This window comes from Necator americanus, chromosome IV (genome assembly GCF_031761385.1).
Source record: "Necator americanus strain Aroian chromosome IV, whole genome shotgun sequence".
NCBI classification, from domain to species: domain Eukaryota; kingdom Metazoa; phylum Nematoda; class Chromadorea; order Rhabditida; family Ancylostomatidae; genus Necator; species Necator americanus.
In genome coordinates this window covers 18,425,422-18,551,900 of record NC_087374.1, presented here as the reverse complement: position 1 = coordinate 18,551,900, position 126,479 = coordinate 18,425,422, and the positions used below count along the sequence as shown (strand labels likewise).

At 41.4% G+C, this 126,479-nt stretch overlaps 13 protein-coding genes across 19 annotated transcripts; 4 read left to right on the top strand and 9 right to left on the bottom strand.

The window, feature by feature from the left end:
* Nucleotides 1-2,308: 2,308 nt before the first annotated feature.
* Nucleotides 2,309-10,641, bottom strand: RB195_001807 (uncharacterized protein; the record flags this gene model as incomplete). 3 transcript variants are annotated; one of them, XM_064198756.1, is made up of 16 exons in its annotated part: nucleotides 2,323-2,335; nucleotides 2,403-2,443; nucleotides 2,498-2,633; nucleotides 2,692-2,779; nucleotides 3,374-3,501; nucleotides 3,638-3,779; nucleotides 3,920-3,992; nucleotides 4,550-4,641; nucleotides 4,764-4,833; nucleotides 4,906-5,072; nucleotides 5,162-5,255; nucleotides 9,298-9,417; nucleotides 9,474-9,564; nucleotides 9,624-9,703; nucleotides 10,432-10,512; nucleotides 10,612-10,641. In XM_064198756.1, 16 exons carry the CDS (start codon nucleotides 10,639-10,641, stop codon nucleotides 2,323-2,325), a joined length of 1,446 nt encoding a protein of 481 aa, XP_064054636.1. The 3 variants fall into 3 exon arrangements, with proteins under 3 accessions (XP_064054635.1, XP_064054636.1, XP_064054637.1); XM_064198755.1 differs by having other exon boundaries at nucleotides 2,331-2,335; nucleotides 2,395-2,443; XM_064198754.1 differs by having other exon boundaries at nucleotides 2,309-2,443.
* On the top strand, nucleotides 5,849-6,316 carry RB195_001808 (uncharacterized protein; the record flags this gene model as incomplete). The annotated part of the gene is made up of 1 exon (XM_064198757.1): nucleotides 5,849-6,316. The coding sequence occupies one exon, from the start codon at nucleotides 5,849-5,851 to the stop codon at nucleotides 6,314-6,316; it is 468 nt and encodes a 155-aa protein (XP_064054638.1).
* A 24,928-nt stretch (nucleotides 10,642-35,569) lies between the features above and the next one.
* Nucleotides 35,570-38,441, top strand: RB195_001806 (uncharacterized protein; the record flags this gene model as incomplete). The annotated part of the gene is made up of 9 exons (XM_013436286.2): nucleotides 35,570-35,617; nucleotides 35,678-35,779; nucleotides 36,728-36,834; nucleotides 36,931-37,016; nucleotides 37,074-37,144; nucleotides 37,319-37,448; nucleotides 37,690-37,769; nucleotides 37,895-38,011; nucleotides 38,412-38,441. The coding sequence occupies 9 exons, from the start codon at nucleotides 35,570-35,572 to the stop codon at nucleotides 38,439-38,441; spliced, it is 771 nt and encodes a 256-aa protein (XP_013291740.1).
* A 1,836-nt stretch (nucleotides 38,442-40,277) lies between these two features.
* RB195_001805 (uncharacterized protein) lies at nucleotides 40,278-48,879 on the top strand (the record flags this gene model as incomplete). The annotated part of the gene is made up of 11 exons (XM_013436285.1): nucleotides 40,278-40,319; nucleotides 43,385-43,461; nucleotides 43,964-44,033; nucleotides 44,869-44,979; nucleotides 45,073-45,221; nucleotides 45,283-45,451; nucleotides 46,099-46,227; nucleotides 46,285-46,425; nucleotides 46,483-46,642; nucleotides 46,749-46,855; nucleotides 48,697-48,879. 11 exons carry the CDS (start codon nucleotides 40,278-40,280, stop codon nucleotides 48,877-48,879), a joined length of 1,338 nt encoding a protein of 445 aa, XP_013291739.1.
* A 183-nt stretch (nucleotides 48,880-49,062) lies between these two features.
* RB195_001804 (uncharacterized protein) lies at nucleotides 49,063-51,390 on the bottom strand (the record flags this gene model as incomplete). Its single annotated transcript, XM_013436284.2, has 6 exons — nucleotides 49,063-49,280; nucleotides 49,345-49,530; nucleotides 50,152-50,287; nucleotides 50,348-50,428; nucleotides 50,495-50,634; nucleotides 51,306-51,390. The coding sequence occupies 6 exons, from the start codon at nucleotides 51,388-51,390 to the stop codon at nucleotides 49,063-49,065; spliced, it is 846 nt and encodes a 281-aa protein (XP_013291738.2).
* Nucleotides 51,391-59,660: 8,270 nt separating this feature from the next.
* On the bottom strand, nucleotides 59,661-60,084 carry RB195_001803 (uncharacterized protein; the record flags this gene model as incomplete). Of its 2 annotated transcripts, none has more annotated exons than XM_064198752.1 (2): nucleotides 59,661-59,809; nucleotides 59,913-60,084. In XM_064198752.1, 2 exons carry the CDS (start codon nucleotides 60,082-60,084, stop codon nucleotides 59,661-59,663), a joined length of 321 nt encoding a protein of 106 aa, XP_064054633.1. The 2 variants fall into 2 exon arrangements, with proteins under 2 accessions (XP_064054633.1, XP_064054634.1); XM_064198753.1 differs by having other exon boundaries at nucleotides 59,913-60,033.
* A 1,243-nt stretch (nucleotides 60,085-61,327) lies between these two features.
* Nucleotides 61,328-65,650, bottom strand: RB195_001802 (uncharacterized protein; the record flags this gene model as incomplete). Its single annotated transcript, XM_064198751.1, has 3 exons — nucleotides 61,328-61,461; nucleotides 65,352-65,456; nucleotides 65,518-65,650. 3 exons carry the CDS (start codon nucleotides 65,648-65,650, stop codon nucleotides 61,328-61,330), a joined length of 372 nt encoding a protein of 123 aa, XP_064054632.1.
* A 1,121-nt stretch (nucleotides 65,651-66,771) lies between these two features.
* RB195_001801 (uncharacterized protein) lies at nucleotides 66,772-73,787 on the bottom strand (the record flags this gene model as incomplete). Of its 2 annotated transcripts, XM_064198749.1 has the most annotated exons (7): nucleotides 66,772-66,923; nucleotides 67,007-67,155; nucleotides 68,492-68,638; nucleotides 69,174-69,308; nucleotides 69,364-69,506; nucleotides 73,452-73,628; nucleotides 73,683-73,787. In XM_064198749.1, 7 exons carry the CDS (start codon nucleotides 73,785-73,787, stop codon nucleotides 66,772-66,774), a joined length of 1,008 nt encoding a protein of 335 aa, XP_064054631.1. The 2 variants fall into 2 exon arrangements, with proteins under 2 accessions (XP_064054631.1, XP_064054630.1); XM_064198750.1 differs by lacking the exon at nucleotides 68,492-68,638 and having other exon boundaries at nucleotides 73,452-73,573; nucleotides 73,661-73,787.
* Nucleotides 73,788-74,922: 1,135 nt separating this feature from the next.
* RB195_001800 (uncharacterized protein) lies at nucleotides 74,923-86,462 on the bottom strand (the record flags this gene model as incomplete). The annotated part of the gene is made up of 15 exons (XM_064198748.1): nucleotides 74,923-75,156; nucleotides 76,379-76,563; nucleotides 76,633-76,715; nucleotides 76,768-76,902; nucleotides 76,961-77,080; nucleotides 77,133-77,243; nucleotides 78,506-78,600; nucleotides 78,688-78,814; nucleotides 78,879-78,980; nucleotides 81,153-81,256; nucleotides 82,409-82,501; nucleotides 82,770-82,899; nucleotides 83,027-83,125; nucleotides 83,198-83,297; nucleotides 86,363-86,462. 15 exons carry the CDS (start codon nucleotides 86,460-86,462, stop codon nucleotides 74,923-74,925), a joined length of 1,818 nt encoding a protein of 605 aa, XP_064054629.1.
* Nucleotides 86,463-90,501: 4,039 nt separating this feature from the next.
* RB195_001799 (uncharacterized protein) lies at nucleotides 90,502-98,050 on the bottom strand (the record flags this gene model as incomplete). 2 transcript variants are annotated; one of them, XM_064198747.1, is made up of 15 exons in its annotated part: nucleotides 90,502-90,534; nucleotides 91,191-91,250; nucleotides 92,535-92,577; nucleotides 93,569-93,690; nucleotides 94,773-94,928; nucleotides 95,012-95,078; nucleotides 95,190-95,284; nucleotides 95,354-95,494; nucleotides 96,179-96,268; nucleotides 96,335-96,458; nucleotides 96,547-96,637; nucleotides 96,743-96,858; nucleotides 96,913-97,008; nucleotides 97,124-97,196; nucleotides 97,936-98,050. In XM_064198747.1, the coding sequence occupies 15 exons, from the start codon at nucleotides 98,048-98,050 to the stop codon at nucleotides 90,502-90,504; spliced, it is 1,422 nt and encodes a 473-aa protein (XP_064054628.1). The 2 variants fall into 2 exon arrangements, with proteins under 2 accessions (XP_064054628.1, XP_013291735.2); XM_013436281.2 differs by lacking the exons at nucleotides 90,502-90,534; nucleotides 91,191-91,250; nucleotides 92,535-92,577 and having other exon boundaries at nucleotides 93,532-93,690.
* A 590-nt stretch (nucleotides 98,051-98,640) lies between these two features.
* Nucleotides 98,641-100,708, bottom strand: RB195_001798 (uncharacterized protein; the record flags this gene model as incomplete). The annotated part of the gene is made up of 6 exons (XM_064198746.1): nucleotides 98,641-98,781; nucleotides 99,497-99,595; nucleotides 99,795-99,893; nucleotides 99,956-100,087; nucleotides 100,139-100,264; nucleotides 100,568-100,708. 6 exons carry the CDS (start codon nucleotides 100,706-100,708, stop codon nucleotides 98,641-98,643), a joined length of 738 nt encoding a protein of 245 aa, XP_064054627.1.
* A 23-nt stretch (nucleotides 100,709-100,731) lies between these two features.
* RB195_001797 (uncharacterized protein) lies at nucleotides 100,732-101,283 on the bottom strand (the record flags this gene model as incomplete). The annotated part of the gene is made up of 2 exons (XM_064198745.1): nucleotides 100,732-100,814; nucleotides 101,154-101,283. 2 exons carry the CDS (start codon nucleotides 101,281-101,283, stop codon nucleotides 100,732-100,734), a joined length of 213 nt encoding a protein of 70 aa, XP_064054626.1.
* Nucleotides 101,284-104,200: 2,917 nt separating this feature from the next.
* Nucleotides 104,201-105,392, top strand: RB195_001796 (uncharacterized protein; the record flags this gene model as incomplete). Of its 2 annotated transcripts, none has more annotated exons than XM_064198744.1 (5): nucleotides 104,201-104,215; nucleotides 104,974-105,020; nucleotides 105,105-105,112; nucleotides 105,183-105,300; nucleotides 105,365-105,392. In XM_064198744.1, 5 exons carry the CDS (start codon nucleotides 104,201-104,203, stop codon nucleotides 105,390-105,392), a joined length of 216 nt encoding a protein of 71 aa, XP_064054624.1. The 2 variants fall into 2 exon arrangements, with proteins under 2 accessions (XP_064054624.1, XP_064054625.1); XM_064198743.1 differs by having other exon boundaries at nucleotides 104,974-105,024; nucleotides 105,202-105,300.
* Nucleotides 105,393-126,479: the final 21,087 nt, after the last annotated feature.

Genomic DNA, 126,479 nt, shown 5'->3' with positions numbered 1-126,479 from the left:
TATGCGTAATTGGTGATAGCGGATTGCTATGAGATTTATTTTTGGTTTTTTTATTTGCAAGTATTACATGATATGACTTTGCTGGTCACTTCTTGAGAGCTCTTTTGAAAGATTTGGTGAAATTAAAGAGTAGTAGTTCCAACTCTCTCTTCCTCCTTCCTTAGTAGCTTTAGTCCACATACCCCTAAGAATGATGCTTAGGTTTTAGGGTCCCGACTGACTCAGCTGTTCATTTCCAGTAATGATCTGTCGATTGATGAACCATCTCTTTCTCAAATGCTTTTCAAACGGGAAAGCCATTTGTCACTTAAGAACGATTTTCTGCTGATGGTCATTTTGCGCGCCGTGGAAGTACAGCACGGCGGTCTCAGCGCGGCAGAGTGGCCCACCCAACTACCACAGCACCAAAATATCTTCACTATTACTAATGTTTTTGCTTTTTGAATAGCCTCTAAGGATGCAGTCGGGCCGAGACGACTTGAAGTCTGTTGCAAGTGAGCGGGCGGCACTTTCGAATCTGCGCGATGTAGCTAGCCGTTGCATTCGATATGAGACACTCTTTTTGCTATTATTAGATCATTAAAAGTCCCACTGGATCGCGTTTCAAGGACAGCCATCAGAAGTAACTCTATCAAACTCCAGAACGACTTGAGCGGATTGTGTGGCGAATAACTGCCATGCCGCGCCCCGATGTCATCAGGTCCCCTGCCGTCATCATGGCTGCATATTCTCCTGCGCACACGTTCATTCCATTCACACGTATATCCAATATATTCAAACATTCCCGACAGGTCGTTGTTTCAACAGTTGTCTTCTACATTTTCATCTTTACTCATCTAAATACCTAGTTTGAGTCTAATTTTCGTCGTCTGACTGCGGGAACGATGCTGTGCTTCCGAATTTCGTTTGCAAGTCAAGGTGACCATAGCGAGGAAAGCAAACGGGCACTGCTAGTACGAAGAGAGCTATGTAGCCAGAGGCACTGAGAAGTAGCCAGAACTCTAGTTGCAAATTAGGAACAAAAAACTTAGTGTTGAACCTTTCAAAGCTCTAGCATTTTGGCCCAGTGATGGCGGTAATGGTTGATACCAGCTGTTAGATTGCCATCCATCTTTAGGTATCTTCTTTAGATATATTCTGTCAACAAAAAAAGCAGCTACGATAGATAGCGTGTAAGGGGTTTATTGGCTACTAACTCATCTGCTGAGGAAGCAATGACTGCATTCAGCAAGGAAGCTTATGTAGGAATCAGTTTTGATATATCCTCCATACATACTACGATATCTCTATGGTCGTACATCTGATTCAATGATAAAGAATTTACTTTTACGAGCAAAAATGAAGTTTTTGCTGAGGGTTTTGAAGGATGCAAGTCCGCGATTTGTTGTTATTCTGTGACGTAACAGAAAAGCCTGACCACATCTTTATAACAGAAATCTACAAAACAAAATGCATAGAAACAAATACAATTCTCTATATCCGATTGGATAAAATAACTGTAACAAGAAGCACCTCCTAAAAGCCTAAAAGAAGAAAGTAACGTCTTCTTCATCTGTACAGTCAAGGCATTGTTAAGCATATATTCTGATGTGAGCTTTGAAATGACATTCTATTGGTCAAAAGGAGTAGAAAAATTAGCAGTACACAAACTGAAGAAGCTAGAGAGTCCTAAAATACATTGACAAGAAAAAGCACAAGAACAAAAAACCAATAAAACTTTCCAACTGCACAGGGAAATTTTAGTATTCTATATACAAATACCAAGAAATTAGAACGAAGTATCACACGTATCTGAGATTCATGACAACAAAATAAATTGAAAATATGCGCTGAACAATTATTCTATAGGTTTGCCTCAGTTAAGCAAACAGCCTGTAGGAGGACCAAAACGCCATGAACCACGGTACAGTTGCGTAAGGCTGTCCGCAGAGTTCACAACCGCATGGGCGGCGCCGCCCGCTCGACCGGATGTTTGGTGTTCATTGAGCGCGCGATTGCGGGCGATCAATAACCATTAAGTGCAGACCCATGGCTGTGAACTCTGCGGGCAGTCTTGGCGATTGCGCTCGAAGCGGGGCGGTGGAACGTAGCCGCTTACGCAGCTTTCGGTAGGAATCGACGTGGGACCGTCGCAAAATGCAATGGATGATGCTATCAAGGAGTCTCCGTTACGCTCCACCGCGTCGCTTCGAAAGCAGCTGCTTACGCAACTGCACCGTGTTTCATGTCGTTTTAACCCTAGTATAGCTATTAAAGTCATTAATTATATTATTGTCCGTAATTGCAGATGAAATACCGGTTACCGACTTCAGAAACGCCCCACTAATCTGTTAGCCTGAGGGAACGCAGTGTCTGGTATTATATCATGGTAATCTGGAGGACGAAACATCTGACCTACTGACCACTTCAAAATCTCACCGCCCTTTGCTGTGATCGGAGCAGTCTGGAAAGATATCGATAAATCTATAAATATTCCGAATAGAAAGTTCTGACTCACCTCATGATAAGAGATGAGATCAAACAATTGGTCATGAACAACCTGATTTGTGCCGAGAAACTGATACCCTTCTGGTATCCGCTCAACAAGGAAATGTTTGAACGTACCATCGCCAACAACATATGATACCGTATACCTCAAACGCTACGATAAAAAATAATACACTCACACTATACGTTAACAGAAAACCTTACCCCCATATTCTCTCTGAAACTCGCACTAAGAACGAGCCGGTAGGCTTGTCCTGCAATAGAATTTCAGCCTGGTCCCGAGAAATTATCCCTGAATATGGTTAGCCAATTAGATGAACATGAAGCATAATCAATTCACATATTAAAAGAATATGAGGCTAACAACCTCATAATAATAAGCATAATCTGTATATAAATATATATATATACATATATATGTTACAAAAATAGGAAGCTAATTATTTCTTTATGAGCAATACTACTGTTTTCTTTAAAAAAAAGAGCAAACCTTGAAACATAAATTCAAACTCACACATGTTTGTTAGAAGCTATTAAAAAGGTTCGGGAAGAACTACACGACATATATTAACAACATGTATTCCATTCATTATTCCATGTATTAAAAGCTTAATTATTTATCCATTTTATGATGCTGATTGAAATATGTACAAAGGGCATCATTTTCCTGCTACTTAGACCAGAAATGAGGAACATATGAAACTAAGCTCAAGAAAAACAATAATAACAAGAATAAGTACGAATCACAAAGGATTTATACAAATAAAACTATATATATATATATATATATATATATATATCCACGGTGACTTGTTAGTTTACAATAGATGTGAAAGAAGGACATACTCGAATAACATTAAATTAAGAAACTAACTCTTTTACTCACCATGAAACCACGGTGCTGGCATTCTTGTCTTCGGATCCTGTCCAGTGCCACGGGGCCATTCATCTCTTTTGAACCAATCCACAATGGCAGCCCGTGATTTTGGCTTCGGTGGTCTCGGTAAGTTCTTGCTAAAAATCTGCTAAGTCGTATCGAGTGTGTGTTAAAGTTATCCTTACCAGCATATAACTATTTAGGAAGATTTAAATAGAACAAAGCATATAGTAATGAAAATAGTGGACACTGGTTTGGAAAATAAACACGAACATGGCTTCTCTCAACGATGTCGCCTTTGTGTCTTTCAGCGCAGGGAGAATACTCGTTGACGTTCTTATCAGTTGTCGGTGCTGCTCGCGCGCTTTCTGAGCCATTTTACGCATAGCTTCTTCTGCTTCACGAGCACGCTGATCTAAATGAGGTAAGATAATGAAACAAAATGTAGAATTTTTTTCCAAACTGGGTCCACTAACAATAGAAAATTTTGTGAGTTGTTAGAAGAGAACCACGAAAGGAACTTTCTCGCCCGTTTCAATAAACTTAATCACTGACTTTGCTGTTCCCACTCAAGGCGTTGCCTTTCCGACTCTGCCTCAGCTTCCCGACGGATACGCTCTCGCTTTTCCTAGAAGGACGGAATTTCTTCACGTACAAAAGACGATAACCAGCAATGCAAAAAACCGAAAAAAGGTGGTGAACGGGGGACTCTTTTTCATCGAATTTAACAGTTTGTGCTTGGAAAACTGGAGGATTATTCCTTTCTAACTACAGTGCAGCCGCATGTCATCGAAATAAGGTAATCAACAACAACAAAACAGCCTCATTCCACCACACAAAGGCAGAATAATCTAATCTACACTCAAATTTAAGGACCATAGCATGAGTATCCTTGCAGAAACGTGCTTCTGCCTCTATACTAATCGTTCTACACTAATCATTGAAACACCTCAGTTCTTTCAAGTCATTCATAACAAAAGAGGATTTGAATCAATACTGAGGTGTTTCTAGGTAAAAGTTTCACGAAAGAGAAAAAACTCTGCAACTCTGGAAGCCTGGAAAAATCGGACTCTGAAAAACCTACAGAAGTCGCTGATCAGTCGAAAGAATCTGTACAGAAGTTGGAAATCATAGCGAATAGAGAAGAAATCACAGTAAATATAGAACGTTATCATTCAAATTTACTTGGATGCTCTGGAATATCTCTGACTCCCGCTTTTGCACGTCTTCTGCTTTTTGTTCCCATGTTATGTCGCGGGGCTGCCTCATTTTTACTCCTTAATGATTACAAATTAACATAAGGTGAAAATAATTGCGAGAGACCTTCCGTGCACTCGCGCTCCACGGAACTCTCACCACTATGAAAAATTTCATCAAAATTGAGTAAAATAAACTCCACCATTTGCTAGGATTGTGTCTTGCCATGATGTGGTAGGTGCGGGCGTAGCTACTGCGGGCGTATTCTGACCCTGCGTATAAAATTGTGCAACAACACCACAAATAAATAAAGCAAATCACAAAAAAGAAAACCCGCAACCAACCACTTGCACAGCTGCTTTTCCCGTGAGATTCGGCGGCCGAGCGGGGATAGGCGGCGGTGGCCCGCGTAGTTCGGCTTTCTGCGGCTGCGGAGTTGTGAAACTTGACACTGTTGTTGCAGTCATTGCCACAGGACGCGCAGGTGAAGCGCCATTAGTAGAGGCAACTCCTTCAAATTCAAACATGAAAGAAGTGAATTGAAATGTAGAGGAAAAGAAATCCAGGTTCCACAAAAAGGAGGACAGGGAAAATTCAAACCGTTCCCATTTGGAGTCAAGTCTCTCCGAACAGGCTGGAATAGCAAAGGATGAGTGGGATCAAACGAAGTGTCAGAGTCGTCATATATAGAATCCTAGAGAAAAAAAGAATAGAGAAAATACGTAACCAGAACTATAATAACTATAACAGAACAATAACAAATACAGAATTCCGGGTGTGGGTTACGAATACGAACGCGGTCCCGCTCACTTCCTAATCCTCCTTATGAAAGGACTTTGTTCCTACAAGACACATGAAGAAACACTACTATTGTGAACCACTAGAAGCTTGCAAACTGTCCGTGGGTTTTAAAATTTTACGCATTTTACAGTAATAGAAAAGAGTTCCCTGATTACAGATGAATGCCTGATACGTTAGCGCCAAAAAGGACGGGTTTGCAGGAGCAACGGAAAAGGAGTAAGATGATGATCTGTACTTACAATGAACGTACGCTTGCATCGGAAGCGGCCATTGATGATCTGACGATGCAAAAAGATTAAGTACGACGCCATCGGACTGACCGAGACGAGACGACGTCACCCTATCAACACCCCCGAAACTGGAAGAGTGTTTTTAGGAACATGTCACAGCAGAGGAGTTGGTGGAGTTGGCGTCGTCGTCAACACGAGTACGGCAAAGAAAATCGACTCTTTCGAACAACTTACGACCTGAATCGGACGTCTGCGGATGAGAAGATGTGGTCCAACCCCAACTTTGACTATCTTCGTCGCTTACACTCCAACATCCAGCTGCGAAGAAGAAGAAGTCAAAGCTTTCTATACGGACCTGGAGAAGTTCTGCAGAGAAGATTATGCCTTCTACAAAGTCATAATTGGCGATTTCAACTCCAAAGTTCTCCCCCTGTTCATCATGACGACTGAGACCATCGTTTGGAACTCGCAATTCCAGAAGCCCTCCTCTCTACGCTGGACGTGGAAATCACCCGGTGGAGGGTACCGCAATGAAATAGACCACATTATCGTCAGTAAAAGGTTCTGTCTGACGGATGGCGCTGTTGTGCCAAAGTTCTATACGGGATCGGACCATCGCCTCCTCCAAGGAAGATTCCCTTTACAAGAAGAGAAGAGAAAGCCGCCAAGTTCAGAGAGCAAAGTTCCAGAACTATCATTAACTGGGATCTCTTCGCTACGCTAGCCGGCTTTTGGGAAGATTCCGCAACGGACAACATCGACGAGGAATATGACCGACTCGCTGAACACCTTCACGACTGCACGAGGGAGGCTGAGAGTTTTAAGACCACCAAGAGACGCCTGTCTCTTGAAATTCTTGACCTGATACACGAGCAGCAGGGAGCCAAGAACACACGTCCGAGCTCGTAAGGCTTTGCAGAGAGGCGAGGTATCTTAGGAAATGATAACTTTTTCTTCTGCTCTTCTCTCAAAGAGAAGAGCAGAAGAAAAAGTTATCATTTCCGAAGATGCTACATCCAGAGCAGAAACCAAACGAGTTCAAATCGTTGTGCTTACCTAAGTAGCCGCCTGGCTGTGATATTAGCGGAGCTGCGTGTGATAAAACCGCTACTCTAATACTCATGAGGATCAGAAATATTATTAGAAATATTAGAAACCAGTCTGAACGTCCGGCTAAAGCCGGACTTAAGACTTTCTGTGGTGTTCGCTTCGCTCCCCTTCACTGATCAACGAAAATCAATAGTAGTGTCCTTTTCTGAGAAATTAGACTTGCGTATCTCTAACAATCTTTCTTCATTTTTTATTATAAATGAAGGCAAAGGATTTCATAGTTTTCTTTCTAACCGCGTCAGTTCTACATTTGGAGAATATTCAAACTTCAGCTTCAAACACAATATAATGATACCATGATACGATACTAATATAATGTAGACACAATTTGAAAGTATTACTCGAAATTTGGGAAAACCCAAATTTCGAGTAATACTTTCAAATTGTGTCTACATTATATTGGTATCGTATCATGGTAAGAGTTATCAATGAATGATGTTTTAGCACAAAATGACGTGAAAGACTTTATGGAATTAGACGGGCGAAGGAGTCATAAAGGTGAAAAGCAACGCGCCCAGTAGCCACGGCTGTGAAACATCCCATTTACCTTTTGCGACATGCACACGAAGTTATTGTGCACTATTTCGATGCCGCGGGACCCGTCTCATCCCACATTATAGCTGTCTGGCGCCGGCGCACCAACTCGAGGGTGTGGGAGCTGTCGCAGCTCATATTATAGCTATCTGGCGTCGACGAAACAACTCGACGCCGGTGGACCCGTCGCAGCCCCTTTTCGTGACGCACACGTGACCGTAGATGCGATAGTCAGAGCCGGTGCTCTGACCCCCTTCACTTTTAAACGGTTGGCGAAATCACCCCCTTCACTTTTGAACGGTTGGGGAAAAGACCTCCTTCACTTCTAAACGGTTGGCGGAATTACTCCCTTCACTTCTGAACAGCTGGCGAATGGACCTGAACTGCACCCTATGAACTAAACCCCCTTTACCTGAGTAGAGTCCGGCTCGATCCCATGCCAGCTATGCACGTGACAGAATAAGCCCGTTATTATTTATCATGGATAGAAAGGAAGAGTGCTCAGCCGTGACCAACGAGTTGGCTGTGTATCAAGACCTTTGCGGGTTTTGATCTACGTGGTCATATGCGGATCGCATCCTAATTAGTATTAGCGGAGCGATTCCACCACGCGGATATCCGCTAACATTGCGGCAACGTGGCTACTGAGGTAGGCACAACGATTTGGGCTCTTTTGGTTTTTGTTTCCGGGTGTAATATCGTAGGGGATGATGACTTGTTCTGAATGAGGCATTTGAGAGAATATATCGCAAATGATCTGACTGTCCAGGCTCTGACGAAGCTGACGACGCCGAAACGTTAGCCGTAATAAAAAAAAAACTTAACAATCTTCGTTATTGCTTGACAATATCAATCAAATACTCTCAGTCATTATGCCAAAATTCAAGGAAAGTCGAACGTTTGCACATTCATACTGTTTCGAAACTTATCGAGGTAACACGAGAGTACAAGATGCCGCTCTGTCTCACCTTCATCGACTTGAAGAAGGCCTTAGACATTGAGAAGGAAGCGATCATGAGTCTGGGACAACCAAGGCGTTACTCATTACATGAAGGTACTTTGAGAGTTGCACAGCAACTTCACGACCGGAATTTCGACATTGGAGTGGAGGTTGATGGTCTGCAGCTACACCATTTGCGCTCTGGTGAAGACTGATAACACCTCGCATCAGTCACGCGGAACGAAGGCTGACCGAATTCGACGAAGCATGCGGATGCATAGGTCTTCAGCTGAATCTGCAAAAGACGATGTTTATACGTAATCGATGGGGTCTCGGATGCCCCATTCACGCTCAACGGAACGAACATATCGGAATGCATCAGCTACGTTTATCTGGGTCGGGAGTTGAACATCATGAACGGATTCACCCCCGAGCTAGGCAGGAAGAGACGAGCGGTTTGGAGAGCGTATAAGAGCATCCAGGATGTAGTGAAGAAAACCAAGAACACCCGGCTCCGTGCTCATCTCTCCAACAACACCGTACTTCCTGCTTTGACCTATGCTTCGGAAACCTGGGCATTTCGCAAGCAGGAAGAAAACGCGGTGAGCGTCATTGAACGCGCAATTGAGAGAGTGATGCTAGGAGTATCCCCCTTCACGCAAGTGAGGGACGGGATTCGAAGCTCTCTCTTACGTCAACGATCGAAGATTAGAGACGCTGCTGCCTCTGCCAAGGAAAGTAAAATAAGGTGGGCCGGACACGTGATGCACTTTAACGGCAACCGCTGGACGAGAGCCGTGAGCGACTACGTTCCCAGCGATATTAAGCCCACTACAGACCGATCGCCGATGGTCAGATTTCTTCACGAAGTCCTTTAAAAGAAATTATGATGCTCTTCGTGTTCCACGCGCAAGCAGGAATCACTGGGCGACTATGGCACGCGATCGGAACAAATGGAAGAATTACTGGCGCCCGTTCGACCAGTTCGAAGATCAACGGGAGTCAAGGTAATAAAGGTAAACCGAGTTATAAAACTGTTATAAAACTCAACTGAGTTATAAAATTGCATAACGTTAAAAGTACAACGCTCTGTCAAAATCAATTAACAAAAGTACACTCACAGTAACTCCTACACGCATTTGTCCCAGTTGTGCTTTCAGAGCTTCTTCGGGCTCTTTTACCTCAGTGTCTCCCTGACCTGTCAGCTCCTTCAGAGCTCGATTGTGTGCTTCTTGTCGAGCCTAAGTCAGCACAATAAGATTCTGCGCCAAAAATTAACACCAAAATAAGAAATCACTTCTTCCTCCAAAATCTCCTCAATGGATTTATCCAAAGGATGGTCGCCCATTACCCAAACCCAAACTTCACCATCGGCTCCAGTTAGCCATCTAAACAACTGCTCATATGCAAAATTCGTACCAGGGAAAATTTCTGACAGCAAATATACTTGATCCCTCTCTTGTTTGCCGTTTTCTTAGGGGCCCCCTCTCGCTCCAGTCGTTCCTCATTCGCTTGCCATTTTCTTACCTTAAACCAATTACTCAAGGACGGGTGTGACAGGTAGATTCATGATGCACATCGAATAACTTACCATTCCTATAGGTGGACAAATACAGAATATTTGCAGAAGAATTTTACGTATAGAAATGTTTTAGTACATTTCGAGTACAAAGTCGATCATGGAATTTTGATTAAACAGAAAAGGATGCAGCAACAAACAAAGCTCCGTGTCTAGTTTTTCAGCGAATATGCTGATATTTATACCAAAATTGGAGTAGAAAAAGAGTATAGAAAATGTATTTTTATTCTTAGAAACGGTTTCTTTTCATTGGTTTTTTCATTTAGATTAAGCCCTAATATGTGAAGTGTTCTACTGTTGAAAGCGTATTTGTGAGCAAGAAAACCGAGAGTCGAACTATAAAAAAATTGACGAAATCTGAGACAAAAACCCTGAATTCCTACATTGTCTCCTAAACAGTGGTAAAGCATATTAATTAAATCATATCAAATGATTTCCAAATAAAAATGTTGATTGAATGTTTTGTTTTGCTGTTGTAGCTTTCTCTGAAAAAAACATAAACCCATTGGGAAAAGGAGAAGACTGAGCCGGAACTTTATTTAAGAGCAAATGAAGGAAGATAACTAGTTCTCAGTACTTGAACACGAATTACTGATTGATCAACCTTCAAATGATGAATAAGAAAGGAATTACAATTACAGTAGCAATTACATGTATATCGACAAAAAGAACAGACCTGTTCAGCGCGCATTTGACAGAACAATAACTGCTTTTGAGCGTCATCTAATGCATCGAGAAGTTCCTTGTCAACATGGCCCTTAAATGCAGAAAATAAATGAATGGAAGTTTGAAAACAAGCATACAAGATTTTCAAAAGAAAGTCACTAGTTAATTAGAAAGTTAGTTTAAAACCCACCGTACTCAAAATTTCCGAGAGAATGCTCATCCTTACACCACAACAAAACAACTAGATGGGCTCCGGCCCTGCAGCTTCGATGTGCAGCTGAACTCACTTCCTAACAACGGAAATGGTGGATAGGGCTCTGCAGAAGATAAATAGTAGGTAAAAGGAACTGGAAACAGATAAAGGTTCATAAGTACGATACGATTTAGGACATATCATTAGAATCAATCGGCTTGACGATTCAAAACTAGCGCACACAAGCACCACGTATTTCTTATGAAAACCTCGGCATCGACAGTTTTGCAATTGCACCAGAGTTACACTGTACAGTGGGATAGAATAGTAAAACTGTGTAGCGAACAAAAATAATCGCTTGCCAGCAAAATCCACAATTGGTAATGTGGAAGTCTAATAAATAAGGAGCCAATCACGTACAGGACAAATGCGAGGAAAAATAAAATGAAGAAACAATAAATCAGGTAGTGCACAACCAACAAAGATTCGACTTTGTTTCAGTGTAGGGACTGCTTCAGAAGAGCAAGTCATGAACAGAATATTTTGGAAATCCATATGCCAGCTTATTTTCAACAACTTCATTCATATCTGAAGAATGCACATATGCTGGATTTCAAATGGCAAACTGAATAAAGATCCACATACAAATGAATAACAGGAATATAGAGGGAAGATTGCTGTTAACTTCAACCTACGATCCGCATGAAGAATAAGATCAACGAAGAAAAATGACATAAGAAAACTGACAATTCGTGTTTCTTTCGGAACTGATTTGCTCTACAAGAACAGCTTACATGAGAGATTTTTTCGCGCAAAGCCAGAATGCTCAACATTTGGAAGAAATTTCAAATGAAGTCTAATCTTTTATCTTTCGACAAGCTTCTGCTTAACCGAACATCCATGTCCACGAGCTGGTAGCAGCTGTTCCTGAGGAAAGCAGTGAGATTTGACACACGTTCGACGAGCGCTGCCGCTGACCGACTCCTATGATTGCGTCTAGATTCCGGAAACGATCCCGCCAGGGATCCCATAACCGGATATTCATGCCATCGATCACGAGACGGGATAGATGCTATACATTATCTTGCCACCGCCCTATTATTTTGCTTAGATAGAATGACGTGAGTTGGAAGGAAGCAAAGCACATCCCACCAAATATTGTTCGGAAAATTACGAATACGAGTCATAAATTCTACGAAAATCAGCTGAGAATATTACAATCCATTTCCTTCGAAGGATATATACTTTGAGTTAATCACTACAAGGGAAAAGTCTCTGGCGTACCAATCCACTTGGGATACGCCAACGCGTTTTACTGCAATTCGCAATCGTTGAGGTTTGGAACGCGTGTTAGCCTTTACAATCACAAGACGATCAAGTCAGTGTTTTATCGTTGAGGTTTGGAACGCGTGTTAGCCTTTACAATCACAAGACGATCAAGTCAGTGTAATACTACAGATGTAATGTAGTACTACAGACGCTAATTTTTCTCTACTTTTTGGATACCGAAGAGAAGAACATATGGGTATCTATGTGATGAAGTTTACGCCCATTTTTACCTTTTGTCGCATACAAATGAGTCCAGACGTCATGCAGATAAAAACCAATAGCTCAAAATATCCTGGAGAAAAAAGGAAGCAAGTGTATCCACATCAAGAGAATTCAGGAAAAACATGCCATTCACTATGAATCTCCGGCGCCTACGAAATGAAATACAACGGTTTAACATTACTTCAGCACAAAAACGCCATTCTCCACAAAGAAATAATAGCAAGCCGTCATTAGTCACGTCTGCAAGTGCAGCCAAAACGACGTCCCTCTATTTCGGCTCGTTCTTTCCTAACAGGAACTGCAACGAACACTGTGAGTGGCCTGAAATTTTGAACGCAAATACTCATTTGTTGTCACTTGACATGAATACGTCACTATTTACAGCGCACTTTATACATTCAAACAATGACAAAATGACGTCACGATAACATAAATTTGTCAATAAAGAGGGACTAAAAGAAAATATCGAAATAGTACGTCAGTTTAAGTGCAACCTTCGGAAACATTAATTGTGCTATATAGGACGAGGTAGTACATATAATACACAGATCTAAACTCTAGCCCTATCATGTGAAATTTCTTCAAGTTTTCACACTGCGTCATCTCACACTCACTACATCCGTCGCTGATCGTAAAAAAAAAAGAAAAAAAGAGAGGAGCGAGGAGAGGGGTGGAGCTTTGGGAGAAGATTAGTGAGAAATTTAGTAGAAATCTGCCAGCATTCCAGTATGAGAATGAGGTAATTGTTTCTCCTACAATAGTCGGGTCAAACCGAGGTGAAACTCGGTGCAATTGCGTAAGCGGTTGGGCTCGAAGCGGCGAGGTGGAGCTAGCGATTGGGATCGACGTTAGACAATCGTGAATGCAGCGACGAGTAGTGTTAACAAGGGTCCCCGTCGATCCTGACCGCTACCTGCTGAGGCATCCGCACTTCCATGTGGTTTTGAGCCGACTTTGTTTCCCCGTTAACCTAGTTCATCTTTTCCACATAAAAGATATAAACAGCGATAGACTGGAAAAAGAACCACGAACAAAACAACACGACGAAACCCCAGCAATAGCAGAAATGAACATTCATCAATAACTCGGTTTTTAGTATAACATTTCTGTGGACAAAACTCCAATGTCAAACTTTATCCAGACTGCCAAGGATTTCTATGTATAGTCGAGTCAAAACGGCATGAATCAAGAGTGCAGTTGCGGTGCATTTGCTGGAAACAGCGCGGTGGAAGCAGCGGTTGGAACCGAGTTGGGACCTTCGCGAACTACAGCGATGCCAGCAGGGGTTTCACCACGCTCCTAACCGCTACGCTCCAACGAGAGAAGCCCCATGCGCAATCGCGTACGTGCATCACGTCGTTTTGGTCTTACTATAACGCTGATTTATTTTGCATGAGAAACAGCAAATCATTTCACAAAATCTCCGAATGTCTAGAATTGCTCAGAATTGTATGAAAAAACCTAGAAAGGTTTTCTCACATTAAATTACCCTGTAAAAAATCCCGGGATTCCTGCGACGTCGACCCGCTAGAGCACAAGTTTGATACTTAGTATCTAAGAAGAATACCTTCGCGGAAGCTTGAGCAACTGGCAATCTCCATGATAGTAGGCGCAAGTTATTAACTCAGAGTAGTTTAAAAAAGTAATACAAAGTTGTACAACACAACGAAACTACTAATAGGACTAGGTTAATGAGAATCAAAGGCCAAGCCAACTGTTCTAGCTTCCAAACAAGTTAAACTAGAGCTGTAAACGCCACCAACACAGCTGATCATAGCGCAATCTCATTTCGAGATAACAGGCCTCAAGTTCCCATCCGTTGAGAACGCGGAACACATCAATGCCAATTACTCATTACGAGACATCTCGGTGGTAACGAGAGCATTCCAAGGACAACTACAAAGTAACAGCAGCAAAAAACGAGCCGAAAACGATATTAGACAACAGCTGAAACAATAATTACTTTCATGGCTGAAACCCATGTACTATAGCGGGTAATTTGGCGTACGAATAAAATCAAAAGTGAAGAAAATAGCAATGTGATATAAAAATCGATAAAGCAGTGAACCCTTCCAGATTCCTGTCCTATAATCGACTACACAGAGACACATTATACAAAAGAGAAAAAATTTAGAGGCTGGAAAGATTAAGAGGAAAAAATGATCACACATTTACATGGCACTAGGTGTTGCAACAACACTTAGATAATTGAAATTTTGTGAAAGTAAATAATGACCCACGAACATCACGAACATTTTTTTTTTTGCAAAAAAATAAGGGCAATTAAAATCAGCAATAACTAGTATGGTTAGCTATTCCTCTAGCTTCGGGCCTACTACAACAAACAGTAAGACAAAACCATACTTCAAAATGCGCTTGAAAAAAAAATGCATTATCAAGATCTTCACCAAAAACTACTATTCCTGTGCTTTTTCCCAACAGCAGATACAGTAGGTCTAACACCAGTAGTGATACAATTTAGGATCAGCAAATTTTCCAATACGAACCTCGTATCTCTCCTTACTTTACGCAAACAAACAAACTTCTCTCAACTCTTGAAAACTGAAATCACATCTGGTCCAAATGATAGGGAAAAAAGCTTGAATATGAGTTGACTCAAACGACTCGAAGGCCAGATAGAGAATCATGGAAAGCGGGAGAATAGGAGTGGTGCTGTTCACTTTTGCTGACAATCTAGGGCATAGAATTTTCTTAACACTGTCATCTCTAAAACCCGAAAACAGTGATTTCAGTACACGAGTAATTTCTAACTGCTGCTCCGAAACCACTGGTCGTTTTGGTATTCTCCAATTCTTCCAACATAAGCAGAAAAGGAATACATTGGAAAAGAATATTTTTAGAGAACAACATGAACAATGAAGCGAGCAAACAGCGAATGGGTTACCAACTATAGCAGCTTTATCTATGCTTAATGCTGAGCTTGAATTAGTTGCAGAAAAGTGCAGCTTTAACGTGAATAATAATAGAAATGAAATAATGAGAAGGTGATGGATGAGGATGAGCACCAACTACTTTTCAATTGTTTCTGCCATTTTCAGGACAAACGTCGCATTATCGGTAATTCCACATCTTCCAAAGACGTTCTTTGAAGTTCAAAAATCTTCCTCGCTGCATTCAAACTAACTTAGTTCGGAATTATTAAGTGAACTTTTGAGAAATAAATTCACCTGAGGATATTTCAAGTATGTTAAGCAATCATTTAAGAAATCAATATCTTGATAACATTACAGTGAAACGAAGTCTAGACCAAAGTGCGCATCATGGATATGCATTTAAGAAATCAATATCTTGATAACATTACAGTGAAACGAAGTCTAGACCATAGTGCGCATCATGGATATGCACCAAAAGCCTTGAATTCTCCGTGTGAAAAAAGAAGGACATGTCCTACTGCAATCGCCAGTTATTGTGCATAGAGTGGCCAAAAACAGATCGAGTTACCAAATTTGACTATATATTTGCTCTTAATTATTAACTCATAATCTCAATAACAATCTTTAGAAATAGTGTGATGTTAAGAATGATAACAGAAGGAAAAAAAACGAACGAAAAAACAAACCTATACTGCACTCAAACTGGTTATTCGGAGCATATAAACTGGTAGAAGTTAAAGACTGTGGTGGCTAAGAACGGTCAAGGGTAATAAAGGTTAACAATACAGATATTTCATCTGTATTGTTTTTAAGTTATTGTATTGTTTTTGTTCAAGTATTTGTTATCATGTTGATGCTCTATTTTGTTTGTAAGGGAGGAAGAGTAGGTGAAGAAAAAAAATTAACATAGAAATAAACACAATTTTGAACCAAATTTTGAAAGCAAAACATGAAAGAAGTAATATAACAGCCTGGGAAAAATACAGATACAATATACATCTATACAACCAAAGGAAATACAGCAAATGTAACAACAAATGCGAAAAGAGAAAAATAAAAGAAAAAAATCAGAAAGAAAAGCAAAAATAATGAAACAAACAAAAAGCTGCCGCCAATATCGATTCAACTGACTCACTTGGCAAAATTTGACAAATTCACAAGCTAACCGTTAGTGCAACTACATCGTACTTCATGCCGTTTTGACCCAAGTATAGATGGGGAAACACCAGCAATCTATTGTCTCTCCAACTGTGCAAATTGGCGACATCCAATGAGATGCTGACAGATTAATTCATAATTGACAGCGTCTATCAACTAACATTTATAAAGAATTACAACTATAAACTATTTTTTTTTAACAAAGAGAGAAAGCAGAACTTAGCTTCCGTTCTCCATAATACTTGCATTATAGGGAAGGCAAACTAATAAATATGATTTCCACAGGGTGGTTGAAAGGGAGACATTTATACATACAGGCATGCATCGAAGCACTTCATTTTTAGAAATCTACCAAGAAGAACATACTTGAAAGCGACAGTAACAGCGGACTGCGACTAAACTAACAAAATTATTCGGATCGGCATCTATCGAATCGAAAGCAAAGCACAGACTTCGTCAACGCGATGGATATTTTATTTAATCATTGTTACAGCGCAGCGTCGATCGAACAGCTAATGAACGAGATGCTGAGACTGACTAATCGTTTCCTATTTAATAACCACTACTACGAGCGGTGGTATAAATAACAAATTCTATATTCATCTATAAATATTCGCGTAGAAGCTTTACTGTAGATACATCGTTTGAAACCTAACTTGATCCACTTTTGCAACGAAATCATGGTTATATGAGTTATATGTTATATTTCATGAGAGCCCACAGTACCTGCATAGAATAAAGAACACTTAAACTTAAAAAAAAAACTATCCTCATTCCTATGAATTGCAAATGTCCAAAAGAAAGCAAATCGAAGAAGTGGTGGTTAAAATGCAACCAGCTCTTCAGTCTGAGTTCACAACACGTCCAGGTAATTTCTTTTCGATTGCGCTGGAAACTTCGTTACTACAAAATGTGGTGTGCCAAACAACTAAACGACTATTTAGTCCAAGAAAACGGAATTTTTACATGATTTGTACGTGTACCATTCATGAGTTTAGAGTTGTTCAGCTAGAAAGACTGAGAGTATGATGAAGTTTCACAGGCGGTGTAATATAACTCTTTGTTCCCCTTTGTTCTTATGAAGACAAGGAAGGAGGAGTTAGGAAGAGAGAAAAGGAGTTCACGGTAAATTAACTCGATTTTTTCGTCTCAATCTCTTCGTTGCAAATCTTTCATATCATCACCTTCATAGCTTCAATCATGTAAGGAGAAAAAGGAACGATGGGGAACGAACAGAACTGAATAAATACATAAAAATAACGTCGAATGTGGTCAAGCCGGTGAATGCGATGTGAACTTCTAATAGGGCAAGGCAGAAGGAAGAGTGTCGATGAAACAGAGAAGCAGTGCACGTTGCAGCAGACGCGTCGCGCTCACCACTGCACACGTTCTCGGCCCTGTTACACATTATCATGGTGGTGCACTAATCCCCAACGTCAGCAAATTAAAACATCAAGCTTGTGCCTACCAAATTTACTGTCCTATATCTCACTGCGTTACAGCCGCTGCGACATGACAGAGCAACCTTTGATCACGCTCATCCGGAAAAGATCGTATCGATCAGTACAGCCGCATCGCAAAGGTTCTGGTATAGTCCCAGTCGGAATAGGAATCTGTTAGGGTGCACTATCAACGTGTTTCTTGAACTTCCTCTCTTTTTTTTTGCACTTTATGCGATGTGATCCTCTGGACACTTTTTAACATCTAAAGGTAGGATGTAAATAAATTAATGCTAGAGAAATGTGGTCCCTTACCGTACCTTCTCGAACACGTATTAGCAGCAAACAGTGAAAAATTCCGAATAAATCCCAAGTGCACTTCGGAAGTGGTGAGGGTGAGGTGCGACGGGTCCACTTGCGTCGAATTGATGCGCCGGGGCCAGATATATATATATAAAATGAGGTGCGACGGGTCCACCCGCGTCGAACTGGTGCACTGACGGTGTAGAGCTGTAAAATGGAGTGCGACGGGTCCACAGGCGTCGGGTTGGTGCGCAATAACTCCGTGTGCATGTCGCAAAAGGTAAATGGGATGTTTCATAGCCGTGGCCACTGAGCACGTTGCTTTTCACCTTTATGACTCCTTCGCCCGTCTAATTCCATAAAGTCTTTAATGTCATTCAAATTCTTTCAAATTGTGTCTACATTATATTGGTATCGACGAGGTGTTTGAAGCTGAAGTTTGAATATTCTCCAAATGTACAACTGACGCGGTTAGAAAGAAAGCTATGAAGTGTTTCGCCTTTATTTATAACAAAAAAGATGAAGAAAGATTGTGAGAGGTAAAGAGTCTAATTTCACAAGAAAGAGCACTAACATTGATTTCCGTTGATCAGTGAAGGGATCGAAGCGAACACCACAGAAAGTCTGAAGTCCGGCTTTAGCCGGACGTTCAGACTGCTATTATTTATGATGTGCTGTATTTACTTCGTCATTTATTGATTTGTCCTCAAACTGACTGCTGACTGTGGATACAGGATACTCACTCGTTTTGATTTCTTTTCTCGTATTCAATATTTTCCACTTTCTTGATGAAATTTTCTAAAACAACTCATTTTAAAACAAAGCCGAAAAACTTGGTTCAGAATGAACTCTATAATTTACATTCTTTTTCTTACCTCCATACTCAAGACATTTCGCATCTATCCTAATCTCGATGTCATTTATTTGCTTAGCATTTTCTCAAAATAGTCCCAGCCCAAAAGGTGAGAAATGAAAAATATACCAGCAAGATCATCAAGAAATCCTTCACTCCATCAATTTTTCTAACATTTTGCATCCCTTAATCTGTTTATTTTACATCGACTACTGCTTCGACACCCCTCATACAACCCCCTTTTGAGAAATTCTCTACGCACGATTAGCCCTGATCACAAGTACAGTAGAGGGAAGCGGACCCTCCTTAGGTGAAGGTGGTCTAGCTCACAAGGTGCAGCTCAAGTGATGAGGATTACTTCGCCAAGAGTCCAAAGTGAAGGGGTTCCTTCGCCAACCTTTCAAAACTGAAGGAGATTGGAGAACTGACTCCGACTATCGCAAGTATGCTTGCCATAGGATGAACAAAACTCCAATTAATTATGTTCATATTTTATTCAGTTTCAGAAGCAAACAACTAACCTATGTAAAAATTAATAGTTATCTCTCAGTCGGCAGCTGCGAAATGTTGCGGGAGATATAACTAAAAAAACTGCTCTATAAGGAAAAGACTAACATATTTCTTAACTCATGTAAATATAGAAGTTTGAAGTTAAACTCAACTGAATCATCCATCATAAGATACGTCTATTCATGAGTGGCTGTTCGTCATCTCTTATTTAGGCAAAGGAATAAAACATGTTGTTAATCAGTCCTTGAAGCCAAAGTCTTCAACATAGTGGTAAGCATGAGAGCACTGAACTCCCTAGAGAAAGAGAGATCCATGATCGGCACTGAAGGAAGGAAAGCAACTAATCGAGGAAATGGAAGGAAGTGGAAGGAGATCGATCGCAACTCTCTCGGTCCACTCTAAGTTCTAGATTCTAGATTGTAAATGAGTGGCTACGGTCCTTGCCTCGATAAACAACAGAGGAAAGTGAAGGCTAAGGCACAAACTGCTCGAATGTATGTAGTTGAATACAAAACAAAAGGAATCTATAAACATATCCAATAATAATTGCTGCACAGCGATATTAATGTAGCGCCTTCTTTGTTAGGTCATTATCATTCATTACTATCATTATCATTAATTGTTTAATATTTATTCAAGAACTATGATTATTTAATTATGGATTAGAATTCTGTGCAAAAATGAAAAATGCAGTGGAATATGTGGATCATTCGCGTCGAATCGGTCCAAAATTAGCGAAAAAAATTAACACTGCTCAGTCATTGCTCGCGAGAACTGCTTCTGTGATGTTTATGTGGTTGAGACCATAATGATGAGCAACAGAGGGACTGTGTATTATACTCTGTTCTTTCCATTTAAATACTAAAAACTACAGAACCAGATATTTACTATGCTTTAGTTGACGACTAACTGTTAACTCGTTAACATCATCAGTAAATAATAATGACAATAATGTTTTAAAAAGAACAAACGATAAGGACATTAGCGATTCAATCCACTTGTTATGCGCCAACGCGTTCTTACTACAATTCGTAATCGTTGAGGTTTTGAAACGCGTGTTAGCCTTTACAATGACTTGTGGGGCCAACCGATGATCAAGTCAGAGTTTTTTCTCCCAGACAAGTCTGGTACTAATTGATCGACTCCGGAGGGATGAAAGGTATGGTTGGCACTAGGGCGGTTTCGAACCCTAGGCCGAGCTTCTACAGCGGACCTCTTAACGACTGCCCAACATCACCTCATAATGTTTGATGTTCTTCGAAAACTTTCCAAACAAGTGTTGAGTCTATAGATACGATATCTACAGATATATGAATGCATCAGATACAATTGTCAAAATTACCGCTAGAAAGATTTGGCCACATTACCCATTGGAAGGAGGTAATGGTAGGAACTCAAACTATCATGAATTGGCGCTATTTCTGTACATTCATCAAAAACCGCAAAACCGAAGATTCATCGACTAAATCAAGTCATCGTATTCAACCTCATTCGAGATATAGACTGTTAGAGAGGAGCCAAAAACAAAGTCACTCGAATTTTTTGCGATCGAGCATAAACACAAGGCGGCTCGAATATGTACCACAAAGTTGTAGAATAATCAAAGTTATCAGTTTTCGCTGCAGACAGTTTCAGCAATTCAAAAACTTTCAGGAAAACCACATACATTGCCCACGAAACAAGCATAGATGCTATAGTTGGAGCCGGTGTTCTGACCTCCTTCACTTTTGAACGCTTGGAGAAGGGAATTCCTTCACTCTCAAACGGTTGGCGAAATTACCCCCTTCACTTTCGGACGGTTGGGGAAAGGACCTCCTTCACTTGAGCTGCACCCCATGAGCTAAACACCCTTCACCTGAGGAGGGTCTGGCTTCTCCCTATTGCACCTATGGAAACAAGGACAGTTAACTACCTCGTGCATATGCATATAAATGAGCTTGAGCGAAACGTAAAGCCTCCATCCAATATATCGCACTGCCACGACGAATTTATGCCAACGTTGTTAGGAAAATCAATCTTTTCTTTCAATTTTAATTTCACGCTATTATGTTGGAAACAACTCAGATTTGAAAAAAACGTCCTTTCCTATAACGAATAGAGTCGATTCTTTTTTCCGCGTTGTGCGAGTGGTTCGAGTTCTTACACAAAAAAAAATCTGAGCAGCTGCAATCACTATGATCGAATACCGTAGTAGGGTACCAGGTCTAATTAGAATTATCTGTCGCCCGTTCTGATTATCGTAGGTGCAGCAGAGTTGCAATAAATATACGCAGTCACATGAAATATTCCAAATTTGATATCCACCAAGAGGAAACTAGAGAAAGAAAAAAAACTAATATCCGTAGAAACAGAGCAACAACACACTTCATTTGGATTGAATTTAAATGATTTCTGTGTCGGTATTAATCAGCTATGGGGCAAATGAGAAAGCGATTCAGAATATCGAAATGAGGAATAGTTCAACAGTTCGAGATTCCAATGGGATAGAATACAGCAGCATACAGCAAAAACACAACCGAAATATGCGCTCAGCGTGGAAATAAGAGGACATACAAAATGCAGAACCAAGAGGACTAGTTTTAAATCCACACCGGAACCCGGGTACAGTACTCGGTGGAGGCAGAATTGATCGCGAGGCGTGTTACTTGGGAACAAGGAACAGACGACACGTGTGAACATGTTTCAACCAAGAAAAACCTGTCCATAAGTACACATGCACCGCATTTCGACAAAGCAGGACACACAGTCAGTGCACGTCCTGCCGCAGTTTTTAAGAAATTCATGAATATCTTGAAATTTCGCGAAGAAACAGAACCTTTCAACAATTCCTGGACGTGTTCGTTGTAACAAGATCGCTTCAAAAGATTAAATTGACTACAGTAAATATACACATCGGAGAGGTTACTAGAGAGAAACAATCAAATTGATGGACCATTAATTTGACTCTTCTTTGATTCTGTTTTGTACGGTTAGCACGTAGCACGTAACAAAATGAGGAGCAGTAGTTGTTGGAAGTTACACTTATTGACCGCTGCAGCTCAAATATCTTCATGTGCTCTGGATAGAAACGCTGATAGCTATATCCAAGTACTGCTTGGAACCCTTGCTGGCACCACCCACCGCCGCAGTTTGCGAAGGTCCCACTTCGGTCCCAATTGCTGCGCCCACTGCGCCGTTTAGAGCGCGTACAGAAACGCACCGTGCTTCATGTCGTTTTGATCCGACCATACACATAGGTTGGATCTACTGCTGCCATATTCTTTTCCCTAATACTAGTACTAATACTACATAAACCAGCGACGACAGCGACTAAAATTGGCCAAATTTAAACATTTTCGGCAGATGTTAAAGGCACCACTCCACGAATCTGAGGTGGTACAGATTTCAGGTGGAGTATCTGGCGCTCTGTTTTCTACAAGGAGTTCGACTGGAGCGCGCCAGCCTTGTGCACGCGCCGCATCTTAAGGGCCGCTTTTTACGGGAATTAGGAAGAAATGGAAGGAATCACCCCCCCCCCCCCTCACTCTCTCTCTCCATAATCTACTATCCCGTATACCAATACTCCACCTGATATCCTTAAGACCTCAGATTCGTGGGGTGATGCCTTTAAGCATAGAAAAGCAGCGAGAGCAACCGATACGACCGAACAACCTGCTGTCGGTACCTCTGCACACTAATACTTACGTCTGTGCGGTCGATTGCGATGCGTATTCGACCTGGATGTGGTAGAGGTTTGTCAAGCAGACCAACTGTGCGAGTTTCCGCACAAGGCGCGACGGGACCACCCGCGGAACATGGCAATACATGCGGCTATGAGAAAGATGAGATCGCCTTGGCTAATTCTTCTTGCCAACGATATCTAATATAGTGCACCTAATACCTAGTATTAATTTCATTTCAAGTTCAGCTTGTTGTCTCCGACTAGGACAAATGAAGAACGCAACAAATATTATTCCATTGTGTAACCAGATACAGACTTTCAGTATATGATACCATTAGTTGACAGTTACGTTGTTGTTGGTTAAAGGTGACGTTTTCTTGATCACTATCTAGAGAGAACTCATTCAGTGTCATCGCGAGTAACTAACTACCAAGACTAAACCAAAAGTTGATGATATATGACTCAAATAGGAGGAGAAATAATAAATGAAGTAAACATCATGTTAGTCCATAGTAAAACTCCAAATCTATCCACATTCGAAGCTTGGACACATTTACAAATTCATGCAAAAGTATAGAATAACATGCAGAACAATGAAGACGCAGACATTTGCAACTCAAAACGGCACATGAAGTGAAAAATTAATGGAAATGTTCATCAAAATTAATGACAGATTTCGGGAAAAGGGAAAGTTAAAGTAGCAGACACCGTTGCAACCAATAACCGCACCTCTCAAAGAAATTGAATAGCAATACCAGCCACTGCAAGGTGATGATAAGACAATTTTTCAGAGTGAAAAATTGTGCTATTTCAAGATGATGACGGATCTTCTTTGATGTGAATTCTTTTCTTCTGTTGTATGATTCATCAAAATCTCAGAAAAAAGTTGTACCAGCCATCGGCTCCAGAAATCTTCACAACTAAACCCCACGCGGAAAGAGAGATTTGCTCTTATCGACGTACTACTTCAGCAGCAACACTAAGAAATAGAGCATTGATAAGAGAGAATAAACTTACGATTCTGAGCATGGATTGTTTTGCTTATGTGTTTACATAAAAATTATAGTGAACTTTCACGTTCCTTTTCTTCTTCTTCTATGTTATCCAGAACTCGATAAATTGAATAGAAATTTTTTCGAAACAAAATTGACTCCTAAGCGACTGAAACGCAACAAATCATCCAGGGTCTCGACTGATAGATAGTTACCTGTTGTGATATTATGACATTCTTGTTTTTACTTCAGCGTTTGCGAAGGCAGGTAAACACGTCAATATCGCGCCGTCAAGAAAGTCGTCGGCGTCAAATTAGTCATAGAGGGCTTTAGTTGCATACCTTCAAAAGGAAAAACTTCACCAATGAATGAAAGTGACTGAAACTCAACAACGAAAAGGAAACATTTACAAAGAATACCAATTAAAACCAGCCTGGTTAGTTAGAGTAAGAAAACCCAGTTTGTTTAATACTCTACTAGTACCTTCCTTTATTTTTCAAGGTTAAAGTAAACGAGACTTTTTTGAATCCAAAACATACTCTTTTTGATTTTCTATACTCATGTTCCATCCTTCCGATAGACTTTCGACGTTTTCTGATGATGTATTCTTTCCCCTCAAACCTTAATTTAAGCAGTTGAGAGCCGCATCACTTAGCAGATTACCCAATACTGCTTTGTGATGCTCAGAATCTCTACTACGAAGCGCTTCCTTCCCCATGCTGCGACTATTTCATCTCTATAGACAGTGAGCAATCAAAGCAGTACTAGAGCATTTACTACCGTAAACTCCACCAATGCTATCCACACTTCTTTTCCACAACCTAAAAGTCCAGCTTTGTTGCGGTTTTTAAAGTGATGAAGGAGTAATATGCCATGCGTTGGTTTTTAAGTGTAGTGAAAGCGAATGAGAGTTGGGAGCAGGCTACAGAATGAGTCTAATGATTTTACGAGTTCCGTAAATATATTGCGGCAGCGGCCAACCAAATACCACTTAATCCAGAGACAAAACATGCGTTACGGTGCTGAAAAACAGGAATCTTCGTAATGATGCTGGACAGACGAGATAGGAATCACTGTTGATAGGACTGCTCAAAAAATGTGCATATAGACTTTCGTTCAGACTTTTCATTTCATTAGATAACCGCGCTCAGAAATCACTTGATTATTGTTGCGTACCTCGGTTGGGGCGGGCGTGGTGTAGCGGTGAGAGGTTCCGCTTCCTGCACGATCGATCGGAGGTTCGAATCCGCCCTAGTGCTCACCAAGCCTTTCATCCCTTCGGGGTCGATAAATTGGTATCAGACTTGTCTGGGAGGATAAAAACACTGACTTGACACATCGGCTAGCCACCGCAAGTCATTGTATAGGCCAGATACACGTTCGTAAACCTCAAACGATTGTGAATTGAAGTGAACGTGGGGGCGCATCCCAAGCGGATTGATTAACGCCAGAAACTTTATCCTCTATCCTTTACCTCGGTTACAGTCCAAATATCAGACTGCAAATAGCAAAATTACTGATAACTACAGATAAGGACACTCTGTTCCGACGCTGATATCTGCACCAACGGGTACTGGCAAAGCACAAATCAGGAATACGAGCAGGTAATTAGATCCGAAGCAGTGGATTTGGAAGACAAACAAGAGAATGAGGAGTCTCAGGCATGTTCTTCTCTGGGCGACGCCTATTGAGGACAATGAACTAACTACAAAATGTTTCATGTGACGGATGTATACTCTCAAGTTCTCAAAGGAAACCTGGAATGGACGACGAAGGACGTTGCAATTTTTCTCAAGCAAATTGTAATACATGAGCCACAATCGGAAACGCATAAGCAGAACTTGTTATCATATCATATCTGTTATCTTGGGAAACTCATGGATGCAAAGGTGACATCCCGAAGATAAATACATTTAAAAAATGTAACAAAAAATGAATGCCAAGATCTCCTTGTGGAGTCTCTAAAAGCCACAATTTGTGAACGGTATTGCGGGAAAAATGTAGTTGGAGGGAGGGGGAGACAATCAGTAGCGCCTTTGTTTCTCTACGCTCTGTCTTATTTTTTCTCTTAGTAACTTTAGTTTACATCTCATTAATCGTCAAAAACTAATGCTTAGGCCATGGGAGCTCGATTGATTTATTTTCTTCGAAAAATAAGGGCGCCACTGAGTGCACGCCCTTCCCCCCAACACATTTTACCCAGGTATTGCTCCCGGAACGATTCACGTTTAGTGAAATGCTGCAGTAAAATGCCACACACACTGGATGAGATAGAATTTCATAACCATCGCGGCTTATTGGATCTGGTGAACACTAATTGCTACGATTAAGAGATTACTCCCCGACAGAAATAAACACAAAGTGCATCGAAAGGCCCATTAAAAAGAACTGATCAATTTTCGTTCGCATAAACGCAGAAATCTCACCACGAATCTAACTAATGACTTACGGAAACCTTTAGAACCTGCTCCACTTCAGATTTATAAAATGACGTTATAGAGATGGGAGTTTCTGCAAATGATAGTGATTTATTCACGACAAAGTGTTAACGCAAAAGAGAGACACGGCTATTGTCGGCGAACGATCGGACACGAGCTGGGTTTTTCTAGTCGCAGCGGGAATGCGCGCGTGGATCAGTCGTGGCCGCGCCCGTACGTCCGTCCCCTCGTCGGTCGCATCGCCAGTCAAACCGACGACCATACAAAGCTAGGGGACGCGATCGATCTGATTGCTGAGGAGTTCGGTGCAACCAGCGCACCTCGCCGAGTCAAGCACTCGCATGCCTTCATCGAAGCCACTCACCACCTCGGTAAACACTGCAGTCCGTCTGAGGTCAACGATAGGAAGTTCCACGGCGCGTGAGTAGACTTAGAGTCGAAGGAGACTCTAAAATTCTTGCGAGAAGAAGTATTTAGTGAAGAGGAAGAAGCACTGTGCTAGGCGTGCATTTCATCGCTGTTAGGAGGAAATACGCTATCTAGCAAACATGCTCTCTAAACCAAGATTTTCCCCACCAATTTTGGTCACCTGAGCTGAAACCCAGAAGATGCCACCATCATACCAATATTTAATGACAGTATGAAGACAGTTCAACTCCATAAGTCACTTTACCTCACGTCTTTGTTCTGTGTAACCTAAAGATACAGTCGAGCCAAAACGATCCGAGACCGTATCCAATAAAATTCTTTCAGTTCGATAAGGGACTCTGGAAGAGAATGTACATATAGCGGAAATATGTTGTATAGTCAGGTCAAAACAACAAGAAGCACGGTGCAGCTGCGTAAGCGGTTGCGCTCGAAGCGGTGCGGTGTAGCTAGCGAGGAATTGAGGTGGAACCATCGAGAACTGCAGCAGTGAAGGGTGGTAGCAGGGGTCCTCACTCGATCGTAACCGCTACGCTGCACCGCACCACTTCGAACCGCTTACGCAGTTGCACCGTGCTTCATGTCGTTTTGACTCTACTACACGTTTCCACTCGTTTTAGCCCCGGAAATGTTTCTGCAACAAACGGCTAGCTCCCGCAGCAAAGAGCCGTTTCATTGAGCCAATAACATTGGACAGCACGATTGAAAAAAAGCGCCGATGGCTTCGGTTCCACCGTACTTATCCTCCCAAGGACGGTAGAAGCATAGCGGTTAGAAGATAGGGAGACTCTCGCTGACACTACTCTTCGCTGTAGCTCGCAATGGTCCCACCTCCATGCCAACCCTTACGGCCGCTTACGCAACGCACCGTGCTTCATGACGTGTTGACTCTGCTACATATTGGATACGAAGCTCCTGGGGAACGGTAAGAGTGGGTTCCGGCAGATTTTCCGCGAATGCGTACGCGGCTTTCCTCGAGGCGCTTCGTGGAGCGCAGCGGCTAGGAAGTAATAAGGTAATTTTGACCCGACTATATTAAATACGGAAAAATACAAAAAAAAGTTTGCAAATGACAGAAGAACTTCGATGCATCGGGACCGCAACTATTTCAAGTAAGTTCCAGAAGTTCGAGATTTTCTATAGCTGAAACTTCGTTTCTAGTAGTAATAAACAAAGGACAGACTTATGGCCAACATATCACGAATGTGACGCAGTGAAGGAAACCGCTGGAAAAGACAGAGATGGTGTAGCAGATTCCAGGATCAGGGAAGAGACCGATCATCCCTCTCCAATCGTTGCAAAAAAGTCGTCAAAGACCCTGTTTTCACGACGATTTCAGTTGCAACACGCCACCCTAGTACACTAGCCGCATCCACTTGCGCAGCGGTCGTAAGCCAGTGAGTTCGACTGCCTGCCTATTCAAGTGAAACCAATGAATAGGTTGCTAAGGGGACCACAACGTACACATAGAAAAGGGTAAGAAAAGAATCCTAACGTTCTTCGTAAGAACTAAACTGGTTCCCAAAGCGTTTTTTTTTACGAATATTAAGAAGAGATGAGCGGAATCAATCCGGATCACCCAATCTACAACTCCATCTCCAGCTTTCGATTCGTGGTATGCTGCCTTTAAAAAGAAGTTAAAGGATAAAGAATACAGTCTCTGGCGTTAGTCAATCCGCTTGGGTTGCGCCCCCACGTTCTCTTCAATTCAGAATCATTTGAGGTTTACGAACGTGTAACTGGCCTATACAATGACTTGCGGTGGCTAGCCGATGGGTCAAGTCAGTGTTCTTATCCTCCCAGACACATTAGGCTCGCATATATTTCGCGAAGTCAAATTCAAGCAACACATCCATATTACAAAAGGATCGCTAGTTCTTCGACAGTAGAAAAAATAGACGCGAATCCACGTCTCTTTTTCATAACTCGCCTCAATTTAATCTTTATTATAAGATCTATCAATAGATTTGTGAGCGTGAGCTCAACCGATTGAATGTAATTAGAACTTGCAGCACCTGTCAAGGAAAACATTTTGAAAAAATTACCTGCGGGCACACATCGCTCTGCAAGTGTAACGTTCTTCTCTGTTGTTATTCTGTCCTGTTCAGATGTAGTAATCACTGCCGTAGCTCGATGTGTGTCCTAAGGTATCTGGTGGGTCGGCGTGTCTAGGTGACAATAACCCTCCATTAGAGGCTGAAGTAGTTCGTGATGAAAATTCGAAAGATACAGTATTTTACAACTCGACACCATTCAATGGATATCATCCTCCTGAAAAATATATCCACTTGATATTTGAAGAAACTTCCAATAAATCGCTAAAAACAGGTCTCTGTAAAAACACATGAAAAACTTTATATCATTGCAGGTTCAAAACTGACCGCAGCTGGGACATATTATAGAAGAAATCGGGACAAATCATAGGACGAAGATTGCTTTCTATTGTATCGACGGATGCCAAGCTTTAGCTGCAAAAAAAACAGAAAATCCTGTTGAGTTGGAAAATCTAGAGAAAAGATCATCCTACAACAAATAGTTTTCTTGCAGAATTTGTGAGAAAATTATTTTTAACCTGGTAATATCGGTCGTTTCTGGAGTTGAAACATGTCACTTTAGTCGAATTTAGAAAATCTTCAGAGTCATGGAATTATAGCTGTGAGATATATGAGCTATGAGACAAAGAGTTCGCAATATTATTTAGATTAAGAATATGTAACTATCACTTCACTTTTAGAAAAATATGTTCACGTCAAAAATCATATATCCTTAGGGCGCAATTATCTCGGACTCAGCCTTATTTATGTATGCCCGCAGGTAAATTTTTCGAAGGTTTTTTTCTTGACAGGTCTTGCAAGTTCTAATTAAATTGATTCGCTTGAGCTCGCGCTCACAAATCTATTGATGTATAGATCTTATAATAAAGATCAAATTGAGGCGAGTTATGAAAAAAGGCCTTTTTCGTCATCTGTCGAAGAATTAGTGATCCTACTGTAAATGTCCGCACACCCGGGAGGAGCGCAATAGGATGGACAATTCAGCACATCCCTCTCTTTTCTTACTGGAAGTTCGTCTCTCCTTGAAAATGACAATGTTGTAAACAATTACAAATCACCAGGGTCAAGCGTGTAGTTGGAAAAAAACTATCATGATATTTGTTGTTGATAGATATGTTGATTGATAACGACCTCTTCATTAAAGACCCTCCAGGAAACGACCTCTTCTTTCTCATTCTTTCTAGTATAGACGCTCACATAGAAATGAAAAACCAGTTATAACAAACAGAATTTAAAAAAGGACTCTTAATAAATAAATCAAATAATATAATATAGCAAATATTAATAAATAGCACCATAACGGATACTAACATAAAGTGACACAAGTAAAATAAAAATATATAATATAATATACAATACTCTGCATGAACATGAACCGACGGTGAGTGACGGTGCGGCACCGTCGGCCACCGTCGGTTTTTCAATGTTCATGCAGAGTATGTAGACGCCACTGATTTGCCCACTGCAAGGATTACAAGTAAGTCAGCACATATGTACACATATAAATTGAAAGGCTAGGAAGCTCTCAACGTATATTCGAAGACACAATTCTTCTTTTGATAGTGGCTGCAAACGTTCGATCCACACGAGCAAAATGGATCATGCAAAATGGAAAAACAGCTGGAAACGACGGAAAACATGTTGTAGGATTATTTTCACACTATTTCCTACGACTTACAAACAATTTTACTCATCGACAGTGGACAATGGACGGTTGAGAGTTCGATCCCAGCCGGCATTTTTACAATTTTGCAAAATGGAAAAAACTAATGCCGACGCAGATCACATTCTACAAGGGTTTTTCTCAATATGTTATAGCTTGTGCACACAATTCAATTTCACTCGTTGTCAGTGATTACAGGCGATGAATAGTCCGAATCTTATTGCCCGCCGGAATCTTGATTTTGCAAAACCTAAAGAAAATTACTGAGAAGAACTTTCATCTGCAGTTTTTCTGGAATTGCATTTAGAGCACTGCTCGTCGCACATAGGTCTTATTCTTTTTAGCGATTAGAACAAAGCCCTGATTGGAAATTACTGCTGAATTGATCGGATCTTAGTTGATTGAAATAAATAGGAATTACGGACTAGAGCAGAGACGGAGGAAAACAAAGGTGGCTGCTTCCTGTAGAGGAAGATTTGCGCTGTGAAAGGGTTAAAACATCCTTTTTAGAGACCATCTGGGTTTTTTTTTGAACTAGTTGAGAAAAAGTTTAGAAATCTAGTATTTTTCTCAACTCGCTTTTGAGAGAACACAAACTATCTGGAAGAAAGTAAAAATGAATTGTGATGGCAAAAATCTTCCTCCACAGCATAATTCGAACCAAATACTTCTTTATAAAATGCGAGCTGAGTTACTGGACTTTGTTTGAAGTCATACAGATTTTGCTACCGAGAGTCTGAGATTTCGCACCTTTTACGAAATTACGGCAAAGCGGTTAAAAAATTGGATGCCATATTTTGACAGAGCATCAAAGAAAACCCTTAGGCACAAATTTTGGTCTCTGTGTTATGGCTCTCTCAATAGCTAATTGAGAAAAACTCGAAAATGTGGTGCAAAATTTGTAATTTTTCTGACTGACAAGCCTTACGACCCCCTTCCTTCTCTGACACCCCTCCTACGACCTTTTGTTGAGAAATTCTCAACGTATGCATGACCCTGCAAATTCCTGTTACGTAATTGGGAAGAAAGTTTTGATTCTAGGACAGTTTTTGCTGAATGGCCCGAGGACAACGAAGAACTAATCTACATTTAGAAATTCCACACTGCTACTCCAGACAAACGTATATTTGGCCAGTAGATGAAAGAAATGGCGTAACTCAAACAAACACAACTGGTATGAGTTGTTTCAAACTTTTAAAATCTCAGGTCTTACCACCCCATCAATATCAAGATATAGTGCATTCTCAATCATTTCGGGCGAGGTTGAGCGAGGGTCTCATTGCGTAAATGTCTGCCCTGCACGTCTCTCAGGAGTGGTGAAGTCAGAGTTCGAGCGGATTAAAGTCGAGGGCTGACAATTATCTGAGCGCGAGTCCGTTAGGATAGATGCGCAGCCAAATAAGAGCTGATTCCCGAAACTTAGACTCGGCGCACATTGCAGAGTAGATGTATTGATATCCGTATGTAACCTATTTTTAGAGGGGTTGACGAGATGATGGAATTGCGAAGATTAACGAAATGTCTTGTCGGTGATTATTTGTTGCGCAGGTGAACATTTTGTATAGTTTTTGAGCTTGGTGTCAGCTGTCTTGCGAACATTGCAGAGACTCGTAAGCTTATACCCGGCTGCGGGAGGCCTCGCCCTTCGCCCCGTTGCTTCAGAGGAATAAGCTTAAAGAAAGTTAGAAGATGGGTGCTTTACAATGGTTTGGGGACCTTCACCATAATACAAACGAGGAGTATATCACAGTGAACCTTAATCCAAGAAAGAAAGTACGTATCATCTCCGAATTTCAAGGTGAGTGAGCGATGAAATCGGGACTTAGGTCTTTCTATCTTTATCTTGCAACTGAGAGAGATTACTTCAAGTAATTGCATAGTTTATATCTTTTCTTCTTCCTCTGTCCGATTTTATTTTCGTTGTTCCATTTGTTCTTGCACTGATCTCCTTATTTGTTACTATCAATTATTAAATTCGGATTTTCATTCTCTTCCTCGTCTCTTACATCCCTGTTTTACTTGATTTTTCTTTTCATATTATTTATTTTTACAGACGAACATTTTTTCAATATACTTAGGTTTTTTCAACATAATCAGGTTCGTTACGGTTTTCACCACAGTAGCTGGACCCCCGCTTTTAATCTCGCTACTGTTTTAGCTTTACTAAGAGGAGAAGAAACTATGTTATGTTCCTTATTTCTCTGTCATCCTCACTACTTTGTAATAGCACGAGAGCAGAAGTGCCTCAATAGCTTTGATTTGATTCTAAGTTTTTTTGGGAAGAGGTTTAAGGTTGGGAAGTGGTAAAATTCGGTAGTACGAGTAGTCATACTTTGGAACAGGCGAAGAACGGAAATTAACTCAAACTTTAAGATTTAGTGTTTAGAAAAGTATTCATTTCGCTCGTTTACTTCGTAAGAAAACCGTTAGGCCTAACTTCGAATATGAAGAGAGTTTGATTTCCCTTTCTGTCTTCATAATAGTTTGAATAGTAGCAGAAAACTGCTCTTTCCGAAGAGGAGTTTTGAAAGCGAACCTAAAGACACTGAAAACAAAGTCGATTGAAAACATTTACTAGTTAAGACTTCAAGTAAAGTCTAAAAAGGCTACCTAGGTTTTGCCTGGATCGCACTGGCTTTCTTTCGTGCTTTTTCATTATCTCGCACTAATGTTGGAGCAATACAATCCAGAATGGAAAAAGTACCTTCTTCAATGAGGAAGAGATAGTGAAGAAGAGTCGTTACTTTCATTTGAGAGACCTCCACTAGTTTTCTGTTCAAAATGTGTTCCTTTAGTTTCAACATTCTTGTCATATATTAATGTGATTTAAGTGCTGATTGTCAGTAGTGCAGTAAGCATTCTCTAACACAATTATATGCTTGGAAGAAGGGACAGAGTGGAATAAGACAGTAACGTTAGGAAAAAAGGGTGCAATAAAAACAAGGATGGCTGTAGGAACAGTGAAACACACGGAAATGAAACAAACATGAATTAAGAGAGCGTGTGGTACAAGGTACAAGGTAAAGGTATGGTATAAAACATGCTGCATAAACAAAAGGAACAAAGTAGTTGGAACCAAAACTATTTCTGAGGAGGAAAAAAAACGAATAAAATAGAAAATAAAACCTAGAAAAGACACAAAAATACAAGTTCGAAAGACAGAAACAGGACAAAATAATTATAACAAGCAAGACAAGGGAATAAGACAAAACAATAAGACAGAGAAAAAAGTAAAAGTATAAAAGTAGAACGGAGAAACAAGACAAGTAGAACAGAGATGATGCGAAAGATGAAAGCAAATGAAAATACAAAGTAAATAAGGAAAGCAGTGCAAGAACACACGGAGCAACGCGAATAAAACTGGAAAGAGAAAGAAGGCATAAGCTAGTCACCTGAAGTAATCTTTGTCTGCTGCAAGATAAGGATCAAAAAGCCCAAATTCCAGCTTCATCGGTCACTCAGCTTGAAATTCGGAGATCATAATCCCTTTCTTCCTTGGATTAAGATTTATTGTGATATTCTCTTTGTTCGTTTCATGGCGAAGGTCCGCCAAGCATCGCAAAGCACCTATCTTCTACTTTTTCTATGGTTAATCGTCTTATGCAGCAGAAGTAATAGTCACTCACTATATGATTTTGAATTTCGCGGCAAGTCAGCATTGGTCCAAAAGCGGAGCCTCCCGCAGTCAGGTGTAGGTTTAGATGCAAGTATTGCAACATAGGAACTCTCCGCGTGAGAAAAAATGCAGCGTTTCTCAGAGAGCAAATATGGTCTGAACTTCATTTAGCGTAGTTTGTAGAGCTCAGAGAGAGAAATCAATGTTGAACAACACGACCGCCGGAAGCTTCATCGACTCTAACGAGCACATAAAAATGGCCCATAAATTATCTGCTCTAGGGAGATGCGCGACGCAAGCGCGCGCGTCCGCAGGAAAACGTTGTGCTGGTGATGATATTGGGAATTCGAGTTCATTTTTGTACCTTTTTCTTTATATTGGCTGTGATTTCTTTTGTTCCCTTGCTGTTGTCCTTTAGAACGCACAGTATTGTCATTTTGGAACTGTGCCGAGTATTTGGGCATATTTTCGGTATTCATGCAAGCAGGACAATCACGATGTTGTTTTAATTCAATGGAACTTCGTGGATTCTGCTGCTTAATAGTCCTCAGATTAGTTCCTCCATTAGTTTCGATGCCACCAGCACTTCTTTTTCCTTTTCTATGACTTCTTTCTCGACATTTTTTTACTTCTTTCATTTTGATTGTAGTGCTATTTTGGGTTTTTAAACGACACAGTCAAACTTTAAAGGCAGCGTATCGCGAAATTGACACGTTACAGAAACCGCAGGAGGAAACGTAAAGGTCGGGTTGTAGGTTATGGAAATGAACGTGGCCCCGCTCAAATCCCCCTATTCATCCTAGAAACGACTTGGAAACCACTTATTCCCTACGATTTACGTTAGAAGGAGCACCATTGTATTCGCTCCGGTCCACTCAGCAGCCCATTCATTTGTTTTACTTGAATAGGACGGTAAGGAAACTTAATTAATGTTCGACCATAATCTCGCTCATAAGAGCAACAGTAAAGCACGCAAAAGTGGCGCTTTGCAGCTGATTTCGTACGAAAGAACGACTTTTACGGATAGGATTTTTGCAACGATTAAGAAAAGATGAGCGAAGCCACGCTCTTTTTCATAATCTGCAACCAGAACTCTGCGTTTTCCCAGGAGTTTGCGTACTTTGTCGATTTCATGATACGCTGCCTTCAAGCAGGGAAGTCCACTCATGTTTCAGACGTCTGCAGAAACAGATTTGCCAACGAGGCACTTTAGATGTGATACTGTTGTTTCCGAAGACACGACGAAATTAGTGTTTTATGCTACAAATTACTAAATTAGTGAAGCAGACAGGAAACATGTCTGCTTCACTAATCTAGTAATTTGTAGCATAAAACATTAATTTCGTATTAACAAAACTAATTTCTAGGGAAATAGCAAGGGTGACGTACAGTGAAAGATGTTTCGTAACCAGTACGATAGCGATGTCACCGTATGGAGTCCTCAGGTTCTAATTCTTCAATATCAAGGGTAACATGAGTGAATCAAGCTCATTTTTTATTTCTAGGGTCGGTTACACCAAGTGGATTATGCTGTTGAAGCTATGAAACAAGGATCAGCCACTGTGGGAATAAAAAGCGAGACGCATGCTGTGCTGGCGGCTCTCAAGGTATTCATTTATTCATCTTTCTCGTAGCTGCTGTTGTTCGTCACAACCCAGGTAACAGAACTCATCGACGAGTTCTGTTACTTGAGTTGTACACTTCTATCAACGAGTTACTCGCTTAACTCACCGTTAATCATATAAGATGTTTGGTAGTAAACGAAACATGCCATTTCTCTGCTTAGCACTTCTTTTTTAATTGTTTAAAATTGTAATCAAGCTTTCTTCCCACCACTACTGCTACTACTTTGATATAAGCGAGCACTCATACAAATACAACGTTGTTTTTTTTCCAAGGAAAAATTGCAGTTTTTTCTTCGTCCTTTTCTGCACTTTTCTTTCACTTTTTCCTTCAATGCACCATTGTATTGGAACTTCTTATTATTCGGCTGCAGAAATTTTACAAATCTATAGAAGATGTTTTTAGGCAACAGCATTATTTCTGGATGCTACATCTTACTTTTTTCTCTCAGTAATTTCGCTCTAACAAGCAATAAAATATGACGAAATAACTGAGTTACTTAGTGGTAAACTGATAAAACTGGAAGCTAGTACCGTAAACCAGTGGATTGTCCTACATATGCCGTCTTCTCCTCTTGAATGAGAGGAAAAGGCCTTAACTTCCGTAGAAAGATTAGAGGTAACGGTTGCAAATTAAGTGGAACCATCGCGAACTGCAGCAATAAACAGTGGTAGCGAAGGTCCTCACTCGATCTTAGTGTGGTGGAGCGTAGAGGTTAGCGGCTATTTTCACGGTGCCACTTCGTGCACAACCGCTTACGCATCTGCACCGTGCTTCGTGTCGTTTTGACCCGACTATATTTGAGCGTTGTCATGGATCTCTACTGCTTTATAAGGCTAAAGCAGTACCCAGAAGAAATACGAAAACTTTGAAATAGAGTTATTCTGCTTTCCTATTGGTACTTTTCGGTTGTAGAGGCTAATAAATTCCAGCGTGCCCAGAATGAGTTATGCTCCCATCAGAAAAAAATCTACGAGATCGACACACATGCGGGTGTCTCGATTGCTGGTTTACTGTCGGATGGAAGAATTCTTGCTAGGTACTGTCTTTGTGTTGTACCGTCTTTGTGGTGTTTGATAAAAGAATAGCATTCTTCTCGAGCTATACCATTTGCATTTTCATTTTTTTTCATCAGGTTCCTACAAACCGAATGCTCAAGTTGGCGTTGGGATTACAAGCAGCCCGTCCCGATTTCTTCTCTTTCCGATAGTGTGCAACTGAGTAGGTGGACTTAGTCTTCTAAAGTTCATTCTAAAGTTCTAATTTCTGCTTTTTTAGAACTGCAAGCTAATACTCAGTACTACGGTAGGCGTCCATTCGGTGTAGGATTGCTGATAGCCGGCTACGATGTAAGACTTTTGTGTGTTTGATAGTTCCCAGATTACTTCTTTTTTTTTTGTTCGATAATTTTACATTTAATTGTAGTACTTTTATGAAACTATTAGGGACTTCTCATCGTTCGTTTAATCGTTTCAAATCCGTTTGCTAAAAGCTTCATAGCACTAACCATGTAAGCTTTTCAGAAGGACGGCACCCATATTGTGCAATCAGACCCTTCCGCTGAAGTAGTCGAAATGTTTGCATCTTCTATTGGTGCTCGATCTCAGTCAGCTCGCACCTACTTGGAAAGGCATCTCGACAAGTTTAGATTGGGTGAGTTTTACCTGTTTATTCAAAAATCTGTGCACCGTTTGCTAGACGTTATTGACACCACCAAATTTTTCGTTCATAACCTTGCGATTTTCCAATTGCAGAGATCATGATTTTTGGGATGTTTGACGAATTCTGATATTTTACTAAGCTAGACAAACTTTGGATTATGTTACTTGTGGTGTTGTTAATTTCATAAATTTTTGTTCGATTCATATTCCACCATACTATGTCACTGTCTTAGCAAATGCTGATGAATTGATCGAGCATGCTTTGCTCGCTTTGCGAGATACCCTTCCTGCTGAGGAGAATCTGACCAGTCAAGTACGTTGTTGCTTTCAAACGTTCCATACTTTCTTTTTTGAATGAAAGGAATTTTTTCCTTTTCATTGTCATTGATTTTTGTGTCATTGGGAACTCAAAAATTTCACCTAAAACGATTCATATAGAATACTTCCATTGCGATCGTCGGAAAAGGACAACCATTTAAAATCATGGATGATTCGGAAGTGGCGCCACATTTGTCAAAGATCAGTAACACACCTCGTACTATTGGACAACCTGAAGTGAGGGATTTTTCTTAGAGAATTCGAGTCCTTGAAAAGACCAGAATTTTCAGCTTTTACATATACGATTTCAAAAATTGGTTAAAATTGAAGGCAATGGATTAGTTTACTTAGCGATATCCCCTAGAACCACTCGAGCTACAGAAGTTCGTGATGTAAAGAATTCAATAAGTATAAGGCCCCCTCTTTTTTCAGTTGTCTTTCAAAGGTTACCCCTATCCTAGTTCCTGGTACATAATTTTTTAAAGCTTTCGGAAACTCTAGATCAATTCAAAGATATAGTTGAAAGATCGGGGTTTTGTAGAAATAAGGTTTTATCATTGAAGGTTCAGATAAGCTGTGCAGACAGTGTAAGAGAAGGAATTTTTGTACGGTACTTCGCTTAATTTTAATTTATCAGGCTCCTCCGGCTGAACAAATGCAGCTGTAGTTGGCGGAAGTGCACCGGTTGGAGGCGAACGTCTCTTAGTATCTATGGGTCGATTCCCACGATTATTCGATTGTTATATTTATTAAATACATTGAAAATTATCTTCGCTGTTTAATGATCATTACTTGTTTCCTCTGTGCACTTAATAAATTTCTGCAGTGTTTATTATCGGACATTTGTCTGCAAGTGCGGAAAGGCAGAGTTCGTTCGTCACACCACTAAAATGATGGTGATAATTTTCAGTGGTTTCACGTAAGTAGTGTAAAGTTCGGGGAGGTGTATTCGTTTTTTCGTGAAATTAGCTGATTTTTTGATAAATTGTGATTGCTTATCGTCACGCACTTATCGCAGGATGCGCGCTCGAATTTTTTAGACGTCAGACCACCAATGGAATTACCATTTTTTACGGGTGCAATTTGATTCGGCTCATTGGCATATGTATAGCGGAGAGTCAAGAAGTGGAGGACTTTTTTTCGTCCTAAGTATAATTCATATTCAAAACAATAACTTGAAGCTATTAATACCAACAGAATGACACTATCGCGTCTAACTGATCATTTAATTTAAACGTACACGTTTGAAATGAGTAAGCGCTAAAAGCGGTGTTAGATTTGTTAGAAAGCCATGGTAGAAGCATAGAAATTTATTAACTGAATATAAGGCACATAATAATCGCAGATCAATTAATGCGTTAGACTACAGAAGTCCACTAACTTGTGATCTTCGATGCCAATTGAATTGCTAAAGTATGAAGGATAAAGTTTCTGGCGTTAATCAATCCGCTTGGCATGCGCCCCCACGTTCACTTCAATTCAGAATCGTTGGAGGTTTACGAATGTGTAACTGGCCTATACAATGACTTACGGTGGCTAGCCGATGTGTCAAGTCAGTGCTTCTACCCGCCCAGACAAATGAGGTGCAAATTTATCGACCCCGAAAGGATGAAAGGTTTGGTGAGCACTAGGGCTGATTCGAACCTCTATTCGATCGTGTAGGCAGCGGAACCTCTAACCGCTACACTACACCCGCCACAATGGAAATGATAGGAAGTAAATCCAGTTAATGAAAGTAGATCCTATGCTTACGAAAAATTTCACGAGAATAAAGAAGTCTCGAAGCACGAATTTGGTCATCAGTCCTCTAAGATTAATACTTGGACCATAGGGCCCTGATTGATTTATTTTTATTTATATTTATCATTGCACCGTCGATATTAACACGAAACGCAGCTTTTCTTGTACAGGTAAATCCACAGTTCAGCCTATTCTGCTGATCTATCTGTTGGACACTCATAGCCACCAACAGCGTGGAAAGAGCGACCAAAACCAGCAGTGAGTGCATCTCGGACGTTAGGAACGAAGGAAGTGCTAGGTCTCAAACTTGGGTAATTAAACTTAAATTAATTATGGTTATATTTATTTATATTTATATTTACTTACTTTTATTATTTACTTCCAGAAATAATGACGCCACTGAGTGCCCCTCCCCCAACTACATTTTACCCACGATATTATGTATAATATGTAATAGTATGCTTAAATAGAGTGGTTCAGTGGCAAGTTTTTATCAAAAACATGACTCTCGGTCCGAAAACTACATCCGGTCTATGATGATTTATACAAGTGATGGAGAGCGTAAAGCTGTGGAGTTCTTTGGTTTCGAATTCGTCTTGATCGTTTGCTTCTTCTTGAATTCCTGAACTACTGTAACTGTCCGTGGATAAGCCCGCCCTCTCTCACTCTCTGGTTTCTGTGGTGCTCGCGGGTCTCAGGTCGCGCCATTCTCTCGTCGCACGATCACGAACACTTTCTTCATTGTGTTTCGCGCCCGTCGCCGATGATGGCCAGTCCACATAAAGCGGCAGGACTTCGTATGAAGGTAAGCAAACTAATAATTATTAACTTCTGTTGATTTATTGGTTGTGTTAATGGTCATAATTGACATCAACGTAATCATTTTAGAAATTCCCTGCGAGGAATTGATGTAGGTCGGAAATTGCCCACTTCACCTTACTTTAAGAGTCATTTTTTTCTGACCAGATCCACTACTGCGAAGTGGAAATTATTCGTCTTTCACCCAGTCCATCCTTCAATTAATCGTCCCTGCTATATTTATCACTTTATATTTCCCTTTCCTCAATCACTTCCACCTCTTAGCAGCTATCAAGAATGGGAGTTTATAGAAGAAGAGCACCAAAAATTATGCTAACAATTAGTAGGATTTGTTGATTGACTGCATCGGTATCATTATTTACTAAAGGACAACGTCCTGGGTTGCATGGGTTAAAGATCATCCATTCGTGCGATAATGGTAAGGAGAAGAATGGAAAAGAATAGTTGTCACATAAGTTGTATTTTCATTCATTGAGCAGTTTGTTAATTATATTTTATTTTATATATAACATTATTTTATTTTATATGTATATTTATTATTACATATTATCATATTATTATTTATTATTATTTTATTATTATGATATTATATTTTATATATTACGCCACTATGTCATATTTACAGAAAGAAACACGTGTATAATTGATTACTTTAGACGCAGTTATAAATAATAATAGTAGTTTTTGGCAGGAGTATTCAGGGGTAAGCAATAAGCGTATCTGTCTTTAGAACAGCAACAGTTTGGTGCGCAGGTTCTCCTTGAGCTGATCCTTGAGAAAGCTGGTCCTCACTCATCAAGGACACGATTAGAAATGATATCGATAACACAAATAACACAATGAACAATGAATAATGACATTGAACTCCCCACAAATAAAAATCACTCTTTTCTTATTTCCTTTTTGTTTACTTACGTGCGCTTACTTCTAAGAATTAAAGGCAAACATCCATCTTTTTCTTTTTCTTCTGCTGAGAAAGAAAACTACGTGCACCTGCGGAGATAAGCGCGTGTCGGTCTGAAGAATGGCCTGATCGGAGAGAATCGATCAAAGCACAATTGCTACTCACATAGAGCATTGAGGACAATAGAACTTTGAACTTTGTTTATATGGTTCTAAAATGTACTTATAGTAAATTGTAGGTAGAAAAGAAGCTTTCTTTATTGTTCACGTGCGGTTATGGATAGGTCCCGTTACGAAGTACCATTGCACCCAGTATGCGTCTGGAAATGTACCAAATTCTATTGGATAACATGTCTGGAGAAAGAGAACTGATTTCATTTTCACGCTTCTTTATCCTCCTAAGGACAGACATGTTGCATACGGGCTCAGAAGTCTGAATGTACAAGAGCGCATTAGAAAATAACTGATGAAATATATACATCTAATAGTATGATTTTTGAAGTTCTTTTTCTCATTGATTGTACCAGTCTGAATGCCCTGTTAAAGCCGCACTTCAGACTTTCTGTGCTGTTCGCTTCACTCACCTTAAAGGCAGCATACCACGAATCTGAGGTGGTGCAGATTTCAGTGGAGTATTTGTACACGGGATAGTAGATTATGGAGAGGGGTGTGATTCCGTTCATTTCTTCCTTATTGCCGTAAGGAAACGGCCCGGAAGATGCACGCGTGCACAAGGCTCACGCGCTCCAATCGAACTCGTTGTGGAAAATAGTGCGCCGGAACGTTCGAAGCCGTATCTTCCGGGCCGTTCTACGGCAATTAAGAAGAAATGGACGGAATCACCCTTCTCTTCATAACCTATGGTCCCGTATACCAATACTCCACTTGAAATCCGTAACACCTCAGATTCGTTGGGTGATGCCTTTAACTGATCAGTGAAAATTAATAGTAGCGGCATTTTCTGTGAAATTAGATTTCTGTTTTTCCAACAACCCTTCCCTCCTCTTTATCATAAGTAAAGACAATTTCATAGCTTTCTTTCTAAATGCGTCACCATTGATGCGATAGTAAGAGCCGGTGCTCCGACCCCTTCACCTTTGAACGGTTGGCGAAAGGACCCCCTTCACTTTTGAACGGTTGGGAAAGGGACTGTCATCACTTGATGTGCACCACATCGTCTAGACCCCCTTCACCTGAGAGGGTCCGGCTCCTCCCTATCGCACTTGTGTGCGTCACGCTTGTAGAACATTCAAATCTCAGTTTCAAACACTTCTTAGATACCAATGCAATATAGACACAATTTGGAAGCACTACTCTGAGTGCGGGTCTTTCTCTTGTTTTCCACTAACAGTGATCTCAAAATGATGCTTTAACGTAAAATGGCGTGAACGACATCATCGTACTGATAAAGAAAACGTTCCGCGTCAGATCACGTAAACTGCTGGCTACTATTTGACCAGCCGTTTACATGGGTGTCTCCAAATGAAGAGGGCATGCTACCATCTTGAGGCAAACGTACAAGCAAATGGATACGCAACGCGTGCAGTAGCCATGAATATGAAACGGTTGCAACGTCTCATTCACCTTTTGCGACATCCACACGAAGTTATTGCGCGATACTACACCACCATGGCACACCAATTTCACGCCGTGGGACATATCCCACCCCATTTTATAGCTTCTTTTTGCGCCAGCACACCAAAGCCGATTATTACACGGCATGGTATCATGGTATTACATCTATACACAGATGTTTTCGCGGACACTGTTTTGACCACTTTCGATCTCTGGGAAAAAAAATCTTTGAGAAAAATTCATGACCATTTATCCATAATACCGTAGACCAACAACTACCTTGAGCGGATCTTCTTAGAATTTGTGCTTCTTCCTCTAAACGGATTATCTTCAATTTTTCTTCGTTCTGGTCCGGTAGTTTTTTCCCACTCAACTATGTATTATTCTTTCTATTGATCATTTTTGTACAAAATTCTCTGGAACTAATCTTTGCCTATTGCACTGGAAGCGGCTTGTGTTTAGTGATGTTTTCGCAAAGGTGCGTTATCAGTGCAACGTATTTGAAAAGAATGTGTGGGTCGCCGAAATAGTCAGCGAAAGTATCGGTACTGTTTATTTTTGTATTTGTTTTAGGTCGATGGAAAATGGCTTCACATTAACGAGGAAACCATTCAAAATCATCCAGGAGGCGCTGTAATTCGACAGTATGTGTGAGTAAAAGTAACTTTCAATGGAAATAAATAGAATTTCAAAAGATGGGTGCGGAGTGCGAAGGAAAGAAATCAGCAAGAAAAATGAAAAAAAGGATTGGTTTCTTTTGACTTTGTCGAAAGAAAAAGCGAAAACAGAACTGGCCATTTCTTTAGTTTTTTTTTCTAGTAATGAGGAATGGTTGCACGTCAGGTATGTGGGAAACGCAGAAAATTTGAGTCTCGGTCTTGTAGCGCTCGATATTGAGGCAGAATGGTGGCAGAGGTGTCACATACGTCATTTATCCACACTGAGGGCGAACCACCAGATTATTTAGATATATTAGATATTTTATACAGATTATATTATATTTGTTATATTTATTATTGTGTTTTAGATATCTTACTCTAATGATAGTGAGGTGACAATGAAATAAATTAAAGAGGAACTCGTGAAAATTCAAAATAAAGCGAAGAATTGGACATTCAAGAATTAAAATTCAGAATCAGTGATGTTTTTCAGAAACGCTGACGCCACTCACATTTTCCACGCTTTTCATGAAGGTTCACGAAAAGCCTATAAACAACTGGAGGTGATTTACTGATCTAAAGTCGATATCAAGTTAGTGCTTCCATTTTAACTCACACGCTAAGAGTTGCCAAATACTAATCTAAAGCGAAAGGGACCAGTTCTCTCCGAGAGTTCGATCGTTAGTTTACTCCTACTTTATGGTATAATCAAAATAAATGATGAACAAATGCTTCGAAAGATAATAGATATGAAATATAGTTAGTCATTGATCATTAATAGAATATTTTCCACTCATTAGTTGTACAGTTGTATAATTGTATAGAACTGCTATTTATAGTCCGGTTAAAACGAAACGGTGCAGTGTAGACAGCGGTTGGTATCGAGGTTGATCCATTGCAAACTGCAGAGGCAGTAGCGAGGATCCTTACACGATTTCAACCGCTGCGTTTACTATTTATTATTATTTTTTCATTAAAGATCAAATATGTCTAATTTCCTATTCAAAAGAACTCTTCTTGTCTCATTTGCGTCCTAAATAAATTACAATTAGAATCTATATTATAGAACAGCTTGCATTAGATTTTGTTCGTATAGTCGGGTCAAAACTACATGAAGCACGGTGCAGTTGCGTAAGCGATTGTGCTCGAAGCGGTGCGGTGGCGATAACGGTTGGAATCGAAGTGGGACCATCGCAAGCTGCAGCAATGAATGGTTTTAGTGGGGCCCTCACTCGGTCCTTACCAGTACGCTCCACCGCACCGCTTCGAGCGGAACCGCGCCGCGCTTCATGTCGTTTCGTTTCTATCGAATATCAAATATTTCAAAATATATAAAATTTCAAGGGAACTCCTTTTTTTGAAAGAAAAGTGAAAAAAAAAACAGATAAGCAGTTGTAGGCTTTGAAAAAGAATGCTTGGGATCCTTCAGAAGATCTTGAAGAGGCGTTAAAGCTTCGTTTGGACAAGGCTGATGTGAACATCTCAACTTATGACATTTCCATTGAACAGGTAGGATATACCTAAATAATAAAACGGGGAACCATATAACTTTTGAGGTCCTTTCGAGAAAGAAAAAAACACCTCTGGATCTTCATTCTTCAGGAGAAGAAAATTGTCGAAAGTTTTGAGCGCCTGCGGCAGCGAGTGCACGACTGGGGATTAATGGAGGCGCAGCCATGGTACTACGTGGCGAAGGCGGCTACAACTCTAGGATTCATGTTCTTCGCATTTTACTTGCAGTATTGCGGCTGGTACAGCCCTCTTTTGGTAGCAGTACACCAGTTTCCGCCTAACTAACATTGCTACTTACAGGTATTTCACATCCGCTCTCTCTCTCGCTATTTCATGGCAACAATTCGGTTGGCTTACACATGAGTTCTGTCATCAACAACCAACCAAGAATCGAAAACTCAATGATATGTTTTCAATTGCGTTCGGAAATCTTGCACAAGGGTTTTCGGCTGACTGGTGGAAGGATAAGGTTGGTGACTCGTGTTTGGAGAAGAATCTGCTTTTTCTGTTTTTGATTTTGTGGTACTTTTGTGTATAGTTGGAAAGCGCGTCTATTCTGGGAGAATCTGCATACCGTAGCCGGTAGTTACATATCTTTGACCGCGACTCGTTCACCGAGTATGTTGCACAATTGTTATCAGGCAATCAATTTCGCGTTTTTTTCAGTCTTTCTAATCGCTGTTCTCACTCGTTCTCCCTCTGCAAAGTCACTTTGAAGTTTTTGTTAGTTTTGAACACGCAAGTCATGTGCGTTTCTCTTCAGTTATAGTCGGGTCAAAACGACCTGAAAGTCGGGGGATTTGCGAAAGCAGCTGCGCTCGAAGCGATGCGGTTAGGATCGAGAGGAGATTCTCGCCTATGTGAACTGCGTAAAGCTTTATATCGTTTTGACCCGACTATAGCTCATCCTCGTAAAGATTGTCTGAGTCGAGTGCTGTCCTATTCATGCTTTGCGCACTGACTCGCTCGCTTGAACCAGCTTCCGAACACTAGCTACTACTGCAGTTCCACAAAGAATCATGCAAGATTGGAGATATGTTTATGCAAAATATACGGCACGGAAATCTCTGCGGAAATTCCCTCCAACTTTTGGGGATCTCAATCAATACTATCTAGCACAACACTCACCACGCCACCACAAATATGATCGATCATGACGGTGACATCAACCTAGCGCCGCTTTTCGCCTTCGTTCCGGCCGATCTGTCAAGATACAAGTTGCCAGTGGAAAAATTCATCCTAAAAGTAAGTCCACAACTACGTTCGTCACACATTTGAGAAAATTTCGGGTTGTTTTTGCAGTTCATTCCTTACCAGCACCTTTATTTTACCCTTTCCTTACCATTACTTCGATTCTCGTGGACTTCTCAATCATTGCTGTGGGTATTCGCTGAGAATTCCAGCGAATATCGGGTCTACCGCAAGAATGCGTTGACAGAGCAGGTACTATGCACGGCGATAGGGATCGTAGACAAAACAGGGAACTGAAAATGCTTTTAGTCCTTTCTCATGGCCCACTGGGCTTGGGTGTTCCTACAGCTTTACCTGCTGCCATCTATGGGAGTTCGAATTATGTATTTCATGGTGTCGCAGTTGCTGTCTGCATTCCTCATCGCTTATGTCGTGACATTCAGTCACAACTCAGTCGATAAGTATCCAGGTAGGTCAAGGATCACTATTGTCGACTGATCGACTTCTATCTATTATCTGAGGCAGTCGTAAAACCAACTACAATTTCAGCCGAGATTTGTACAACTATTTTCCAGCAAATTCTCGCCTCCTTAACAATTTCGCATGTCTTCAAATTCTGACCACCAGAAACATGACGCCAGGACCGATCACTGATTGGCTCTGGGGTGGACTTAACTATCAGGTGAGCTTTTCTTTGCGCTTTTAAGGCAGCATGTCGCGAAATTGACGCAGCGTGCAAACCTGAGTAAACTAAAAGGTCGGGATACAAATTCCCTAATCTTACTTTTAAAAAATGGCGTGGAACCGCTTTAGTTCCTACTAGATACGCTAGGATTCGCCATTTCTCTACACGCTCCGGTTCCCTCGGCAGCCCATTTAAACGAATCGGCTGCTGAGGAGACCTGATTGATCCCTGATCGCTCTTTCGTAGATGCGGCGCGTGCACAATGCTGGAACGTCCCAACTCACCTCGAAGGAACGCCGTTTCCTACAGCGCTTGTTGGACGAGTGTGGTAAATCGAGCGGTGTCACTCTCATATTTGTAATCTGCTCTTCGAACTCCATGTTCCCCATCAAGTTTCCGCACTGCGCCAATTCCGTGATACGGTGCCTTTCACTGTATTTATACAGCACTATCAGTTATGCAATTACAGAATATTTTTCTAACGGATCGCGGCAAATTTTTTAATGGAACCATTCATCACATCCCTAACATATCTGACGGAAAAGGGAGTTGCAGGAGGAAGTCCAAATGCGTTGTAATCTAATCCAAAGTGTCCCAACCTATGCAAGTAGCGATAAGGACACAAAAATCATTCAAAATCCGTTGGGACTTCATATTGCTTGAAAGTTAATATCGGAATATTTCCGAAAGTTTCCGTAAGGACAGATGAGCGGGAAACCGTGATTCTTGATTTGTACAAAGGTAAAAATGGCTGCTGCTAACTTGCTGACTCACCGTAATTTGAACTTGGTTACGATTTGGCCGGAGTTAGCGCCGAAGTCCAAGAAGAATTCGACGATCAGCTTGATGATCGTGCTGGTGGAAGTTAAAGACATCACCCCATTTGACGTGATATCTATTTCCGATGTTCAAAGGCTAAACGGGATCGTAGATTGGAGAAACGAGGTCCCTCCTATTTCTTCCTAATCGCCGTAAAAAGCGGACCGGAAGATGCGACTTCGAGCGTTACGGGGCGCCATTTGCCACAACGAGTTCTATTGGAGCGCGCCATCCTTGTGCACGCGCGGCATCCTCTGGGCCGTTTTCTACGGCAATTAGGAAGAAATGGACGTAATCACCCTTTACCCCACAATCTACGAGGCCGTATAGGCATGACCCACCTGAACCCGTAGCACCCCAGATTCGTGCGGTGATGCCTTTGAGGGAGATTTTTTCTCCATTCTTTACATGCGTATGTAGGGAATGCACTTTTGGTTTCCCCCTCAACTTCCTTTTCGCCATAGTTTAGAGCTTTGTGAGCGGGACGGAGATGGAATAGAGCTGTCATGATTTGCCCATCCAAGCATATCTATGTGAACCTCAGTGACAGATTGTCCAACATTTGACTGATATAAAAATGATGTAAGAAGTTGATTAGTGTGTGAATCATGCTGCTGGTCTAGACGACACGATGCAAGGTACAGTTGCGTAGGGGTGTGTGTATTCGTGTGTGGGCTAGGACTTGACACCTCTTTATGCAGGTCAACAAAAAAAATAACATGCAAGAGTTTTATGTTATGATGTAGGGAGGTGAGAAGAATGAAAAATGTTGGCTTTCCTCACTAATTTGGCGAATCAACGAACTGGCGAAATTTGATTATTTCGTAGCGTTAGTTTCATCCATCATAAATTGTTGCTTGATTCTGTATAACAGAATGTTAGCCATACTATAATTTATCTTACAAAACCATATCAGGACAATTTTTTGCTAAAGATGGATGAGAACTCTCATCTAAGTTCTGGAAGATCTTTATGATCAAGTTTTAGCATCACCCCACGCATGAAACGGTAAATTTCAGATCGAGCACCATCTGTTCCCCACAATGCCAAGATGCAATTTGAACACGTGTATGAAACTGGTTAAAGAGTTCTGCAAGGAGAACAATCTGCCGTATCTCGTCAACGACTATTTTGAGGGATATGCGATGAATCTGAAACAACTTCAGAACATTGCTAACATTTCTAACACGAAGAGTAATTGATGTGTTGATTTTTTGGCTGCTCAATTCCAAATTCTATACAGGGTCTATATGATAGCCTCTTTATATCACTGCGTCTTTGCTTGTTGCTGGTTGTGATTCAGCTACTGGTCATGAGAAAATCGATAAAAATACTTCCTGTGGTGAACTGGCCCATATGATCGTGTGAGAACTTAGTCGCGGTGGTTAATTGTATTGTATTTGTGGAGCTTCTTCGAGAGTGACCTCGATCTTCGGCACCTCTGTCCCTCGCGGTGATGTGGCAGGTGCACGCCGACTTCTGAAGCGTCTGTAGGAGTTTGGTCGAAGCCGTGAGATCAGCGGTCGTATCGATCGAGTCCGCTTCAGCATTGCCTCACCAGAGAAGAACCGATAGATAAAGATCTTTAGGGAGTCTTGAGAAGCTAGAACAGGATTACTTGGTCTAGTTCTTTTGCTTATTTTCACTTGACACACTTTTTGACTTACGTTTTGTTCGCTCTGTTTGTGCTTGTAGATTCAGGATAGAGACGAAAATCAGGACCAAGAGTAATACTGCGAAGAAATCGATAGCTATGAAAATTCGACTTTCGCTGGAGTTTGCCAGTGTAAGAAATAGTGGATAGATCACATAACCAAAAGAGGAGCCTGACATTAGAACAAACAGTCGATGCGCTGAAAACAGGGCTACACAATCAGTTGCTATGGTCTGGATGATTCTTTTGAAAAAAGCTCATAAGCAATTTCTTCCATCTAGGGTTTGTGGTAGTTTCGAATTGTGTGTGTAATTCTATGAAATGAATACTGTTTTGTACGATGCCTTCTACTGCAGCGCGCCACCCTTGCATGCGTGGCCTCCCTTACTGCCTATCGGGCACTCCGAATTGATTTTCGACTAATCGCAGAGCGGAGGCGGCGCAAGGGGTGGAGCGTAGCAATAGATAGCGTTTATACAATACAGCATTCTGGAGGCGGCTGTTTGCAATGATGTAGGGAGAGATGAGCGGAACTAGCCCGTCTCTATAATCTATGACCCCGTACACGGATACTTCACCTGAAATCCGCCCCTTGCGATCAGATTCGTGGTATGCTGCCTTTAAGCAGCTGTATTCGACACGGCGTGGTGGGGGAAACCCTCACTAGCACCACTCATCGCTGCAGTTCGAGTGAAGCTAGCGATAGTCCCACACAGATCCTAAGCGCCAGCTCAACCGCGCAGTTTCGGACGCAGCGGCTTACGCAACTGCAATCCGCAATATGAAGTTCGGGTCGCTTTGACGCGACTGTGCATCTTACCTGGTAGCACCATCGTATGTCGAACATAGACGATTAATGACGGTAACAGACTTGACAGAAAGAAACCGAAGATAGCCGAGCCAATCAGAAGACCGTTGTCAAACACGAAAATGCAGCAGCCCACTCCACAACCAATCTGGAAATTACTTCTGAAGGTGTGACAGACGTGATCGATCGCGTAATAACAAGTACCCACAATACTTATTGCGGCGTAGAAATATGGTGCCGCTTTATCCGCTGTGAACGTAGCAACAACTCGACCGAGTACGACAAACACCTGGAAATGATGAGGTGACCACAACGTATCGACCGATGCCGATCAATGTGATCTGCGTTCACTTACCATAAAACATTGGTACTCCGAACTTCCGCCTCGATGGGCGAGCAGTAGGAACGGGAATAGACTGTGCAGCATGGTAACAATGCATGCTAGTAGAGCACAGAGTAGGACGAGTTTTAGCGAATGAACATCACATCGCGGCTCTAGAGTGCTCTTTTGATACCAATTCAATGGAAAAGTTGTAGAACTTGAAAACAGTCAAGGCAACATTTGGTTCATTCGGTATGGGAGCGCTCGAACCAGCATACTGGAGCTAGCGATTCCGATCGAGGCGGAACCTTGGCAGGTTGCCACTAGACTGCAGAGATGACTGAGGGTCCCACCTCGATCGAAGCCGTTTGTTCCATTCCGAAGGCATCCGCTTGCGTAATTACGCCGAGTTTCAAGTGTTTTTAATCCGACTATAGATTCATAGTTATTAGTTTCTTTGGGTCTTCAAAAATTGAAGTGGCTTCCACTGTGGAAACAACATTGTTTTCCTCAGCATTTTCGATTGTGTTGTACTCTTCGAATGGTCATAATTTATAGTCGGGTCACCATGACATGAAGCACAGTGCAGCTGCGTAAGCGGTTGCGCTCCAAGCGGCGCGGTAGAGATAGCGGTTGGAATCTAGATGGGGCCATCGCGAACTGCAGCAGTGAACGGTAGTAGCAGGGGTCCTCGCTCGATCCTAACCGCTGTGCCCCACCGCACCGTTTCGAGCGCAACCGCTTACGCAGCTGCACCGTGCCTCATGTCGTTTTGGCTCTACTATACATTCCTGAATAGAGCAAATGGTGTGTGCATGACGTCACCACCTGTGATTTGACCCACCGCGTTCGATATCTTCGTATTCTTCGCGCGTTCGACGCTCAGAAGATGACGCAACTTCCGCTCGATTCGTCAGGAGCAGGAACATAAGAGGCAGCTGTAATGTGGAAGAGACTATCGTCTTCTTACAACGAGTTCTATTGGAGCGCGCCATCCTTGTGCACGCGCCACATCTTCGGGACCGTTTTTAACGGCAATTAGGAAGAAGTGGACGCAATCGCTCGGAATACGAATTGCGCTGTATGTCTGAAGATATGCGTTGTCTGTATTAACTCATAGTGACCACTTAAAAATTTTCCAAACGAAACTCAGTGTTTGTCAGCTCTCAGCTAAGAAATGGTTTTTTGAAGAAGAGTTTCGCGGACAATGAAGGAGATTTTAAAGGCAGCGTATCAGGACTTGTCGTGGTGCGGAACCAAGAGTGAAAGCGTAGTAGATTGCGGAATTTCAGCGTAGCTCCGCTCACCTCCCCATGATGGTCGTAGGAAACGGCGTGGAAACTACTTTCGTTCCTACGAGGTACCTTAGAACGCGCTTTTATATACACGTTCTGATCCCCTCAGCAACTTGTTCATTTGTCTCACGTGAATAGGCTTGTGAAGGGGCATCAGGGATCTTCGACCGCTCGCACTCGGATGCGGCACGTCCTCAAGGGTGGCGTGTTGCAGCTGAAGTCGTCGTGAAGAACGACGTCTTCCACGTCTTCTTTGGGTTCCTCACCACGTCAAAATCTTGATACCTGCTTTTAAACAAAGCTGTACTCATAGTCGCTAGGTCCTTCATCACATTCCTTTACTATTGTTTAATAAATCCACTTTAAAAAATTCTTAAAACCTGTGTATATTTTCATGCAAATGGATTCACTCGACCATACTTTCTGTAACGTAGTAGAAGTGCTATCAGCTGATTCGATGAGATGAGACAAGTGTAAGATGATTTAAAGAAAAAATCGTTCAGAAAGCGGAGCCTTCATCATTTTATGTATATTGAGACTCTCTAAGAATCCAACAAATGCGCCTATATATATATATATATATATATATATATATATATATATATATATATATATATATATATATATATATATGTGTATATATATATGTATATATATATATATATATTTGAACAGACGACTGTGAGGCAGCGAAAGGAGCCAAACATAAGTACCGTTGTTCTAATGAGGTGTAAATAAGATGAAGGTTTAGGAAGGGAAAGTTGACGTTTACGGAATGAAGCACGCCTGCAACGTTTTTTAAACAAGCGTTATTGATTACACACCATCTACCACCTGCATTCACACGTGTTGGCTTTGCCGTAGAAAAGCACAGTTGGAAGTTTCCGTGTCATTAGTTGACAGGATGATGTGATGTTTAAGTTTATAGATATCCTAGGCTAGGTCTTAGAGCTCCTACAAGTTCCGCTTCACCTTCAGATGTCCAAGATTATTGGCAAACAAGGGTTTATCGTATTCTGGATTGTAAATATTGTTTTATAGATGTATGATGAGTGTCGGATTGTAGACACTAATATGCTTCTGGAAGAACCGACTAATTCTTTTGTGTAGCACTCACCTGAGCAACAATGAAGCAGATGAGCAGATACTGTATGTTGACATCGCTGTTGATTTTGAACTTTTCTAAGCTGTAACATAATAGCCTTTGAGCAAAGTTACTGTTCAAGGCCTATATTTCCACAAAACAAAGATAGGTTCTAAATTATTGAAAACGTTGAAGGACGGAGACTGATATGACGAGAAAATAAAATGTTGTGTTGAAGAAATCAAGTAGAAATCGTTTACAACGCTCACTCAATCATTTTTAGAAAGATAGTAGTGAGGTGGCTACAGTTCTCGTTCCCGCTAGTTTTTAATAATAGTCATTTTGATTTCTCCAAAAATCATTTTTGTCAAAATCAGTTAACATAAAAAAGATTGAAAAACAAGAAATTGTTCTTCAATATCAGGAAATCTTATGTCATCCCCTGATGATAGGCAGCTCTTGCTATAGTTCTTGCTTGTTAGTTGTTCACCGCATTATGACCACGTATGGTTGCGAAGCCGTTCAGCTGTGGGAGCGGATCCGACGAGTGATGGTTGAAATTGAAGATGTGTCATAGAACTATTGGAAATTGCCCCACCTAGACATGTGAGGAAATCCCAAGATCTCTGGTGAAGGAACGGATCCTGAACCTGCTGAGGTTTGAAAAACAAGAGCAACGAATAGTTTTCCAACTCCAAGAAAGACATAGAGAACCTGAAACTCGAAAGTTACTATGTTTGTATAACTGTCTCTGTACTGATAAGATTCACTAAGACTAATAGTCAGTGGATATTTCAAGTGTACACTAAAAGTCGGCAATTCCTGGCTTTTTGTTCAGGAGGTTTAGAAGCCCCTAATACCCTCTGGAACTTCATGGGTTTTCAGAAGCCGAAATTTCTAAAACGCTATGTGCTGATCCACTACGTGAAAAATTTTGCAGTGGTGATTGTTACAGTCAGGTCATAACAACCCGAAGTTTGGTGCAGTTGCGTAGGCGTTCGCGCTCGAAGTAGCGGGTGCGGTCGATAGCGGACCTTGGCCATCTGCATGGTCCTATTGTGGCAAGCGGGGTCTCGCCACCACCACAATCGCTTTCTGTACGACGCTACTTCGACCACAACCATTTAAAGAAGGCGCATCACGAAGCTGACGTAGTGTGCAAAGAAACCTGATGTAAGACAGAGTTCTAACGTAGGAATTAAGACGGTTTTCACGCCGTTTTCTAGGACGTTAAGGGGAAATTGAGCATGATCACGGTCGTATTCGTAACCTACATTCGGAACTCTATGTCTTTCATCACGTTTTCACACTACGTCAATTTCGTGTCGCGCTGCCTTTGCGCAATTGCATTGAGCCTCTTGGTCCTGATTGGCAACACATTGCACGCGAATAGATGTCGCGGAATTACATATTCCTATATTTAATTGGTTTGCTTGTGTAACGATGTGAAATTCTCACAAAGAAACTCACGTGGACCAGACAAAAATACTCTTCACAGAAGATGGTAATGAAACTATAAAGTATTGAGCAATTTAAGATCCCAACACTTAGACCGATAAGGAGTAGGACGATAGTGATCGTAAAAATATTAGTGAATATTGATAGGGTCCACAGAGCCATGCATGTAATGAAAAGACAACAGAATTGGATGCGATAGACTTCCAACCTGTAACGACATTAAGGACATGCGACACGACACTAAGGCAGCACACCACGAATCTGAGGTGGTGCGGATTTCAGGTGGAGTTCCGTATACGGGGCCCTGCATTGCTGCAAACAGCAGCCACCACAATGCTGTTTCGTACGACGCCATCTATTGCAGCGCTCCACCTCTTGCGCCGCCTCCGCCCTGCGATTCGTCGAAAATCAACTCGGACTAAGGGTAAGGTAAGTAAGGGAGGCTACGCGTGCAAGGGTGGCGCGCTACAATAGAAGACATCGTACAAAACAGTATTCAAGGGCCGGCTGCTTGCAGTGGTTCAGCGAAAGATGAGCTAAACCACCCCCGTCTCCGTAATCTACGACCCCGCATACGAAACTCCACCTGAAATCCGTAACAACCCAGATTCGTGGAATGCTGCCTTTAAGTAAGTCTAACTTCGATCATTTTTCCTTCTAAGACCTACCTTTCGACAATATATGAGGTGAATATTGCACCTATGAATATCGAACTACCAAATGCGAAATAGACCCAAAATAGCTGTCTACTTGGAATTTTTGTCCTCCGTTCGGTCCATGAGTAGCTCAACGAGACAAAGGAGATCTAAATCTGACTGAGACATTTCTGAATTTTGCAAATCATCTCGAAGGTTGCTAAAATTTCGACATTCGAGAAGACGTGTTCCCTTCCACTTCACTTTCACACGAGACAATGTGTTATGCTCTCTAATCTCTACTTAAGCTACTGGCATCCCTACTTAAGTTATTAGATATCTTAGATATAAAAACTTGCCGTGAATCCATAGCCGATCATCAACAACGCGTGAATGAGGAAAGCTCTAGGACGAGCTCTGAGAATTGTGCTTGCCTCTAAAAATTTATCCAGCATCATCCTTAACACACGCCTTATCTAGGAGTTTTTCTGAAAAAAGTAAAATTTTGTCTAGAGGTGTAAGAAGAGTGAATTTACACTAGTCGGCGCTTGTGTTTGCTTTGTGGACCATGATCCGTTCGCAGCGACTCATCCACTCTTTCTGCATGGCACTCTGCGTTCTGCTTCCGACCCCATGGCGGCCGGGCGCGCCACCCACTCGCCCGCGTCGCGATCGCCTTGCCCAACACGAGGATCGGGGACTGCATGTGGCATGTTTCCAAGGCAAGTTTGTATCGACAAAGCCTTGTTGTGTTACAACGTCAGTATAAGGTCAAGTGACGATCAGCGGAGCTTCGTGTTCTTGGTAAAGCTGTACAAAACACGATACGAGAGCTATACAATTGAGTGACCAATAGCGTACATGCCCCAGGATTCATGGCTGATTCGAAAAGTTTTGATCCATGGTGCAAAACTGTGTAAACGGCAACATGGTACGGGTTTTTATTGCTTGCAGAGCGCAGAGTGGGCGCGCAGGAAGCAGCTGCAGCTCTTAGGCAGGATCGCGGTGAGCATCTTCCGTAGAGGGCTACGTTCTCCTGTGCCTCCGATAGACCCACAGTTGACATCTACACCGTTAAAGGAACAGAATCGTTTGTTCACAAACCACAAAGGTTCAACCATTTTTTTCTTAGTTTGCGGGTTATTGCGAACAATTGACAGTGTGGCCAATCTGTTTGCCGACTGGGGTGCGTGTAAAGAGGGCCCCGGCGGAATTTCGAGCATGCCCCGGTCATGCCTCGTCAGGGCAATTAGCGATGGTGCGTGTCCTAAAGAGATTCACTTTTGTTGACACCTAAATAGCTGCCTCTGCTTACCTACCGCTAATCATACGCTGCGTCACCGGCTAGGATATAATTCACTATCTGTTGAATTGTTTTGGAGAATCAGACACATCCACTGCAATTTTGTGATGTGAGGTGAACTTGTAATCGTATCAGAAGCAAGAAAAATCCTCACGTGAAACATAAGATAAGGATGTGTCTGATAGGTTCAAATTACGTGTGTAAAATTTTCGTGAAAACAGAACATTTCAGCTTTCAAAACTAACTTTAATGGTAAATTATCGTTATCCTGCAACTCCCAAGCTTTCTTGTAGCCTAATCTTTTTTCACCAAAGAGTGACCCTCTCTGTCTCTGACTTCTTGGAGCTTACGAAAGAAAATGAGTTCAAATTTGATAAGATTTCTAGACATTCCAGTATAGACAAGATAGTATAAAGACAAACTAAGTCCCTTTCTTTATTACAACACCATACAAAATTTCACGTACTTCTATCAAACTCTGTTATTCTTTGACTTATTCGGTAGATTCGGCAACTCACACCACTCTTCTTTGCATATTTCCTTGTAACTGGGCAAATTTCTGCGTCTCTGTGGCTAGAAGAACATGTAAGACTGTTGTCTCCGTCTTCATGAACTACTGAGACTGTTGTCTCCGTCTTCATGAACTACTAGAACGCTACCTCTTCGAGGTTTGTTCGCGTATGCGCCATCATATCCTCTGGACACATTATGTCTCGGAGGCATTTGCGGAGAATCCGCCGGGACCCTCTTTACCGTCCCCCTGCCGACTGCGCTGCACACCTTTCCTCTTTTCCACGGAGAAAGCAGCAAAGTTGCAAAGGATAAGTGACAAAAAATAAGCCGAGCAGTAGAATAAGCAATAATAATAACGATAACAATAATCGCGAACATTGTTGTACCTCGTCATACATAGCTTATAGCGTGGAGGCGATTGCTACACTTTCGCTAATGTTCTGTATATATTACTGCATGAAGATATACATAGGCTCGCTAATGACTAATGACACTTGGTCATTGATTGAACATTAACGAATCTCTACGGCTAGTGAAAATCGTCACAAATTAGAAGAGAAGCTTTTAAAGTGAGGAAGTCTCAGAGAAAAGTGGTGCAGAGATAGAACTACTGGAGATTTCACGCGTTGCTCAAGTTGTAGTTCACAGAGTCGGCTTTTTTTATTCACCGGGCTCCTCCCATCTTATCCGGAAATAAATCGAAAATCTTTACAAACTGCTAAGGAATCTTTTGAGTCTTTCTTTTAATTAGTGTTTACGCAATCATTATTAACTGTGTGGAATTATTTTTAATGGAATTTGCCGGGATTTCAACGCCGAGATCCTCTCCTTCCATGTTTAGTCTTTTTTGACACGCAAGGGAAAATTTTTCTCACTACCGACAGTAGACATGCACAACATAACTGACCAGTTGATTGCTGTTTTTTTCTTCTCATGAATGCATTTGCAATTACTGAGACTTTTTCCTTGCTAGTCTCCATTAAATAATTTTTTCGATTATGTGCAAGGGGATGCTGCTATAATCGCCATACACAGGACCGAATTAAACGGTTACTCGACATTCAGAAGAATTAGTTTATTGCGGACCGTTCGAAAGGTCGAGCATTCAAGTATCCATCTGTAGTTTCTTTCAAGCTTCTCTTCTTCTACTATCGCTGTGAGCGCTATTAGTACACGTATTCTAAGAGAGAAAAGATGCGTACGGAAAAACACTGCAAGAGGAGCGCGGCCTAGAGAAAAAAAAAGAAGGAGAAAAGAAGAAGTAAGTTTGTAAAGATGAAGTTACTAAAAAACAAGTGTTCTTCCGTCAATGAGGAAAGGACATTGAAGGTAACTAAATCTCAATATATACATCAATTTCTAATCTTTTCTAGTTAACAACGTCCTCCTCTTAAGTTGCTGCAGTTGTGATTGTTTTTTGTGGAGTTTTAACCTTCTTTTGTCCTTGTTGCTCCTCAAACTTTTCACCCAACCATTCTGATTTGACGTCATTTTCGCATTTTCGTCAATTAACGAGAGTAGATCTAACTTTCCGTTTTTGAAAGTTTTCCATTAAGCAGGACGAAAAATACTAGGAGTCCTCCAACATCCCTGTGTGATGTTAAGGGTAATACGATGCAAGGCAGACGTCAGGCATAGAGCGACAAAACGGTAAAATCATTGCACTTTGTGGGAAATGAACGAATAAGGAAGACCGTGGCGCAGGGTCGCAGTTTTTCTTCTAGGAGCCACACAATGCATATATCAGAGCAGCCAGTATTAAGGAATTGCGCTGCATCAACGACTGATTTAAGCATGCCAATTCATGGAGTCGGATTTCAGCAATGAACTTTTTGCGGTTCTACAACGAAACTATACAGAAGCGAGAGAATGCGTGTAGAGAAAGAGCAGCAGGTATGTATCCTAACAGAGAAAACCATCGAAAAAGAGGCGGGACAGGAAGCGCCACCAAGTGCGGATGTTACGACGATGACGGGCGAATTAATCGAAGGGGATTAGTGCTGCGATATGCTTTCGTGTGAATGATAATTAAGGAAGGGTAACTAGATAGTACAATCAGCGTAAATCTATGGTTTCAGGGAAATCTTGCTGAGGGCGACGCGTACATATAAGCACTGACTGCTGCTTTTTCGTACTGAACCACTTATCACTCGCCAAGGTCCTACTCGGCATCTAAGGAGAAAAAGCGGATGAGAGTGATGTCTAAGGCAGCAACTGCTCTCTTTTTTTTGAAAAAAAAAACAACGATTCCGTCGAGAAACAATGTATTCCGTGCTGTAACATACTGTTCGTGTCTGCGTAGTTGGTTTGTTTTTGTGTATTGTGTGGTGTGGGGTGTGGGGTTGTTGGGGTGGTGTTGGTTTTTTTTTTGGTTTTTTTTTTTGTGTGTGTGTGTGTGTGTGTGTGTGTGTGTGTGTGTGTGTGTGTGTGTGTGTGTGTGTGTGTGTGTGTGTGTGTGTGTGTGTGTGTGTGTGTGTGTGTGTGTGTGTGTTCTTTTCGAAGTAACTGCTGGAACATTTGAGTGGTCACACTTTTTTCCGCAAGTCAATGGGAACCCACAGAGAAAGTAGTCTGGCCGAAGGTTTTAATACGGGGACCACTTCTCCAATTTTGCACTTGACGTCATCCAAGCGGCGTGAATAGAGTTTTATCCACTTTTGGCATGGTTAAAATTGCAAAAATTCGTCTTCTGCTCTGCTCCAAAATCAGACAATTTCCGTCATAAGAGTTTACATCTATTCCTTTTTCGATTACTGTATCTCTATTCAGGACATTCAATATCAAGTGTTCCAATGAATAGTTTGGAAACCATCGATCTCAGATATTTATTCATAAAAAGAAACTTCGGGCAGAGAGAAACGGCAGCCGATGCTGATGCTGGTGACGTCATCAAATCAGTTAGAAAACATCGTTAGATAAACATCGTATATAGTATAAAAGAAATGATTGCGGCGATGACCTTACGAGATTTACTGGTAGAAGAAGTTGGAGTTTCCGTAGGTGCTGGAGTCTGCGGTGGACAACAGCAGATTATTATGTCCAAAGGGTTGCAAGGACAAGCTGCAAACGATACAGTAAGTGCCTGAGAAATTTTTTAAAAAGTTTTTCTCTGAAAAAAGAGAACTTCTAAAGAAGTTTATCGTCGAGTAAGTGATGTACGTACATGGATTGCAGTAGCCGCCGTAGTGTCGCCTAACTAGATTTTTTGCTTCAAAATGAGCAGGTTCGCTAGTAAACAGGACGGGGACGATGAGCCAAAGCAGAAGCACAGTACTGTACAGCATGTGAGCGTGCCGCGCAGGCAGCGTTCGGGAGCAATGAATCGTTGCTCGCATGGTAAGAGTTAAATCGACCACGATGATTCAGCCGATCGCTGCGAGGAACCCTTTTGATGAATGGAATTACTCACAGAATTGTAACGCTCACATGAGAACACATACAACAGAACAAAGTATAACGAAGTTGATGACGAAATCAGAGGAACGATTGCGAGGGGGAGGTGGCAGGACGAGAAGCTGATTCGCAGTGGTCTGCTTAGCTCATGCATTTTCCCCGACTGTGAATCACTACCGCAGACACCTAGTTTAGAGGAAATTTCACTTGGTTTGTTAGTTACGGGCGAAGCGGCCTAACTAGTTTTTTCGTTTCGAGAAACTTGGCTTGAAAGAGAATGAAACTGAAGACTTGTCGCCTGGGATCTACTGCATCGAGAAAGACCGGGATCGATGGATAAGTCTCAGTCTAATAGCGGATCAGCACTGGTGGATCAGGTGGGAATCAACGGGAGATCGGCACTTTAGTAGCACCGCTTGAGAACCTTATAGACCTTATAGACGGGGAAAATTGCCAGCGTGAGACTTTTCGAATATTTCGCAATTGATTATTTTGAAGGACTCATCGAACATTCATTGAATTTGGTGTCAAATATAAAGACTATAGAGAGATTTTTGTACCTAGCGCAAAAATTGCTCAATTAGACAAAAACGATGTGAGAGAGTTGGAGCTGGTTTTCCAACAACGCACAAGGACCACTGAGTTCGATACCCGCGTAACCACCGAAGACTGCGGCGCGCATAAGTCTACATATTTCTGTGTAGGACACATTCAGCAAAACGTCCCTAAGGCTGCCGAAGGTCAGATGTTATCGTCGTTGCGTCCACTCTTGAGGAGACCCGTGTCCTTGTGTACTTTCGCTCCTTCCATCGACGACGGTGTTCTGGTTCTCTTTCTTTTCAAGGTTGATCCACTGTATATCGCCATTTCTGCTTCACTCAATTTAGGGAAATTTTCCGGTCTTGTGTTATGCTCTCCACCTTACGTATTTCAGTAGCTGTGCAATGTAAATTAATGTTTAAACCCAAATACGTCAATCAACACTGTAAACAGGTCAACCCTTCCATTGTAGTGATAGTTACGCTGAGTTGTGAGTAAATGTTATTTTCACAAAAACATTGCTTCTCCATACACCCCGTCAGATCTCTTCAGGCAAACGCAGCCAATGAACTTCTTCTCTCACTAGTATGTCAATTACAACTTTAAAGCATATTTATTTACAGATATTTTTGGTAAAAACGAACATCACGCAACCAAGTAAAGTAAAACCAGTGCAGCTATAGAAACTGCCGAAGCGTAATTGCGTGGTGTAGTTGAGTCGTAGAGTATCTGATAGGTGGTGGTAGCGGTCACTCGAGGAAGCGTACAGCAACAATTGTCTGAAATCTTGAGAGATGAGAAACCCAGAATTGAATTAAGATAAAAGAAGTTTGGAAAAGGGGAGAAGTGTGGATGGAGAATAGCGGGAAGGTCCCGTTCCTGTTGAAATCCGTATTTTGTATTATGCGTTCCCGGTTCTTTGTTTGGACAGGCTTCACGCACTTTTTTCCATGCGCTTTCTAGAATATTGACAAGCGATGCACTGACTGTACAAACAGTGATCGAATTGTACAGTTTCGATACGTTTGTCTTCATAGACTGAAATGTTGTCCAACCACTTTGGTGAAGAAATTCGATGCTGCGCTTAATTTTTGCGTAGATCTAAGCACGAGCTTTTAAGAATAGCTATGTATTGATGGAAAGCGATTTTAGCATGAAACCCTCCCACCCCCTTCCCCAAAAAAAGTCACTGTGTAAGGCAATGATAAGTGTTCCAAAAACGCCTCAACGATTACGAATTGTAGTAAAAAACACGGCGCATCCCAAGTGAAGTGACATTCCAGAGACAATGACATTTTTTATCCTATCTTTATCTTCTTTCCACCAACGAAGACAAATTTGAAGAAATTAGCATGTTTTGTTGTTGAATGGAAAGAACTATACAAAAATGATACATGAATTTTCTTATCATTGAAAATACGTAGAATAGGAGTTTTTCTTGCATCGAAGAAAAAACTAGTAAGCTGTTAAGCAAGTTCTTTTTTCAACAAGTTGCGGAGAAATTCTTTTTTCAAAATGAGAAAGTGGTAGACTATTTCATGCGTAGCCAATCAGGTTTATTATTATTCGATGTCACTTATATGGTCTCAGAATTAAATATTTAGCTATAATAGTGTGATTGACATCTTGTCGTATAAATTTAAAAAGGCAAAAACAAATTCTGCATTAACATTGGTAAACTAGGAAATCTAGATTCACGTGTAATCACATGCAGCAGATCTGAAACTCTGTTGCATTAAAAGGTAGACTACAAAGACGAGAAATTCAGGTGCAAAAATTGCAATTTTTTCTGAAATCAGGATAAACCTGTTCTGGAGATGCATTATCACCAAAATACAATTGTTCGGGGTTCTTGCGTGTTGCACATGCTGGTTTTGATGCAGGACAACTGGGTAAGAGAAATGGCAGAGGGATATGGTACCCTCGGCTTTTACTTTGTACTGCAGCTGTGCACTCTGAATTCATGAAAATGCAATTTTCAAGTTTCATTATTTCATTTACGAAACACCTGGAGAAATAATATGATTTCTACAAGCAGCGTACCTCCGAAAATATTTGGAATTGAGTTGAAAATTGCAAAGGAGGACCGGTTTTGAAACCGCTCGTTTAAAAAGACCAGATGATCGGTGGTAATTGTGTTTATTTTGAACAATTCAGCTGGAAAAGTTCACTAATCTTCACCCACTAACCCACGCTGAATTTTGGATATCGAGATCTAGAATAGGCAAGCTACGTGCAAGATGTGCTAAATGATGGATACGCAGCGGAATAATCAGTGTGTAAGGATGTAATCTCTGCAAACGCAGCTAGAGAAAGTGGATGGACATTTGGGAATTCAATGGAACAGAAATGATGTTTTCCTCCACAGGTGCCAGCTTAGAATTAGTTTTTACAGTGAGGATTTCATAAATTGAAACGAGTAAAAGATTAGAACGTACGGAATACATTTTCTTTAGCAAGTACGACATTGTCCTAAGCTCATAATGCATTAATAAAAAAAGGAGCTAGGTCGGATATTGTACCATTGACCTGAACCCTTGCGGTAATAGTTTTAGAAGTCCAAATGCCTCGAAAGTGGTCGTAGCTTGTGGGGAGATTTTTCAGTCATGTAGCAGAACAGAGATGAAATATTGGCACTCCGGCACATTTCCTCCTGTGCTTTATCACCTGACGGGTCAAGTGTTGTGCATGCTAAAGGTTTCGGGAAAGTTCTAAGGTACAACTACCGATCAACATTAGCTTGTGCTGTGCTGTAGCTGCTAGAAGTGGCGAACTTTAGATGATCGTCCCGTGGATCTCCGTCCAAGTTAATCAATTTTCAATTTGACAGGTATTCTACGATAGTTCGAAAAATAACTCGTAGCGCCCAAAAATGCAGATAGTGCCTAACAGCTCCAGAAAACATCTGGAACTGAAAATGCAAAATGAGTGTTTGGTGTCTTTTCTTTAGATATAGTCGGACCTGATCGCGCTCTACTTAGCTGACTTAAGCCCTGACCTATGAGGGTTTTGTGGACAGAAATATTATATCTTCTCGAAGATGCCAAACCTGATGATATAAGTGATCTTTGATCCCAGTGATCGCTCTAATCGTACTGGACCGAAGTTGAAAATATTTACTTATATTACACATCCTTATTTGCACAGTGATCTATACTAAACTATAGATTAAATATAGTTAAAAAACCAAACTATAGGTCAGATAAAGTAAGGATAAAGGACAAAGCTCTATCGTTAATAAATCCGCTCGGGATGCGCCCCCACGTTCACTTCAATTCTGAATCGTTTGAGGTTTACGAACGTGTAACTGGCCTATACAATGACTTGCGGGGGCTAGCCGGTGTGTCAAGTCAGTGCTTTTATCCTCCCAGACAAGTCTGGTACCAGCTTATCGACTCCGGAGGGATGAAAGGCGTGGTGAGCACTAGAGCGGACTCGAACCTCCGATCGATCGTGCAGATATTCGTCCTATCTTGATGTATGGATGGGACATGGCAACACCGTCTACGCTGATGGAGAGGGTTGGCTGCATTGCATTAGTTGGCCAAAGCCTATGGTCACAATGACATACGTCGAGAACAATGAGGAACACCGAGATGTTGTCAATTTTGTATCGAAACTGGCTGTAGCTTACGGACTGCGTCTTCGTTAGATAGGCTATGCTGCTATGCTGAAGAACAACGACAATTACGAGTGTGAAGTACAGCAGAGACGGGCTAAGCCCTGTTCTGCAATAAACTCCTTAACCAAGTGTGTGTGGTTGACTCCCATCGCCAACGAAGTCGGGCAACAAGTCTAACTATCGGATATTCGTCCTATCTTGATGTATGGGTGGGACATAGCAGCACCGTCTACGCTGATGGAGAGGGTTGGCTGCATTGCATTAGTTGGCCAAAGCTTATGGTCACAATGACATACGTCGAGAACAATGAGGACAACCGCACCAGACAACAACATCGGTCTGCCAACTAGGTCAAGTAAGTCTAGGGATAACTCATAAACGGTCAGATAACAATGATTAAAAAAGATAAAGTCACTAGCGTATAAATCCACTTGGGATGCGCCAACGCCTTTTACTGCAATTCGTAATCGGTTAAGGTTTTGGAACGCGTGTTGGCCTTTACAATGACTTGCAGGGGGCAGCTGATGTGTCAAATCAGTGCTTTTATCCTCCCAGACAATGTGGTAATAGCTTATCGACGCCGGAGGGATGAAAGGCTTGGTGAGCACTAGAGCGGACTCGAACCTCCGATCGATCGTGTTGGAAGCGGAACCTCTAACCGCTAGGCAGTTGCGTGTTCTAGATTCTTCGAAATTCTTTTTGAGGAAAGTGTTAATGATTTCATTTAAACGACTATCCTGTGTACGTATAAGAAATAAATAGTATTATAGATTTTGTAAGTTACTTGTAACTGTTGATTTATAAAAAATACTAATGTGGATGATAGCAGTTAGAAATATCATTTATTTATTAAAAATCTGCCTAATCTCTTCGGAAAAAATACTTGGAGATATTTCTATCTTGGATTTTTAGCCAACATGCATTGACCGCTCAAGAAATACATACACTCAAGAAAGGGAACTGTGAAGCGGAATATTTTGTGGCTCTTCCAGAGGTTCTTCTAGAAATTTTTTAAAAGTTATCCGTTAATTCCATAATAGCTATTACCTATACAAACAGACTCTGGATGATGAATCTGGCATTGAAGGTTGGTCGAACAACCAATAAATAGTTTCACACCACCATTTGGGCACATGGTGTAGACACTACAAGCTGAAATTATGAATTTGTGGGAGTGTCTCTAAATTCGCATCTAAGGATCAGATGAACTCACGAACGTCTGACGAGAATTTGTAAGGATCCGTGCCGCACATATACTTCGTTTGCCGCTTCTCCATGATGGAATCGCTTTGCTCGGAGAAGCCGATTAATGCCGACAGCAGAAGTACCGTGGACGAAACTAGCATCCCTATTGAATTGTGCGCAGATTGGGAAAACGCTTTGTGTACTGCGGCTGAATACCGGCGCCGTTTGCTCAACTGCGCGCTGCCTCATTGCGATGATTCAGTGACGTTCTCAGCAGTTAAAAATACTTTATAAAAATATGCGAAAATGAGCTTTGATCACTTTTTTGTCTAATGTTTCAAGGACCTTTTCTTAGCGAAACATCGGTCCAACACAGATGATTTGGTTTTGCTGCTGCTGGAGTCATTTATGTCCTGCAGCAGTAGTGGGGGGATAGGGTTCAGTTTCGAAACTGCCTAGTCAGTGTAAGGTACATATAAAGGCTCTGGATTCGTCCTTCTATGCTCGGCTATGTTATGCAGTGCTGTGTTTATTCACTAACAAATTGCACTTAGCTGAACTTCAGTTTTTAGTCCTTTAAAGTCAGCGTATAAGGAAATTGACGTGACACGGAAATTGCAGGGGAAACGTAAGCCCAAGTTGTAGATTACGAAAACGGAGGCGGCTCGGTCCAGTTCCTCATAGTCGTCCTGGAAAACGGCTTTAGAACTCTACTTCCTACGAGGTGCGTTAGAACGCGCACCTTTGTACACACTACGGTCCCTTCAGCAGCCTACTCTTTGGTTTACTAGACTGTGTAGGAGTCATCATTAATCTTCGACCACTCGTCCGCGGACGACGGTGGCAAGGTGGCGACTCTTATGTATGCCTAAGGAGCACATGAATGGAAATGATAATCTTTTCAAATACTATGATGATGTAGCCGGTGTTTCAGTGGATGGGAAAATCTGACGCACTAGCTCGTGAATATTTGGAAACCTTCTAGATTTATGTCAGTGGTCCTAAATTTAATCCCAAGAAAGAATACCTTCGCGTCATACCTAGAATGGTTCCTTCGATTTAAAGGCATCACCCCACGAATCTGAGGTGGTACGGATTTCAGGTGGAGAGTTCCTATACGGGGTGGCATACTATGAAGAGGAAGGTGATTCCGTCCATTTCTTCCTAATTGCCGTAAAAAACAGCTTGGCAGATGCGAACGTGCACAAGTGCGGATGTGGTGCGATCGCCGCTCATGAATAGCTGCTGACAAGAATACTCACATATAGCTATTTCAAAATTTCTAAAGGAAAGTAGGAAGAGAGTAACCAAAAACAACAAAATCGTAATAGTAGATCTGCACAAGGCGACGAGACGTCTTCTCATCAATTAGAGGATGCCGCTCTACGCTCGCTCTGTCCGACGTCTGAGATGTCGAGTTGTTCGACCTCTGTCCTGTGAATTTCGAGTAAGATTGCCTACTTCACATCTAACGTAAAGAAGAAAATCGCGATCAGAATCCGAATAATTTCCCTTACTTCGTATCTCGCTAGATATGACGACACGATACGACTGAGGCACTCCTGCTCTCTCATACACTAGATCAAGTTGGCGCACCGGTTCCTCTGTTTCAGTCGAATAATCGACGAGTACGTAGTTGTTCAAATTAGTACGGTATTGGCAGTACCTAAACAGACGGCAGTTTTAACCTACGCCTAGAATTTTTGTTCCCTTTGTCACCGCATTGCAAACATCACTCTTACTATATCCACCGATCAGTCGAAAGTATGCCTGGACGGATAGCGAAAAATAACAGAGAAAAACAAGAGAAAAAGAATTAGAAAACCGTTCCTCAGGATCTGCAGATCATCAGGGATCATCAGACAGCCCCGAGGAGAAGAGAGTCGAAAGCGGCTTCGAATCTGCTTTTGAGTCTCTTCTCCTCGGGGCTGTCTTGTCAACGCGCTTCGCGCCGACTGAGGACCAGAAAATTTCGTTCTTCTATATGATGACCTGAACCAGCGAACAGCTGCTGCAGTTCAAACATCAGTCAGATGTACACCTTCGTTTGAAGTAGTAACTGGGGTAAGACAAGGGATAGGACCCGTACTGTTCACCTTCGCCATCGAGGACATCACGCGAAGAACAGTTGGTCACTGTCCTGCTGACATCGTCTTAGCACCATCACGGTGCCCTTGACCGATCTAGAGTACGCCGACGATATTGCTATATTTGCGGGAAGCGGTACGGAACACCGAGATGTTGTCAATTTTGTATCGAAACTGGCTGTAGCTTACGGACTGCGTCTTCGTTAGATAGGCTATGCTGCTATGCTGAAGAACAACGACAATTACGAGTGTGAAGTACAGCAGAGACGGGCTAAGCCCTGTTCTGCAATAAACTCCTTAACCAAGTGTGTGTGGTTGACTCCCATCGCCAACGAAGTCGGGCAACAAGTCTAACTATCGGATATTCGTCCTATCTTGATGTATGGGTGGGACATAGCAGCACCGTCTACGCTGATGGAGAGGGTTGGCTGCATTGCATTGCATTAGTTGGCCAAAGCCTATGGTCACAATGACATACGTCGAGAACAATGAGGACAACCGCACCAGACAACAACATCGGTCTGCCAACTAGGTCAAGTAAGTCTAGGGATAACTCATAAACGGTCAGATAACAATGATTAAAAAAGATAAAGTCACTAGCGTATAAATCCACTTGGGATGCGCCAACGCCTTTTACTGCAATTCGTAATCGGTTAAGGTTTTGGAACGCGTGTTGGCCTTTACAATGACTTGCAGGGGCCAGCTGATGTGTCAAGTCAGTGCTTTTATCCTCCCAGACAATGTGGTAATAGCTTATCGACGCCGGAGGGATGAAAGGCTTGGTGAGCACTAGAATGGTCTCGAACCATCGACCGTGCGGATACAGCGGGATTCTAACCGACTACGCCACGCCTATAACGATAATTTATTGACCGAAATATTATTTACATCTCCCACTTTGAAAAACAATCTTACCACGTCTGTGGAGCGAAATGAGCCAAATCAAAATCGTATTCAGTCATTTTTGAGTTGTAAGCCTCCCACAAGGTCTCGTACAGTCGTTCCACGAAACAGTTCAGGTTTTCGTTACATCCATAGCATCGATAATCCTTAGGAGCTTCCCTGTGTATGACAAAATCGGATCAAGACTGCCTGAAGCCTGTTGCAATTGCGTGGAATTCTGCGCTCAAAGTGGCGCACTAGAGCTAGCGAATGCGTGGTGGGACCATAATTATAGTCGGACTGCAGCTATTGAGAGAGCTAACAGTTACGCCTGAGGTAGGACTCTCGTTGCCGCTGCAGAGATGATTGAGTTCTCATCTCGAGCACACTCGCTAGATCCATGGAGCGGTTTACACAATTGCGCCACGCTTTAGGTCGTTTCGACCTGACTAGAACATATACCGAGATCAAAAACGACATGAAGGACGATGCAGTTGCGTAAGTGGCTGCGCTCGAAGCGGTACGCAACAGTTAGATTCTAGGACGGACCCTTGTCGACACCATTCTTCGGTGTAGTTCGCGGTAATCACACCTCGACGCGAACGCCATCCCCACTGCGTCCTCCAAGTGCAGTCGCTTACGCAACTGCATGGTCCTTCATGTTGTTTGGCGCTATTATAGACGTCAGCACATAGGAACAAACTCGAATTCTCACATAATACATTTGTTTACGTATCCACTAAGAAATCGATCTATGGGGTGCCGAACCAGGGAGAACATCGTCTGGTTCCCTTTTGTGCTAGCTTGAGCGTCAGAAAAATTGTAGAATGTGTTGTCCTCGTAGCAGTACCTAAACAATGTGATGAAACTCGGTTGTACCTAACTCTCCTGGTCAAATGCATCACCTTGTGCTATGCGATTCTGTACTAATAGTGCGATTTCTGTCAACGAATTCATCATGGAAGGATAGGAAACACATAATGGCTGATCGCAGTGTTGTCATCGTCTTTTCGACCAAGCATGTAGATAAGTTGAAAGGTGGAGAAGTCTGAAATGTTCTCATCTGATATATTCTCATTCCGCTCCTAACCACAACGCTCCATCGCACCGCTTCAAGCGCAGCCGCTCACGCAACTGCACCGAGCTTCATGTCGTCTTCACCAAACTATACACCAACGGCCTACCATGAAACAGGAAACTATATTAAATCTAAGTCAAAACAAAGTTCTAGCGCTCTTTTTTGCGAACAGAAATTGACACAGTGCTCACAAAGTATTAAGTCTTCTCACGAGATCTGTTACCCCACCACAAAACGCTTTGTATGAGCCAATTTACAAGGCTGGCATTATCATTCCATAGTGAGAAGAGCTCGTTAAGGATCCTAGCAAAATTGTCGATGGCACCTCATGCACCAACCCAGCCCTCAACAGCATAATCTGGACAGATGCCAATCGAGACAACTATTGGGTTGTTCGGAAAGTAATTGGGATTTTTAAGCGTTTCAAAAAAATATTTTCTCATAATGAAAGAGCATTAATCAATGTTTTTTTTTATATTTTCCACTTTGTTCGATTATCTTTTGCCATCTTTCTGGTGATTTCATAATTCCTCTCTGTTAGAGCTTCTGGTCTTTTTCGGCAAAAAAAGGGCTACATAAAATTTGATATCCTCATCTTCGGTAAAGATTTTCCCATTCAAGGAGTCCTGCAGCGATCGAAGTGAGTGGTAATCGGATGGCGCAAGATCAGGTCTATATGGTGGATATGACACAAATCCCAACCAAGCTCCAATAATTTTTGCTGAGTCGCCAAAGAAGTATGCGGTCTAGCGTTGTCTTGGTGGAACACTACTCCTCTGCGACTCTCTGATTCTGGCCGGTTTCTTAAAATTGTTTCATTACATTTCATCAGTCGACAGTAGAGTTCGGAATTGACATTTTGGTTCCTCGGAAGCACCTAAAAATATATCACACCTTTGTAGTCCATCAAAATGATAGCGTGACTTTCTTTGGATGGAGATCAGCTTTGGACATCGTTTGAGTAGGTTCATCCGGTTTTGAGCGTGATCGTTTACGAGTAGCATTATTGTAAACAATCCTTTTTTCATCATCAGTTGCTATTCGCTTCAAAAATGGGTCGTCTTCGTTGCATTCGTTTCCAACAGCCCGCCTGCGATTTGCGAAAACCCATTCGGACCAATCGCAGGCGGGAGGCGGCGCAAGTATGGCGCGCTGCAATTGAGGATGTCGTAAGAAACAGAGGGTTTCCGTTTCCACTGATACAGGGAGAAATGGATGGAATCACCCACGAACCGCTCCAAAAGATGCGTTGGTAGCGGTTTTTCGTACGGTTACATGACGGTCAGCTTCGATCAATACCATCAAATGATTATAACCAATGGTCAGATTTTTTGAATTGAAAAATTGCCAGAACGGAATTTTGTGAACCAATTGTCACATGTGACAGTTGGTGCCCTGTGACTAGACATTAACACCATATGTTTTACATATATCAAGAAAAGCATCAGCAGCTCTTTTGTCATTACGGAAGTGAAAAAGCAAAATGTGCAGAAAATGCTCCTTCTGACTCTTCATCCTGAAAATACAAATGGAAATGAAATTTGCGCACTTTTTTTCTAAAGGAAATACAAATACGTACTTGTAATAAATATCAGAAAACAAATAATGATGGCAAAAATCTTCCAAAACAACAAAACAAAAAATTTATTTCCAAGAATCCCAGTTGCTTTCCGAACAACCCAATAGATTGAAGCTGTGGAAATCAGTAAGAAGAGACCCATACAGGAAATGGAAGTATTTGAATTAGAAAAGTTTTAGAAAAATACAGTGACTACAAGATACTAGTACGAGTTGTTCTTTGATAATAAACAGTTTTCAGTGAGCGAATTAGACTTGATGGGCTGAAAGAGGGGAAGAGAAGCTGGCAGTTTAGCTGGAAAAGATAAGCATAAGAGAAGAGAACCTAAGAAGAGTTCACGTTTCCTTTCGTCACCATGTACTTTGTAACTGACCATTTCGATTGCTTCGTAAAGTTGTTTCACTCTTTTCGAATAAAGGCAGCATACCCTGAATCTGACGTGGCAAGGGTATCCGCGGATAAAGCTAGAGAGGGGCTTGTAGATTGCGGGATCCGGAGTGGTTCCTCTCATCTCTCCTTAAAGGCATCACCCCACGAATCTGAGGTGATACGATTTCAGGTGGAGTATTCGTATACGGGATAGTAGATTATGGAGAGGGGGTGATCCCGTTTATCTCTGCCTAATTGCCTAAAAAACGGCCCGGAAGATGCGGCGCGTTCACAGGGCTTTCGCGCTCCAATCGAACCCCTTGTAGAAAATAGCGCGCCCGAAGCCGTATCTTTCTGGCCGTTTTTTTTTACGGCAATTAGGAAGAAATGGACGGGATTACCCCTCTCTTCATAATCTAAGGTCCCGTACACCAATACTCCACCTGAAATCCGTATCACATCAGATTCGTTGGGTGATACCTTTAACTTTCGTTAAACACGGGGTGGAAGAAACCGTTTCTCCCGACGATTGCAACGCGCCGCCCTTGTGCACGCGCCGCATCCAAGTGCGAGTGGTCTAAGGTCAGTGATGACGTCTCACAACCCGATTAAAGTGAAACCGATGAAACGGATACTTAGGGGATTGAAACGTGTGCATGGAGGAGCTTTCTAACGTACCTAGTAAGAAGTGAGCGACCCTCGTGCCGTTTTTTCACGACGATTAGCGAGAGATGAGCGGAATCAAGCCCGAACCCTCAATCTATTACCCCATCTCTAGCTTTTCCCGCAGATTTCCCCACCACCTCAGATTCGTGATATGTTGCTCCTAAGAACTGCGAACCCAATCAGTAAAGTCATTACAGCCCCTGCATATTTTATAATAATTTTTTGTGCATCTGCGAAATCCTTTCGTGACAACATTAGTTTCTCATTAGCACAAACAATTAAGGATTGCATAGCGGAGTTGACAACGCGTCTTGCGGCGGAGATGTCTGCGCTGAACTCGTGTAACAGGCAGGGGACAGCGAAAAGTTGCGTAAAGATCTCTGTTTTCTTCAACTTCTGACTTCCTAAGGGCTGTTCTTTTGTTACACCAGAAAAGCACGACTTTCACAACGCCTTTGGCAGCACCGCAAATCGAGGCACTGAGTGTGCGTCAGGGGAACAGCTACGCTGAACGCGTTACGATCTTCCGACGCAAGATCCTCCGATACTGCACTTTACCGTACTATCGCCTGTACCTCTCCTCAGACCTGTGTATGATAGTGTAACCAGCTTACGTATGAAACTAATAAACGCAGTGACACATTCAATCTTAACGTAATGGATAGCCAAAACTCAAAAAAAAAATCCAGAGGGTACTTTGCAATTTTTTTGCTCCCTAGTTCTTCTTGTACTTAATCTAAACCTACTTACGTGTGATATTTGTACAAACTCTCGAGAACGGGTGTCAGAGCTCGTATAAAATGGGCAACGATGTAAGATGGCAGAAATGGGGAATGGTATGAGATGAACCGAGCACCTAAGCGAACTAAAATTAAACGGAATAACTACTGCTTGAGATAATTCCCAAAAAAAAAACTGTTGAACGAGTAAAACCCTAGATCCCAATGATATTCTGATGAAATTTCTGGAGAAAAAAAACCACCTCTTATCTTTTCCTTGCTGCGGCCTCCTCCGCCATACCAATGGATTTGTTAGACTTAGTCAAGTCAAAACCACCTGCAATTTGAGTTGCGGCTGCACTATTCGAAGTGGCGCAGCGAAGCTGGCGGTTGCGAAGTGAGATCATTGCTCATCCCTGCGGTTCGTCTGAACCAACGAGGATCCCCCGACTGGGACCGCTTGGGTGCGCTGGAGAGGTTTTGCAAGGGAAATATACTAGAAGGGGAAGACGCGCCTCTTCTTCTGATAATTTATGGATTATTATTGTAACGAAATACTTATTCAAGTAATCAACTACTAACCACATACACTGACCAGTAGTTGTAGAACGGCGGCACCAAATGCTCTGCAATGAATGGTGCCGTCTGAAGCGTTTCACTTTCGATCTGTTCGATAATCTCATCAAAATTTGCAGTGAACTTTCCTGAACGAATAGGTTCACATGCCATGGAGATCATAGGGAATACGACAACTTCCATCTAAACGCTGCAAGGAAAATCAAAAAGCTCACTTTTATGGGAAAAAGCTATTACTTTTGGAGTAGCTTTGTCCGCATCTTCGGAAGAACGGATCACAAGATTCAGAAATACGGATGTCACGAAGAATGATGTGAGAATAAGCACTATGTCACGATTCATCGGATGCAAAACAGATAAGACCAGATTTTTTCCACAAAAACGTTGATGGATCTAGAACTATAGAAGGGAATGTTTTTCGAAAGTGGGATTATGAGTATAGAAATGGAAAATGCTGTTGGCTAATAGCGAAGAATTTGTGCTTATCGTTTCGTGAATCTCCGTTCTCGTTCCTCGATTTCCGGCTTGGTAGGCGTTCCTTGATCATTCGAAAGCTTACTACGAGCGGAATAGTTGTAAGGTCCTATGCATTTTCAGTTGGTAATAAACAGACTAGGGAAAGTTCCGAAATGCCAATGAAAAATGAAGTTGTGATTTCTTTCTCCTACTAAGAAATGTCAGAGATATTACCTTCTCTACAAATTGACAACTCCACCTACTGCTTCTATTCTACTCATTTTTCCCTATTGTGCTTTAAACGAAGGCCTTCACAAATTAACCAGCGAAAGTAGATCCAAACCACCTGGAAGAGATCCTTCTTCTCTTCATTCAAATATATGGCAATATAGATAATACGGCAGCACGTGTGTCGGAATCTTTACATTCACTTTCAATAGCTCTGGTGAAATCTAAAGTTTTCACAACACTATTTGGTAGCGGTGGATATTTGGTGATGTGGCTATGTGCATTTCGTAATGGTTTATTTCTCGAAGTTAATTCTTCTCAGTATCGACGTTAAATGCGAAGAACGTCGTGGGTTAAAACAACGACAATATATGTACAGTACAAATCGCACGTATCTCAATACTCTTCAAACGTAAGGTGTAGCTAGTTCAAAATAGTAAGGTAGAATAACGATCCTGACTGTAAAATCAAACCATCCACTATTTTACAACACATACACTTTGTAATAGAGTTTTTTGAAAGTACTTTCCAGTCAATGAGAAATATTAACACAATAAATAAATTCCTATTCAAAATAAGAAATATTTAGATTCAACAACTTGGTCAACGCGAAAATAAGAGAAGTAAGGACTAAAACAAGTACCAAAGAGATTCTGTAGCAATAAGCGACAATTCTTCGAATGAGTTCTTAAAGAATTGTTTCAAGTGAGTAATACGTAACAGTACAGAACAGTATAGTCTCAACAAGTTAGGACTAGTATCGAAAAGTTTAGAAATATTCGAAAGAACCTTTCTACTCATTTTTTGAAGTAGGTTCTAACTGTTGTCTGGTCTCTTCTGACTCCTTCGTCCTCAGTGGCTCCAATTCTTGAGGCAAGCGTTCTTCATCGCCTTCTACCTGAGCGATCGTCTCCGGCAGAGGTGTGCCCATTGTCTCAGGTAAAACGAACAACGTGAGTGCCGCAGCTGTGATCGCCATACACGCAAAAGGAATGATCATGTAAACCTTGCCGTTCGGCGTTTCTGCCTGGAAAGAACATAAATCTGATCAGATGAATAGGAAAACTTGGAAAAAAATTTGCAGCCCGCGCATAAAAGGCTCTTCTGTATGCAATGTATTTTTTGAATGACAATCTACCGTAAGTATGTCAGAACCTGACAGATCTGGGAGTCAGAGATATCCATTATCCCCACTCATCACTCAATTCCAACTCGTCGATTCCTCCTCCCAGAAGTACCTGGCTAGTATTTAAAGAAGCCACCGAAAAGCTTCCTGATTTTGTCCTCTACTTGAAGCTTCTTTGTCATCCAGGAAAGAAAGATGAAGGTGGCTGAAAACCCCCAATCAGAGGGAACAAGGTTCAAAGTAGAAACAGCTAGGGGATTACCAACCATACAGCGCTCCAGTTCGGCATAGGTCAAGTTTGTTGTGTGAGAACGGGCGCTGTCCTGGTATAATGCGATTTCAGATTGCTGCCCGCGTGGGCAATCATCAATGTAGCCACTGAGCGTTTGCAGAAGCAGGACGGTGCAAGAGTGAGCTTAACCTAGCTTCTTGGGCAGGAACTTGATGGGCTAGGAAAATAATGTCAGTACTCCATTTCTTTTTTCCTATCCCATTAACAAGGAACACGTTTATGACGAAGGATTGGATACGGGGCAGGCTCATCGATTGCCTCTTCTGCACAGGTCACAGGTGAAATAGCATAACGGTGAGACTTAAGCATGGTTGCTAACTCCCTGGTGGTGGCAAGTGAGTCCAAATAGTCGCTATGTTTGAATTTGGCGAACCACGTACCACACTCTCTTTTAAGAGATGACACCTTCGCCGTATATTTCTAGCTTGGCCTGGATCTAGGTCGCTTTCGTGATATAATTGTGGCAGAGAAGGGAACGTGACGAAATTGGGTCTACACGGAGTGGCAATTTCACACTAGTATGTAAGGAGCATCACTGATGTATGGCATTGAAAGCGGTGGAAGTTCAAAGGGTCAACTCTCCACATTCGCTAAACCATAAAATATATGTACTTAAGGGGGAAATACGGAGTAATCAGAAACATTGCAAGAGAGCTACGCTGTAAACTAATAACATGATCGTCAACCATGTGTAAACTGGCGAGGGTGTTTTTGAAAAACTAGGTAGTAATAACCAAAAAAAAGTAAAGTATGTTGTAAGTTTCCAATACATGCACAGAACCAACACTTAGCAAGTAATGTGAAGAAAACCAAAACAACTCGGCAACTCACTATCCACAAGCTGAGGTAGGTAGCTGAAATAGCGCCAATACGTGCGATCATACTGCAAACACCCATCGCTGTGTTCCTGATCACAGTTGGAAACAGTTCCGGTGTATAGGTGTATATGGCAGCGTAGGTACCAGTAATGGCACCTCTAGAGATCATCATTTGAATAATTGATACTGCTAGTGGCACTGAAAATGACCAATTACAACACAGAATTCTTCGCAACCAAAAGATGGTTCTTCGTCTCCTGAATTTACCGTTATCTCCCAAAAAGAAGTTAACGAGCAAACAAGCTCCAGCGAGGAAATAGCCAGCGCTAGTTACAATGCGACGACCTATTCTGAAAAAAATCAATGCGTACCACCCTACTCTCTGCGACGAAAAGTTCTCACCGATCAATGGTCAAACACACAATAATTAGAGCTGGGATCTCTACCAGTGCAGCAAATATGAAATTTAGGTACATGTCGCCTCCAAGCACATTGGGTTTCAATGCCATGCCGTAATAAACCATTGAAACACACGGCCTTGAAGCAATTATTTCTAGATATAGCCTTTCGAGCTTTAAAAAGGTTTGAGAGTCACCATAAAAAGAAAGCAACTAGTGCTCGTTTCCGCAGAATTGGCGTTTTAAACAGGTCCCACGCTTTGTACTTTTTACTCTTCTTATCGCTTGGGTCTATTTCCGAGTCGAGTTGTTCCCACCTAAAAAAAGGACACTTTCGTAAGAATGTCTTTGATAATCCCTTCAAGTTACCATTTCTCCGGCAATGTGACGCCGTTGATCTTTGCTGCTCGTCGAAGGATTTTGTCCGCTTCTTCATAACTCCGCTGGGCAACCAACCATCTTGGGCTTTCGGGGACTAACCTTAAGCAGGCTGAGTCAGTTTTTTTTTAGAAGTGGGCTACCTTTTTTTTATCGATCTTTGCTAAGAAATAGCATGTCAGTATTATGGCTTTCAGAGCGGTAGTGAATCTACTAGTCCTTCCAAAGGTACAAACAACAACAGCACCGATACTACTACAAATAAATGCAGATTTGCAGTGCAAATTCATTTTTGGTTTCCGACTGGCTGTGTCAATTGTTGTACGAGATGTGTGGTGTCCGTCTGGTGTAGCCGGGTCAAAATGGCACGGTGCAGTTGCGCAAGCGGTTGCGCTCCGAGCTGGCGCGCTGAAATCGACGTGGGACCATACCCCGGACTGGGCGATGGATGGTGCTAGCAAGGGTCTTTTCTCCATCTTAACCGCTACGCCACACACCGCTGTCTCGAGTGCATCTGCTTACGCAACTGCACCGTGCTTCACGTCGCCTTACATCCTCAGTCCAGAAAAAAAACACTAGCTGACGTTATGTTATTTAATTTTCTGAACAGTTTTCTACAGAGTGATGAGGCGTTTGAAAGGAAAAGTCACACACTGTTTTGATTTTCCAAGCTCAGAGCTTTTCCAATATAGCAAGCTTTTCCAAGATATAACTTCGAAATGTTAGCTGTTAATAAAGATCGACAACAGACCTACTTAACTCTTTGCACTCCGGTCTAGTCAAGAACATGGAACACCAGCAACTCCAGCACTTGTGCGTTACAAATGCTATCCTAATCCTAGGTCACATGCTTTATAAAGCACAAAATATAGTTATTGCAATACCATTCATTTGTTATGAACGCCATTACTAGCTAATTTTAATTTATAAAGTAGTGACAAAATAAATTATTTATCTATTGAAATTCCACTAAGTATTACATTATTTTTGGAAGCAGTCACTGAAATGAGGTTCCCAACAAAATTATTACATTCGCTAACCTTCTTCCTTGTTATTGTCTGTTTGAAAATACGACACAGGCATCTTTCTTTTCTTTCCGTAGTATGTGAAGTTAAAAAAAGAAGGAAAAATGCAGTGCAGAAAACAGCATAAACGAATGAATTTTACTTCTTATCTGGAAATGCTGAAAAAAGTAAAAGGACAGGCGACAGTGGATTTGAAGTACGTTTTTCCAATTGCGACAACGGAGTGCAAAGGGTTAATCAAAACTCCTTATCCAGCACGAAAAAATTCAGAGAAAAAATCAAAGTTGGGCAGACAAACATGAGTACTCATAAGGCTAAACTATACAACAAATGACCTACCACCAATAGCTGAGGAAGAGTATACCCGGTAGTGTGATGAGCAGCTGGAGATGTTGGTAGTTTGTGACAAAATTTCCCTCCACACCCAGTAAAATCTAAAACATGTTAATGGATAAGGCTGTCAAAAACAAGGAAAAAAAACCACTGGAAACAAAATTAGGAGAAAAAAACTGAGAACAGGCCTGCCCGAGAGCGAAAAATCCTCCAGTAATAACCGAAGCCATCTTTCTGTATTTTGGTCCCACCAATTCCATTCCAACAACGACAGCAATGACGAAGATTCCCGGGTGTGAAAATCCTATCCCGATTCTATAAATGGCGCTCGCAAGCGAAAGGCAGCAATCATGAAAATGTAAAATGAAAATGTGCTCACCGCAAAATTGCAAACAGCCACCAAGTCGGAGCAAAAACGCTAGCTAGACCGCATGAGACTTGCATTGCTATTGCGATGATGCACACTTTCTTGCGGCCAATCCTTCAAATCCATATATTAAGTGCAGATGATGGTCGAAAATCGAAGTTAAATCCTAACCTATTTGGCTGAAGACAAGAATGGTGTTATGGTATTATGATCGAATCAATGTTTATCAAATTCAATGCAGAAAAGTCAGCGGAAAATACGAGCTACGTCGAGAGAGACATCTATACAGAACAAAGCATTCTAACGACCAACTACTAGAGAATGTTCACAAATGCTTGCCGGAGAGTGTATATACAGTATTTTGAACAATTATTTTTGCTTTGATTTTCAGACTTTTCCCAAAAAAGTTTGTGTTTCTATTACTGCGGCTAGACAAGTGTCGTTAGAGTGAGTGCATTTTGCGAAATATAGAACGAAAGACAGAAAGACTGCCAACTCTTCCGACTTTGACTTCCATTACGAAGTCCTTCAACGAAAAATACGATGCTCTTTGTATCCCTGGTGGGAGGAGGAGCGCCCAGGCAATTCTCACACGTGATAGTTATATGTAACAAAAGATAATTCAAATGCTGTAGAAAACTGTCACTCGTTATTGCTAGACAGACAGTTCTTTCCGTAGAGAGGGTGTGAAGCGAGGTAAGTCAACAGTAATTCAATTTTTCGAATTGCGTATGGTAGTAATATCTTTGTTTGTTCGCGAGTTGCGCGGTGTCGTCTCATTTTGAAAAAAAAAAAAAACAAAAAACAAGTAGTATTGGATCGTTTTTTGCAGTGCTTCGCGAAGAAATCTAGCCAGCAGTTCGGTAATCTTTCTGTAAGGTTTAGTTCTGAACCCAGTTGCGCAGAGTTCTCAGGTCAAACTATTGTCGCTAAAATACAAAATGTGCCTCATTCTACATTGCTTGGAAAATATGGCGGTATTTCCAATTTTCGATCACTTTTCGACCAAAGTTGTAGTACACAACTTCAAATTTCCCCTTCGATTTTTGTGACGCAAAATACTCCCTGAACTCTTTCGATTGAGCACTCGTCGATACTAACCCGCATGTTCCTTCTACTTGCAAAGTATTCATGTTTATTAATCAAAGGACGATGCTCATATGAGCTCCTCAAAACATTCGTTTCTTCTTGTCAAGCTCGGAGGAAAGATCGCTCATCATGTTCATTAAGTGAAATAGATATACGAAGCTGGCACATTCAGGTCATCACCCCACAAATCTGAGGTGGTGCGGGTTTCAGGTGGGTTATTTCTACGGGGTCGTCGATAATGGGAAGGAAGGTGATTCCGTCCATTTCTTCCTAATCGCCGTAGAAAACGGCCCGGAAGATGCAGCGCGTGCACAAAGCTGGCGCGCTGCAATCGAACTCGCCGTAGAAAATAGCATAGGCATCACCCACCTGAAACCCGCACCACCTCAGATTCGTGGGGTGATGCCTTTAAGCGTGAGTCAGACATCCGAAATTCATCGATTTCTCACAGATATCAATGTCGTTTGCAGATTAAGTCGAATGCTGATCCTCCCACAAGTTTTGCCGAGTTCGGCAAGCGTTCATTCAGTTTGGCTGATGCTAGATGTTATGAGAACGAAGGAGACGAAGATGGTGTAGTTGCCGGTCATCAACTTCCACTGCCACGTAATCTCACTCTAATTTTCGCATTACGTCCTCGAAAGCGAACTAAAAATTTGGGGTGAGATCATACATACGATCGTCGGCGCTCCGATCCCCTTCACTTCTGGACGGCTGGCAAAGGGATCTTCATCACTTGAACTGCATCACATGAGTTAAACCCCCACCTGAGGAGGGTCCGGCTCCTCCTTATCGCACCTATGGGTGAAATTATATAATTCTTCGGACTCCTCTCTTTAGTATACATCTTCCATGATCGGGGAGCATTCTGACGAGGTCAAATATGCCACACGAAAGCGAAAGTCCTCTACAAAATACGTTCTACATTTAAATCAATGTATGGTTAGGTAAAAGCTAACGAAGCCAATTTACAAACAAAAACGGGATGCTAGACCAAAAATGACGGCTAACTATTCTATGTGGCATGTGAATTATTACATAAAGATGTCAACTGGTAATCTTGGAGACGGCAGTTAGAAAACTGCTGTGCATTTTTGGGACACTATCCAATCGCAACTAACAATTCTGTGTACAAGACATCTAAAAATGTCGAAGTGTTGCGAAAACCTTCCACTTTTCAAAATTACTATTTCTAACCTATCTCCAAGTAGTCCGAACACGAAGGAGCCCACCATCTGGCCGATGTAGTAAAATAATTGCACGTGGGCACGGTTGGATGCACGATCGCAGACAAGCTCCCACTATAACAGAAAGCAACTGATAAATCTTCAAAGGCGTTCGAATAAATGTCCGATGTTGAGTTCTCCTCAGTTGTTGGCATAGTGCGGAAATTAGTTTGGGTGTATTATTATTAAAAAGTTAGCTCATTTTGTAATCTGTGAAATTAATGAAAATGAATGAAGTGAGTGAATGAAAACGTAAACTATAAGACGTGTTTTGTAAATATCCGTCATTTGCACCTAATGTATGTGAATCTTTGATTTGCAGGGAGTATTTCCGTTTTCGTCATAATATTACTTGGGAATTAAATCTAGGACCATGCCTATCAGCGGAAAGAAGCCAACATCGAAATCAAACGCTGCTTTTGAAGGCAGCTCGCACGTAACTGAGCGCGTTAAGATATTCCTGTGAGTAGATAGGTTTAAAAATGTAGTTCACAAATGTGAGCACGAGCAGACTCATTTCCTCCTAATTATCCAGAAAAATGGCGTGGAAAAGGGTCTTGTGGTACTGATTCCTCATAGGAGTTCTCTATCAACGACAAGGCGTTTTCTACGTCGTTTTGCTGGATAACTAGAAGAAATTGAGCGCGATGGCGCTCTTTCTCGTTAACTGTACTCATAAACCTACTATTCGTGGAGACTCTATGCACCATTTTTAATGATTCTTGGCATGATGGACACGAGGTTGTTGTAATCCTTTACTTTTAGCTAAGGTTTCCATGAGTTCGCCTTCTTTAAAGTCTGAAAGGATGAAGACGTCACCTTCGATTTCCCCCTTTTAGCCATAGGTGCGATAGGGAGGAGCAGGACCCTTCTCAGATGAAACGAGTGTAGCTAATCGGGTGCAGCTCAAGTGGTGAGGATCTCTCCGCCAACCGCTCAAAGTGAAAGGGTCCCTTCGAAAACCGTCCAAGAGTGAAGGGGTCAGATCACCTGCTCCGACTATCGCATCTATGCTTTCATCCTCTGAAGAAGGCGAACTTGTCGAAACGTGGTCAAGAGTAAAAGTCGTGCTCAACTTAAGAAGACAAGTATTCGTAGAGAGATCTGAACGCCCTCACTTTGTGGTATGCTTTCTTTGATGGAACATCATTAAATCCTTTCTGTGGGTTTCGAAGAGAGCTGCGAAAACTTCACATCGTTAAGATGTCGATAAACTGTAAATCTTACCCGATCCATAGCTGAATACTGCACTCTTGATCTGTCAAACACATGTGAACTACATAGCTCTCCATTCAGTTCACATTTCTCATTGTAGTAGCACTGGAAAATTGCAATTAACATAGAGCTAATCCAAATGCAACTCTGGTAAAACGACCACATATCAATTCCAATGAGCGACAAATCTTCCGCCTTTACAAGGAGTAGCTGGCAAAAAATGTCAAATTCAAACCTTCATATCTTCGGAGTGCGTGGCGAACAAAAAGGGAAGTGAAAAACCAAGTGGCTGACCAACGAAGGTCTATTTGTTTCAACTCACAGTACATAATTACTTCGTTTGATACGTTTTCCTCTTGCATGATGTACTCACATGGACTCTCGGGCTCCCAGATTCATTAATTGAGACTGGCGTTTCGTCCCAACCTTTGCATTCCTTAAGGGTCAAGCGTTCATCACTCGAATAGTATGGCGACTCATGTGTTTCAGAAGGTAATGCGCATCTAAAAAGACAGCTGCACACATCGACAAAATGACGTATAGAAGATGAAATTGCAAGAAACCACGTTAAATCGAGGTGGCCTTTATTGCTGTCCCAAATTCACAGGAGTAGACACTGGAAAAACTAACCGAAACGGTACCGGAACAGAGGCAAGCGTCCAACTAAGTGCATGCATTGAGACGATGATTGTCGGGAGACATACGAGAAAGAACTGGATTCTTTGGTACCTTGAAAAAACAATGAAAACGAGTTTTGAAAATAAAAATGAGATAACATTCAGATTTCAGATTTCAGCGTACTTTCCTATCTCCCCTAAATTTGCGAAGAGGAAATCGTCGAACTTCATTTTTTTATTCACTTCTTTTGTCGTCCCTAGTGAGGTCCGATTCGCTGCGCTGTCTGTAATAACTGTTTGTAAAGAATGCGAGAAGTCTAATTCGAGCATAGGCAATTACTCCAAAACTGGAGAATAAGAGGATATAGAAAATAGAGAAGAGCAGAAAAGTGAGTTAATTCGCCCAAAAATTGTTACAAGCAAAATACAAGCAAAACCAATTATAGACGGTCATCAGAAAGCAATCCTAATACCTTTTCAGGTTCAACAGTTTAATCTCACATCTCTATCTTTCATCTCGATAAAAACGGTACGATGTGAGTAGGCACACTTTTGGAGATGTCAAAATACTGGATGCAATGTTATAGAATATGTGTAACACCGAACAAGGAAGTGCAAGGTTGATATACCTCACCAAACACAAGCCTCTTAGCCTTTGAAAAAGGCAAATGATTTTCTTGAACGAATCCATAAAAAGTAAACTGTGATTCTAAAAGAAAATAATCTGTGCATCTAGCTTTTTCGTTCTGATGGCGGTTGAGGCGTTAACTATTTTCTTCTGAAGAGTACAAACCGTTGTATAGTTAGAGTGTTTGATCTAATATAGCGAAACAAGCACTAGTTTGCAACGTAGTATAAAGAGCTTTAATTTCAATATCCGATCAACCGTTAATCAAACACCGTTTATAATCGTATCACTCCACAGCATTCGAATGCCTTCTGCAGAAGTGAGCGCGAAAAACAGGTTCTCACTGTACTGGACAGACACAAGTTGACCTTGGAAATGCAAACATCGACGTGGACGCTGTTTTCCAGAGAGTAGTGCAAGCAATTAGTACAAAGTACAGCAAAGGATCATTTAACTAGTAGTGAAAGTTTTACAGTTCTATTCCTAAGAAAACATTGCAGAAAGAAAAACTAAGTCAAAATTGCTACTACAGAACTGACGCGCACAATTAATGCAAGGGTATGCGATATCAGTACGTTTCTAGTCTTTTTTTGTAGAGTTGAACTGAATCAGCTGTCAATCTCCCACAAAATGTATCATAAAACTGTCTCAGAGAAGCTACCACCAAAATTCTCAACGTTGAAAAACACCTCTAAGAACAGGGAAGGTTTGTCATTAACAGGACGGACAGTTTATCATTACCACAGCAACAATGGCTGACAAAACGACTATTGATACGAACAAACCAGGAACGCAATGAATAAAAACTCCAACTTCTGCCTGCATTCGTAACGCATATGTAGGAGCCCATAGCTTGTGAACCATTCCAGCAATAACATATTAACATAAGGCAACAGTATTTTACAAATATGTTTAAGAAGGTCTGAATCATATTTCAATAAATATAGCAGTTGAATGTGCAATTCTAAGTAAAGAAACGTTGTTCGCAAAGTCAACCTAATTTTTCGCACCAGAATTGAATCAAGAAGAGGCTGCTCTTAAGTTTTTGAAGAACAACGGGGCAACTTACAAAGGCATAATACTGCTAGAAAAATACAAATATGCAAGAAACGCTGTGATTTTTATCCAACTGTGAAGTAAACTTGAGAGTTTGCAACTAACGTTACTTTCAAGGATATAAATAATTAAACAAGAAGTAAACAAATTTGAACATTTACCCGTCAACACTTGAACCGAGAGCGAGTCAGATTGAAAAGGCGTAAATATGCTCCATGGCGGGAATGCACTGGACGAGCGCAAGTCCCGCCTCTTTAGCAAATAAAATTCAAAAATCGAACAATTTCAAGGCGAAATGCTCTGCTATGTTCAACGTTAGCTCATGCAGTCCTCCACTTTTTATTTCTGATTTCTTCCTACAAGTCAGAACTGAAGGAACTTTGATGCGTTGCTGACGTTTTGATATTACTTCCGTTATTAGTCACATTTGTCACCCACAGTCACTTCAGTACTTCGATTAAGAGGCTTAAACTGCATGTCTAAAAATACTGCTAATACTTGCAAGAATTTCGAAGTTTCGATAGGGAGGAACATCGCCAATACTAGAATATAAACGGGCTTGCTTTTATACTGCCAAAATCAGAAAATGAATGATCAAATTCGATTCAAAGAAGAAAAACTCGCCACTGACGAATATAGTGGACACCTAAAGTAAAAAAAAAAACACGTAGCACTGGTGAATTAAGCTGGAGCAACGATAGTTTTTACAATTATCACCTTAACTATGTGATTTTCGCTCCACAGCTCTAAGTCTTACAAATATTAGGCAGGAAATGCTAGAAAGAACCTTTAAAAAGTGCAGTTTCATCCGCGACTACTTCTGTTTGTAAGGAAAGGGATGTCAGTTTCTTCTCGCACACAAAACGAGCGGATCCGCCATCGGTGCGTGCTAGGCAGGCAGGCTGTGCCTATATCCAGTAATCCTATGCCAAGAGGCAAAATTGAATCGATCTGTCGGCAGAGAGAAATTCCTGACGAGCGATGCCGTGAGAATGCCTAGATTTGAGCGGATCTAAGAACAACGACTAAAATTGAATATTTGGTTTTTGACAAGAAAAAAAAGCGTATTAGAAGTTCAATTTTTTTGTTTATGCATTAGATCAGGAGAAAAATTGGAGCCAGACATCTTCTGAAATGACTTTCCAACAAAATAGATTATGTTTTTGGATCACCTAACGCAGCAAAAAGATGAGTGTTTCTAGCTGAGACCTTTTTCTCTTACAAGAATAGATGTAAACAATCTTCTTACTTGTGCAAAAAAAGTTCGATGTCAGCGACTACACCTATATTACTAATGTTTGATTCCTGCAGTACGTTGGACTAGAAGGTGTCAGACACAGAAAGTAGATTATAGATTACCAAAGTGATTAGATGAGAAAGGTCATTTCGTCGACAACAAAAGTCCTCAAAGAGACTTGAGCAAGTAACATCAGCCGAGGGGATCAGCTATCAGCCTTTTTCCTCTTCGCTTCCTCTCTAGACGTTAACTCTAGGTAATCTACGGACAATGAGAAGGGCGCATGCTCGCACGAGTGTGAAACGCGTTCGAATGGAGCAGGGGAACGACGTACACTCAGTCAAACACAAATAGATGTAATCATAGTTGCTATAGCTTCAGCGGTTCGTGGATCCAAGCGTGCTTTAGTAAGTGGAAAAACCGCCTACGTGAGGATGCAGTGTTTTGTTCAGTTTCACTTCCAAAGCTAACGACAGGAGTTGGAACGTCGCCGTTGTCCATATTCATGTCGATTCCTGCGTACTGCATAGCGCATCCACATAAGTTCAACTAGTTAGTACAGTAAGCAAAAGGAAATGAAACCTCCTCGCCAGAAGAAAAAGATAGAGCAAAAAGCAACAACTGACAAGAACATTGTTGATTCTTAACTTCAGTATGTAAAATTCCTCGAATGCAGGAAAACTGTTAGAGAAAAGGCCTTTGCCCACAATTTCCTTTCTCTTTTGGCATTTCCACTTTATTTCGGTAGTTACCCGCCAACTTCCTCATGAATAATTGATGTAAGCGCCCGAACAACTGCCAACTCGCCCGGACTAGTACTTATATGGAGCAGTACCACAGCAGCATTGTGGCGGTAACACTATAGCGTAACCTTTAAGATCCCCACATCTGTAAGCAAGAAAGAGCGCAAAAAGTGTGTCTTTATGTACACAATCACAACCATCTCTTTTGAGTAATTCAGAGACTTCTTGGATAAAAATAAAAACAATTAAGTGAAAAATAGACCAAAACCTACCTACACTCCTTAAAATTACTTTTCCTCGCTACATCATTAGACCTACGGAGTTCGCCGGCTGGCTGTCATTGATGCCGAAGAATGCATATTTCAGATCAAACTGGCGGCAAATACCGCACTTTCGCTGCGGGACCCCCAGATACTGCAGCGTTTCAGAGGTTGCAAATACTGCATAGCCTCTGCATTTCTGGCGCTAAGATTTGATTCTCTCAAGTAATGGGGGGGGGGGGGGGGGGAAGGATGAAGAGAGGAAAGAAGAAGGGAAGAAATAGAGGAGTGGTTGGCACTTTGCGTCCGTACGAGTCCACTACAGTGTTTTCATTTTCGGTCTTGGAGCAGTTGCAGTACGTTGGATCATGGTGTTTTCCATTTCGCTATTCTATCTTCTTTCAAAATATCCCAGAGGTATATCTACATCAGGTCTGAGGAAAGTTTTCTATTTTTTTCTATTAGGAACTTCTTCCTCAGACTCTGCAGTAATCCACGAATCGATACTGTGTATAGGTATAAATTGTGTATGTGAGTGTGCACTACTGTATGATTTTTCATCCTTCACATGGTTTCCAGAACCTCCATCGCAAAGTCATAGCGTGTCTACTTTATGACTCAGGATTTGAAGTCGATGTTGTTGATTCGCGTAGTAACACTTGCGGTATATGCCCATAAGTGCCCGTAAGTGTGACAGAAACCCTCTAATGGCTCAAATATTCCTCTGATGCAATATTAGCATCAGAGGTCGACCACTTCCATTGCGATCATCCCAGCTGGGTGCAGGGCGTTCTTTTAAACTGACGCTTATGTCCGACGTGCAGTGGATCTGCATCAGCTCTATACGCATCCAACAAAAGCAGCAAAGATCACATGCTTGCAATCGGGAAGGTGAACAACCTCAACTGGGGTTTTCATCGTCCAGGAGGTGGTCGACCTTTGATGCGAGTATAATTATCGTTATCGGAGAAGTTAGAACTGTTTTGTGATTCATATAATGAACAGTGAAGAAGGAATAAAAAGAACGGGAAATGCAACGTCGATTATTTGAATCAAGAATATCCAATGCAGATTTGAAGTCATACTATAGCAATATCCAGAACATGCCTTTTTTGCAGGTTTTACAAGCCATATCATGTCAGTAAAAAGATGGAAAACTACGAAGCATGCTGTAATGCATGATATATGAGCTATAGAGTTTAATGTTACATTTCAGGGCACAAGCAACAGAAGGAAATACTAAAAACTTACTATGTGTACTTACTGAATTACTATGTGAAAACGAAGCGACTAGCAAATGACCGATGCTATGAAAGTACGTAATGCCTCCACTACATTTAGATTCTCTCAGCTGAGAGAAGCTGAGAGAATCTAATTGTAGTGGAAGTAGGGTAGAGCTTCTCTCAGCCAGATGGAAGACCCAAAACATGGCTGAGCAGTGTAAATTCCGACAGAGTCCCATAACACAAGGTAAGTACACGATCAACTTAATGACGACGTAGCGGGATACAGAGGATGTCGCGAGAATTCGTAAAAATGCACCCCAAAACTTTATCACCTTGAGCGATTTCCCAACTTTGCACCGAGCTCTTTCGGTAAAGGAGTTCAGTAGATCTCATAGAAACACCCAAGAAATTGTTTTTTCCTATACCCGCGTCATAACCAACAATGCCACATAGGTGCTTCTTTTGAAAGCAGTCAGGTGTTTAAATCATGAGAACATCGCAACGGAAGGCATTCCTTTGAATCTTTTTTGAAATTATCAAAAGATACCATTTTCATTCCAGAGATAGCACAGTTATTCAGAAAAATGCACCGTGACGATTTCATCCGATAACGTTAAAGCTTATCGCTTCGAATAAAACATTACGCGGCATATGCTAGGCAGAAGGCAGATTTATTGGTTATAATCGATGCTTTTTCTCTTAAAACCCTGACGAAGATTCTGCTAATCTCTTGTATGGAGAAGTTCGTTCTGTCTACTTTCTCGGCTTACCAAGAACTTCTATGTGGATATTACTGGACAAAGGATAGGAGTGTTTTGAGCAGCAACAATCTTTGTTTAGTGGTGAAAGTTACCGATACTATTGGCCTTAACTGCATATTTTCTAAACTGATTAAGTGAAAAACCGTCTGTAAATATCAATTGTGTACAATCAATTTTATAGTGGCTTGAATATTATAGCCATTATAGCCAAATTCTTACAAATCGTTACTTTTTCGGGAGATTTTTTTCTTTCAAAAGTAGCGGTTGAAAATATGCAAAAATTACCACTCGTTTGTAAGTTGTATAAGAAACACTAGGAAACACTAATCCTGCAACGGATAAACTAAGTGCGGCGTGTTTTTGATGATGACATGTGCTTCCTCTCTCTCCCATAGACGTCACGAATATCCTGAAAAACTTTTGCATTCGCGAGGTTTTACTTACATTTGTTATTAGATCCGCCCAGTGGAAATAAAAGAGTGCGAAGTTGAAGATGGAAAGATGGACAGTCGAGAAAATAAGGTTGCTCAGTTGCTAGAAGTACCCAAGAAGGAAGTACCACGTTGAACGGCAAGTGATAGTTCACAATCAAGGGCTACTGGCACACCCTTCTCTACTTCAAATCGTGAATGGGATCGCATCAGATCAGGTATCAAATTAAATCAAATTACCAAATAAGTGGATAGACCAGGTAGAGCAGTCACTGTCACTGCTTTTGTGAGAATTGGCTTATATTTACATTTGCTGTATAAACAGTCTTTGCGTTAAACTGACTTATGTAAGCAGTAAAAAAGTCAAACGTCGGGTAAATACCATATGATCACCTCATATTATTTCCATAATATCACTAAAAATGCAGGGAACAGCAGGTTTAACAGCTAATCGCGCGCTTCTAATCCGTTATGTTTTCCGTTTTGCATGATTCTATGATCAAGGTCATTCAAAGGCTGGACTGAAAACAACAGACAATAAAACAATACTCCCTCCACCCATAATTTTTCTCGCTACTTCACATTGTACACTATGGGAATAAATGGATTAAATTGTAATTAATTTAATTAACCTTGTTATCAACATGTTCTGAAGAACTCAGTGTTGGGGTTGATTTTCCTAGTATATTTCTTGGCGTTCTATTTTCCATGAGTTAGGAGTAGTAATTCAGCGGGACATCAAACAGGGAATTTTTCAAACGCCAATTGATGAAGTAGCAGAGAATTCCTTTTTAATCCTTTAAGCATCTCGAAACATAAAGACCACCCTTTTAAGCGCGTCAAGTGCCACTCAGATTAGGAGTTTCTGCGTTCATGAGATACTTCATAGTAGCACGGTAATAATAAAGACAACATATTTGTCATACCTTTTTTAAAAACTACGTCTACAAAGGAAGATTTCCAAGAAAACGAACAAAGATTGTCTATGAGTCATAAAATAAGTAGACCAATTAAGCGAGATGCAAAAGAGAAAGGGTATAATGGATACGAGACTAACGACTGCCTGAGCGTGTTACAGTATAGACCGATAGGTGGTGGTGCATCGAGAGGGAGGAGTGCTGAAGAGAACAACAACGATGGCGAACGTTAGATAACAGCTGCAGTGGTGGCAATGAGATTCTGCAAAAGAGAAAATGGTCGAAGCACAAAAACTAGTCAAAGAAATTCCACTTCAAACTACTGAGCGAATCTGAGACCAAAATATAGCTGTTTTCTTGAAGATCCCCTCAACGCTAAGACGAGGACATATGAAGAAACGTCAGAAATCAGTCGTGTTTTCCTTGAATTATTCATGTGAATATTTGGTCTTTAGAAGAGTTCCGTATTTCTAACACATTTTAATATGTGATGTTGATATACATCTAATACTTTTATATTTCTATATAATTTTGATAGAGAAAAAAAGTCGAACTGCAGTTCTAGTTGTGCGAGAGTCCTTGTTCTAAAAAAACGGAAATTTAGATCTAATTTTGTATGTTTGGTAGGGTAAAAGCGGCATGAAGCACGATGCAGTTGCACAAGCGGTAGCGCTCGAAGAGGTGTGGTGGAGCGCAGCGGCGAGGTTCGAGTGAGGATCCATGCTACCACCATTCATTGAAATTCGCGGTGGTTCCACCTCGCTTCCACCGCGTCTCCACCGCGCCGCTTCGAGCGCAACCGCTTACGCAGCTGCACTGTGGTTCATGTCGTTTTTACCCTACTATAACACATTATCATGCGGTGTTTTTATGTGAAAAGAAATATAGTACACAAAACAAAAATTTGCGACTACCTACTGGAAACAGTCGTAATGACAACCTCAGCCTGCTTAGGAGACCATCGTTTGGTTTCAGTGCCTGGAAATTAGTCATCAGTGGTCATATGTAGGTCGTCGATAACAGATATGTTTAGCTTGTGGATCAGGTAGAATTATCTGACTTAGATATGACTGAGTGTAACTAGTAGAACCAGTTTTAAATGCCTCATCCACTAGTCTAATACGAAACCAACCCCATTTAAGGCAAGCTTATGGTTCGTAAGTGGTCGAGTTCGTAAAATTTATTCTTTCCTGAGTGTGCCAGTCAATAAACTTACCTTAAATGGGGTTGGTTTCGTGCAGTAATATCCCAATAAGTGAGTGCTTCGTCTTGAGACTAATGTAATAATAGAAATAAAGGCTTAGAATTCAGTTCCTTTGGTGGCAGAGTTCAGATGCGGTAAACCAATTGCAATCGATAAACTATAGGTAATTATAGAATTAAAGAACAAAGACCAGTCATCTACAATTGAGTCCAAATGCACTGAATACAATAATTGTTTTCTTTAGTAGAGCCATACACGAGGTTGTTATAATCCTTTATTCGTGGCTAACGTTTCGGCAATATCGCCTTCTTCAGAGCCTGAAAGGGGTGAAATCGAACGTGACTAATCCGATCAAACGCCTTATCCGCCCAACAAAGAAAGTCCTACGTTAACCGTTGGACCTCATAGCTACCAGTCGAAGAAAACATCGTACCTTAGGATCAGCTGACTATCCTGTCACTGCTAGATACCTGATGTGAGGTGACTAGCGCAATCAAATATCAGCCTTAAATAAGGCGCGAGTTCCCGCGTAATGGAGAGGCATTCCTCCTTGCGATTCATATTTGGACTCTTGAAGTGGATCCAAAAAGCCTCCAGAGCCTTGCGCGCCACAATGCTAGGTTCGCGCGCCAAAATCGTGATCTTAACTTCAAAATCTTCTCCGTTATGATGCCGCACCCTGTGACCACCCAATGGAGTGAAGTCACATGATTTCCTTTTGCCGTCCAGGTGTTCTTTGATTCGAATACATAGTGGTCTAGCTGTTTGTTCTGTGTATTCTTCATCACACTGCACACAGGAAATCTTATAAACAACACATGAACTCATGCAATCACTCTCATTGCTATCCGGGCATATTTTACACTCCGGTGTCGTGCAAATACGATCATATAGGCGATTCCCAATGAGTATTTGCTTAAGGTTACTAGGGGGGAGCTCCACGATGGCGACAGATAAAGGAATAAAGGATAAAGGAATATACATATAATACACGAATAAAGGATTATAACAACCTCGTGTACGGCTCTACTAAAGAAAACAATTATTGAAGCACTAACATGCCGAGGTTTATCGAAAGTCGCACATGGAGACTTCTTCGCACTGAATACACTTTTTTGCCTTTTTCCTGTCCCAATGCGGTCTCTGACAGCACATTCGAAAATGACTGGACGTAGCTTTGAGCACACTGAAGCGTAATCATGCCACTAGTCATCGGAACTCGTGCACACATTTTTCCATTTTAGTCGGCAAACAAATTCCACTAAAGCATTCCTCACATTGCAAGGACGTCCAGCTTTTACGGAGCTGTCACCTTCCCCTTAAAAAGAGATGATTTTTAGAAGTGTCGAGGTTTTCAATTAAAAAAAGTCCTAGCTGAGCTCAAAATAATTCATTGATGTCTCTGAGATGTAAGCCATGTATGAATGTCTGAAGTAACAATTGCACCTATAGAATAGTTACTGTATATAGAACAGTATTTCTCCTGAGCGTAACAATAACATACCTGAAAAAAAAACTTCTAGCACCTTGACAAATATAAATGTGATCACTTTATTATTAATGTTTCTCAAACCTAATTTTGACATCATCATGTAAAAGTAATATGTACAAATCTTGATGATGTAGCTAATCAAACTACATGAAACAGTAGAAAAAGACCGGAATTAACAGACATCCGCCGGATCAGTATATAATGAGGTACATAAAACTATGCGCAAACACGGTGAAACGATAAACAGTCAACAAGATAGCCTCGCCAAAAACAATTTCGAGAAACCAGGAGACCTTGATCAATAGAAAAGAGGTACATCCACGAAAGAAACACATATAAGATACTCATTTTACAATTATAACATGTAATAAATATGTACATTTAACAGCACAATAATCATCTTTACACAGCTGCTTGGCAGCTTCTCAGAATCGAAGATTCTTTATATAGACCGATAACATCTACAAACTTTGGTCACCAAGAAAAAAAAAGATCTGTGGTGAAACGAAATAACTGCCCACACGGTACACTACAAATGAAGGACGCGAATGAAGCATCTACGGCTATAGTTTCCGTCTGCTCCAATCCTTGGGCTGCCACCGTAGCTTGCTCGGATCGATCCGCACGGTGATTTTATCACACATTCTTTTGTATGCATTCTTCAATTCATCAGTGATTACGATCACATACTGACCGCGGTAGTATTTGTAGAGGTTGAGGTGCTTAAAAATATGCATTAGTGCGCGGCAGTCGAAAGAGATAGTAGCGTAGTGTGTGCATTTCTTTCTAATAAAGGAAAATCTACTCCTAAAAACCTCTTCAGATTCACTTAGACTACGACTAGCGAAGATAAGGATAAGGATAAAGTGCACGGCGTTGATTAATTCCTACTTCCAACTTCAGTGGAAATGGAATTCGTTTGAGGTTTATGAACGTCCCGCGCAGCCTTAAATAACTTGTGAGGTTAGTCGACTAATCAAGCCAGTGTTTTTGTCCTACCAGACAAGTCTGTACCAATTCATCCCGAAGAGATAGAGGGCTTGCCTGGCATTATGGCGGATTTCATTTTCATTTTGAACCTCCGGTGCAGCTACATCGGAACCTCTTACTGACTGCGATACACCCATCATAATGAAGACATAAATCATAAAATGCATTTGGATAGCTTCGTGCATACACTAAGTCCAAAACTCAACCAAATGAGGATATGAGGAGTCAGGAAATAAACGACTACTCTTTCTAGAACATTCTAATTGTGGTGACAATCACAAAGGACATTTCATTAGTTCTACGCCGCTTTAGACTTTCCTAGCTTGAAACAATTAGGTTTCGACGGTTGACGTTTTTTGCACAAGGGAGTACTATTCCTTACACGAAATTCAGTTTGAAAATACACTCAACAAGCTCATCAGCAAACTCATCAGCAAGCTGTCAACTGGCAAGAGAAAAAGAAGAACAACACCTTTTAACAAAGGCTAGTCACATTAGCAAGAAGAAAAAAACTCAGAATCTTGGCAGGACTTTGATTATAAATTGAATCTTATATAGTGCAGAAATAACAAAGATACAAAGTTCATTGGAACTTTCAAAACTATTATCTTGAATTAGCAAACTTTACGCTAGCTCGTGAACGATAAATCTGTCGAGGAAGGAGACTGGTCAGGCCAAATTATCAGTTGCGATCCCTTATTTCTTTAAATTATTTCTTCTTTCCCTTTTTAATTCCTGTTTAGAAAAAACTAAATACTGCTGTTGGTGCACGATTCTCCATTCTTATCACTCTAACAATCAATATCGATTGTACCTGTAAAGTAGATATGACATCTTCTTTACGAATAGACGTCATTTGTGACAGATCCATCACAGAAATCGCACGCTCTTCCCCAGCGGTAATTTCTTCCTCCTTGAAACGCATCAACTTCTCAATTATCGTTGCTGACCAAAAGCTTCGATAAGAAAGCTAAATAGAGCAGATGACAATCACTAGCATATTTTCGTTAACCAATTTTGCATTTTGCAAAACCAATAGGAACGAGAACCAACCAAACCAAGATCAGAGAGAGGTTTCTCAGGAGATCCCGTCTTACCTTCGACCTTGGAGAGCTCGTAACTGAAAAAATCTTAATGATCAAAAAAGTGTACGTGCCTTAATCTACAAGAAGACCTCGGAATGCAACAATTCAGTTACAGAAATATATCTGAATCAGAAATCTGAAGTCACCTGAACTCTATCAACAATCGACCATAACCCATTTTCTGATATGGAGGCAATACTAATATACAGGCCACATTGTACTCCTCTGCAGATTCTTTTTCCTAGGAAGAAAATGACATAAAGGTAAAGGAAGATCCCTCATGAAAAGAAACTACAAAGATTTCACAAACTTTCGAGAAGAAGCCAACGATGTGGAATCCTCGATCATCTAGAAATGCCAAGACGTAAAAAAGGAAAGGATCAGTGTCGTAATAAAGCGTCTTGTGGTCTAGGAATAGCTTCGCCAACAAACATAGATTTTGTGCGTAGGCCTGGAAATGATCAGTGATAACAACACAATCAAAAAAATCCTGTTGGCAAAGGGTTTAAATCGAATGAAAAAGACTGAAAATGGTTGCGGAAAACACAAAAGAATGAGTGAACAGTGTGAGCGATGTCAAGAGAAACAGGGATCTCAGGCTTTTAGAGTTCCATTCACGTGAAACTAAAGCAGAAAAAGAAATTTTTTAAAACATCAAGAAATGGAGTGGGTGTAGCTCAGAGATAAGAAGTTCGCGACTGCATGGTCGAAATCGTTCTAAAGCCAACCAATTCGTTCATCCCTTCAGAATCGATGAGTTGAAACTAGACCTGTCTGGAGGGTTGAAAACACTGACTTGGGAAATGAGCTGACTTCCGCAGTTCATTGCATAAGTCACGTATTCATAAACCCTTGCGATAAGGCCAAGCACACTTTTGCAAACGCAAACTGGAATGTTTGTAAAATGGTTTCCCTAGCAAAAAGTCCTTTATTGCTCTTTATTTCGAAAGTCGAAATGTTCTTTATTTGCGAGAACATTCTTCATCAAGTATCATTCCTAGATTAAATAAAAAAAGAAGTCATACCACGCAAATAACTACTACCTTACGATGCACCACCTTTCAAAAGAAACAACCAATAAATAGATACCGGAAATGTTTCTACCAGAGAAAGAAACAACTCCGTTGAGTCCCACCTTATTCTTTCGTCCATCGATTTCGAAAAATGACAACGGCTCATTGCGATATATCTCATTACCAGGTGGATGTTTTAAATAGCATTTCTTCTAAAATATCACGAAACTCGAAAATCTTAAATACATAGGAACCAAATTAAACTTAAAACAGGTTACCATATGTGTTTTTAGACATGTTTGACTCTTGACATATTTCAAACAGAATTCGCATATGTAAATACATGGTAAATGCACAAGTTGTTGCGGATATGGTGCAAAGTACCACGGTTGTATTCGATGCCTGAAAATCGAGGCACAACTCACGATTCACTCAAGCACCAACTACATCAATGAACAAATGTCAAAAAAGAGCGTTGGAAGCCACAAACCTTCCTAGCTCGATCATTTCAATATTACGAATCCGCGTCAGGGCATCTTCGCTGTGGCCAACCAGTGACATGGATCCTCGTGTGCTTGGAGCTAGAAAAGGAGATTAGTGCTCAATATTCGAGGAAGAATTTAACGTAGATTCTCTAGATTTCTCAACATTAAAATATTTGCTGGCATACAACTCGAAAGAAATACCTCCATTCTGACCAATTCCATCTTGGCTATCCTCGTCCATCGTGGCGGCCTTTCTCTTCCTCATAGCCGCACTCTTCTTGCTCATCTCTCTCTCTGGTGACCCGGAAGCCGAAGTGCTGAAAGGATAAGAACTTTCTGAAGAGGAAGGAATGGAAATGTTCATTTCTGACCTCTCCACAGATTGCATAACTCCTCCTTTCTTTCCTTTCTGTGGCATTCGTAAAGAATCCAGGTTGAGATTTTCTGGACCGACCCACTCGTCTAGTCTAAAGCTCAAAAACAGTTGTAAAAATAAGAGGGTTGGAAGAACGCTACATAGAAAACCAAAATAGCATAAAAAAAGAAAAAGAAAACAAATGCAATGAACAGTATAAACAGTACCTTCTATTGCAATCAATGTAGTGGACGTAAAAACGCGATGGATCGCTTCGAACCAACAGTACCTCCGCATCTCCTGAAATATGAAGAAAATTTCAACAACAAGAAGAAAGCTTGTCAGTCTTTATTTTCTTTTTTCTCTTATCTTTATTTTCTCCTATTTTATGTGTTCTTTAAAAGAAGGAAAGATTTGTTAAATATACGAGTATACTTGTTTGACTAATATCAAATTACGAATACTATACAAAGCAACTTTTAAATACGCCGCAACAATGTTGATATAATACACTGAAGAAAGTGCGTACTCCGGGAAACCTTGCTACCAAATCCTATCCTCTTTATATCAACTTGCGCTGGCATACATGCGCGACTGGTTAGTTACTTTTCTCAGATTTATTCACTGCACATTTCAAGGATTCTCGAAACAACTACCAACAAATTGGAAAGACACATGCCCATCATTATTCACACAAAAGTTGTGAGGTATCCATGCATTTGATGTTCATTTCGAAAATAATACGTAATCCTGAATCTTGAAATACTAACAAGTTTTTTTTTTGCAAAGGTGAAGTCAATATTCCCTCAACAGTCTACTAGTTGCAATCAATCTTCCAGAAAATTACCAAACAGCGAGGATGATAGGATTCAAGAGTAAATTCAATGGTTGGGAACTGCAGAAACCGACGTTTTGCAAGCTGTTTTTCTCACATTGAGCTTGAACACTAGTTTACCTTAGAACAGAATCGCTTGAAACGAACTCTCCGCTTTTATCGCACTTCACTATAACAAAATAGTATACAAGTTATTAAACACACTGTATTCATTTTGTGTCGTCATCTTGACCATTAGTCGACATCCCTCCACAATTCGGTCCAAGCCTGGGATAGTGTTCTCGCCACCCGGATGATTGTCAGTCGTCAACACGACCATCCTTTAACACAATGTGCGACTCACTCTTCCTACAGTTTTAGAGTTTCTCACTTGAAATGTTCATCTTTTACACACAGTAGCTCTCGACGAAATTAGACGCCTGTTTGTCAGACACACACTACTGAGTTACAAATTTATTATGCCAACACTACAAAGATAAACACAACAAAAGTATCTCTACCTGTAAAAGAGAAATGCTTACACAGGGAGAATCTATTAGGTATTGCATACACAAACATAACTGAGAGAAGTGTTAGACACAGCGCAGGTTGGCTAGGTGGGAGAGAGATTAAAAAGAAGGAAGAGGAGCGGCAAGTTGACCTCGTACTAGGAGATGATTTTTGTTTGATTAATCACGTCTGGTGTACGAGATCTTACGCAGCAACAACAAGAAACAAAGTGACAGAAACACAACTAGAACTACATGAACCGGGTAATGGTTACCATCGGGAAATAAAACGAGTAGCACTTAACACCGAATACCTCTAAAAAAGGTCGAAAAAGACACTATTATACATAACGGGAAACTGAGGTAGAGAGTGCTAAAAGAGTAGAAAACGCCGTCTTCTTCGCTCAATAACGCCGGTTTTCTAGGCATCACCCTCTCCCACCTGCGCCTTTGCCGCCGGCGCTGCCAAATCCTCGATAACGTCATCGAGTAGATGACGGAACTTGTCCAGAGCGGACTGAGGAATAGTTATCGAAGTGCGATAACCTGTGGGCTGCTTCACCTGAATTGAGCACATGAATGCGGAAGGAAAGGGAAAACTGAAATAGGTTAAAGGCATCACTCCACGAATATGAGGTGGTACGGATTTCAGGTGGAGTATTCGTATACGGGATGGGAGACTATGTAGAGGGGATGATTCCGTCCATTCCTTCCTAATTGCCGCAAAAAACGGTCCGGATGATACGGCTTCAGGCGTTCTGGCGCACTATTTTCTACAGGGAGTTCGACTGGAGCGCGCCAGCCTTGGGCGGCGCCTAATCTTCCGGGCCGTTTTTTACGGAAATTAGGAAGAATTGGACGAAATCACCCCGCTCTCCATAGTCTCCTATCCCCTATACGAATACTCCACCTGAAATCGCACCACCTCAGATTCGTGGGGTGATGCCTTTGAGCAAGAAAAGGTAGTGGTTTCGAGTTGGAATTTTAGTACGAATAGACGTTGACATTCACTAATAACTCGAAATATGGCACTTTTAAAGGGATCATAAATACTCCTTTTTTTCCAATCTTGATAAAAGTGATGAAAATGTTGTGCAAACAGTACTGTCACAAAAAGCAGAAATAGGTACGACAGAAAAATTGAAATCCATTCTTGCGCGAGGAAGAACGCAATCATTTTTTGCTTCTCACAATAATACAGCAAAGAAAACAGCGGTTCGGGTTAAAATAGTATTGAATACGAAGAAGTATTTTAAAAACGTAAACGGAATCAGCACCTCAGTCACGCGAACAAATGTTCCACGATCGTTCTTTCCCACATCAAAATAGAAGGTCTTATTGTTATCCGCGGTCAGCTGCTTGGTCTTACTCGCATCCTGGAATAGAGTAGAACTAAGAATGACTTTAATCAACAGCGGAAAAGTGGCATAATAAGTCTAATTGTGTCATTCTATAAATTATCCTTTTCGATGGAATTTCACTGAAAAAGGCTTCACTTTTGTTGAGTAAAAGGACAGGCTAAGCAGTCTTTTCATGTCTACGCTGAGCAAAATGTGATTAACATTCTGGACTTACAGTGCTATTTCCATCATTCAAGTAGCCTTCCGAGTACTTCTCAAGCATCTCATGGAGAGTGTCCCGCATTTCAATCATGCCCTGAGCTGGGATAGCAATCTGAAAAGAGTCAGTCAATCATCAGCTTGAAACGACATCAGTTTACAACAAGATGTTTCTACCTGAGCGCGGCTCATGCGCGGATTTGCGACAGTCTGTGCAATGCGGAGAAAGCGCCCGCGCTGGTTCTCCTTCAGATCCAGATAATAGCGTCTCGAATCGAATGCAAGCACCTCTGACTTGAGTGCGCCGTTCTGGAATCACTGGGATAAGCAGCCAAATGCAATTTAAAAGTGTACGTGTACTTCAGCGGTGGCTTCAGCTCCTTCAGGCAGGGTCTCGCTGAATTTGATCATCTCACTGAGCTGCTCGCACAGCTGTACCGCCGCTGTCATGGTCAGTACAAGACGAGATTTATAGTTTGATCCCATCTGAAACAACACTTAGATGATGGATATATCTGCATCGTTCAGAAGGAAATGACAGCAAGAAAGACAGGAGTGTGAAAAAGTGGCACAATTTCATCAATGCTTTCTGGGTATAGGTCTTGACAGCAAACCTCTTCCTTGGACTTCTAGGATCCGATACCTTGGATGTTTCAGAGAAGTGCAATTCGGTGAAAAATTTAAAAAAAGGCTAACAACTATGCAAAACGAAAAAAAGAAACCTGACAGGAGGACAAAGTACAAATGTTGATAGTTGGTGCAATCATCTTCAGAAGAATTCTCAGATACCTCGGCGATCTTGATGAAACGTCCACGGTTGTTTTGTTTGACGTCCACATAGTATCTCTTGTATTGGATGTTGAGCTGCTTGCTAGCAAGCTCTTCCTCATTACGTCTGCTGCCAGCACGTTCCACACTTCCGTCCGACATCACGCTACGATTCTTCTTCTTCTTCACACTTCAATTACCCCTCCGACCACTTTCTTCAGCGTAGATGGTAAACCAGCAAGCCCAAGATGAGCTGTTTCTTCGAATCCTGAATATGTGGAACTTGCGAATCGTTACGAAGTTTATTTAAGAGAACAAAAACGGCAGGAATCAACTTCCTAATCATAGGTGATCGCTCACTTCAGGAGAATACAACGCTGGATCTATTTGGCAAACTAAATCTAGGATAATAGCTTCCCAGCATGACTTTTATGGGCACGTAGCTTAAGCGCTCAGTTACACCTACATCAGCACCAAACGAGACGATTCCCCAGTTTGATTGAGTCCCCTACAGGATCCTAAACAATAGTGAGGTGTGGCTGAAGAATACAAGAATCTTGGCGGCGATATCGAACGAAACGTGGAGAGTCTTCGAAAAAGGAACTACCCGACGCGACCGAAGCAGAGAAATAAACCCAACTTTTTAGGACAACCGCACGCGGACTGCGGGCGGCGCGGCCACTATTTTCGAGTTGTAGCGTGCAAATTCGGTCATTCTCGAAATAAACAAACAACATTGGCTCGAAGAGTTAGGTTCACGTGAATCGCACGAGAACCATGATAACTCGGTTGGCACATAGTGTATTTTGGAAGGAGAAGGCTTGTATTTGGCTGCGCTTCGTTCATATCAATGGAAATTCGAGTACTTGGACTAAGGGACTGTCACAGTGACATCCCTAACTAGTAGTAGTTGAGATGGTTATTTTTTGAAAGACGGGGATTTCAGGTGAGATAAATCAGCAGTTGTGAGTTCCGATACCCACTCTGCTTATTTGATGAGAGGAGAAGTAAAAACATGCGGGGATCCAGTGGATCTTTTAATTCCAACAACAGGTTTGTCAACAGAACCTCTACTCATAACTCATCAGTGCAAATCAAGCGGTATATTTCAATGACATCACGTTACAAATAATTCAATGTGGCATTGAACATACATACTGAGTTCACTTGAGCATGTTTTCACCTAATGTTAATTACGTGAAAAGGACACTCCTCTGTTTGAGGGTTCTTTTTCAAATGCGTTACAGAAGCAGAACAACTTAGATACATAGAAGATATCATATCCTTCCTCCAATGAGTTTCGAGGAAAAACTCAAGGGAAACAGCGGGACGGGAATTCGGGCAAAATACTGAATGCAGGTGCGGTGTAGCGCAGTCGGTAAGAGGTTCCGCCGTGGTTGCAGCATGAGGATCAGAGGTTCGACTTCGCTCCATTTCCGACCAAGCCTTTCATCCTACCGATACCGGGTCGACAGATTGGTGCCAGACTTGTCTTGGAGGATAAAAACACTGACTTGACACATCGGCCAGCTCCCGCAAGTCACTGGCGCATCCCAGGCGGACTAATTAACGCCAGAAGCTTTATTCCTTATTCTTTACAGTAGGCTACTGAGCGAAGTCGAGAAATAGAAGTTCACGTTGTGATTCCAGCAGTATTCCTCAAAAAGTACACATTAAGGTTTTCGCTTGCTTTTAATCTTCAATACACCAAATCAGATGTCAATAAAAAGAAAAAAAAGATATACTAGAACCAGTCACTGCGAAAGGCGTCTATAAGCTTTTTGAAAAATCAGAAGCATATTTCGTGTTGTTTGCCATACGAAAACTATCGAAACGAAAGAAAGAAAACCTTACGAAACGACAGAAATGCAAAGCGATAATCTGCAATGAAATCAACATGTGAATGTGTGCGAACTGAAACTCCAAAGAAAAAGAAAAAAAGAAAATCAACGTTTTAAAAGAGGGAGATAATAGTAAACAGGAAGGTCGGGACGAGTGAACGTGTCCGAGGACGCACTGGGAAGCATGGAGAATGTTGTGTCAATCGTCGTCCTTATCTCTTGCTCATTTAAACATTGATTGCCTGCTTGTTGACGATTCTCTCGGAAGCAAACTTGCGTATCGTTAATGTCATCGCAAATTAATACCTGGGAAATCCAATGCGGAAGAAACCTTAGGAACAAATCTCAAGAATTTGCATTTCTTTTTATTCCCAAGTCCATCACTCCTTCATCCTCAGTTCACATAACCACTGTATTTGAACATAAAATCCTTAACGATTTGAGAGACAATTTAGGAAACAAAATGTGGCAGAAAAAGAGCCAAAATATGGTTCTCATGTCTCCACTCTGGCTAAGAGGAGCTTAAAATCTGGCTGTTCACTGTTGCTCCGTTTTGTCATAATGCTTGCACCAAACGAGTAGTGCAAATGTCTTTTGTGTCCACATGGAGGGCAGAAAAGAGGCATATCGTATCACAGCACATCTCGTACAACCACTTGTATACCTTAGCGAAGACAGATATACATCAAATAGAAACACATTCATAGTATCGATAATCCTTGGGAGCTTCGCCGAATTTAACGATATGGTCAGGTGGAAACGAGCTGAAGAACGGTGCAATCGCGCTCGAAGTGGTGCGGTGCATTTAGCGATTGCGGTGGGACCTTCTTACCGCCTCTTACCTTCTTACTGATGAGCTTACTGCAATTGGAGTGTAGAGATTACTAGGGTCCCATCCTGGCCGTACCCGCTAGCTCCACTCTCTACTTCGAGCCAAACGACCACACTACTAGTGGAAGATGAGTGCTACGTTAGAACTGGAACGTAGATATTTCATAGGTGATCCTTGCTTTATGTGGAGAGAAAGCGAGGGAGCGCTGGAAGTGTTCAAACAGTAGCACATTCCCAGGGAACGTCTAGGTCTCTTCTTTGTCTCTTGCAAAGAGATGGAATCGGAAGTGTCTAAAGAATCAATCCGACATTTGTCACTCTACATTTCCTTCATGAACCAAGTAACGGGGAATTGGGTCATCCTCGCTACTTGGTTTCTCTGACAGGGAACGAACAATCTCACTTGCTTCTAAACAATAGATATCATGTTAAAAAAAAATGGGGTCTCGTAAGGAATAAACGGAGAAGTCGCTGGGTCTTGAGATCACTTCTTATTCACATCAACCAGTTATACCGAATTTTTTTGTAATTTTTCAATTTTTTCTCTTCGTAAGGTTCAACCTCCCGACCAAAGGCTCCAAAATGAATGGATTTGGTGCTGTCGGATGTGTTGTCGCTCCTTACCCAAGGTACGTCTGATTTGGATAGAAGTAGGATTCCGTAAGAATAACTAGGTCAGAGGGACAGAACTTTTCTCGTTCTTCTTTGTTTACAAAGTAGGACTCTTTTCCTGCTGATAGCAACGCCTTCCAAACGATATGACAGGTTTGCCCACCCAACACGAACCCTACTCCCTGACTGCGTATCGACTGGAGCGAGTGCTATCTTCGTGGAAAATACGCTGGTTCCTTCAGTCCGGACATTCACGACCGACAAGGGATGTAACAAGGACAATTAATTTGCCTCAGTGAGGCCTGCTTTTGTTCTTGTTTTGTTGTTCGGTGCAGACGATCGAAATAACTTGGAAAACCAATACGTTTTTATGGAGAATTTGATGGTGAGTCTGGAGCTAGGCTAAAAGAGTTCGTACAACACAATAGTGTAGCCAAAGAGACAGCTCACATCGTATTTTTTCTCAAACCTGTAAGTACCGAACCACTATAGCACTGAAAAAAGTGTGTGAAAAGTTGTCTGCTCTCTCATAAACTGGTTGCATAGGGCGTGTGTTGAAGGATTCATTTATTTAGTACAAAACCAGTATTCTAGCAAAAACATACAGCAGTTGTGGATTAAACAATAGAGTGATGCTAGTACGGAAAATAGAAAACGAAAAATCATGCCGAAGAAAAAATCGGATAGTATCGTTGCTAGTTTGTAGTATGTTGTTGCGAATTATGTACGAATACTGCCGAAAGTTTTTGAAGTCTTTTTTTGAACGAAACGAAAATGACCTAGTAGTATTTAGTAGTGTCTAGACGACTCATTTCAGCCTTACTTTTCCTTACAGCAATCATTTACCTTCGAAATCGTGCCATTGCATCAGGCTTTTCACTCTTTTCCTTTTATAGAAAGCGAAAATTGAATAGATTGTGTAGATTGCGACGTTCCATCAATGCTGTGGAATGCTTACAGAGGGTGAAGTCCTGTAGGTTTTCTCACGACCACATAAACACTCATCGTTTTTGCATCTTCCGTGATACGCCGACAAGATTCTCATAGATTGGTGGAAAAAAAGAAGACAAGCTGCACCATATGACACTTCCCAGCACCATTCGTCTATGTGGTTTACTCTAAAAATTTTGATTTATCATTTAGGTTGGAGTAATGTCATCCGAGAGTTCCAGAAATCCAGTAGGATTCATGTCAGTGAGAGGGCGCCATCATCTAGGACACTTAGAGACTGCACACAATGGTGTAATGTGGTAAAATGTTCATAAGATGTTCAGAAGTGCAGGTGGGAGCTTGAGATAGATGCTGGCCGTAACTTTGCTACACGCCTGCAATTGGTAGCGTTTCTATCTTAGGAGAGGATTTCCATTGCAGCGTTGTACGGATTCCTACGGTTCTGTCGTTACTTCTGGTGAGACTTGATTCTGATTGCAGCCACTCTGTTCACCAATCTCGGATCGTCAATAAGCACAGGTAACGGCGATTACTCGCCCTCCCTCCTGGTTTTGTTGTCGTGAAACAATACAAATGTTTACAGAGTCGAAAAACAGTGGAAACAGGCGTGAGAGACAATCAACAGAGGATAAATGCACGTTTCTAACTAGTATTTGAAGACCCTCGTTGAACAGTGGCGTATCCACCCGAATCATGTTTTCCTGTTGGGTGCGTTGTTTGCAAATTTCCTGTGACTAGCATCTTAAACAGTAAACTTGCCGAGTCCAGATTTTGATGGTCATATCTGTTTGATCAGCTCGATAGCTATCGATTGCACATAGGAAAGTCCTTTACACTTGCGGATCATCCATACATCCCTCGCCGAAATGCCCTGCGTCAGGCTTTTCTCGCGTCATTAAACTGTTTGCTTGATCGCATGCGTGTGCGCCCGCTACACTACACTTTTCCTTCACTTCTCTTCCACTGGACTCTTATTCGACTATTTCAATTCGAAACCTGTGTCCAGATCGTCTTAGGAACATTAGGTTGCAAGACGTTGAAGTGCGAATCTTGGCCTGTCACGCGACAAAACACCACGTCTGGTACAACGTTTCGGCCGTTGTCCATATCTGGCGTGTGTTGATTTTAACACACTTGATATTCCTATTCATTTGAGCCTTTCTACGGGAACCTTCCTTGTTCTTAGACGACTTGTTACCCTAATTAGTGAATTTTGCTGGTTTTAGTGGTTATTTAAAACGCTATTTTTTAATGTGCCAATTTTTTCTATTACTTATGTGACAATTGCAGAAATCTGCCGGAGTACAACTTGAGGAGAAATACTCATTTATTCCTGAGGAGTCAAAGAAAATACTGAGCTAGATAACATCGGTAATCGTCTTCGTTCTAATTTTCTTATGGGTAACCACATCCGAAGTTCACAGTGCAGAAATCTCCCTCGTTCTTCGTTCTCGCCATGGTTCAATGGTAGTGCATCGCAGTCGTCCGGTCAAACATAAGCGAATGCACCTATGTTTATAGTAGGGTCAAAACGACATGGAGCACGTACGCAATTGCGTACGCGGCTTCTCTCGGGGAGCTTCGGTGGAGCGTAGTGGCTAGGAGCGTGGTGAAACCCTTACTGGCACCAGCCATCGATGCAGTTTGTGACAGGCTCACCTCGGTTCCAACTGCTGCCTTCACCGCACTGTTTCGAGCGCGTACGCAAATGCACCGCAACTGCACTCGTGATTAATGTCCTTTCGACCCGACTAGAGCTCTAAGTCATTCAATTGCTTCTGCTCTGTGCCATAGTCAATTCTCTAATTTGAGTGAATAGGAAAGAATACTAAAAACTTCAGCGTATCATAGAGAAATAAATGGTGGGAAACAGGCTAGGTCAAATTTCTAGGAAGATAGTGGAAATTGCTGAAAATGAGAATGATCAGGAGAGAGACGTTCATGCAGCTCCTCCTCGCTAAGCCCGTACTGTATACGGCTTTAGACTTCTGCTAGTTCTGATTGGCTACTATTTTACCATCTCCTATCTTGCTTTATTTCTCGAAAAAGGCTATTGCATTCTCATATGAAAACTTCGAGACATGAAGCAGAGCCACGACGATATGATGCGCGGCGCAGTTGCGCAAGCGGTTGCGCACGAAGCGGTGGAGCGTAGCGGTTTGGACCTATGTAGTGGGACCCATGCTAGCACCTCTCGTCGCTGCGGTTCGCAACGGTCCCACCTCGATTCCAATCTCCATCGCACCGCTTCGAGCGCAACCGCCTACGCAACTGCACCGTGCTTCATGTCCTGGTGACCCGACTATATTACTATGCCGTGAAACTAGGCTTTGCTCCTATTTACATGTACATCAGGAGGTATTTCCGGCACTAATCGCTGTCTGGTTTCTGTGCAGCAAAGCCCATGATTATTGCCTAATGACAACTCATAGACCTTTGATTATTTTTCTGGTTTTGACAAAGAAAACGATAGTGGTGAGTGACGTGAAAGAACCAGCGTGTGCGAAGCAATTACGGGTGGAATAACACAACCATGTGTTTTACGGTCACCCAATAAAAGTGGGAGGTGAACAAGTGCAGCTGGCAATTAAATGAAACTGCCAATTTTTTTCCTGCCTGCTGAAGAATTGTAATGAGATAGGAAAGAGAAGAGAGACTATATCACGATGTGTTTATATACCCGAATGCACGAATGTGTGTACGACCGCGACACGCGTTGGGGCAGGTTGGGGCAGAGCAGAAGACGGAGGAGTGTGCGTCAAACAGAGGGAGCGCGTTGCGGCCGCGTCGCAGTCGGCCGCCCAGACATAACTTCTGGCAGTGACTTTGTGATGCCATGTTAGAATGTTAACGCGCAGCAATGTTTGCAGAATCATCTAAAATAGCAAGATAAATTAGATAGTTGGCTTTTGTGGGCTTTCGTTTATTACCGGAGTTATGTGCTATGTAGTTTTAGTTATGAGGTCTCGACTTTCAGTACTGACGATCAGCACAGATGCTTGCAGAAGTTTCGACATTTTCAAGGGTATCAAATCCGCTATCCTTCTATCTGTTTATTTCGCTGCAGTAGCGCCAAGGTGTTGTCGAAGTTAGGCCCTCAAAAGATAAAATTCATGCCTGACTGCGTCCAGTTCCTCAGAGCGTTCTTCCACATATTCCTCTGCGTCTCTAGCTCCCACCGCGATCTATTTGTTTGAATTTCAATCCTTGGGTTTAGGACCAGTAAATTTCTAGTGAGCTCTGGACCAGAGACAAAAACGTTTGGGAAAAAAACTTGTTTACTTGTGACTTTTATTTGTGTTCTCTCTGATAAGCCTTCTCAATGAGGAGACGTACAACCCCGAAACAGCGAACCATCGTTTATTCCTTCTCTGAAGAAGTGTTGAGGCACCGCAACTAGTTTCGGATCCACAATTTCATTCCGAACGTCTCCGCATCTCGAAAAACTACGCGAAAATACTTCGACGTAATTTTGTTCTTCAGTTATCTCGTTTACTGCGTGAATGGAGAGCGAAAACCTGCTCGCTGAAGTTACGCCTCTGTGAGCATTTTGACCAGTAATGACAACTCAAAATTCTGTGGTCGTGCAAACTTCTGGTAGTCATGTAGCTCACCCGAAATTACGGTGGAACTAAATACTTATTTTCCGTTCACTACAGAATCCAAGAGATGTTGAAATAAAAATAACTTCGGGGAAAAGGCGATGAATAGAGTGTCGGTGAATTTTCATGGGGAAAGAGACAGAAAAAAGCTTTGTGTTTATTTATTCAATTGAATGTTGAAATTCATGGAAAAATTGGAATCAAACTAGAATTTTCTAGTATTTACTGTACTTTTTGAGCCGCCCCTACTTTTCAGAATCTTAATGAGAGAATTCTTAATTAGAATTTTTTGTTCGGTTCCAAGTCCTTTTCGGCTGGTCCGCAATCCGTTTCTCAGAATTTTCCAAGGGATCTCAGCCTTCTAAAGTATACACTGCAATATTTTTTTTCTTATGGGCGGGAATAAGAAATTCTCAGCTACATATGTATAAATGAATAAGTGTATGACTAGCTGTTTGAATTTTGTGTTTTTTTTACCCCTTGGATTTCCTTTTAAATTCCCAATTTCAGTCCCAATTTTTAAGCGGGTTCTGCAACCGGATCTAAGGTTGTGTGAGTAAATAATCAAATAACCACCTGAAGAAATGTGCTCTTTCTCTGATGGTGAAGTGAGGTTGACTGGAAACCTGGTTAAAACTACTGTCTTATTTCCTACTCTCTTCTTCAATCCCATTTTTCAAAGAAGTTGGGGAAGCCAATGCTACGAAAAGCTATCTCGCTTCCCGTAATTAATCCCGTAATTTGCATTTCACGTCTGAAACGTTTTGTTCCGTTAATAATCGAGTCTAACGGAATCAGGACCACTTTCGAGCAAAGCGCTGCCGGTTTGGCGCATGGAGAAAGACCTAATCCCATTAGAACCCAGCGTGTCCTGATCATGACATTCCCCATATTCTATTCAGCTCTACTCACCACCAACTAGCCGAGCAAATCAACGTTAAGGCGTCCTTCGCCCGAGGGAGGCTCTCGCAGAGAACCCGTCCACGTTTCCATTAGTTTTTTTCCTGGAGAGAAAATAAGTGCTAATGCCAATAAGAAGTCGTGGAATGTTCCATGGGAGTTCTAGTTGTCACAAATCTAAACGTTTCCGCATTATAATTTATGCAAATGTGACAATGTGTTTGTCATGGACTCGTCCGCTGGAGTCCCCCCCCGTAGTTCCACGAAATCAAATCCCAGTAGCAATTCCCAACAATCAATGATTTGTACGTTACAACAGATTTTTCATTTTTAATCAACAATTTTTGCCTTTGTTACTATTGTTAAAGGCGAAACATTGTTATGGACGTTTTTCACTAATTTTTTGTTGCACTTGTAGTTTCGTACTTTAGACAGTGTTAACTAAAAGTCAGCTACTTTTTCTGAGAGATACGAGATTTTTTGAAGAGATTTGTTTTCACAATTTTCTACCCACAACTAAATATTTCTCATTACTGAGATAGTATGAAGTGCTGCAGCGAATAATTCTGGTCGCTGGTGTACATACGCTGCAGGAGGGAGGTGGTATGCACATGTTTCATGGATATTAAACCCCACAAGAACTGCTCCTCATAGACCTGGACTCCTTTTGACATTTGCGGGTGTGTCCTGCAACTGTAGACTTGGGGAAATTTGAGGTCGAATGCTTGTTTTAATACTGATGCGCACATGCCCGTCATCTGCATTCCTTCAACACTTTCGTAGGAGTAATTCCCCGCCATTTCCTCTCCATTACTTTCGAATATATATAATCCTTGTTTACAGTGTTACATATATTAGATTATTGCTTTTATTGTTCATTTTCTTCCGGAATATTTGTATGTTGCTTCTCAAGTAACGTCAGAAATTCTGCCAGTATTCGTTCCTATTAATATCTGAAAATAATAGTGCATCTTGTGTATACCTAAATGGAGAATCAACGTTTTTTTTTCATAAAAACTTAATTTTGGAAAAGTGAACTGTTAAATCAATATCAATTGGATTTTCAGGAAAAAAAAGTGTCGTTATTTAGATATTACTCCGAGTTGAGTCAGATTGACTGTAGAAATTGAAATTATTTGAATAGAAATAAAAAAATTTAAGTAATAATGGAACCAGCTGCTTAATGGGTCATAGTAAATTAGAGCGAAATAATCGAGTCCGATGTTAGATTCTTCCCCCTCTTCTTCTAGCTGTTTTTTTGTTTTGCTGCAGGCAAACCATCACGGTTCTGGGTTGTTTCCATTTTTCATTGTAGGAGTTGAATATTTGAATACTTAGATATTAAACTCGCCTAGTAATGAGCTTAAGAACTCGATAAATCTCTTTATTGGAAAAGAGCCATTCCTTAAAGGCATCACCCCACGAATCTGAGGTGGTGCAGATTTCAGGTGGAGTATTCGTATACAGGAGACTACGGAGAGGGGGGTGATTCCGTCCATTCCTTGCTAATTGCCGTAAAAAACGGCCCGGAAGATACGGCTTCATTCGTTTTGGCGCACCATTTTGTACAAGAGGTTCGATTGGAGCGCGCCAGTCTTGTGCGGCGCCGCATCTTCCGGGCCGTTTTTTACGGCAATTAGCAAGAAATGGATGGAATCACCTCCCTCTCCGCAGTCTCCCGTATACGAATACTCCGCCTGAAATCTGTACCACCTTAGATTAGTGGGGTGATGCCTTTAACTCTGATTGCTGGCGCACCACCTCCTTCGACTACATCATCTTGGTTCAGAAGTGTGAATCCAATTTTAACGTTTGGTTTTTGATATCCGGTTTTTTGTTGTAATTGTGAATCTTCATAGTCTTGGATGTAGTTTCGAGGCAAAAACTGAAAAAAACGGTTTTTTTTTGAAATTAGTTCACATTTTCAGATTTTGAATTTTACAGCGATAATAATTTGAGAACCTTCATCTCCTTTCGAAGGATTTCTTCAATGACCAAAGACATGTCTGAAAATTGGAAAACTATGAAGTGCTGCAAATTTTTCGAAAATGTTCAGGGCCGTTTCTGAGGTCTACGATCCAAGGTTGTTTAATTATAATTGTTACTTTGCCCTCCTAAAGTTATTTTGATTCTTTCCACCCGAAAAAAGTCGAAATTTCCTCGCTCACTGAGCAGGTGTGGCTCAGTCGGTAAGATGTTCGGCTGCGACTAAACGATCGATGGAGTCTTGTCTGGGAGGATGAGAACATTGATTTCATACACCATCGGCTAACCCCAGCAAGTCGCTGTTTTGGCTGCTTACGCGTTTGTAAACCTCGAACGATTGTGAATTGAAGTGAGCGCGGTGGTGCATCGCAAGCGGATTGAGGAACACCAGACACTTTGTCCTTCCTCGTTCACTACTTTGGCTAAGAGGTCAACTGTGTTGTGCTTTATGCTTGCAACAGTGGTGTCATCGATTTCGGTGATAAACGGCGTTTAGTATGTTTCGGGCGTCGCAGCGCTTTGCATTTATAATCCGCCCTGAAACGCTTCGGTTAACAGGTGTTTCGTGCAGAAATCGTGCCGTCTGTCGGTGGCGATCTCTCGGTGTGAACGATCGTTTTTCGTCCGTTTCACGATACAACTACCGAGTAATTGAACGATCCTCGTCGAATCTTTTTTTCGCCATACAATCACGAATTCTTTTCGAGAATCAGTTACTTCTACTGCTAAAGTAGTGGAATAAGTGTGAGTGTTCTAAAACTGGCCGTATTTTCCCTCTGACACATCGGAAGGTTGACTCTATTGTTCATGAGCTTAATTGCAGTGTTGATGACTACAAATTGATGTGTGTGCCGCGCTGAGCAGCACACGGCGCTGTTATTATGCGGAGACGATCCGGAAATTTGAGGCAGGTGCGAAAGCGCTTGGCTTTTCAGGATCCACATATTGCTCGAGCTGCTCGATTCTTTGCTACTCGATTCGTTAAAATCGCTTAGAAACTCTCTGCGGAGGCTACTCCCTTTCGTTTACACATTTGACTGCTCGTTTGGTCCCTTTTGAATGCATTAGTGGTGAGCTCGAACCTCATCCATTCTGCCTGCGATCGCGATGCTATCTAAAAAAATGCGTGGAGCTCCGTGGAAATTTCTTCGCGTTCCGTCTGAACTGCAGTGATCTGACAGGTGTTGGAACGGCTTTACGATTGTTGCACGACCTGTGAATTGGCTCCGATTTCGTTGTGAATTCCTTATCCGTCCAACGATCACTGCTGACCAGATGTCCGCACCTGCTACTCGTCGCCTTGTCGTACCGTCGTCTTTCACCGCGATTATCCCAGTACACATCTTGCTGATTGGTTCTGTCACGCTTCAAAGCCTTTTGAATATTTCGTTCCATTTTCCCTTTTTGTGGCTTAACAACTCGTTCATGCTCTTCAGTTTAGAGTTTAGTTCTCTGGTAGCGGTTTTTTCCCGTTCGGAACGTAGTTTAGCAGTGTTATACTTTGACATTTAACAAGTTTTTCGATTGGGATCAAGAAGTTTTTCTTAAAGCTACGCACTAGTTTTCAAACGTAGGTGTGATGATTTTCTGCGGAACCGGAAAACCCATTAGTACCGTTCCACTTGTGATCTTCCGAGTAATTGTTATTAGTAATAATTAATCATTAGTTATAGTTACATCAAAGATTCTACCTAACAGTCCCAATGATTGAGTTGGTTTGATATCAGCAGTTTTCTGCTCTACAATCTGAAGAGTTTCTTCACGATTGGAGAGCCTTCCTCCTAGTTCAACTGATTTAAATTGATGGGGGAACTTTCGCGAGACTTTTGCGTTTTTTTTTAATCTTTGTATGGAAAACTTTGCTAAGGTGCTCTGCTGCGGATTGAAAAATTCATCCTCATCCACTTTGTTCAGATTTTTTCTCAATATTTCTGCGCTTGAAACTGTGCGAGTAACGAATGACTTCTGGGCGATGTCTTGATCTTCACGATCAGTTACGTAGCGTCCATAAAATGTCTTAATGCTGAAGTTACAGGAAAAAAAAACCGATTGAAAACCGGGAGCGTGAATGGGATTGGTTGAAGTGGTTGACGTTAGGGTCTCCTCATTTGCAAAACCTAACAAAGAGTGAAATATCTTTCATTTTTTGTCAAGCTTTGCTAGAGAGTCTTAGACGTGATCGGCAAGCGTCGGATCTCCGGATGATGAGAGTTCGATGTGTTTCTTGCTTTTGCATACCGTTTTATCTGGGTACTGATTTTACAGTCCATTTCAAGTTAGCCACTGGAAGTTTTTCTCTCTAAATGTTCATGTTCGAATTGAAGAGATCAAAACTATCTCTGGATTTGAGAGCGCTCGAGATCTCAGTTTTTTGCTGCTGCGCAAGTACAAATCACTTTCTTCTTTTCCCGCTATGGATACCCTGCTCTCCTTTTGATTTTCTGGACCTAAAGATTACCGAAATAATTAAACAGGAAAGTTAGATATGATTCTACTGCAATAGTTTCTTCCATGGTAGAAAAATACTTTGAGAAGTCTATGAACACACTCAACAACGCGCATCCTTTTTTTCCCTTACAACTTGGCATGCGACCGGCAGCTGTCATTCATTCAATTACGGATGGAGGAAACACTTCCAAAGAAAAACTCATCTCACATTCCGACCCCTGACATTAGGACGAGTTTTTCTACTTCGGTTCCGGACAATTAGTGGTAGCATTCCGCCAGTCTTCCCTCTTTTTTCTTTTATTTCTGGATTATGGTAGCCGTTGTTTTTCTGTCGTCCTTTGTGGTAGTCTCAAAGCATCGCTAACGCTACCAGCAGCGCCACTTCTCAAAACATCCCCCGTATCTTGGTGGGATCTATGACATTTGGTAAAGAACATCGTATTCAAGCGCTACAGGGATACGTGTTGTTGTTGTTAGAACTAGAACTTTTCTGGTTACTGTAGCTACTTCTTATGGGACGGGAGAAGAAATCTCCAAACTAATCGTTAATTGTCTGCAATTGCGGACGTGCTGTTTTTCGGCCATTTTTTCCACCTACAACTGGAGCGCGGTGGTGGCCCGTCACGTTCGACCTTGTCGCAGCGGCTGATACCCCCTTTTTCAATGATGCCTATCAGGTTTCTTTCCGCTCGGCAAATGTGAGAGTTTGATTGGTTTTCATTAGTGAAGGGTGTAGTTGCTTTCAAACTGCGTGACGGTAAAGAAAAAGCGTGCCTTTGGAGATTGGATCAACTTTTTGACGGGGTATTTGTGCTTCTCAACTTCTAATTTTCTTCCAATTTTTCTAAAGACCTTTTTTCAAGAGAATCCGATATTTTCGTCTATTTCGTTGTGCTCTCCTCTCATGGTTTCTTTTTCTTGATAAAGCGAACATTTAATAATCGATGAATTTATGTGTGACACTAGTGGGTTATAATTTCATAAGCAATAACTAAGAAATAATAATAAATAGTGGAAATGATGAAACATTCTGGTGGTTTTGTGAAGAATTGTTTTCAGTGCGCCTTTTCTGAATTTATAATTTCGAGAATTCGATGCTGGCAGATTCGTGGTGTTCGATCCAGATGATTTCGATGCAAAAGTCATCTGAATTTCAAAAGTGATGAGAACTAATCGGTAGAAAATTCAATGGGATTAACAATTGAATAAAACTGAATGTTTGACGGCCTGTGATGCACTTGATTACTCGTTCAAATCGATTTGGTTTTATTTTACATTCTGCTTTTATTATAGACGCACCGCTCCGAAATTATGCAGAAAAGAGTTTGCGTCTGCAAGAAGTCGTAGTGCTATGGAATTCACCGAAACTCTTCCGATTGTCGCATTTTCCTATCGTCGATTGTTTTTGACGCTCGGAAGAATATTATTAAAAGTTTCATAATGTTACCCTCTCGTTTCATCTTCGCCTAAGGAACGATTCCGATGCAGCGGTCGGTTCACCATCACAGACGCATAACATTTTATTTCGTGGGAGGTAAAAGATCAGATACCCGCAGTTTTCCCGTCGAAGACTTCCAGTGCGTGTTTTGAGGAGCAAGTACTCGGCTCGGACGCACTAACCTTGTTCTGAACGACGTCGCTTTTCCAGCGAGCGGCCACAGCTCTCTGCGTTGTTCGTTTTTTGCTGCCTTCTCGAAATTCGACCCTTATGCCAGCGTTCGCACGCATTCCCTCTTTCTTCACGCTGATGTGTTCGAGAAAACGCTTGAATACTATTTGAAGTAATATAGGACATTTCTATGATACTGTAATTGTATAATGTGGCCAATGATGAATTATGTAACTGTCGTAAGTTGCTATTTTTCGGAAGCGACCAACTGCGTTGTGCTCTGGAATGCAACAAAACTATAAGAAAAGAAAGAAGATAAGAGAAGAAACGTTGTACATGGCTGTCTACATTTTTAAGAATAGTTTTTTTCTTTTTTTGTAGTTTTGAATTCATTTCGTTGAACTTCTCTTGTGATTTCCGTATTGCTAACACTTTCTAAAAGGTCGTTTAATTCATCCAGAAAATAAGGGGAAGAGAAAGATCCTCACTACTACGGATTTATACAGCCCATGTTATGTAAAATCCGTCTACAGTACTGGAAAATGCTGTTTTGATGAATTTTTAGTTAATTTATGGGCTTTCAGGGTCAATGTATGGGGGTCCCTTCGTAGATGTTGTGAAATGGTCATTCTTTCTTCTTAAAAATCTTCTTTGAATGCGTTTGTCATAATCGCTCAGGACAAAAATCTTTAATTTTTTAAACGAAAGTTGATCATCGTTTTCTGAGGTCCATCAAGCTCGACCACAATGAGTACCGGTCATTGTCGGAATCGGCTGAACTATAGGTTGAAATATGGAAGTGGCTTTCCGCTTCAGAAAGATCCGCGAAGGAAAATATGTGGAGTCGTCTGAGAAGTTCTCGGCTTTATCCGCATAAATTCGAATACGATCAAAGGTTACGTCGTCGGGAATTTTTTTTGTGTACCAATCAGTTGCTCCACATTTGCCATCGTTCTGGTGTGTCAAAACACCTAACGTTCAGTTAAGAAGCCGAAACAGTTTTTAGCTTGTTCCAGGAATCGCTGCTAGGATTTTCTTTGCGTCGATATTAAGGGTATGGAGCTTTTTCTAATGTGACGTCTGGAGCAACGCCCGTTTTCCAGGTCTTCTTTCAGCTGTGGAACTTCCGTTACAGATCGTGTTACAGATGAAATCACGCGGAAATAATCGATAATGTAAAAAAAGTGAATATAAGCGAATTTGTGAGAAAAAAAGCGGGTTTATAAGAATCGAGACCGACTCTATAAGCAAACGATCCGTGCCGAGTAGCATTGCATTAAGGTTTGCTTCCATAACGCGACTCTACGCAAATTTCATTGTTCAAAGCATCGGTCTCGTCTGGATATAAGGAAGCACAAATATCTCCAGATCCTCTTGAACTCCTGCTACCTTCGGCTTTGAAAAGTTAGGGATCTGTTGGGATTTTCTTCTTTCCATTATTGGTATTGTTCCACGGGAATACGGCTGTACTGTCGTCGCCCGTCAAGGTCTTCTTATTCTTCTCTCGTAAGCGAATGGGCTGCGATCAATGAAGGGCCACTCGATCACCGTGCCAGTTCGAATATTCCTCGGTTAAGCACGTTTTCATTCTTGGAGAATTTCAGGAACTATATGTAGGAGGAGATCTGGTTGCTCTGTATTTCATGTCCATTAAGTTTGATTAGTGTGAACCTCGATTCCGGTCATGAAAATATCCGAGAGCGCGTTTCCATGAGAGTAGAAAGAAGCAGCCTACGTTTTTCGACCAATCTCTCCCATTCCTACGTAAAAGTGGTCGATATGATCTCGTTTTTCGTTGACCGCCTCTCTTAGCCCGGCGATATCCGAAAAATTTTCTTTTTGTCGAGGTGTTTTTCTTAGGGTTTCTGCAGTTGCTACTGTTCATGCCTGTTCTTCTCATAGTTCTGCGCCGTCCTGTTACTTTTTCTGATAATTCTTCTGTTCTGGCTTTCGCATATGTTTCGGTCGTTGAAAATGAAAATTCTGTGAGTGATCGAGCGGCGAAAAGTAGCTCAACAATTTATTTAATGCCCAGAATGGCTTCAGTTCCCATAGTTTTTTCTGTCCTGGCCAAAAGCGAACAAAAAGAATCGGCGGCCGTTGAGTCTGAAAGATGACAAAAGTATGAAAGAAATTGGACAATTTTGTGAGAACTAAGAGCACCAGATCTAATATTCGGGTTTGAAGCAGATTTACATCCGCTTGGCAGTGGAATTTGTGAACGATTGGAGCAAATTTTGCAGCACACTGCACTCCTTTGCACCGGACTGTACGAGAGAGTTAAGCAATTCGTCATATTAGCCGTTTCCTCCTTTTTCCTGCAGCCAAAATCCTTCATCCCGGACCATAGCCACTTTCCGGAGAATTCGCCGCTCACACGTGACTCACTGAGATTTAGGAGTCAGGCGTGTTGTGTCCACATTCAACGCCGCGGGCTCAATAGTGCATTCATCATTCGGTCGAGGCTCGGCTTGGAGTTGTATGAGGTGCGTCGCCGCAGGCGCCGTGGCGGCGACGAGAATGCCCATTCACGCAGTCCAAGCACGCATTACAACCGGCGGCTGACGCAGGCCAATTCGGTCCCTGGATTACTTGTTTCATTTGCTACATTAGTATATTTTTAGTTGTTTATTCAGTCTTATTATTCTTCTCACCTCGTTTTCTGCACCGTTGAGAACAAAATATAATAATTGGTCATTATAATAATAGCAAGGATCATTGTAGATGAAAACTACGTGAGGTAAAATTTCTATTTTAGGTATTGTTCAGGATATACATAAATATATAAATATATATAAATATATATATATATATATATATATATATGTTAGATCCAGATTCTCAGACCAATTCATCAATTACCATTTAATGGGACCTTGTTTAGAATTTGAAAAGTAATTTGCACGTTGTTTTAATGGATTCTTGGGTAAAGATCACATTGAGATCTCATCACACACTTGTACGGCTGCTCAATCTTTAGAATTTTAGTTTCATCTTTTTTCTACAAACGGAACCTTTTTTCCTCTGAATTCAAGAGTTCCAGCAGTACTTGCTTACAGTTCAACGCCAACGCCTTCAACGTGCAATTTTTTTTTAATTTAAGGAGTTTATTGCTCTAGAAAATAGCTGTCAATGCACAAATAATAAAAAATGAGAATTTTGGAGTTCGTTCGGGATTAATTTAGTACCTATGTGGCACCTTGTGGAGCTACCCTCTTCCTTACTGGAAGATTTTAGCGTGGGAACTTCGATAAGGAACGGGTATCCCTACGGTGAAGATTATGGAGATAAGAGGATTGGTTAAGCTTTGAATTTTTTCTGGAATCTTCCACTACGCGTGAAAATTGCCAATGTGTGCTAAAGCGGTGCGTGCATTTCTTCCTAACGTTTCCTAAAACTAGGCACTGTGAACTTGTCGGTGCTCTGCATCTACAGAGCTCCAGAAAGTAAATAGAATAGAATAAATATGCGGACTCAATAAAATAACACTAATAGCAGAGATAAATGAACAAAAGATATGGTAATAATAAGATAATAAGTGGCAAATAAATATAATGAAGAAGTGAAGTGAAGCAAATATTGAAAACAAACAAGAAATAAAATATTTCCAAATAAAACAATAAATAATGTAGCAGTTATAGTCCAGCAGTAATAAATATGATGGATAAATGGATAAAAAAGATAAATATAGGGGAGTTATACGCAGCGCCTCAGAAAATGGTCATTCGTTCCAGTGGCAGGTTCATTACGCAGCTGTATACAACGTTATTCGTACTATAGTCGGGACATGAAGCACAGACATTTGCGCAAGCGGCTGCGCTCGAAGCGCTCGGAGCGGTGGAGCGTAGCGGTTGGGATCGCGTAAGGACCCTCACTGTCGCCACTCACCTCTGCTGTTCGCCATTGTCCCACCTCGATTGCAACCGCTGTCTCGACCGCACCGCTTCCGAGCGCGGTCATTTACGTAACGGTCCGTGCTTCATTTCGATTTGACCCAACTATATAAATTGTGTAGCGCTTGGAAATATGCATATAAATTATGCGCAGTACATTATGTCTTCAACTACTGTATACTCTTGATTTTTCCCAATATTTTCCATTGGGATTTTCCTTGAGTGCTTCTTCCATGGAGTTTTCAATTGTTTTGAGAAGGGATTTAGAGAGGGTTTTTTTTCTGGATTTTTATACCTTTCCAGGGTTAAATTCTTAAACATGAAAAGTCTTACTTCCATCGTTTTTTGTTTCTTTTACCAATTCGTTTAATTTTTAGCAGTGTGAAAGAGCGTCTGCAAGGGATCTAGGAAAACTGGAAATGATCGGAATTTTTCCTGATTTCGCTTCATCTCCACGTGGAGTAAACCTCCCTTTGTGGAAGTCAGTGCGTATCTCGTTGATTTTATTTCATTGTGTTCGTTTGTGTTGTTATAATTTATTTGTTTCAATACTTCTTTTTGTTAGGATTTTCTGTAGGAAGTTGCTGCTAAAATCACAAATTTCGGTACTCTTGCTTCAATCCCCTCGCCGGTGAACTCAGAACTTGTCTGGAGGTGAGGAACTAAAAAAGCTCGGACTAAAAAAGTGGAAGCCGTGCAAGCCCATTAACACAGATTTTTGCGTAATTACAGCCTAGCTATAGTGCGAAAAACTTCTCTCCAGCCTATCTCCTCTCTTCGTTTTCCGATCGCTGTCGTCCCTACCTCAGAAAATTGTCTCCAGAACCAACCGCATCGGAATTCGCCTTGACTTTTTTTCGACTCCTCAAGCACCTCAATCCTATGTGACCCTGTTTTTTGTCGCTGCATCGCTGTCACATCGATGTCGAAAACTCTTCGGTTGTCCATTTACTCCGTACCAGTCAATTAGGGGTCGGCACACCAGAAATACGCCTCGACGTTCGTGTGACACCGTTTTTTCAGCAATCGTAGCCCTAAAAGGCTTTGTGGAATGAGCGCGGAACGCTGGCGATTTATGGCGTGCGATCGTAATTTGTTCCGAACAGTATCAATCGCGCACCGAGTTCACACATATCGCACGCGTTTAGTAAATCCGTCGACGTACGTCACTTCGGATTTACGTCGCAGAACGTTGGTGCAAAGTATGTTTGATGTATGCACAGGCGCGCGAGTTCTGTTGTTGCGCTGCACCGAGAGTGACTCATCATCTGTGATTCAGAAGAAGAAGAATAAAAGTGCTTATTCCCTGGGGAACGAATTTCTTCGGAGTGTTCCCACCAACTCTGCCACAAACTATAGCTCCGTTTTAAATCGCGTTTTTTGGACACTCGAAATTATGGTGACTGATGAGTTGCTCAACGCATTACTCACCAATCACCAAACATTGACTTGGCTGGAATTTGGCTCACCAAGCGGGGAATGAGGACAGATTACCTACCCATCTGCCTTCTACGTACAATCGCATCGTTAAGATGAATTTTTGACACCTCTCCTCTCGACAGAGAAAGCCGTAACAGCTAGTGCAGTTCTCCGGATCACTCGACTTTTCTAGAACTTTTCCTCGGACTAATTATTTTTGCACTCAAACAGGCACGTTTGCGTCTTTCTTTAGTATGTTCTCCTTTCGTTTTTTTTTTTCTCGTCGTACATTACACTTTGTTCATCTGCTCTTAAAATTTTCCCCATTTGGATCAATTCGAATACTTGGATTTTTGAAATTTTCTATTGCGGAAATCGGAAGAATTTCTGAAATACTCAATTTCGCGTTCGAGGAAGGCCGAGGCGGGATATCTTTAGTATCATAAACAATGCGTGCAATACTTGTTTGTTCAGAAATGATCCAGAAATTTCTGCAGGTGGTGTTATTAAAGGAAGATGCCGCAAACTTATTACAATAAATTCGTAGTGCTCGAACGTTGGCTGCTTAGGATGTGAAACAGAATTTTCGCGAAAAAAAGAACGACTTAAGGGTGGAAGTGATGTTCGTTTGACCACAATCCATCTTCTTCACTAATACTCCTTTTTTTGGCAATTTGTGTTTTAGAATAAACAAAGGTGATGAATATTGGGAGTTCCAAGCCTGACTTTGCGTTCACTCTGACCAAAATTTGAGCACTACCCACGAGGGCAATTCTTTCTGTGTTCTCTCAACGCCCTTTCGAACAAAACAATCAAAGATTTCCTGATTCCATCGTTTCTGTCCTTGTCACTGTCAATCATTGCGATGACATTCTCAATAACAGGAAATATGGCATGTCACATTTTGCTACTTTTCGCATTGATTTCCACTCTCAGTGCCGAGAAAATTGCGATTTTTGTGGGTGTGCGTCTATGTGCGATCGCCCTAGGCGACCCATGGACAACCCTATCATTCTAGGCTCGACGACGATGTCATGGATTAGGTGTGTGCTCCTCTCATGTTTACTTGTTTATCTAACCCCGCCATCTCGCGGCCGGCTCATCCCCACTCCGGCGTTGGCTCCGTCGCGTGTGCGACTCATGCGCAACACCAATACGGAGCAATCCGTTGGTCATGCCCCGATAGCTGTGTGCCCGACGTTCCAGAGGGTTGTTCTGTGAAGGCGCTGGGAAATGTGATGCAACATTTTTCCCCAGATTTTATTTTAACGTCCTTGTTTGCTTTCGTTTTCAATGTTTTCACAGTTTCTCTTCTCCGATTTCTTTCGAGAAGTAGTCCTTTTTGAAGACATAGTGTGCGCAGACATAGGTGCTTATCTAAGCCCTTTACGCACGAATTTACGATTAAAAAGCATTTTACGGCGGTCGTGAGCGAAAAACCTGTCATTCATGCAGAAATCCTGCACTTTTCTTACGTTATCAGAGCTCTTTTAGCTTCATAATTCACTTATTACTTTATTTTATTGATTTCTCTTTGTTTTTCTTTGTTTGAAGGGGTAATTGTTTGTCCGCAACTATAGGCTCAACTGTCTTTTTTTCTGGCATCCAGAGAATCTACTAATCATTGGACTTTTCCATTAGGCTCTTGCTTGCCAATTCTATCTTCCTTACTTTACAAGTCCTTGGAATTAGGGATGGAAGTGGGCAGGGTCTCTCTCCCACATTTTCGAGAGATTTTTCTAACAGCTATTATTCTAGGAGTACTGTTCTCTGTTATCTGTCTACTCCTTGGGAAATTACCAGGCTTTCCTGGCAAAACAAATTTGCAGGGAAACTTGAAGCGGTTTTGTACGTTTCTGAGGCAGTGTGGTATCTTTTTTCTCAGTCGATTGTACTGCTCAAGAATTTGCAGAGCTTCGTCTAGACAGCTCGTTTCTTTGTTTTAGTCCTCTGTAAAACTTTTTTAAAGGTGTTTTTACGTAGAATTTCGCTATGATGCATCGAGATGACAGAGCTGCGCAGAATTCCCAGAGCTCTCAGTTTTTGATCTCTGGAGAAAGAAGGAATAGTTTCTTGCTTGTAACTTTCCTTCCTTTGTTGGTTCCTCTCGTCTTGTCTTCTGTTGATGGCAGTTGTTCAGATTCCCCTCATTCGTTTTTGGTGCTTCCTTGCTTTCTGTGATTGACTAATTAAAAGCTGTCCTTTTGTCAAAACATGCGCAAACTCGTACGAATACCGCTCATCACGGTGTCATTCAGCTGTCATCACCGCCTTTGTGTGCAACTATCATGTCCCATGAATGGGGACGTGCCAGACGGCCGCAGTTAAAGTCGTCAACAGTTCAGCTGTTCGTCTCTTCCGGAATCCGGACTGGCGCACCCACCAACACTGCCACCAATGTGCGTGCTATCGAAACGGGAACCTCTCATGCGGGGCGGATGCCGATGCAACTCCGTATTGGAGTTCTCCGCATTTTCGTGGTGTCCGAGGATTTTTTTTGTTTTGGTCTACGTCTGACGATGTACGAAATTCGTTATGCGGGCACAACGCGGAGGCGATGTCCACACGTCCGATTATCGAGTTATGTCCATCCGAGGGCACCTGCTCGTGCGTATGTTTGCACGGCGACCGCTACAAGCAGTCACTCCCGTCGAAAATAGTTGCGTCTGACCTTATAACCTGAATTCGCCGGCGTTTATGACTTTCAGTTACCGGTTTTTTAAAGTGGATTCGTCACATTCTCAGCAGTTTTTCGGCTTCTGCGGTCACTTCTCAAGTAAAAATTGCAAACTGGTTCCACCGCGACCGCTACTCTTTTGCTGCTGCGTTTTTAGTGGCTATCCTGCCGGGTTCCTTCCGAAGACCCTGCTGTTCTACAACTGAGTGACCGTAACACTCTCTTCTTGCTCATGTGACTATAGTCATCCAAAACTGCGGATTTTCCTGATATTAACGGCCGGTCGGCAGCCGAATTGCACATTCCAGCCCCGCCCTCATTCCTATGTGCATCTCGTTTTCAATGGTCACATATGTGCGTCCAATTAACCACTCAGCGGATCCTCAATGACGGCGGTTGAAGAATTCCGCGGTTGTGTGTGTGTTTACTTGTACATATGTAGCTGTAGTACATAATCTGGTCACGGCCGTCCAAAAATTGGGTCTTTGGTTAAGAATTTTTCCAAGAAAAAGGGCAATTGTCAAGCTGAGAAGTTTCCTGTTGTGCAGGCAAGTCGACGTTTTAGCAGTCCCCTGAGATTTCTTTTCTCTTCCGTTTTCCTTTCTTTTCTTTTTTCCTTTCTTCCGTTTCTGTTACCTGATGACATCTTATTTTGCTTCTCTTAATAACAAAAATTTTTAAGCGTGTAATTTTCTGCCGAGCAGCAAAATCTTACCGGTGGTTATTGCTGCTTCGTTCATTTTATAGCATTTCCATGACATTTTAACAGTATTTTCTGCTTGTCCATTATTTAACAAGATATTTTTTTTTTTAATTTTACTTTTCGGGAAATGTTGTAATTTTATTTTTTTACGAAACAGCATCACCGGGAAAGTAAAATCAAGGGTAATGTTATCTACGCAGAATTAGCATTCGGGAACAGTGGGAAATTTTTGAAAAAATTCAAATCGGACAGGAATAAGTGGCGTCGTGCTCAATAGAAGTACTTTCTTGTTAAGTTCGGTGAACGTTTGCTAGCATCTCTTTTTCGTCTTTCTGCTGTTGATGGCGAAAAAAAAGAATTAAGAAAAGAGCTAACATACCACAAATCTGTTCTTCTAATTTTTAGATGCTACTTTTTAACTTATTTCTCTGGGCAGTTTTTTCTTGTTTTCTACTCTTTTTTCTCCTCACATCTTTTCCATATTGTACGCCTTCATTCTTTGGTGAATCGATGAGCGACGCTTACTTTATAGTACAAATTTGATAGGTTCTACTACTTCTTAATGCTTTCCAACCTTTCCACCGTGTCGTATTTCTCCTTTGCTCCCCTCCGCTTCCACTTCTTTTCCCTATCGTCACTGTTGCTTTCAGAACCTATCTCCGTGTCGACTGTTTACCCTGGAATTCGTGGTGGCCGCGCTTCAGCGTTCAAATGCCGTGCGACCCGTTAACTGATGGCATTAGCGCGCGAACTTTCTGTCACTGTGAGGAAACTCTTGTCGAGATGGCCTTTTTGGGATCCGACGGATGAGTCAGTCTCAGGCGTTCCACTCAAGCGCCCTTTCACTTTCGGCGCTGCATTTCTGCTTATCTCATTGCACCGGAAATGTTTTTGCCACTGTTGACCAATTTTGAGCGGCTGCCCCGGGTAACCGTCTCCAAGATGAACATTTTTGTGCCTTCTTTACGGTCGAATTTAGACCAGGATTTATGGAATGCTAGGCATTTTCCATGACCAAATCTTCCACGCTTCCACATATTAATTACCGTAGAATTTTTGGACACGTAGGATGGAATCGAACAGTTCTGTCAACATAAACGTGTCCGGAAGTGCATATGCTCGCATGACCCCCACCCATAGATCTTATTGTTGTTAAATGATACAGCCAAAGTATAAACTTATGTATACGGTTGATATTAGCATTCCTCGGCTCTGTTTATTTGCATGCTATGCGCATGGATCGCGCTCCAACACACCAGCACCGGATCCCCATTTTCTACCGCACCACCGCAATTGTGCCCACCCTTCTAAAGATGGTCGGTCCTCTTTTTCTGGGCCACCTCTCCGAAATCTCCCACTAATAGAGTTGCACGAGTGTTTGCGAAAAATTTTGATGACATTAGTGAGCAACGCAAAAAATGTCTTACCGGTTGATTGAAGTCGTGTGCCCGAATTTAGGAAATATTTCCACTTCGGTAACTCGGAAATTAGCCACTATCGAGTCATCTTTTTGTAGTTAAATCAAATTAAAGGGGATTCTTTTTTATTCCATTCTCCAGGACTGTAAGATCGCTCCAGTTTTCTCGACACTAAGTCAAAACGTTTTTTTTTTCGGATTCGGGACATGTCAACCTCTTCGTTTTATAGCAAGTCATATCGCATTTTTTTTCTCCGATTACTATTTTGGGAGCGTTAAGTACTGCCTGGAAATCACCAACTTTAATATTTTCTGCTTTTCTTCTTGTTATTTTTCTGTGTAAACCTGAGGTTGTGTCTTTTAAATTTTCCTCAAGTTCCTCGCTTTTTATAAAGAATGGGGTGCACTTTTTCTCTATTATATATAATTTATTCTTTTCTGTTTCTATAAATTGCTTTGTTGCATTATTCCCCCACGTTTTGCTGAAAATGTGATTCTTTCCGCGATTATGTGAGATCTGGTGACTAAGTCCCATACAAATGTGATGGAATTCACTTGAAAAAAAAATCCGTGACTCATATTCACATAATCGATTCTAGAGATTTTATGAGAGTTTTCGATACTCATGTTCAGCAGGAGGGAATTATTTTCAATAATAATAAACCATTATTTTCTCCTTCCATGAGCTTTTTTAGATGCACGGATTGGCCCCACTTTTTGATAGTTTGAATAGGGATTTGTGGAAGTTCTATGGGGACTGTAAGAGGTCTCACCGGAAACTCAGCAACTGAAGGAGTATTTCACGCAGCACCACTTGGCCCTTCCAAACGCACTTCTTCCCGAATAGAATGCAAATTTTCGCAATCTTTCTCTTTCTTACATATTTGTTCATGTTTTTAAATCGTTGTTGGTTGAACTATTCACTATTTGTGTACAGATAAAGGAACTTTCAAGAAAAAAGTTCTTATCGGAGAGAAAAGTTGTTTAAAGTCTTGAAAGTATAGTGAAAATTGCTCTTTGTCGCTATTTTACACTAAAGGAAAG